Source organism: Mercurialis annua, linkage group LG2 (assembly GCF_937616625.2).
Source record: "Mercurialis annua linkage group LG2, ddMerAnnu1.2, whole genome shotgun sequence".
Taxonomy (NCBI): domain Eukaryota; kingdom Viridiplantae; phylum Streptophyta; class Magnoliopsida; order Malpighiales; family Euphorbiaceae; genus Mercurialis; species Mercurialis annua.
This window is the reverse complement of record NC_065571.1, coordinates 441,893-563,788: the sequence shown is the minus strand read 5'-3', so window position 1 is coordinate 563,788 and position 121,896 is coordinate 441,893. Positions and strand designations below refer to the sequence as shown.

Sequence of the window (121,896 nt, the reverse complement as noted above, 5' to 3'; positions counted from 1 at the left end):
TGGTGGCGCCTTCTACCTTCTTCTTCTTGGAATTTTCATATCTAACCCATAATCTCACATTTTTTTGCTTCACAAAAAACTGGCAATGACTTCATAAAAACGTGTAGCAAAAATGAATTAAAATATCACAGTATTATCATCTGATCAGGCCATAGGTCATGGGGAACAATTAATTTAATAAACAATTATCGTTATCTCTTTGTAAAAAAGCAGTCCCAATTTGTAAAAGGAAACTTAAAAGTTGCGTCAAATAAATATCTACTAATACTATAAGATTAATCTTTATCATTGCTAGTGGCAGCCAGTAAGATTATGATTAGATGCTCTTGCATTTTCCATAGTAAAGTCGCACAATTGGCGAATTAAATTAAGCAACTTCATAAAAATTAATAAAAAAAAGACAAAGGTATGATGATATTTTGAACTTCTTACGATATTAATTAATTGTACGGTGATTAATTAGTTATACATATGCAACTTTAATTTTCTTGCGTGGGATTGATATTTTTGTTAAATGATTAATGATAGTATAAGTCCGCACTAATTATTAAATACACGAAACTTTTGGTCATTATGGACCGTTTATCATCAAAGTGGTTGTAGCTTTCACTAGCTCCATCTTTCAAATGAAGATTCATATCGATTATTTAAGCTGCTATGGATGGTTATCACTAGCACCGATTTTGACTATTATAATAACTTTTTGATATGCTAAATGACATATATATAGCTACGAGAGACTATTAAATCTATTTTTTATAATGTACAAATTTAAAATATAAAATAATACGGAAATGGCTCCCTTCAAATTTAAATTTTCTCCATTTCACTCAAGTCCATTTAGAATTTTAACACCTAAACAAAATGACATTTAATTTCCTCCATTTTTATCATTTTATTTAGATGTCAAACATCTAAGTGAACTTGAGGAAAATGGAGAAAATTTTGAACTTGAGGTGATCCACTCCCAAATAATACATCATTTGTTCATTTTTTTTCTTTTTATAACGATTTCCTACATAAATCCCTTTTTATATTGTAAGTGTTTTTTACCATAATTTATTTTTATCTATTTTCAATTTTATATTTAAACATGATTTATAAGTAATGAATTACTATTTTTTTTTATAAAACAATAGCTAGTAAGAATACAATACAAATAGAGATAAAAAGAATACAAATTTATGTCAATTTTTATTTTATATAACACGATGAAATAACTTTTTAAATAGAACAAATTAATTATTAATTTTCAAGAATTTGATTATAATATTCTTACTAATGATCTATATGTCAAATGGTATACGCCCTGAGCAGCAAGCTGTTAGATCGTGGGTTCAATTTCTTCCACAAGCGCTTACATCTCCTTAACTATTAAAAAAATTTAATAAGTATTCTTATAAAATACACACCTCACTTATCATAATGTTTTATTACTATTTTTGTTGCCTTATTGATCATATATGCTATTTCAATTGATAAAAAAATTAATTCTTTTAAATAAAGTTGAGTTTAAGATATATAATAAAAAGCAGATACACATTTTAATATTTTAGTATTATTTTAGTATTATATAAAATAATTTAGTTTAGTTTTTTTAAAATTGAAATATACCACTATGTCACTAAATATGCCAACAGAAATTCATACTGTAATTTTAGTTTGTTAATTAAGCTCCGTTATAATCTCTAACCTGTTGAAAATTGAAAGGGGAATACTCAGTAAGTAGCAGTTGCACTACTAATAGTCTAAAATAAATAATTACACAAAAATAAAAATGAATATAGGTCAAGAAAACAATCCAACAGATCAATACTAATAACAATAATTTAACATCCGTTAATTTTGCATCAAATCAGATTATTCCATTATTAATCACTAATAAAAACCTGTAATTACAGCTATTATATTCCTTGATTTCCTCAAAATCCCACAAAACTGCCAAAGTACAACAAAATACAACTACAAGGGCATTCTCGTCTACACAAAGTATCACATCTCAACCTGACCGACTAACCCTATGGACCCACTCACCTTTATATAAACCACAACCCTCCTCTCACTTCTCTTCTGTGCCGTGCAGCTTAATAAAACCTCCAACTCCCACCCACCTCCACCGCCACTTTCCGGCCACCATGGAAGCACCACCGCCACGGGTTTCACCACCCCAGTTGCCTCCCCTTTCAAGAACCGGCTCAAACACCCTCCCCACCACACTCCTAAACAAATACGAGCTCGGTAAATTACTGGGGCGTGGCAGCTTCGCTAAAGTTTACGCAGCTCGCTGCTTAGCTGATAAAAATAAGATCGTAGCCATAAAAATCATCGACAAGGTACGTACGGTGGATACGGCGATGGAGCCGAGAATTATAGCCGAGATCTCAGCCATGCGGCTCTTACTGCACCACCCAAATATTTTAAACATCCATGAAGTTATGGCCACGAAAACCAAAATTTTCCTGGTTATGGAGCTTGCATTAGGCGGTGATCTTTTCACCAAGGTGGTTCAACGTGGTAAGCTTAGTGAAACCAAGGCTCGTAAATATTTTCAACAGCTCGTCTCAGCTTTACATTTCTGTCACCAAAACGGCGTGACTCATCGAGATGTGAAGCCCCATAATTTACTCCTCGATGCTAACGGTAATATTAAGGTTTCTGATTTTGGGCTCTCGGCTTTAGCCGAGGCGGCTCAGAATAATAACTCAGCTGTTCTTCAAACGGCTTGTGGGACCCCAGCTTTTGCGGCGCCGGAGGTTATGGCACGGCGGGGATACGACGGTGGTAAAGCGGAGGCTTGGTCTTGTGGGGTGATATTATTCTTCTTGTTGTCAGCTAAGTTACCGTTTGATGACACTAATATTGCAGCTATGTATAAAAAGATTCAAAGAAGAGAATATCAAATGCCGTCTCCGATATCTAAGTCGGCGAAGTCTATTATAACTCAGCTTCTTGATCCGAATCCGAATACCAGAATGAGTTTAGAGCAAGTAATGAAGCATTCTTGGTTCTTGAAGAATTATGAATTACCAACTCCGAATAGTATATTTGAGTTAGAGCAGACTAAATATTGTAAATTTGATACTTCTAATGTGACTGCGTTTGATATAATATCTTTGTCGTCGGGATTGGATTTGTCGGGGCTCTTTGATTCGAGGAATAGGAGGGAAAAGAGGTTTACTTCGATGGAGAAATTGGAGAGAATAGTGGAGACAGTGAGGGAGGTTGGTGGGAGATTGGGGTATAGAGTTGAAGAGGGGAAAAGTGGAGCAATTGGGCTGGGGAAAGGGAGGGTGGCGGTGGTGTTTGAGGTGTTGGAGATAGCAGAGAATCTGCTGGTGGTGGAGGTTAAAGTGGTCGAGACTGGTGGTGGTTGTGTGGAGTTTCAAGAGGTTCAGTGGGTGGAGTTGAAAGATGGGCTTCAAGGTGTTGTGCTGAATTGGCATAGTGATGCTCTTTGAAAGGGCTGGCTGCTGCTGGTGAGATTGGTGGTGGTGGTGGTGGTGGTGGGTGGGGGAGTTCGCCGGAGGAACATAAGGGGAAATCTTTGAAAACTGTATGTGGAGAATTGAAAATTCTTTGAATATTGTTTTCAGCCTAGAGTTTAATTTAGTGCTTAATTAGCCTGTATGAGGTTGAATGATATGATGATCTTTGTTGTTTTAAGTTTTGTATATGTAGCCTTAATTTTAGTTGGATTGAAATTGTGAATTTGGCTTGTGATCTTTGATTTGTTAATGACATAAAAATCACAGCTTGTGTATACGAAACTCCAGATAAACTATAAATCTGTATTGCTGGTGTCATTTTGATAATCCTATCTAAAGTTTTAATCTTTCTGTTGATTTTAAATATCTTAATATGTAGAAAACAGAAATCTCAATACCAAATGACTTCAGTTGACACAAAATCAGAAGTTGAACACTCCCAATTGAGGATTTGGAGTACAGATTTCTATTTCATCAAAATCGATTCATCAGGCAATTATAGTATAAAATATTACAAAATGTATTCAGAATTTACAGATTATTACATCTAGACCGTCAAACTATGGAAGATTCATCGGCATCATCGACATCAATTACAGCAGAGAGGGCCGCAAGCCATGATTGCAAGCCACTGTGAGGATCCTTCTTGGTAGTTGCTTCCAGCTTACTAGTGGCCTGCTTTGATATTCCACATTTCACTAAAACAATGCCAAGAGATCTATAGGTGAATTCATCAGGCTGCATACCAGCTCTTACCATTTCCTTGAAAGTTCCCACCGCTTCTTTGAATCGTCCGTCCAAAGCGTACAGCCCAAGCACACTATTGTAGCTCAACAAGTCAGTGATGAGTCCCAATCCCCTCATCTGTTTTGCAATCTTAATCGCTTCTTCGAATCTCCCAAGTCTTTTGTACATACATAACATCATTGCATAAGTAAACTCATTTGCATCGCCTTTCTTCTTCATGCTCTCGAAAATCTCTTCAGCTAGTTTGACCATAGATTGCTCACAGTATAGATCTATCATACAGTTTGAACTATATGCTTCAGAGCCCACACCCGATAATTGAACCAGTTTGTATGTCTCTTGTGCTTCTCTCAAGTAGCCAACTTTTGTATAAAGCTTGATCAAGGAGTTATATATGACTGTATTACCGGGCAAACCCGTCTTTTTCATTTCATCAATGTAGAAGATAGCTTCCTTAACACTTCCACTCTCGGCAAACGCATTTATCAATACACCGTAAACTATAACATCTGGCTTCACATCAAAGCTAATCATCTCCTTATAGAGCTCCTCGGCCATTTCGAGTTTACCTAATTTCACAAAGCTTGAGATCACAGTGCAGTACTGGACACAATCGCTAACCAGTCCCGCCTCTTGCATCTGCTCAAGATAGAATTTTGCTTTATCCGCCAAATCTGCACTAGCCAAAATTTGTATGAGCGAACTATAGCTGCATTTATCCGGAACCACACCATGACTCTCCATGCTATCAAATAAATCGCATGCTTTCTTGTAATTCTTTCGCAAACCATATGCTTTTATCATCACATTGAACTCAAGGACACTAAGTTTGTTATGCTCCAATCGACATGCGAAAACTTTAGTTGCTTCCGCAATATGGCCACGCTCGCCAAATGCGTCAATATTGGCAGAGTAACACTCAGAACTCATATTTCCTGCGAGATGAAACCTCTTGAACCACAACCATGACTTCTCAAGCATCCCAGCTTCTATGTACATTCTTGTCAAAGCTGATTGTGTATACTCATCGATATCTAAACCCCTTTCATCCATCTCCGAAACCAAACCTTCTGCATCACTGACCATATGCCTTATTGAGAATGCATACAGAAGGGTACGGTAACTCACCAGGTCGGGCTGTAACCGATCTTTCTTCATCCTTTTAAAGTAGTTTGCTGCCATGTTTATATCATTGTGCTTAGCATGAAGGAAAATAAGAATATTATATGTCCTTGTATCAGGCGGGCATCGAAGCTCTTCCATCTTCTTGATAAGTAAAGCAACTTTTTTGAACTCCCCTTGATTACCATAAATGTGAATCATTGTATTAAAAGTCACTGTTGTGGGCACTATCTTTTTTTTGAGCATCTCTGCAAAAACCTCAGACGCTTCTTTAATTTGTCCGGCTTTACCATACGTGTCTATCAATGTGTTGTATGTCTGCGAGCTTAACGTAAGACTACTTTGCGATTCATCCACTACTTTACCATCCGCTTTACTGGACATTTTGCACTTCAAAGACTCCCGCGATGACCAGTTCTTAAAAAACTGCTCAGCGTTTTGAAACTCCCCGACTTTCTTATACATTTGCACAATGCTCCCCATTGTTACCTCATCGGGTTCCATTCCTTGTTCATTCATCTCATGAAGCCAAGCAAGTGCCTTATCCTTAAACCCACCCTTGCTATAAACATCAATCAATGTACCATAAGTCGAATTGATAGGCGAAATACGTTTTAACTTCATTTCACTGCACAAACATTCAAGATGTTTCCACTGCTTCGCTTTTCCAAGAATCCGAATAATAATATTATAATGAATCACATTCAATTCGTAACAACCTTTTCGTTTAAACCACTCAAAAATCTCCAAAGCTCTCTCCCAACTACACTGTTCCTTCAAAATTATGCTCCTTGCTTTGTTACTAAGTGTATCCTCCCACGGTTTTAAAGCCTCATCCAGCTCCTTAATCGTTTCTAAAGCTTGCAAAATTGAAGGAATGGAACCACCGTAATTTGCCCATTTCGTCGAACACTTGGTGTGCACTCTATCAGCTGAACCATTCCCATTAACTCCATCCAATCCAACCCATAAACTCTTCTTTTTCGCAATTTTGTCAGTATCTCTTGTGTTTTTGCTCTGTTCTCTATCTGGGTTTTGCTCCAAACATGTACCCTGTTTACAAATATTATTGAACTTCTTAACGGTTCCATTAGATGTTTGAAGGGGTCGTTTAACTCTTAGTTTTTTGATGGACTCAGTGTTGTCTGATGGAGAAGCTGATATCCCTGTGTTTGTGGAGACTGAAACTCCGAGATTTGGCGATGTTCGGATTGAGTTGAAAGTTAGGAAAAAGTGGGCATCTAACTGAAGATTACTCACATACATGTTTTTGGACAAATAGGAGAAATAAGGTTTTTAAGATATTACAGAACCTTCATGGTCGTGGACGATGCTTTGGCAATGGTATATCCGACCCACCCAGTCGCTCTTTCAGAATTACGACAAAGAAACAGTCGACTGTGTCTAAAAGAAATGCAAGCTTGCGTTGTTCTTTAGTTTATTTTCAAATGTAAGCAAAAGGTATAAACAAACGACAAATTCTTAAGTGAACCAAGTCCACCACGTAGGATCACGAAACAGACCCTTATAACTTTTTTAAAAGTATATATAAACCTTTAAATTATTTTTGGATACAAATAGACTATTGTTTCAAAATTGAACAAAATAAAACCCTGTAAAATTTTAAAATCGGACAAATAAATACTTCCACTAAATATGATAGTTAACATAGTCACATATATTAAGAAAAAATATTCAAAAATAACTTTAATATTTTCAATATTTTTCAAGTTAATCCTTCAAGAATTTTACCAAAACTTTAAATGAAGGATTCAATTAATATTTTTCTTCTTTAATTAATTAAAAGAACCCGACCACCATCCCTACCCGAAATCGCCGCCAGAGATACCTCAGACGAAGTTCATCGTCTGAGACAAAGCTCATTGTTCGAGCTTCGTCTAAGGCGAATTTAAATTTTAATTAATTTAATTAAATTTGATTAGGTTTTCATTGATTAAATTATGCTTAATTAGGTTTTATTAATGGCCTAATTACTTAAAAAATCCTCACCCTATAATATTTTTTCGTTTATACCCTCACGTAGGAAAAAGTTCATTTGTACCATTTTTTTGATTTTTCGTGTTCATCTCTACCCTAAAATTTAAATTTTTGATAATTAAATTAATTAAAGGATGAAAACATTATTAAAAGATTAATAATATTAATGTTTAATTAGAATATAAGCTAAATATAAAGGATCATTTTGAATATTTTTCCAAATGAAAAGAGGTCAAATTAACTCTTTAGGATAGAGACGAAAATGAAAAATCAGAAAAAGGGTACAAATAAACTTTTTCCTAGGTCAGGGTGTAAACGAATAAATGTTATAAGATGGATTTTTTTAAGTAATTAGGCCTTTATTAATTGGGTTTGGATTGATTTAATTAGATTTAATTAATTGAGTTTCGATTGGTTTAATTAGGTTTAATTATATTTAATTAGGTTTTATTAATTGAATTTTGATTGGTTTAATTAGATTTAATTCAAAAGGGTGTTTGGTTCAATTTTTCGGTGGAGTTTTTAACTTTACTTTTCAAAAAGCTCCACTTAAGCGTTTGGTGAAAAAAAATTAAAAGCTACAGGTATCTTTTTGAGCCTCCAACAACCACTATTGGAAAATCTTCAATTTTAAAGTTTTTTGCCAACAATTCATTGTTGTTTCAATATTTTTGATTATTTTAGATAAAACTACCCGAACTAAAATATATTATTTTATTGCATATAAAATTATTAAAACTATTTTTAAATTATCCAGTTATTTTTAAATTTTTAAATTAGTTTATTTATATTATAGCAGTTATAATTAAATAATTTATTAAATTAATTATAAATTGATTAAATATTTTATATAAAATAATCTTAAATTAAATGTTGTTTCTAATAAAAATAATAATTTTAATACTAATTTTTGTTAAATATAATATAATTTATTTATAATTAACAAAATAGAAAAGAATATTATTACCCTTGAAGATCATTTGACATATCAACAGCAACAACTGATCAGATTTTACCAAACAATTAATGTCTATCAGCTAATAGTTAGCATTTTTCAGCTATCAGCTACTAACTATAAGAAATAACTGAACTAAAAGAGGCCTAAATTTTGGTTGATTTGATCAGATTTAATTGAGTTTTAGTTAGATTAGTTGAGTTTATATTGGTTTAATAAGATTTAATTTGTTCTTAATTGATTTAAATAAAAATTTAATTAATTAGAGCTAATTAGAAAGAATAAGGTGAAAAGTGTTAATTTTTTTTATAAATTGGTAAATATTTTAAATATTAAAATTATTTCTGAATCTTTTTTCTATAATTACGTCAGCAATTAACAACAGTTTATAACGTTGATGGACGAAAGAGTTTAATTGTTTAATTTTGAAACAATGAGAGTTGTATTGTACCCAAAAAAGGTTTAAAAGTTCATGTATACTTTTGGAGAAACTACGATTTTTTTTGTATCTTTTGCCTAATATTAATTTTTTTTTATTGAACTTTTTTTTTTCAAATTTATGCGCATAACTTAATACTCATTGTGTCCTATTAATACTCATTGGGTCCTATTTAAGAAGTCTCTTTGTTGTTTTTTAACAGATATTAAAAAACGTAGAATACTTATAAAAAAAGACGTAAAAACATATTTTTTTTATTTCTTTATTTTGCCCTTATTAATTGTACTTTGAAACTGTAGATATTATTAATTGTCTTGTAAATGTGCTTTAGTATTAAAATAAAATAAAAAGGTGAAAAATGAAAAATTAGGCTAAAAAGATACATGAGACTTCTTAAGGGGAACATAAAAGAAAATGACAAAAGGATTTTAAAAGTGGACTACTATTTACCGCCCCAAATTACTACCTACCGCCCAACTTTTTACCAAAATACCCCTAAGCCATTTTCAGTTTTTTTTTAAAAAAAAAATCAATTCTCTCAATTCAATTAAAAACCCAACGAATACCCGAACGAATTTATAATAAAAATGTCAAAATCGACTAAAAATAAAAGGCGGAACATCCGGTAAATAATCGGTTTTTATTTATTTAATTTTTTAAATTTTTTATTTTTTTTATTTTTTTTAATGGACCATCGCCCTCAGATGGCGATGGCCCATAGGGGTCATCGCCTCGATTTGGCGATGGCCCTATGATGGCAATGGCCCCATCTCAAGCAGATGGCCCCATAGGGCCATCGCCATCTCAGGCAGATGGCCCTTTGGGCCATCTGCTTAAGATGGCAATGGCCCTATGGGGCCATCGCCAAATAGAGGCGATGACCCCTATGGGCCATCGCCATTTGAGGGCGATGGCCCATTAAAAAATTTAAAAAACGAAAAAATTAAAAATCGATTAATTATTAGAGGTTACCGTCCTCTAATTTTAGGTGATTTTGATATTTTTATTATAAATTTGCTCGGTTATTTTTCGGATTTTTAGTTGAGTTGAGAGGATTGAGTTTTTTTTTTAGCTGAAAATGGCTTAGGGATATTTTGGTAAAAAGTTGGGCGGTAGGTAGTAATTTGGGGCGGCGAATAGTAATACCCTTTTAAAATGGGACGGAGGAATATTTATTTTAAAATTTAATATCTTTTATTATTCTTTTTAGAGTTTCTTTTCAAAACTATCTGATTTTTTTATATAAAAATACCGGTAAAAAAATTTAATTTTCTGAGATACTGGAGAACAATATTTACAACTAAACTAAGAAATACAAAAAATAAACCTAAAGTAAACCAAAATTACACTAGATTTACTTTTGTTTTAGTTCCTGTAAAAAAATTTTAGTTTTCTTTGGTTTGTATTTAGTAAATCAAAAGTTAAACACCAAAAATACATTTAAGATACATCTAATAAACATTGAAACACACTTATACAGAACAATCAATAAATAAAAAAATATACTAAAAAACCTACCAAAAACCACCAAGAAAACACTTAAAATACACTTAAAAAACACCCATCTATATAAAAAAGTTGATAAAATTAATAGTCCACAGTGAGCATACCACATGTTGAGTGTTGACTGTCTGTTGATTGTGGTTGACCGCCGTCGGTCAAAAAAAATTCCCGGCCAAATTCTAGCGACTGATCACCGGCCTCCGTCGGTGTCTTTCAAGTAATAAAAAGTGTTCCAGAAGTTGTTCGAGCATCTTGGTTTATGTGTTTTGATGGAGCACCTTACAAATCGTAACACTTTTTAGTCTATTTTTCCAAGGATAATCTCCTGAAGATCTTCGCTGTAACCTGAAGAATGTGCCGCAACTTATTATACAACAACAGAAACCTGAGTCAGAATCTGAGACAGAATTAGAATGGGTTACATCAAGTTCAAGATCCGGCAATGTTAAAATATGTAGCATAAATGACAGGCACAAAAGAAGGAAGCTACGAAGGCAGGATTAAAGGTTGCAAGATAACCAAGAATGATGTTTTAAATTTTAATATTAGATTTCATTGAAAAAAACTAGTTCATTTTGATTTATTATGAGGCAAGTTCGAGTTCCATTTCGGACTTTGACGCCTAATATTTAGGGGTTATTGGAGAAAATTGAGGATCAATTTTCATAGAGGACAGCAATACAAACAACCTTGAATGATCCAGTTCTCAAGTTTGTGTTCGAAAAATAAATAATTTGATTCTCCAGTCAAGAACTGCTTTCATTTGCTGTATTTCTTGAACCACACTCCAATATTAAGGAAGCTCTCAAAATCAGATCGTGGCCTGCAGAAAAATAAAACATGCATATCAGTCTTCATGAAATATTCATTTCTTTTGCAAACAAATTTGTTTAATTATTAATTTGACATGAACATTATCAATTCTATAAAGCTTTAGAATTGAGTTTATTAAATGAATTTCTAAGTAAATCAAACACAACCACATTCATTTAGAAATAAGTTCGTACATAATTTATAGAATTCATTTGAACCAAACGCACCGTTAGAGTATGATCATAATAACCCTATTAACTAGCTAGAAAGTATGCTAAGAAGGCAATTCGAATATTTACCTCGTAATTGCATGAACATCATCTGGAAAAATGAGGATTTTGACATCAACTCCTTTCTCTTTCAATGCCCGTGCATACTACAAATATTAAGCATCAAAGGAAAAGTAATTGTTGCTTCCATAAAACTCTGATAAACTGTCAACTGCGGATCACATTTACAGGAAAATATCTTACTTGCAAGCCATCAGACATCGGAACACGAAGATCTTTAGCTCCTATAAGAAAGATTGTTGGTGTTTTGACCTGCAGAATTATCAGCACAATAAAGGTTCAGCAGAATACATCTTTTGGAAGCGTCCACTAAACAAAAGATTGTACACGTGAATCAAATCAGATAAAAACAAAATACCACATTTGTTGTGGTTCCTGACTGAAGAATACAAAGGCATTTACTACAGTCATTGCAGCTCCGCATTCGGCGAGCACTCCAAATAATCCATGTTAATAGCCACCAAAGGAATTAATTTATCTATGCTAAGAAATACCAAAAGTCTGTATACTTAACCTCTTTGTTTTCCATTTCTTGGCAACCATAAATTAGGCATAATTGCCCATTTGAACAATTTGCAGTGAGTGAATAGTATGGACGCGCATCATTGTGAGTGTAACTATAATAGCCTAAATTGAGTTGAACATTAGCAAACAGATGACCATGCGCTGCAGATGCATTTTTCAGGTTGAAAATACAGCTGCTTCTGTTTGCTAATGCTTTTCTAGTAAACTTTATTTGGAACTATCTCAGTGAGTGATTTTGATAAAAAAAACCAAAATAAGACCCACGGCATTGCAATACATAACGATTCTAGAGTACCTTTGAGATGTGGGATATAGGGGACTTGCTGTAAAAGAGAGTTAGATCATTTATTGATGGGGCTTCTGTATATTTATTTTTCCCTTCAATTCCATAATTTTCCACAAAGCACCAATCAGGGATATCTGTTGTATTAACCATTGATGCAAAGTTACAAACAGGATTTTTTGCAGCTGCTGCAGCAAACTTATCAGGTGCCTGTAGAAATTTGAAAAAAGTATTTGTCCATCAGAAAATGTCCATGTACTACCATTAACTTAATTGCCCAGTATACTGCTGCACATAGAAGAAGCGGGATGTAAACTAGAAACTATTTGACCTGGCCAATTAAGTGTGTCGTGAGAAAGCCACCATGGGAACCACCAAGTACAGAAATGCTAGAAGGGAAAATAAGACCCATGTCAATAACATGATCTATAGCTGTAAGCACATCATTAACGTCCTGCGGATAAGTAAGCTAAAAAGTTAGTGTTCTTGTGCAAAATTAGTTAAACTGTGTTTTAAACATTTTATAAATTTGATTGAATAAATAAAATAGAAAACTAGAAACAACAGGAACAGAAAAAGTCAAAAGAATGCAGCTTCTTTGTCAAGAATCATAATACTACTAATGTGTTTAAGATTAAGAAAAATGACAAAAGAAAGCAAATGAAAAAATTAATGAGAGAAGATAAGGATAAGACCTGGGAACCAACTTTCCCCGGAAGAGATTGCAATGCTTCCTCGCCAAATCCTAATGAACCTCTGACATAAACGACAATGTTAGGGAACTTTTGAATGAGAACCAACGCTGGCCATGGGTTGATGATATGAGTACATATATAAACAGTGATTCTTAAGTGTGGAAAGGTGAAATGAAGCAACCCTGACAATGTAAAAGTGCAGCATTTGAATGGGGAGAGGCCATGCTATCTATTTAACTTTATATTTTGAGAAAGCAACACTGACAGATACTTCAACAGGCAAGACAGCATTTACTGGTGCTTATATTTAATTTAAAAGTCACTTTAGTTTTCAAGCTTTTTCGAACCTGTAATTTACAATCAACAAGGTATAACCTAGTGAAAAGAGAAACGCCAGGTTCTTCGAGAAACTTGACAGTGAAACATCATGCGGGCCTCCATGAAGCATTACTATCAGAGGACTAGATGCACCATTCTTAGAATTGGAAGATACCAATATAGCTTCAAAAGGTTTGCTGGCACCTGACACAGAGGAACTGTGATTGCATCTCATATAGAATGTATAGTTGAAATTTCACAATTTTTCCTATACAAATTGTTGACCAATTTTTTTTTCTAGAAACCACCCCTCGGGATATGCTATCATCATATTATATTGGAAGTGATTAATGAGATAAGATAAAAATAAAAATCCACTTCATTATGAAACATGCTTTCTTGCAAAGAACTCTGTTTTACTTGCCAATAGAAGAAAAACAGTGAATCAACAAGGTAAACACCAAACAAATCTTCCATCCTTCTTGAAGGTTTAATCTAAAAACTTGTGGTCACCAAAAAAACTCGGGCATACTACCGTTAACATCATAGTAACACATATTGTCACCTGAATTAGGCAATCATTAGGATGCAGTAGAAATGTACTACTTATCTGATGTCAATTGGTTTCAATGTGTTAAGATATTACGTACCTCAACCAACAGCTTGGGCTATATAAATGGATTGGTTATTTGACATGATATCATAGCCTATACGATAGAAAGGTCTAGACTTTGATCCTTGGCAATCCCATTTGGTTAACTAAAATATTTGAGCATAAGATGTGGTGGACTTGTGAGTTCGTTAATTCACGCTTCAAGTCCAATGGGCATTCGCATGCGGAGGTGTATTAAGATAATACTATGGTTAGTTACTTACCCAACAGCTTGTTCTATTGGGTAAATTGGTTATTTGACACTATGAAAAAGCAAAATTCATATTGTATAAATTACCTTTATTCAGGCTACAAGAAACATCCTTGACTGGAATCTTCAATATGTCGAATTGATGAGATGAGAGCAATGATCTAACCTGTATCGAGAAGAGGCTCTATCTTAGAAAAATAGGCTTTAAAAAGATCATATATGATTGAGCAATATGATAATAACATGCGAAAGCTAATAATCCACACCTTCTCAGAACATTTGAATATGGGACTTGATACATCTGACCAACTCCATAAGGACTTTTCAGTTGTTTCCTTAACAAGAAAACCATACCTGATTCCAGGAACATCAACCGGACTGCTAGATACTGGCATAAGAGAAAAATAAAATACTTTTGTTAAAATTGCTATCACTTCAACGGAAACTATTACTAATAAAAATTAGGATTGGGTTTACCGGCAATAATGTTGTCTCCATCCACGAAAAGAAGATTCCATGAAAATTTTGAGTGAAAAGGACTAATCCGGTTTACATCCCCACTGTAATTTGAGTATCATGTTGTAAACACATTATGAAACAAGATTAGTAAAGTTCGTAAACATGGGAAAAGAAAATGACACTAAAACTTTACCTCAACACATTCACGGAAAGTAAAACTTGACTGCTGCCCCATACAGAAGATAAAACCATTGTACAACCATCAGAAAGCCATGGATTACTAAGAAATCTTGAGCAATAAAGCCCAGGAAAATAACCATCTTCTGCGCACTGTACAACAGGAATCTGCAGGGATTATAGGAAAACTCTTAGTAAGTACCTTTCCTATCTACAAAGTACATACCTTTCCTATCTGCAAACAACTGCTTCATTGTATGAACAATTGAAAGTGGAACTGATGACAGTAATGCAACTTGTATCCTACGTAGGGAACTGATTCACTTCACAAAAATGTAGACTCGTACTTCTGAGCATTTGAGAGTTCTAGGTTTTATTTTGCAAATAAAGGAAGTGGATTCCATGAAAACAGAAAATCTTTCTTAGATTCATAAAAGCATTAATGAGTTTCATAATGGTGGCTCAGATGTCAGTGGTGGTGCCTTGCCACTCCACAGAGGGAGAAGGTACGCATCATTATCAATAAACAAACAATCATCTTTCTAGTTGTAGTAAATTAAAAAACTCTGAAGTATAGTCCCAAATTTCCCAACCAAATTATACAAAAGTAAATTACAAGGAAAACGTAATTTTCTAATACATATATGTATGTTGCTCATGATAGAAGTAACCACTAGTAGCAGTACAAGTTCTTAACTGAACACTAGACGGAAATAAAAATTCGAAAATTTCTACCATAATTAAGAAACCAAGATTATCCAATCATTTAATCTAAGCCCAAAGTAATTCAAAAAATTAAATCTAAAACAAATGAAAAAACTGACCACGTCAACAATCTTTGTATGAAAGTTCAACTCTCCATTAACCGGCCAATCAATTCTGTGAAGTGAATCTGTTGCTAAATGTGCCCCAGAATCTACGGAGCTTTTTGCAGACATAAACACAAGGAACCTTCCATCTGGACTGGTTGTGAAAAACACATGCACAGACATGATAAACATTCAATCACTTTCACTTAAAATAATATTTAATGAGGTGACTCAGTTTTACAATACACTGAATTTTTGCATGCAGAAACACAAGGAACCTTCCACACAGTATGGTATAAAATACCACACATGTACATAACAAACAAGCAATCAGCTACATGAATGCTGTTTTAGAAATAATACTATATGAAAACACAACTTAAACAGCTTCATATTTTACAAGTTATAGGGAGAACACCGATAACTAGCCAAGACAGAATTAACATAGTTTTTAGAAAAGCATGCCTATATTTTAAAACTTATATGAGAGGGATAAGACATAATTTGTTGATAAATAAACTCTTCTAAAGAACTTGTAAGTGTCTGCATGAAAGCACTCAATAAGATACATACAAGCAAGAACATAAGTCAAATTGGACCTAAAATTATTCTTGTGCACCTTGCCAATAAGAGGAACAGTGGGACATATTTATTTGTGAAAACAGCAATCTATAAAAATTCATTTGCTTATACTGGCTGACAGAGGTGGTTAAGAATCCATTTTTATACATTTCAAAGTGAAAGGAGGAAAATATCAGGACATTTTTAGGCTACAACCACAGGATTCTAGAATAAAATTACTGTAGCCACAAATATTTGTACAACTTCTCTAAAACTTGCAGAAGTTTTGTACAGGAAACTAAAAGGACACATGTTGTAGGATTTGTGAAGGCCTTAAAGGCCAACTAAGCATCTAACTGACTTACCTAAACATAGGAAAGAAGGCACTGCTCATGCTCTGAGTTAACTTGAAAACAGATGAATATTCTACAGGATTATCTCTGGAGGATTACAGAAAATCAAAAATTAAGCACATATTACAGTTAGAATACTCAACCAGTCAATCTCCAAGTGCAGCTATGTATAAGAAAAAAACACAAACACAATAGATAACATGAACTATAGAGCAAAAGTAACCCCACTTAAGTTCAAACACATTGGCCTCTGATCTATAAACAGGTGCCTCAACTGCATACAACGCACAAGCCCTATTGTAGCAATACTTAATGCCAAGCTTTCTTGGATTTGATGACCAGCCCACAACAACTAAATACTGATACGAGCCTTCATTTGATGGAGCCCACACAACTTGACCAGTGCTCAAGGACTTCGTAACTCCTTTAACAGGTTGTACCTCTCCACTGTTGGAACACGGTACAATTTTAAATTATGAATGACACATTAACAAAGCAACCATTTACATTATCATGACACTAATGATTATAATAACAAAGGTACAGAACCTTCTGGTGCTAATGACAAAGAGTGCAGACTGCCTTTTTCCTGCATAGGTCTCTCCCCATTCTTCTTCCCATTCCCCTTGCCCTTTCCAGTTATTACATTCCTTGTCCTCGGAAACACCATTTTTTTGGTACCCCATACTACTGAACACAGGCTTAGATGAAGATGGTTCCTCAGCAACATAAGCAATGAGAGTTTCATCAGAGTTCCAAGATATTCCTTCAAACCTATAAATTAATTAGCAAAACATTCAACAATTCTTAGGATCTATTCTCAAGTAAGCATGTGCAGTGTGGCAATGTCGACAAAGAAATACTAACAAGTCACAACTAGTACTTCTCTTAGCAGTTCAGATTTTCAGCACTTGGGCTCTTACAAAATACAAGTGAAGCACTTATAAAGCTAAAAGCCTAACACAAGCGAAGTACAGAGAGCAAATGCAAACATTGGCAATACAATACTGAATGGAGCACTAGCGAGAAATGGAAAAATTATATTCACATAACTACTCACCATCCATCAACATATACCGAACCATGAACAGATTGAGGGACGTGGAATTCCTTTTCCACCTGTCCCTGGAACCAAATTTCAAATCGAGTGGGAGATTCATTTTCAGGATTCCTTATTATAAGAAGCTTGGAGCCTGATGGGGATGGAACAATTGTAGACACGCCAGTCATCTCAATGGGAAACGCGGCCCATTGAAAATTTACTGAACTGCAATTTTCCTTAGAAATGGTAGCAGATAGAATATATTTTCTCCTTTTATTAGCCAAAAGATTTGGCTGGCTAATTGAGAATATTGCCTGAGAGGCCATTCCTGCATCAAATGTTTTGTGAATCCAATTCAATTCTATCCTATAAAATATCAAGTTTACAAATTCTATAGCAGCTGGAATTCAACTCTTTCAACTTCAAAATGCAAACATAGAAATCTGTTTTTGAAATAAATGAACATGAAAGTTAACTCTGGCATGCCTGCCTTTTACCTCTGTTAGACTTGAAAGTCCAAGCCTTGTCAATACTAGAGATACTAGTGAACTCTCGGAGCAACTTGGACTGAGTAGCATACTCCTCCTCACTACTTGCATCCATCTCTACCGCTAATTCCTTTGCAGGCAAAACAGCTTTTGCAGCATCCATTGCTGGACTGGCCAAAAATCTTTTGCTACTGCTGCTGCCCATCAAAAGGAAAAATAATACCAACAAATTAACATATTCATAACCATTTGATTACTTATATTATATAATAACAACACCAAACGCTATGAATTGAAGACATCCTCAGATAGTAATACTAGTAAGTAGTAACCAATTCTTTTAGAATAGTAATTCAATATTAAGCAATTTAATGAAAATCAAACACTAAAAGAAGAAATGAAAAGCATTTTAAGATTAACAACAAGCTAATGAAATGCTTACGCAGAGAAAGGATTACTTCGAGAAGTTAGTGAGAGACTTGAGAGCAGTATGAACTGTTCAGAGCGACCAACCTCTCTATATAACAGAGTTGACCCGCCATTTACAATAAATTTACTCCAACTATCGATAAATTTATTATATCTCGAAAATTAATTATACAAATAATATCAAACATGGCATCTCTAACACAACAAAAACAAATTAGACAAACGATAATTTTCATATTACACAAATAACAAACAATAATAATAATATTATATAGTAGCAAATTAAATATATCATTTTTAAATCTTCGAGGATGAACATCATTTTAGCGCACTGATAGTGATAACATGTTTGATTTCGATAATGTTTTGCTCAACATAAAAAAATGAGATGGTCATATTGACTCCGTAATACTTTTGTTCAATGTGATATTTATATTATTAACACTGATTTTTTTCTATTTATTTTAATATGGATGATTTCGCTAGATAGAAATTAATGATGTGTTTGACTATATCAGATTTTCAAGATAATAAAAAAATGATATAAAAAAAGTTAATCTATCACATTTATTGTATTCTTAATATATTTTAAATTTACTATGAGGCAAGCACAAGTTTAATTTGTTTATTATTACTAATCGAGTTTGGATTGAACTTCAGAAAAATTAGCAAACTACATAAATAGAAAAAATATTAGCATTTGTTAACTCCAAAATTTCAACTTGATTTACAAACTTAAACATGTCATGCATTTATTTTTTTTACTCCGCTTGTATCTTTTGTACTCCATATATACTTTAAATGTTTTAATTACAACTATCCTTTTTCGTTTTCTTCTTTTTTTTTCTTCAACTCACTCAAAGAAAAATAACTAACAATTCAATCAATCAATTTAAAATCTTCAACTCATAACAATTCAACAAACCGATTTCTTTAATTCTATCATTACTTTTTGAAAATTTATTAAGAATTTCAAATTTAATTTTCGATCCGCTTGAAATTTTAATTCGTAATTAAATCGCTTCGAATTTTTCTTGAATTCAGATCCAACGATCATACTTTCTCAAAAAAAATGATAAATTATTAGTTTATTTTTTCTAATTAAAAATCTATTAAAAATAGTTTCAAAAGGTTTCAAAAGATTTTTAAAATACATTTTATTATCGTTTTAAAAATAAGATTATATAATAGTTTCAAACAATTTGCAAAGATTTCAAACATTTTAAAAAAAAAAACATTTTCAAACAGTTTACAAAAATTTGAAACAATTTACAAAAGTTTCAAACAATTTACTAAGGTTTTAAATAGTTTCCAAAAACACAATATGCAACCTTTATTTAAAAACAGTTTCAAATAGTTTAAAAAAAATTCAAACCAATTACAAAGATTTCAAACAGTTTCAAATAACTTACAAAAATTTCAAAACAGTTTACAAATATTTCAAACAATTTAAAACAGTTTTTTAAAAACAGTACATCTCTTCAAAAAAGGTTTCAAACAATTTACAAAAGTTTTAAATCATTTTTAAAAACGAACTTCAATTGAGCTCCAATTTAAAAAGACTGGACTCATTATCATTTCACACCTTTTCCCTTCTCGTTCACAATAATGGGAGAACAACGCTCTTATTGACATTAATAAGGATCGTTTTCATAGTGGACAGTAATATGAACACAGCTCGATATTGTATTTGATTCCAAATCAAGATCGTCTTTCATTTGCTGTATTTCTTGAACCACACCCCAATATTAAGGAAGCTCTCGAAATCAGATTGCGGCCTATAGAAAAATATATGTCAGGCTTGCTGAAAAATGCACCAACTTGATCCTCAATTCTACTCTAAAAATCATGGGAAAAAGGCCATTCATGCCCTTAAGATTTGTCTCGAGGATCAAATAAGTTCTCAATGTCTGAAAAGGTTCAAGTATACCCTTAACATCCTAAAAAGTGAACAACCATATCACCAATTTGGACACATAAATGAGACGTCGGAGGCTTGATTGTTCACTTTTTAAGACGTTGGCATATTTAAACTTTTCCAGACGTTAAAGGCTTACTAGATCTTAGAGCCAAACCTTAAGGACATAAATTATCCTTTTCCCAAAAATCATTAATTTGCAAATAAATTTTAACTTGAATTTTCACATGGATCTTAATGATTTCTTTTATTAAAATGATACTTAACATTATTAAAAAAAAAACACAATAGACCCTCTAATAAATTTTTGTTTGGCCATTATTCATGCTGTCGTGGACAACACGTGACATTGATAGAGCATCCAATTTGTATTTTTTTATGTAACGTTGAATTCTATATAAAAATAAATCATTTATGTCCAAATTGAATAAAATGTTAAGTGTAAGCTATATCTCGTCGACATTAGAAAAAATAACGGCAACAAAATATATATTAAAGTAGGATCTATTTTGTCATTTTTAATAACGTTGTATAAAACATTAAGGTCACGACTTAAAAATCAAGCCCGACGTTAGGGTAAAGCTTATACACTTGGCTTAAATTTTTAAGTAAATCTAACACAACCACATTCATTTAGAAAAGGATTCCTACAAAATTTTATAGAATTAATTTGAACCAAAAGCGTCTGATAATAATAAGTAATAACCCTATTCACTAGCTATAAAGCATGCTAAAGTTGGCAATGCAAATATTTACCTCTCAATTGCATGAGTATCATCTGGAAAAATGAGGATTTTGACATCAACTCCTTTCTCTTTCAATGCCCGTGCATACTACAAAAATTCAATATCAAAAGAAAAGTAATTGTTGCTTTTATCAACTATTATCATATGATATATCATAAAACTGTCATAAATAATTGTCAATTGCGGATCACAAATAAAAGGAAAATATCTTACTTGCAAGCCATCAGACATTGGAACACGAAGATCTTTAGCTCCTATAAGAAAGATTGTTGGTGTTTTGACCTGCAGAAATTATCAACTTAATAAACGCTCAGCAGAATATATCTTTTGAAGTGTCCACTAAACATATGATTGTACACATTAATCATTATTTAGACTAAAACAAAGTTCTACATTTAGGGTTCTTGACTGAAGTATACAAAGGCATTTACTACGGCCACTGCAGCTCCGCATTTGGCGAGCGCTCAAAATAATCTATGTTATTAACACCCAAAGAAATTAAATTTTATATGCCAAGAAATATCAAAAGTATTTATTCTAAACTCTTTGTTTTCGATTCCTTAGCAACCATGAATAGGAACAGGGGCGGACTATCACCCGAGTGAACAGCACCAGGGAAAAATAAATTTCCCACTGGAACAATTTACCCGAGTGAACAGCACCAGGGGTGGAACTACCTTATAGGGTGAGGGGGGGTTATCAAGCATGTACCGTTGTGAATCAAATAATGAAAGCCTAAGTTGTGCACTAGTAAACAAATGACATGTTCTGCAGATGTATTTTCGTGGTAAAAAATGCAGCTACTGCTGTTGGTTAATGCTTTTCTAGCAAACTTTATTTCGAACTATATCACTGTATAATGCTAAGTTTTCTGTTGAGTGATTGTGATCAAAAGCTCCAAAATCAGACTCATGGCATTGTAATACATAACTATTCTGAAGTACCTTTGAGATGTGGGATATAGGGGACTTGCTGTGAAAGAGAGTTAGGTCATCTACTGATGGGGCTTCTGTATATTTATTTTTCCCTTCAATTCCATAAGTTTCGACATAGCACCAATCAGGGATATCTGTTGTATTAACCATTGATGCAAGGTTACAAACAGGATTTCTCGCAGCTGCTGCAGCAAACTTATCAGGTGCCTGTAGAAATTTGAAAGAAGTATTCGTACTTCAGAAGATGTCCATGTGCTACCATTAACCTAATCGTCCAGTGTACTAGAGACAATTGACTGCATGTAGAAGAAGCGGGATATTAAACTAGAAACTACTATACCTGGCCAATTAAGTGTGTCGTGAGGAAGCCACCATGGGAACCACCAAGCACAGAAATGCTAGAAGGGCTAATAAGACCCATGTCAATAACATGATCTATAGCTGTTAGCACATCATTGACATCCTGCGGATAAGTAAGCTAAAACATTAGTATCCTTGTGAAAGAATAGTTTAAACTCAGGAAATTTAAATATTTTTATGGATTTTTTTTGAAAAAATAAAAATAGAAAACTAGAAACAATAGGGACACAAAAAGAGCCGCAAAAGTGCAGCTTCTTGGTCATAAATCGTAATACTACTAACGTGTATAAGATGAAGAACAATGACAAAACAAAGGAAAAGAAAAACATTAATGAGAGAAGAAATGGATAAGACCTGGGAACCAATTTTCCCCAGAATAGATTGCAATGCCTCCTCGCCAAATCCTAATGAACCTCTGACATCAATAACAATGTTAGGATACTTTTGCATGAGAACCAACACTGGCCATGTGTTAATGATATGAATACATTTATAAAACTGTGATTCTTAAGGGTGGGAAGGTGAAATGAAGCAACCCTGAGAGTGTACTTTATACCGACTTCCCATCATGAAAAATACGCTGTCTATATCAAAAAAGTACCTGAGAATGTATTTTTTTAACCTCAATCACACAATGTATTTTTTTTAACCTCAATCACACACTGTCAATACCAAAAAGTATCACAAAACCATTTTACAAGATAATGGCATCTAAGCATGGATTCAATTCATTGAATAAATTTAAAATCCCAAGAAAGAAAAAGGGAACACTTGTCAAACAAAAGTTTAGTAAAAAATGTTTATTTTTCCTCCATCTACATTCTGACGTGAATAAAGAAAATAGTTTCGTGAACCAACTTGAGCTATCCCTCTAAATAAAAAAGTCCATGTGACTAGAAATGGCACACTAACCCTGCTTGAGATAACATTAGCAGGACATATGTCCTAGCCTTGTCAAAACTTATTTTAGTCATGTTTACTTCCAACAGTTAGATGCTTCAATAGACTCATCAAATGACAACATGTAAAAGCGCAGTATCTGAAGGGGGAGAGGACAAGTTATCTATTTGACTTTATATTTTGAGAAGGCAAAACAGATATATACTTTAACAGGCAAGACAGCCCTTTCCTGGTACTTAGATTCAACTTAGAAGTGGCTTTAGTTTTAAAGCTTTTACGAACCTGTAATTTACAATCAACAAGTTATAACCTATTGAAGACAGAAAGGCTAGGTTCTTCGAGAAGTTTGACAGTGTAACACTATGCGGGCCTCCATGAAGCATTACTATCAGCGGATCAGATGCATCATTCTTTTTAGAATTGGAAGATACCAATATAGCTTCAAAAGGTTTACTGGCACCTGAGAAGTAAAATATATATAGTCCCCCAAATCACTTTTATCAACACAAAAGAGAAACTATGGTTGTATCTCATGTAGAATGTATAATTGAAATTCACTAATTTTTTCATTAAAACCAGTTGACCAAACTTTATGCTAGAAACCATGCTTCAGGAATTTGCTATCAGCATATTAAATTGAAAGCGATTGATGAAAAAAGACCAAAATAAAAATCTACTTCAGTATCAAACAAGATTTCCTGCAAAAAAGCTCCCATGACAAACATTCAATTTTACTTGCCAACAGAAGTAAAACAGTGAATCAACAGAAAATTAAACACCAAGCAATATCTTTTATCTTTCTTGAAGGTTTAATCTAAGAACTTGTGGTCACCAAAAAACCTGGGCATACTACCATTAACATCATGGTGACACGTATTGTCGCCTGAATTAGGCAATAAATATTAGACTAGCATTAGAATGTAGGGGTGAGCATTAAACGGTCAAAACCGAATAACCGAACCGAACCGAATTAATCAAACCGAAATATAATTTGAAAATATGGTTCGGTTACGGTCCGAATTTTTAAAATTTTGACTATTCGGTTCGGTTTACGGTTTTACAAAAAAATAACCGTAATAACCGAACCGACCGTATTTTAAAAATTACATTGTTTTAAACTTTCATATACTCACATTTATATATTAAACTTGTTTAATTTTATAGTTTTATAATAAAAAAAGATAAATATAGATTTAATTTAAAGCACATGTACTCTCTAGGTTAAATTTTTCCATTTTTTTTATTTATTTTTTAAAAAACTGTTTTTTTTTCTTTCTAAAAACCATACAAAAAATATTACGGTTTTCGACCGAACTGAACCGTAATATTTCGGTTTGATTAATACGGTTTTGATATAATTTGGTTAATACGGTTCGGTGACCGAAATTTTTAAAAAACCGAACGGTTTTGAATTTTTGGGCGGTTCGATGACCGAACCGACCGTTGCTCACCCCTATTAGAATGCATCAAAAATGCAACATTTGTCTCATGTCAACTGGTTTTAATGCAAAAGCAAAATTCATATTGTATAAAATACCTTTTTTCAGGCTACCAGAAACACCCTTGACTGGGATCTTCAATATATCGAATTGACGAGATGAGAGCAATGACCTAACCTGTATCAAGAAAAAGCTATGTCTTAGAGAAATAGGGTTTATAAAGATCATAAATGACTAGGGGTGTGCAAAAACTGACCAAAACCAAACTGACAAAACCTACATGTTCGGTTTGGTTTGGAAAATTAATTTTCCCATAATTATGGTTCGGTTTGAATTCCTAAATAGGGTAATTTCGATTGGGTTCGGTTTAACCGAATGCCCATCCCTATGTATGACTAAGCAAATTAACAATAATATAGGAAAACTAAAGATCCATACCTTTTCAGAGCATCTGAATATGGGGCTTGATACATCTGACCAACTCCATATGGGCTTTTTAGTTGTTTCCTCCACAAGAAAGCCATACCTGATTTCAGGAACATCTACCGGACTGCTAGATACTGGAATAAGAGAAAAAAATGAAATACTTTGTTAAACAGAAACTATTACTAATAAATATTAGGATTGGATTTACCGGCAATAATGTTGTCCCCATCCAGAGAAAGAAGATTCCATGAAAATTTTGAGTCGGAAGGGCTAATCCGTTTTACATCCCCACTATAAGTTGATTATCATGTTGTGAACACGTTATGAAACAATATTGGTGAAGTTCGTAACTATGGGAAAAGAAAATGATACTAAAACTTTACCTCAACACGTTCACAGAAAGGATAACTTGACTGCTGCCCCATACAGAAGGTAAAATAATTGTACAACCATCAGAAAGCCATGGATTACTAAGAAATCTTGAACAATAAAGCCCAGGGAAATAGCCATCCTCTGGGCACTGTACAACAGGAATCTGCAGGGATTATAGGAAAACTCTTCGTAAGTACCTTACATATCTACAATGTACATTTCTTTCCTATCTGCAAACAACTGCTTAAACCGTTACACGTATGAACATATCTTTACTTTATAACCCGAAAAACGCAGCTTATATCCTACGTAGGGAACTGATGACAGTAAGAGAGAAGGGAAAGTTCTTCAAAAACGTAGACTCATACTTCCTATTATTTGAGAATTCTAGGTGATATTCCAAAATAAAGAAGGCGGTTTCTATAAAAGCAGAAAATCTTTCTCTAATCATTAACAAAAGTAGAAGCATTAATAAGTTTCATAATGGGGGCAAGCTAAGATGTCAGTGGTGGTGCCTTGCCACTCCTCAAAGGGAGAATGTATGCATAACTGTTGAAAAAATTCAAAAGTATACCACAATATTCTCCCAACCAAATATGTGCAGGTAAATTACAAGCAAAACATAATTTTCTGATATGTAAATATAGCTCATGATAGAAGTACCAGCAGTAGCATTACAAGTGCTTAATTAAATGCTTGAATGGAAATCGAAGTTGATAAATTTCTCCCATGCTTAAGAAACAGTATCCGATCATTTAATCTTAAGCCCAAAATAATTCAAGAATTTAAATTTTAAAACAGATGAAGGACTGACCACGTCAACAATCTTTGCTTGGGGGTTTAACTCTCCATTAACTGGCCAATCAATTTTGTGAAGTGAATCTGTTGCTGAATGTGCCCCAGAATCTACAGAACTTTTTGCAGACATAAACACAAGGAACTTTCCATCTGGACTGGAAATGAAAGAAACACATACACATATGATAAACGCACAATCAGTTTCATTTTAAATATATTTTATGAGGTGACTCAATTTTACAATACACCTGCATTTTCGCAGACAGAAACACAAGGAACCTTCCTCACAGTTTGGTATAAAATACCACACATGTACAGAACAAACAAGCAATCAGCTACAAGAATGCTGTTTTAAAAATAATACACGAAAACACAAGTTATACAGCTTCATACATTACAATTAGCTATAGGATGATAAATATGATGATTATGAAAGATATTGGGAAAACACCACTAGTTAGCCAAGACAGAATTAACAGAATTTTTAGAAAAGCATGCCTACATTTTAAGACTTTTAAGATAGAGATATGACATAATTTCTTGACAAATAAACTCTTCCAAAGAACCTGTAAGTGTGTGCATGAATGCACTCTATAAGATACATACAAGCAAAAACATAATTCAAATTGGACGTAAAATTATTCTTGTGCACCTCACAGATAAGCGCAATTGTGGGAAATATTAGTGAACACAGCAATCTATGAAAATTCATTTGCTTATACTGAAATTGGCAAAGGTGATGAAAATTCCATTCTAATATATCTCAAAGTGAGAGGAGTACATTGTCTAGATAATTTTAGGCTACGACCACAAGAGATCCTAGAACAAAACTGTTGCAGCTACAAACATTTGTCAAACTTCTCCAATACTAGCTAGAGTTTCTCAACAGGAAATTTAAAGGGCTAGTTTTATAGGATATCAAGAAGGCCTAAAAGGCTAACCAATCATCTAACTGACTTACCTGAACAGAGGAAAGAAGGCACTGCTCATGCTCTGAGTTAACTTGAGAACAGTTGAATCTTCTTGAGGACTATCTCTGGAAGTTTACAGAAAATCGAAAATCAAATACATATAAGTTACAACAGTTAGAATACTCAACCTCTGGAGCTACTTATAATAAAAAGACACAAAAACAATAAATAACATGAACATGAACTCCTTATAATGCAAAAATAAACCCACTTAAGTTCAAACACATTGGCCTCTGATTTATAAACTGGTGCCTCAACTGCATACAACGCACAAGGCCTATTGTAGCAGTACTTAATGCCAAGCTTTCTTAGATTCGCTGACCAACCCACAAAGACTAAATACTGATATGAGCCTTCATTTGATGGAGCCCACACAACTTGGCCAATGCTCAAGGACTTCGAAACTCCTTTAATAGGTTGTACCTCTCCACTGTTGGAACACAATGTGAGTAAAATTAAGGATAAGACATCCAAAGAAAAACTATCATTTACCTTATCATGGCACTAATGACAATAAGAACAAAGGTTCAGAACCTGCTGGTGCTAATGACAAAGAGTGCAGGCTGCCTTTTCCCTGCATAGGTCTCGCCCCATTCTTCCTCCCATTCCCCTTGCCCTTTCCAGCTACTACATTCCTTGTCCTTGGAAGCACCACTTTTTTGGTAACCCAGACTAGTGAACGTAGGCTTAGATGAAGATGGTTCCTCAGCAACATACGCAATGAGAGTTTCATCTGAGTTCCAAGATATTCCTTCAAACCTATAAATTAATTACCAAAGCATTCAACAATTCCAGGATCTACTCTCTAGGAACCATGTGTGGCATTATCAACAAAGAAATAGTAGCAAGTAATAACAACTATTTGTCTTAGCAGTTCAAATTTTCGGCACTAGGCTCTTACAAAGTACAATCAAATCACTCATACAGCTAAAACACAAGTGGTGCACAAAGAGGAAAGACACAGTATGGCAATAAAATACTGAATGGAGCACCAGCAAGAAACGAAAAAATTATTATACATGTAACTACTCACCATCCATCAACATACACCGAACCATGAACAGATTGAGGGACGTGGAATTCCTTTTCCACCTGTCCCTGGGACCAAATTTCAAAACGAGTGGGAGAATCATTTTCAGGATTCCGTATTAGAAGAAGCTTAGAACCGGATGGGGACGGAACCATTGTAGACACACCTGACATCTCAAAAGGAAATGCGGCCCATTGAAAATTTATTGAACTGCTATTTTCCTTAGAAATGGTAGCAGATAGAATGTACTTTCTCCTTTTATTAGCCAAAACATTTGGCTGGCTAATTGAGAATATTGCCTGAGAGCCCGTTCCTGCACCAAATGTTTTGCGAATCCAATTCAATTCTATTCCATAGAATACCATGTCTACAAATTCTATAAGTTTACTGGAAGTCAAGTCTTTCAATTTCAAAATACACATGAATAGATAATTTTTGAAATAAATAAAAATTGAAGCTAAAATTAACATGAAGTCAATACCAGTATTAGACTTATAACTATAAGTCCAAGCCTTGTCAATACTAGAGATACTAGTAAATTCTTGGAGCAGCTTGGACTGAGAAGCATACTCTTCCTTAGTGCTTGCATCTATCTCAAGCGGTAATTCCTTTTGAGGCAAAACAGCCATTGCTGGACTGGTAAAAACTCTTTTACTGCTGCTGCTACACATCAAAACAAAAGCAATGTTACTAAATTAAGATGGTAAATTATCATTCGTAACCATTTGATTATTAATACAATAACAACACACGAACACTACGAGTACAATCCACAGATAGTAACCAATTTATTCAATATTTAGCAATTAAATTCAATGAACGTGGCGTGTCGAATGAAAATCAAACACTAACAGAAGAAATTAATAACAAGCTAATGAAATGCTTACATGGAGAAAGGATTAGTGCGAGTGAGAGTGAGAGCAGTAGGAGCAGCTGAGAGAGAGTGAAGACGGGACGATGACGATAAAAAGGGAGGGAATAATATAGCGTACAAACACCAATGAGGTCCTGCTATGCGTAAATGGGCCATTTTGTTTTGGAGTCCGTTACCTAATCAGATTCCTCTTTTTTTTTTCCTATTGAGTAGATAAAATGGCAGGTGGAACTTTATCCTAAATGCCAAATATAAAAAAGGCTTAATTCCTTAAAAAAAAGACGAAATTACACTCTATATCTCAATTTTTCTTAATGTATACATTCGTGCCTCACGATATGAAAAAATGCAGAATTCTCTCATTTGTATTTTTTACTTTTCATCCATACCTCAAAATATTTATAGTCCTTTTTTACCCTTGCTACACCATTCAAACTCTATCAGTGTTGCAGCCCACTGTCTTATGCTCCGACGACCGCCCACATCTTCTACTTATACTCCGACGACCACCGATGACTGCCGCAATCCGCGATTCTCTTTTATTGTGATGGAAAAGGCTGGTGAGTCATTGATTTTATGGATTTGAATACTATGATTTAGGTTAGAAATTGAAAGTGGTTTGAATTACCATTTTTGTTCTTTTAATGGGTTGTTAATTGTAAGTTTGAAACTTAAAAATTTGATGAATATTATAATTTGATTTTTTTAACTATAAAAATGGTGTTGGTTAATTGCAGTAATATTTTTAGTAAAGAAATTGTTACTGCTAATTGCTTAGTAGGTGAAATTCTAATTATGTATTATGATAAGCAGCAAGAAACAAGATTAGGATTTCACTACGGCGGAGGAGCTATTGCTGGTTTCTTTGGCTTTTTAAAACTCCTTAACATATTTCATGTATGTCTTCACCTACCATTATTCCTTTAAGACATTGAAAGTGAGATTACAGAGAAAATAGTGAGTAGGATTACTGCTTTCGCTATGAATTTAATTAATTAATTATTGTGATTCATTTGAAAATGAAGTTGATTTGCAGAGATTCAATGAAGGGTGTTTTATAGAGCTTCTAGTTTGGATACTACTTATATTGATAACTCATCAGGTGGGTTTAGTAAAATTATGGGCTAAGCACAACATCTAGAAGGAGGAGGATGGAAGAACTTTGGTAGATTACAACATCTAGAAAGAGTCTGATCTACACCTTGTCTTGCGACTTCGTGGTGGATGTTAAGCTGTGATTTTAGTCATTTGGATTTTGTATGTGTTTTCATGGCATGATGGTTGTTTGTGTTGCTGGCCATCATTTGAAAAATTGAGCTCTTTCTAATCTACTACTATGTTTTCAGCTATGTTTTTATTTTCGGGATACTGAAATGGCCTTCATGGTTCTGTTAATGACATTTTTGATTCAGTTTTAATAAATGTTGTATTTATGCTCTATGATTATGTTTTTAATGCTTTGTGAATATTCCAACATATAGGCGAATTGAGAAAGTTCACAAATAGAAGGTTTTTCTCTAGTGTGAGTCGAAATATTTGCTTTATAAGTTTATCATGACCGAAAATGCCTTCAGTAAAGAGTTGAAATTTTTTCTATATTCACTTGAATAAAAAAAGTTGTGCACTTCTCTCTTTTTTTGATTACCATATTGAATTATTATGTGAATGCTCTCATCTTACTGATATTCTGTGCATACTTTAAGTTATCATCCTGATTATCCTAATTTATGTTTTAATATAAATTTTATATAAATTCAACATAAATTCAATGTCAATTCCAAATAGTTATTTATTCTAATCAAATTAATTATTAAAAAGTTAACATCCTTAAAATTAAACTTAATATATTAAACTGAAAATAAACTTTATGAGTCTTTCTACAATGGTCGGTGTAAATTTAATGTCAACTTTGTGTGAACTTGATATCAACACAAAATCAACCTTACGTAAACTAAATGTCAACTCAATTTCAACTCAAAATAAACTCTTAAATTTTTTATTATAAATTTAAAATTAACGTAGCCTAATCAAATTAATTTATTAAAAAATTAACATCGTCAAATTTAATTTATAAAGTGGGAAATTAATTAATATTAAACTGAAAAATAAAGTTTATAAGGCTTTTCGCAATTGTTTAATAAACTCAAGTCAACTCAAATTCAAGTTTATATGAACTTGATATCAACACAAAGTCAATTTTATGTAAACTCAACATCAGCTACAAATCAACTAAAAATCAACCAAATATCAAAAATATTTTTTTTTATTTTTCTTCCACGATACATTTCAAAACAATTTTTATCATTTTTTTCTTCTTAATGTTGACATTTCTACTGTTTTGACATATTTGTTTGAATCTGTTGAAATTCTTGTTTTTTTATTTTTTTTAAACATTAAAGATCAAACAAATGTCAACAAAAGATCAACCAAATGGCAACTGAAAATCAACCTTATGTAAACTCAACATCAACTACAAATCGACTAAAAATCAACCAAATGTCAACCACATATTAATTTTTTTTTTAATTTTTCTTCCACGATACATTTCAAAATAATTATTACCATTTTTTTCTTTTTGATGTTGACAAACGTCGATTTCTATTGTTTTGACGGATTTGTTTGAATCTGTTGAAATTCTTATTTTTTATTTTTTAAAATATTAAAGATCAAACAAATGTCAACAAAAAATCAACCAAATGGCAACTGAAAATCAACTAAATGTCAACCGTAAATCAACCGAATGTCAACCAAATTATTTATTATCTTTGACGAAATTTATTTATTTCAATATTAGTCATTGTAATTTTTTATCAATTTGTTTTTCTAAAACAAACATACATATACTAGTTTAAATCTCGGGTTATTGATTCTGGGAGTCACTGTACTTTCCCAAAGTTGCAAAATGGTCACCAAACAATTTTTTGTTCCAAAATGGTCACTGTACTTTGTGATTAGTAACTTCCGGCGATCACTAAATGAAATCCGGTGACTTTTGTCCTATGTGCCTTGCCGGAAGCTGACTCACATTTTTTTTTTGCCGAAAAATGTTTAAAAAATTAGGGAAGAAGATGATGATGTAGAAAAATAAGAGTGATATCGACAATGACATGGCAAAGAGGAAGGTGTGAGTAAGTTTCCGGCAAGCCACGTAGGACAAAAGTCACCGGATTTTATTTGGTGATCACCGGAAGTTACTAATCACAAATTACAGTGACCATTTTGGAAAAAAAAATTGTTCGGTGACCATTTTGCAACTTTGGGAAAGTACAATGACTCCCAGAATCAATAACCCTTAAATCTCACTATATCCAAGGAATATTTTGACATCATATGTTACATTCGATCGTTGCATTTAAATTTATATAAACTTTATGTCAGCTTAATATTAGATAATGTTAATTAAACTAGTTTAGCCTAATTGAAATTGAAAACACTCTTTTTTGACAATTACCAATTTTCATGTACTAACCAATCAATCTGCCCATGAAAGTTAAAATTTTATGCACATTTAGATCATAATTTCTAGCTTCTTTGTCGTTTTTTTTGTCCTTTCTTCATTAACAGTGACATGAAATCATGACAATTTTATAATTAGAAACTAATTTAGCTCTAAATGGAAGACTCTGACTTTAGCTAAATTTGCAAATACTACACAAAATCTAAGCAAGAACATTCTAACATAATTAGCACAATTAAATTGTACAGATATCAACCACTTAATTAATTCAAGAGAACAAAGAATTCAGTAGAAGAAAGAGTGATGGTAGAGTCAACTACTAAACCACCACAAACGAAAAATAGCTATTCCCACCAACAAACCGCTACCACAACCAGCACCATCGTACCTACTGCTCAATAAATTGGACGAGAAGATTTTAACTAGACAGTGATAGATTTCATACGTTTTTTAGCAGACCGCCGCCAGATCTCAACCGGATTGCCGTCGCGCAGCCACTAGATCTTCCTCAAATTGAATCGTCGTATCCTTAACGTCTTCCAGGGCAAGCTTCCTTCCACCGGAATCAATAACTACATACTAACTGATCTGAAACGGATTTCTTTCATTGTTGCCGGCAGTGGAGCTTGTAAAAGAGAGAAGATCATGAGAAAGACATCTCAATGTGCGCTAATATAACTTTATAAGGGACATAATCGTCTTATTGTGAATGTGCTTATAACAAAAAGAAGTAAGAGAGAGTTGTAAATGTGAATATTTAAGGAAGGACATAATCGTCCTATTTTGATGATTATTCTCCGTGTTATTGCATTTGAGGTATTTATGAAAATTTATTTTTTTAATTGAGAGATTTCTGCATTTTTTTAATAGCTGGTGTATTTATGAAAACAAATGGACTACTTGGGTGATTTGTGTGCTTAGCCCAAAAAAAAACCCACCTTGCATTTTTTTTTGTTTATACGCTGACCTTGTAAAAACACCATTTGTACCCAATTGTGAGTTTTTATGTTTCATCTCTACCCAAAAGCATTAAATTGTACTCTTTGCATTTGAAAAAGAGTTTAAAACAACCCTTCATTTTTAACTTATTTACTAATTAGATATTAATGTTATTAATAGTACAAAAATACCATCTTCTTCAAAAAAATTAAAAATAATAATAATTTTTTTTTTGATTTTTAAAAAAATATTTCCGAATTTTTTTAAAAAATTTTAAAAAATATTTCCGACAAAAAAATTAAAAATAATAATAATTTTTTAAAATTTTATAAAATTAAAAAAAATTAATTAATTATTTGGATGTATTTGATTATTTTTTAAGTTTATGGATTTATTTGTATTTTTAAAAATAGAAAAAAATATGTTTTAAACTCTTTTCCAAATGAAAAGAGTACAATTTAATGCTTTTGGGTAGAGATGAAACATAAAAACTCAAAATTGGGTACAAATGGTGTTTTTACAAGGTCAGGGTATAAACGAAAAAAAAAGTGTAAGGTGGGGTTTTTTTAAAAAATTAAGCCTATAAAAAATTGTGTTTAATTTCATCATTTTTCTTCAATATTTTATTTAAATTAATATAATATTATTTGAGAAAATAACAAGAAAACCAACAATTCTTTAGCTTTTTTCGTTAAACACAAATTAAACTATTTTGTTTACATTTGTACCATATTTATTACTATCTTACCAACTCTTCTTAATACTTTTCATCAGCACCATGTCCTACCAAACTTGCACGTGTCCAGTAAAATAACACATCCATCTTCTTCCCCGAGCTTCCATGTTGCCATAAAAAAACTTCTCTCTTCATCACCCATTCTCTACGCTACTCTCACGCCACCATCTTTTTTCCACTCCTACATCTGTCGTCGGGGCTCGCTGCAACCTAGGCGTCGCTGTCAACCTCTTGGGACAAAGAGCTACTAGATCACTAATTGAATCGGATTTGTATCACCTTGATTTGGTTGGAATAAATGAAGTCCAAACTATCTTGTTTATGGTTTGCTTTGAATGCGAAGCAAGGATATGCATTAATAAAAAACTGAGATCCATTTTTGAGGTGTAAATTCAAAATTAGAGTCAAACAACCAACCAGATGTCGCCGAAATGGGTTCATGTAGTTTTGGTGAAAAATGGGTTCATGTAGTTCCATTAGCTGTTCTTCCTAAAAGAGAAAGAAGAGTGATAGTTCAAGAGGGAGGGACTTTTTTGTTGTTTTAGTACAAAGATCAGATTTTTGCCCTTGAAAAATATGTGTGGTATGATGTGGTAAAAGATTTATGGTGGGATTTTTAGTTTGGTCATTAGGAACAGAGGTAGTTGATATAAAGCCCATTTTCAAAATATTAAAAAAATTGACTTCAAATTAATAAAATTAATTGGTAGTAAATATTTTTGATACATATTTGGATACATATTCGATACATATTTGATACATCTCTGATATATAATTTAGATCGTTTAGACATTTTTTTTTATTTTTTTATCGATTTTATTAAATCAACCGACTAATCAGATCCGTTTGTTATTATATTTTTAAAAAATGGATACATCTTCGATACATATTTTATTTAATTCTAATCGACTATATTTAATTATAACTCGAATATATTTTTAATACATCTCTGATACACAATTTATATATTATAGATACATATTTGATACATTAATTAAATTAACTGACTAATTCAATTGGTTCGTTTTTAAATTTAAAAAAGCTTATAATTAATATTATTATATTTATTGTTTTATATATATTTGATCAGTTTGTTTTCATTATTTGACTGAAAGTCCCAAGGTGGAAGAAATGAGAAAGACGAGTATAAGTGCAAAATATTCGATAAATATTTGATACATCTCCGATATATATTTAATGCATCTTGGATACATACGTGATACATTTTCGATACATAATTTATACGTGGTATTTATAAAAATATATTAAACATGATAGATATATTTTTTAAATGTACTTAATAGATACATCACTGATACATAATTTATACACGATAGATATATTTTTAAATATATTTAAATATATACATGATAGATACATTTTTACTAAATTTATACACGATATATATTTAAATAGATACATGATATATACAGTTTTATTACACTTATTTTTTACACTTATTTGATACATTTTGCGATGTATCAAATTTTTTATTACATGTATTATATATTTATTTTAATATATGTTTGATACATATTCGATACATAATTTATACATGAGAAATATATTATTCATGCATTAGACCCGTGTTCGGTATGTATGAACAATATATTCGATAATAATTAATAAAATTATTTTTAGTACATATGTGATAAATCTTTGATACATAATTTATACATGAAAAATATATTATTCATGCATCGGACCCGTGTCCGATATATATCAATATCATATTTGTTTGATACATCATTGATACACAATTATTTATTGTTAGTTAATTAAACTAATTTTTTACTTTTTGTAAATATTATTTTGAATAGTTTTGTGGATTATTTTTATATTTGTAAATGTACAGAAATAATAAAATACTATAAATAATCAGTATATATTTTTAAAAAATAAATAGATTACTATCAATTTTTTTTTGAAATGATGTCTCAGAGATGTATCAGAGATGTATCAGAGATGTATCGTATGATATTACAAAACTGTGTCTATAATTTGTTGATGCTTGCTTGCTATAGGTGCTGACACGCTGACGCGCTCTGACGTGCTGACGCGTTATGACGCGCGCTGACACAAAAATCACATGTGCTAGTTGTTGTGTTTCCTTTTTATTAAGATGGTATTATGCTTGCCATGTGTCACCTATTTAATGGAATGGTGTTTGTTGTAAACTTTTTTGCTTTTGTGGTAGGAATGATAAATAAGGGAGTTAGGTGACAATGTGTGAAATGTTGAGCTATTTTTGTGGTATTTTTGTGATCTTCTCATATTATTTTGCTTAATATAATTTTTAAAAAAGATATTTAAAGTAAAAAAATAATTACACATCATTATATCAAGTAACATTTTTAAATAATAAAAAAAACTAATCTAGCAAATGTACTTTTTAATAAAGATAGCATTATATTTCCATAGACTATAATTAAACAATATTAAATTTTTATCACTTTAGCAAACAAAAAAACATATAAATTAATTTCTTACTATTTAAACATAACTAATAAAAACAAATTAAAACTGTAAATTCACCTAATAGCTAAGTCCTTTCACTAGTGCATGAGGTTGGGGTTCGACCCCGACTCTCTCATATCGTGGTATGCAATTTGCATGTATAAAATATACTCCCTCCGTCCTAATTTAATTGACCAAATTTTCTATTTTGGGTGTTTCATTCTATTTGAAAACTTATATTTATAAAATATTTTTCACACTATTTTTCTTATTTTACCCTTATCAATTAATGCATTTTAAAAACATTTTTTAAAAAAATGGTGAAGCATTTAATGTAATATAAGGATATGAAAATAAAGTTACTAAAATTTCTTAAACAATGTGCAATGAAAATTTTCTCAATTAGAATGGGACAGAGGGAGTACGTAATAATACTAATTAATTCCTATTAACTCTATATCTAAAAAAAAAAACATCTCATCAAATTTAAAAGAGAATATCAGTAATTTACAAGAAAATTCAAAACGTTCCAGGTTGATTCTTAACCAATTAAGAACGGCCACGTTTGGCTTTAGAAAATGAATGATAATTAAAACGGTTATCTCCAAGAAAAAACGAAGATAAGGCAGAAAAAAGAATGGCAACTAGTTCTTCTTCTTCACTCACAGTTCTCTTATCAAATCCAATTCCCAAAATCAGCTCTCACAAATTCAAACTCAATAATCAGCTTTTGAACCAGAAAACCCTCATATTTAACAACTGTACTCAGAGATCAGTGAGAGTAAAAGCAGCTGGATTGTCTCAAATAGAGCCTGATCTCAATGAAGATCCTACTGATCGTTGGGCCACTCCGAGTATCGATCCTGTATGTTTTATTTCATCGGTTTATGCGTTTTTGATGTTAATTAACAGAGGTTTTAATCAGTGCCCCGTACTGTGTTGCTTAATATCAGGAAGATTTTAAATATGGAGAATATGATGGGCATCATACTTACTCTGAAGGCCAGGAAAAAAGTAAGTCATTTTCTTCTCTGCAGTTTTTTCTTTTAATTCAAAATTAAAGCAGTTTAACGAATTATAATACATGTTAGTATTAACATTTATTGAATCTGTGATTGTATAGGAACAGCTTGGGAATTAGTTGTAGCAGACTATGAAGCAGTAGAGCCTCCAACAGGTTTTCAAGGTAAATGCAACTACGTATCGCAAAGTTTTTGTTTTCAGTATAGTATTTATGTAGCACGCAAATATAAACTCCGAAAAAAAATTGAAAAGAAAATGGAAAAATGCTAGTACTAATTTTTATGAGAATGAATGATATATGTAGAAATTTAGATTTTTGAAAATTATTTTGAGAAATGGAAATGAAATGTGGAGAAGTATGATTCAAGAAGTGTAAATTAATTAGATTGCATATAATTAGGGGAAATTTTCAATGGCAATCTCTCAATTTATGTCGTTCAATTTCTATTTTGTATCTCTATTACTGTGTGTCTGAAATGGACTCCCGTGACGTCCATTTTCAACATATTCGAAGACATTGTAATCAAGTGGCTCATGCTTTAGCCAAATGGGGTGTGTTTTTCGGTAAAGATTGTACTAGTGACGGTGAAGTTCCTTTCCCGGTCATTGAACTTGTTAATTCGTTTGCTTAATTAATAAAGTTCAATCTTTCTTCTCAAAAAAAAAAAATAAACGGCGGCTAACTAAAGTCTTATTTGGACTGATAGGTTTATTATTTTTAGATACCATCTTTTGGGCCTCAATAAGAATATAATTGGTCACAATGTCATTAAATTTTGAAGGAAACAGAGCTAGAATGACTTTAGGGAAATATGAATATAAAATAGAAATTGCAAAGGAGTATAATTATGAATTAAAGTTTTGAGACTGTTGTAGGAGATAGACAAAAATATAGGAACTCTCAATGAAAACTACCTCTGATATAAGCTAATATTTCAGCCTTTAGGTTTAATTTTCAATAATTATTTTACAGGACTTATCTCGTGGCTCTTCCTTCCAGCAGTTGCAGCTGCAATGTACTTCGATGCACCGGTAATTATTTCATTTTATTTTTCAATTTGAGTTCAAATTTAAAACTTCAAGAGCTTGATTTATGATCATAAAGCAAAATGGAATTGGTAAAATTGGCATTTACGGTCAAGAGTTTGAAATTGGTGTGAATTTCAGGGGGAGTATTTGTTCATAGGAGCAGGATTATTCGTAATCATATTTTGCATTATAGAGATGGATAAGCCGGACAAGCCTCACAATTTTGAACCTCAGATTTATAATATGGAGAGAACAGCTCGTGACAAGCTAATAAACGAGTATAATTCAATGAATAAATGGGAGTTCAATGAGAAATATGGTGATCTTTGGGATTTCACTATTCCGAAGACTAGAGATGATATAATGAAGAGATAATTAGTCACCTTCATAGCCAATTATTATTATAGTTTTTGTAAATTCAAATTTGATATTCTAAAAGGAATGTGCATATAATTTTTATATTTACTTGTAATGTTATCAAAACGGAAAATGCTTTATAACCCACCTATTTAACCCACCTTCAATAACCCACCTTACGTGGCAGGATTTCATTCGTCCAATACCCACCCAAAAATGTATATCTCAAGAAACAAAATTTAATGCATCCACTCTTTAACTGACACGTCAGGCGGTACAAGAAGGTGGGTTAAAAGAGTTGGGTTATATAGCATTACTCTATCAAAACCAACTCAGTCATCGAATTGGTAAAGACAAAGGGTGATGGGTTAAAGGTTCAACCGCGGTCTAACTAGGGTTGAAAATAATATTACTATATTTATGTAATTATATGAAAAAAAATGTTTCATATAATAAAATAATTGAAAAATGCAATTGTAGATTACATAAATTATAAAAAATTATTAGAATACTAAATTAAAGAGAAAAAAAATTATCCGAAAAAATTAGTCTAAAACTTCTAACAATCTCTATAAAACAATATGTATTTCTATTTAATTGAATAATTTAATTAAAAAATAGAACATATATAGCTTATAAATTTTGTTATTCAGTAATTACGTTTGAAATGAATAAATATTTTAGTTTAGAGTGAAAAAATTAAATTAAATCAAATAATGAAAAAACCCGTAAAATCTATTAAATTTAAACCGGCTTTTCCGGGTCATACGGGTTTTGGCCGGGTCGAACCGGTTTTAACCGGTTTTTAAAAAAAGATTTTATGAGTATTTCGGTCCGGCCAAGATACTGGTTCTTGAGTTTCTCGGTTGAACCGGCCGGGCCGATTCTGACAACAATACTTGTGATCAGGGGCGGAACTAGGGAGGGTCGAAGACGGTCGGCCGACCCTCCTCACCGGAAAAAAAATTAAAAAAACAAACAGAATTTTTAGGTTTTTTTCAAAGGGGCGGTTATAACCGCCCCTAGAAACCGCCCCTACATGTGTTAGGGGCGGTTTTTTCTTTGTAGTGGCGGTTAAAACCGCCCCTAGAACTACAAATCAACAGATTTATACCATATTTACAGCCGTTTGATTTTTTAAATAGCCAAACGTAAAAATTTCGACCCTGCTAAATTGGAGTCCTGGTTCCGCCATTACTTGTGATACATGTTTATATTTATCTTTAAAATTAGAGTTTGTGTTAAAAGAAACTCCAGAAATTTAATTGGTTGAAGACTTTAATAGAACTTTAATTTTTGGCTTAATCACCAAAAAATGCCAAACCTATACGTTTTGTGTCAATTATAGCCAAACCTTTAAAAATCACCAGATTTAGCCAAATCTTATATGTTATGTTTCTTTTTTAGCCATTTTTGAATCGAACCGGTTTTTTTGACACCGTGTCGTCCATTTCACCGTCAACTAAGCAATTGGCTGGCATGCCAACTGAAATATTTAAATAAGGTTTGGCTATAACTGACACAAAATGCATAGGTTTGGTATTTTTTGGTGAATAAAACTAATTTTAAAATTAAATAATTAAATGATTAATTATATTATAATAAAATTTATATATATTTAAAAAATAATATTTTATTTAACGCTAATTAAAATTAATTTATTTTTTTTACTAAATTTAAATAATTTTAATATTTTTTTACATATTTGATGGATATATAATTAATTTAAATTCTATTAAAAATGTCATATTCATCTTAAAATTTTATTTTTTTTTAATTCCAGTCGTTGGTTCTTTGACACTGCCGCCGTTTGAGACCCAATTGTTCGTCTTCCGACGAACAATCTGAAAGTAATATACAGAACAAACATACGACAATGTTCATAATTCAACTATACACACATAAACATAAAAATAATCACTGAATAAACTGCTTATTTAAAGGACAAGTGTAATTATTTTCTCATTTTTTTTCTTTAAAAAGTGAAGCTCATTGTGCTGTAATTAATATATATCATGAAGTTTATATGTCATTTTACTCGGCATAGCTAAAAACTTACCTTAATTTACACATACCTATTTTATTTATTACCTAAATCCAGTCATAACAAGATCTCAACAACATTAAAAATAATAAATTAAGTTCAAAATAATCATGAACATTAATCCCTTTCACCAAATTTAATTTAACATTAATTCCTAAGTAATACATTAATTTATTTTTTTAATTACATATTCATTAAAATATATTATAATATAAATTTATTAGATTTAATTAGGTTTAATAAAAAATTAAAACTAATATTAATTAGTATTAAATAGGAAATATTAATTATTTTTAAATATATATAAATTTCATAAATGATATAATTAATTTACTAATTATTAAATTTAAAAATTAGCTTGAATTTAAAATTAGATTTATTCACCCAAAAAATACCAAACCTATTTTTTTTCCGTCAGTTATAGCCAAACCTTATTTAAATATTTCAGCTGACATGCCAGCCAATTGCTTAATTGGCGGTGACGTGGACGACACAGTGTCAGAAAAACCGGTTCGATTCAAAAATGGCTAAAAAAGAAACAGAACATATAAAATTTGGCTAAATCTGATGATTTTTAAAGATTTGGCTATAATTGACACAAAACGTATAGGTTTGGCATTTTTTGGTGGTTAAGCTTTAATTTTTCAATACTATTATTTTCTTACAAATGCGCTATAATTTATCTTCAAAGTTTCTCGACAAACTTTTGAATTTTTATTGCTGACCAATGAAGTATATACTCCTTTGCCTCCTAAATGAGAAATAATTTTACTGTTGACCAATGAGGTATATACTCCTTTTGAATTTGTTTATTATGTAACACGTGATATAAATTAATATGATATAAAGTAATTGATAGTAATATTTTTACTAGAACTAATGTAATATACATTGATTGGTTATCACATAAATTAATGTCACGTGTCATATTTTAAATAGATAATTCATATAAATAGAGTTCACCACTTCACCTAACAATATTTTCCCAAATTAATAAACTGTTTTAAATAAATATAAATATTTTAAAAATGAATTAATTTAAATAAAATAAATTAAGCTATAAGGCTCTAGTGATGCACCACATGTGGAGTTATAATTTAGGTCTAATTACTTAAAAAGCACCCACGTTAAAACTTTTTTTCATTTATACCCTCACATAGGAAAATAACCAATTATACCCTTTTTGGATTTTTAGATTTCATCTCTACTCCGAAATATTAAAATGATCTTTTTTTATTTAAAAAAAATTCAAAATAATCCTTCATTTTAACTCATATTCTAATTAAATACTAATATTATTAATTATATAAAAACATATTTTTCTTAAAAAAAATTAGTAAATAATTTTTAAATTAAATCTATATTAATCGTTAATTATTTTTTAAAATAAAAAACCATAAAAAATATTTTTCGGGAGACGCACTAGAGCAGCTCCTTCTCTAGATTTTGAGAAGGAGCAGCTCGCTCCTTCTCCAGATCTGGAGAAGGAGCGAGCTGGAGAAGGAGCGAGCAGCTCCTTCTCTAATGGAGAAGGAGGGAGGAGCTGCTGCTCCTTCTCCGATCTGAGAAGGAGCCCGCTCCTCCGATGTGGCGGAGTGGATCGGTTGGGAATTTTTTTAACTTATTTTAAAAAAGTAAAAATTAATTAATTATTAGGTGTATTTGAACATTTTTAAAATTTAAGAATTTGTTTGTATTTTTTCAAATAGAAAAAATATATAATATAATTTTTATATTTAGTGTTTTTAATATTTACATCCCTAAATTAATTAAATCGTCAATTTTACCATTGTCTGGCGTAGAGATGAAATCTAAAAATTTTAAAAAGGGTACAAACGGTTATTTTCTTATATGAGGGTATAAATGAAAAAAAAATTCAACGTGGGTGATTTTTAAATAATTAGGCTTATAATTTATTGAAATTGAACTGCTTTCTTATCGACTTATCATCATCCATTTCCAAACACTCAGTGCACAGCTGGACCCATTTATCCTAATGAGTAATGACTTTCTTCGTTTTACATTAATGGAAACTTCCCATATGTCAAGCCTGATAGTGCTCAAGAAGTTTAGGTCAAATTTGTCTACCGGACCTCTACACGAGGGGGCACATTTGATGATATAATAGGGTTTAAGGTTTAACAGTAAAAATTCACTAATTTTACTTTTAAGTCAAATTACATCACTAGAAACTTCTGTATTCATAAAATATTTTATTTGTGAAAAAAAAGTTAGTATATTTTTTAATTTTTAATAAAAAAGTTTATGTTTTATAAGCTATTAGTGGTGTTAATTATTTTGGGTGCATTTTGACTTTTGTATTTTTTATAATTTTTGGTATATTTATTTATCATACACTTTAGAGCTGAAAATGTCAATTTATGATAAATAGAATCTTCTTATACCAGCTAATTTTTTCCCCACGGCATGGCCTCCGATTCATTTTGAACATTTTGTGGAAAAATTATTCTTTCTCAGGATTGAAAATACTCGAGTAAATTTTCTTGAGGATACATGTGTATATTATGTTCTCAATTTTCCTGTATAAAGTCGATCATACAGATAATCAAATTTATGACTTATGAAGTTTATCTTGACCATATATTTCTAACCTAATACTTATTTTCAATTCCTTACTTTTTGATTTACATCTGTTGATCAACTTACGTAACAAAATCAAATTTTATATGATACACCAGAATATAAAAATAAAAACATGTGTTGATCCTCAAATTAGTTGCCTAGCCATGGAACGTTTAGCTGGTAATGCAAAATGTTTATATGCCAATTCTTTACAAAAAATTACCTCTGACTTTTTTGTATAAATTATTATAATGTATGAATTTTAAATTTTCTAAATCATTTTTTTTTAATTTTTTACAAATATATCAAACACATAGCAATAACCATTTTTTATTGTTAGAGTGTTAAAATGACAAAAAAAAAAGCCAATTTTTACTTTATCTTTGCAACCACATTAGCAGAAAATTACAATGATACATGGAATGATATATTTGTTAGCGTAACATGAAAATGACATATCATAGTTTGAAATTTATGTTTGAACTTGTTAGTAGTGATGTGACTAAAATATTAATTTAAAAAATAAAATTTAAACATTAAACATTAAACAAATTTAAAAAAGTTCAGATATCATTAAATATAAATTTTCCAATTCTTAATTGGCTTTAATTCCATTGAAATGGCATTCACAAGTTGATCGGGTCAACCCATTTGTACTAAAGAACAAATTATAAAAATGACACCTTAATTTGTCACTATTGACAAAAAGAGCTGCAATACATTAAACTGGTAAGAGAACACAAATTCATAATCAGAAACCCCAAGCTCAGCTGCCACAAAAAATGAAACTCATTTATGTCTTCTTCTTTCTTTACCTTAATCATATTCGCAACCATCTTCAAGCTCAGCCAAGCACTGAAGGAATCGCCTGCGCCATTAACCAAACCATAAATCCATGCCAAACCTACGCTTTTTACAGAGCCACGTCACCTAATTACCTTGAACTGGCCTCCGTCGGCGATCTTTTTTCCGTCAGCCGGTTGATGATATCAGAACCAAGCAACATCTCGTCTCCGGCCTCCCCATTAATCCCAAATCAATCTCTATTTATACCCATTTCATGTTCTTGCAAAACTGTGAACTCCACTACTAATATTTCTTACTCCTTTTCAAATATTTCATACACTATCAAAGCAGGCGACACCTATTACATCGTATCCACTAATAACTTCCAAAATCTAACCACTTTTCAAGCGGTTGAAGTTGTGAACCCGACCCTTGTTCCTACGTTGCTTGATATCGGGCAAGAAGTTTTTTTCCCTATATTTTGTAAGTGTCCGAATCAAACCCAGCTGCGAAATCAGGTGAATTTTATGGTCTCTTATGTTTTTCAACCTTCTGATAACTTGTCATTAGTTGCTTCAACATTTGGAGTTCAGACAGAGTCTATTGTTGATGTAAATGGTAACAATATTCAACCTTTTGATACTATTTTCATTCCGGTTAATAAACTTCCAAAATTGCCCCAGCCTGTAGTTTTTCCTGCTGTGTCTACTGTGAAAAAGGAGAGAAAAGGGTTGATAATAGGATTATCTGTTGGGCTTGGTATTTGTGCAATTCTGTTGATTTTGGTTGGTGGGGTTTGGGTTTTGAGAGAAGGTAAGTTGAGGAGGAGACAGAGGGAGAATTATGAGGAGGAACGGATTTATAAAGGAGAGAGAGGTTTGAAGGATATGGAAATAAGTTTGATGGCTGATGTTTCAGATTGTTTGGATAAGTATAAGGTGTTCAAGATTGATGAGTTGAGAGAAGCTACTGATGGGTTTAATGAGAGTTTCTTGATTCAAGGCTCTGTTTATAAAGGATCCATTCATGGAGAGGATTATGCCATCAAGAAGATGAAGTGGAATGCCTATGAAGAGCTTAAGATTTTACAAAAGGTAATCTTTCTGTCTTGTGTTGTACATTTTATCTTTTGATTCTTGTTATATGATTTAGCCGCCCGTAACTCAAAATATACTGATCTCAAGTAGCTATTGGGGTTCTAAGATCATATGTTCTGGAAGAAGATTCAAAATAATAGAAATTATTGGGATAAACACTGAAACGTCCAGTAGATAAGGACACAAGTGTATGACTTCATTTAAAAATTGAAGTTGTTTAACTTTTATAGCTCAAAGAATATGTTGGTTAGGTAATTAACTACTATATTGACTGGTCAATTTAGTAGTTAATTGAAATTTAAATTGTGGGATTATATTATTTCATTTTCATAAAATATATCATAGGTTAGTAATAATTGAACAGGAAATGATTTTATAAGTTGTGTCAGCCTGACCCTGTTTCTTTGGAATTTTCTATTTTGGATTGCTTTTGATTACCAATTCATAACATTACTCTATTACATTTCTTGTTCTCTTCATTCTTAGTACTATAAAATAAGAAAATGATGTCATTAAGAATGAAACTGTTGAATCATGTTCCGTGGTGCTTGAAAGTTGAGAGTATAACGATCCCTTTGCAAGCCAAAACAAAGATAGTATATTATGATTATGGGCGTTTGTGAAACATTTTGAACCTACCTTTGGCTGTTTGTGAGTAGAAGAAATGGCAAAATGGAATCATGCCATTACTTGATGCTGCAGATAAGTGAATGGACCATACTCCAATAAATGAGAAACTAATTACAACATATTGTTGATAAAAGAATGAATTCTCTGCCACTAAATCCCATATTATGTCCATAGATGAATTTTGTTTTCTTTTTGTTAAGATGATTAGACTGTGACATGTCTCTGGTTCTTTGGTTTGGAATCTTATTTAGTTTATCTATATACTCCATTACAGATTGTCACCAATGTCTTGAACATATTTTTCAAAAGGAAAAAAAAAACTCCAGATCAAACTTTTCCCTTATTTTCCTCTGTAGTTTCAGTCTTGATTTTCAAGTTTAAGTCTTTATAATTTTTCTTAGCAAATAGTTGGCTGTTTTTCCTCACAAGTTCATAATATGTTGTTTATTAAAGGTAAACCACGGCAATTTGGTGAAGCTAGAAGGCTTTTGCATAGACTCGGAGGACGCTAGTTGCTATCTAATCTATGAATACATAGAAAATGGTTCACTCTACACATGGTTACATGGCAACAAGGATGAAAAGCTAAACTGGAAGACAAGGTTACGGATTGCCATTGACATAGCCAACGGTCTGCAATACGTTCATGAGCATACTAGGCCAAGGGTTGTGCACAAAGATATTAAGAGTGGCAACATTCTTTTAGATTCAACAATGAGAGCGAAAATTGCCAACTTCGGACTAGCAAAATCAGGTTGCAATGCGATAACAATGCATATAGTTGGTACTCAGGGCTACATTGCACCGGAATATCTAACTGACGGAGTAGTCTCAACAAAGATGGATGTTTTCGCATTTGGTGTTGTTCTGCTCGAGCTCGTATCTGGCATGGAAGCTATTGACGAAGAGGGTAAAGTTTTGTGGGCAAAAGTTGGTGAAATTTGGGATGGAAATGAGGAAAGGAAGGAGAAGAGATTGAAGGCATGGCTGGATGGGAGCATTATGGACGAGTCGTGTTCGATGGAGAGTGTAAAAAATGTAATGAATATTGCTGTTGCCTGTGTGCATAAAGATCCTTCAAAAAGGCCTAGTATGGTTGATGTTGTGTATGCTTTGTGCAAGAGTGATGATTTGTTTTTTGACATTTCAGAAGATGGATTTGCTGATCATCAAATTATGGCAAGATAAGTTAAAGTTTTGTAGTTTTCAGAATATGTATATTTGAGTGTGTGATAATTGATGCAGTATATGTACAATAAAATATTGTGAAACATAAACTGAATAACTATTTTTTTTTCTTAGGGAGCATTTTATCATATATTGTTTTTCGTACAAGATGTCAAGAACACAAAAGCCTACCTTGCCAATAGAGTATGCATTATACAAGCCTGATTCCAACCTGGGCTCGGTTTGGGCAATAATGTTCATCATTCAAACCCGGTTCTTATATAATAGATTCCTTCGGGTTCAGGTTTGGCTTGTTGGACAAAATTAAAAATTAATTAATATATAAATTCAAATAAGTCGGGTTTCGAGTGTGGTTCTGTTTTGATGTGGGAAACACTAACTAATAGGTACATAACTGTCCTATTGATTTTTCTTTCTATTGAGTTTTTCAACTAAAAAACAAATGACCAGTGACAAGTGACAACAATCTTCACTGGACTTTACTATAAATTATGCTTTATGATAAAATGATACATTACACAGCAAGAAATTAAAATAAATGATACCTATATATAATATATTTTAAATAAATTTTTAAATCTATGGCTAATAATACCAACTTCAGAATTAATATATGACTTAAAGAGTTTCTCAAAAATCAGTCATCTAAAATTAAATTGAAATGCATAAAATTTAACAAAAAAAATATTCCAACAACTAAAGTATCGATGGGTGATGACTTGCTGAGTAATTATGTGCTGGGAAGTATTATTGTGGAATGGCCAAATGTCGTAAAAAGGCCAAATTTTTCATAAAAGTTTCACGAAAATCCCGACCTTTCAATTTTGTCAATTTTAGCCAAAAACATATTATTTGGTTTCAATTGTGGCCAACTCTCAATTTGCCTATGTGTCGCCTATATGGCATGCACATATATTGAAAGGTCAGGACTTTTATAAAACCAAATAATCAATTTTTGGCCAAAATCGACAAAATTGAAAGGTCAGGACTTTTGTGAATCAAATAATCAATTTTTGGCCAAAATCGACAAAATTGAAAGGTCAGGACTTTTGTGAAATATTTGGCCTTTTTATGACATTTGCCCTTGTGGAATCAATATGAATAATGTGATGACTTGAGGTTTTGGGTATTTTAGTGTTTTCCTAATGGACAAAAGGCTGTCAAATCTAAAGCCACATCAGCCAGACACGTGATTTTACCAAAAAAATAAACTCCAAAAATTGTACTAGTATATTTTTTAAATGTTTAACCACTTAAAAATACTCCATCTTTTAATTTTATTTTTGTTTATGGCCACATCTTTCAAAATTTTCAAATTTATTCCATTTTTAATTTTATTTTTAGTTGTAGCAAATTATTTAGATTAGAGCGGAAAAAATTTAAATAAACCTATTATATTATTTCATTTTTAAAATTTATCATGATAAAAATACAAATTGTAATAATATAAAAAACATATTTGAACTTTTTTTCATTTAAATTTGGGACAAATGGTTACAATTGAAAGTGAAAATTGCAAATAGATTAAAATTGAAGATTTTGAAAGATATTGCCATAAACGAAAAAAATAAAAAAGGAGTATTTGTAAGTGATTAAGCGTTTTTTAAATGTATAATTGTAAACGATTATTATATTTCTTATAGCAATTATTACATATCTTAACTATAATAATTATTAAGATGTTAAATTTTCAATAATTTTAACCCAAAGCATACAAGTGAGATGGTAAGTTGCTCTTATGCCTATAAGTTTGCAAGTTCGAATCATACTTATTTATGCAACCGTTTAAAACTTGGAGTTATAGTCTGCCTCCTGCAAGAGATCTATACTCCTCAAATGGATATTAATCTAAATGTGAAAAATTTAAAGTTACCGTCTCATAATTGACACCCACTTAAGAAACCTTTTGAATCTTGTACAAAAAAAAAGGAAATATACTAAGAGCAGAGCATGTGGATGATATAAATTTTAATAGTGTCGCCAGCGCTCGAAAATTCTCATTTTATAAAGTCTGCTAACTTTTTTTGGTGTCTTTAAAATTTCATTTTTGAACTTTTTGTTTGTTGTTTTTTTTTAAATAGACCAGTCGTCAATTTAATTTAATTTTCAAATATTCTATATCAGTTGATTTATGATGTTATTTTAATCTAATTTACCTTATCATATAAAAAAAGTTGGTAACTAAAACATAATCCTTGGATAGTTGAGTGATCTCAAGTGCTGTGTGGAAATTTTACTCCCTTGCTTGCACGCGCGCATGATCGACCCGCTTTTTGAGTATTACAGTTCAGCTTTTTACGAATAACTAACTCTGGTCCACCTTGAATATGAATCCCTCTGTGCTACGAGGTGTTAAAAAGGCCACTCGCCATTTTGCATTTGTTTTCCCTCTGTTTTCCTGATCCAAAATAAACAGAGCCATCCACTTATACACTCTTGATAAATTATCATCCTTCTCTTTTCATTTAGGAATTTCATCAAACACGTAGAGGCTGAGATTCAGATACGGAACACAGAGATTGAAATGACTGTTACTCAGTTGCAGAGTTATCACCATCCATGGATTTTACCTGCTCGAATCCCGAAACTAAGTCAAATTCGCTCTCCATTGTCGCCGTTCCCTGTTCGGTGGATCAAATCTTCAACATTACTTTCGTGTAGTTCCAGAGGCTGTGAGTTGAAACTACTCGAATTTATTTGTAATTTGATGACAACTCGTTTAACATATATTCTGTCATTTATGTTTTCCAGTGAACTTCCAAGGCAATTTTGAGAAGCAAAGGCATCGGTTGGCTTCTATTGCTTGCCTGGATATTTCAGACAATTCGTGCTCAAAGCTCTTAAGAATGAGGCAAATTAGTAGTTCTCAGGTGAGATTTAGTTTACTTGAATGTTCTTAGTTGGATTACTGTGTCAATTTGGCTTACTAATTTTATGTTTTAAACCATACTGAAACCTCTAAACTCGTATAGGACTACTAATTGTCTCTGTATTATGTAGTAGTAAATATGTTAATAAATAAATATGTCATTTTACATGCAGGATTATCAAAATAAAGTCGCGTTTGGATCTATTGCGTCCTGTTGTATATTGAGATTCGCACAGTTAAATTTGGCAAATGCGTTTATAAAGATGGTTCGAGATTCAGTTCCCTCTTTGGTTTTGACTTTTGGCACAAGCTCCCCTTTTGCATGTGTATCTAATTCTTTAAATAAACCAACGCCACTTGGTTTAGATGTATCCTTCCCTTCGTTTAAAGATCTTCAGTGGAGCTTCGCTCGATTGCTCTATTTGTTCAACATCCAACTTGAAAGAAATGTGGCTACGTAAGTGAAGTCGTGACTTTATACTTTCTGATTCATAAGCTACACCTTTCTATCACACTCTCTGCTAGTTCATACAAGATTATTGGGTTGAGTTCGTTTTTGTTTTTGTTTTTTTCATTTTCTTAGTAGGTATCAGAAGATAACATATCCTCATAATATTGTTATTAAACTAATATAATTGCAGTTAAGACTCGAGGAAAACAAATGCATTTTCTTCTCCTCAAAGTGTAGTCCAATTATTAAATAGGCCTTGCCATCACTTCTTATGCACATTAATGCACCACTATACACAAATTACTGTTTGTTTTACCATGTTCTTTTTCCTTGGAAGGCTGTCCTTGACGCAATGGGAATAAAATTATATTTGTATTTAACATGTATCATGAGATGTTAGAGATGATATACGTAGTAGACTAGTAGTTAAGCATCACTTTAGGCTTTGCATAAGTGCATTATGCCAGAGTACTTGTACGAAGCTTTACAGTAACTGTTTAGTGTATGCATTAACTACCGGTTATATTTTTCAACCTAGATACACTAGGAACAGGGAAACTTGTATTTTTTTTAGCACATAATGGGGTATCAGGTGCTGCTGCGATATAAATTTGTTTATTTGTTATGTGCTTAATGAATAATGCTCATCAATTGATTGATTGGTTATGTATGTACTGTAGGTTCTTTGTAGTGCTCCTTGTGGCTTGCTTCTCATTTGTTGTCATCGGCGGTTTCCTATTTTTTAAGTTCAGGTAACCTACCTATTGCATTTACTGAAACTAAGAAGTAGCATTAGCTTTTTTTTTTTGTCACATTTGCAGAATCACAAGATTTTTTTTAACATAATTGTATATGTTTTGGTACGTGTTTTTGTTCTTGCTTGCACCATGCTGTGATCTTTCTTTTTGTCTGAAAATCTCTTGCATAACAACATTTGCAGTATCACAACTTATTTTACTTGGGCATGTAGCTCTTAGATTTATCTGAACCGGGGTGGTAGAGGATAAATTGAGATATCTATACTTGTCAATATATATCTTTCAGCTAGCTTCTTCTTTCTGTATACTTCTGTAGGAGTTCATACTTCATACCATTTGCCAGGTAGCGATATCACAAGGCCTGTCTAGCAAGTTGGGACTTATCCTCTGAAAATTTCTTTCCACTGAACCACTATAATCACAAACTTTGTTAGCTGAAGTTGAAAATTGGTAGTTCCTTTGCATATCAGAACTTCTATGATAGAAAGATGAGAGATCTAGAGTTCGACCCTTGATAATTTTTATTTTAAATAATTAAATATATAAGATAAATTGGTGCTTGTTAACATGTCAAACCCAATAAACATTTGCATGCGGGAGTGTGTTAGAGAGACTGTCTTGATTTTTTGGGTGAATTGGTTATTTGATACTCCCTCCGTCCCGTAAAGATAGAAAAAGTACTCATTTTACAAGAATTAAGAAAGTAGTTATTTATAGGTAATTTATCATAATTTGTCTAAATTACCCTTTGTACTTTATTAGTTATGTACATTTCCCAAAGCCACTCTACTAATTATAGCACTTACAACTCATTTGTTTATCTTTTCAAAATATGCATTTAATGTTTTATGATAAATATGTAGGGGTATTTTAATAATTTTTGACTTAACTAACTCTACTTTTTCTATTTTTATGGGACAAAAAAAGGTGGTACTTTTTCTATTTTTATGGGACGGAGGGAGTATAACTTAAGGATGATGATGCTAATATTTTAAGGCTTAAAGAGACTGTCTTTAAGTGGTAACTTATTTTTTAGCATGTCTCAAATGTAACTGCTATGTTCTGGATTCATGTTTCCCTTGTTAGATGGCTTGTTTCTATGTATTTTCAAGAGCCTCCTTATTCTATTTCTTATGCGCCTTTAAATTTTCTTTAAGACTTGAGAGAAATGTTCAAAAAATTGAATGTACAAGTATCATACATTAAGATGTGAGATAATTTTTACTTGCCTTCACAATTGAGAGGATCTTTTAGCTTTATTTAGTACATGGGAAAGCATCATAAGATTAAGCATACATGCAGAGCCTACTGAATTATAAGTTGAAACTCTTCCATGTTATGATTATTCTTTGTATCGACTTTTGTTGCACATATTTTCTTGCTTGTTTTCTGATCTGGGTACATGCTAATTAAATTGCACAGGGGTAGTACACAATCACTGGAGGACTGTTTCTGGGAAGCGTGGGCATGTCTGTGTTCATCATCTACTCATTTGAAGGTTTGATGATGTTTCATTGACCTCACAATCTTGGCCACTGGAAATTCCCCTGCTGGTTTCACAATTGCCAATTTTTGTTTGTTATCTCTAAACAACTATAATACATGTGGAACTGCAGCAAAGAACACGTGTAGAACGTGTTATTGGCTTTGTTCTTGCCATTTGGGGCATATTGTTCTACTCTCGGCTATTGAGTACAATGACAGAGCAGTTCAGGGTAAACTACTGAAACATTTACCCTGAATAAAAACTACATCCTTAATCTCACTTATATATAAATGACCTTCTTTGGGCTAATACTTGGACAGAATAACATGCAAAGGCTCAGGGAAGGCGCGCAAATGCAAGTTCTTGAGACTGATCATATTATAATTTGTGGAATAAACAATAAACTGTCTTCCATATTAAAGCAGCTAGATAAGTATCATGAGTTTGCCGTCCGCTTAGGCACTGCTACAGCTAGGTAATTTATATCATGCTGCCAGTCTAGTTCTATATCATTTTATGTATTTTTTTTGATTCATTCAACTTATCTTATGTTTATTGTTGCAGGAAGCAGAGAATTCTTCTCATGTCTGATCTTCCAAGGAAGCAGATAGACAAGCTAGCTGACAATTGTGCCAGAGATCTTAACCATATAGATGTACTCACTAAGAGGTAATTGTAAGTAAGTTTTCCTGAAATTTCTGTAGAATCTAATACAACGTGCTCTTTCTTTTCCAAAGACTTTTATAAACTACATTCGCAGACAAAGCAGTAAATTAGAAATTGTTCCCCCTTTCTGCTATGGACTTGCCTGACTTTCTGTTTCACAACGGCAAAATAGTTTAATTCTTTCCTCAATGCACGAGGCCACAACTTCAGAAAGCATTATGCAAAAATTGAATTGGATGCTACTTATACTTGAGTGTAAGACAATGTCTGATTTTGGCCAATTCTATAAGCTGGATGACGATGACTTAAATAAAAGAAAAATGAAATGCTTCATTACCTTTTTAGCTGCTTGGTCAGTTTGGTTTTCCTTAATCCAGCTATTTTTTAATTTATTTTGAGAGATCCAAATTGTTTTGAGATTTTTTTAATTAAGAGATTGTGTTTTGTTTATTGCCTGTATCATTCCAGTAATCTCTTGTCACTAATATTGGGATATAAAGTTATGCAACTAGAAAATATGATTTCGGCAAGTTGTTTAAGGTGCCTTTTTCTCTTTTTTTTTTTGCTTCCATTTCTACAGTTGCAGCCTTAGCCTAACAAAATCCTTTGAAAGAGCTGCAGCCAATAAGGCACGCGCAATAATAGTGTTGCCCACAACCAATGGGGATAGGTAGGTGAAATAGAACTTGGATTTATATTATATTGCTGCTCTTTTTTTTGCAGTCTTGTACGTTTATGCAGGAAATTGCTTTAATGTCATTGTGGCAATTATCATGTGATAATTACAGGAGTCTCAGTGTGGCTTTATTCTGTTATGGGTACAACTGGACATACCATACATGCTTAAGGTTAACCTGTGAATAAAATAGTTTGCAATGTTTATCCTAGAACTAATTTGACAACTGGTAAATGAGGCACGATACCTGCTAGACTGACCATAAAAAGATGAGACTGTAACTAATACATTGACTTAATTTAAATGATCATGACTGATCCTAGATATATGGATCTAACTTTTCTCTCATTTATCAAATTTGTTGGCGTTATTTTGCAAGGTCATGTTGTTGAATCAACATTCTTTTCTTTTTATTTATAAGAAACCCGCGGCATATTTCTTGAACCCCCTGCTAAGATGCTTGAAAAGAATATAGTGATGATTAGCGACTTGTTAATTTAACTTTAGCGACTGCAACGAGGAGAAGTAGTTAGATTCTTATAAACTTTGAGAACCAAATTTTGTTGATAGTGTTGGACTACCTATCGATGTTTGATAGTTCATGTATTGATCCAGTGATCAATTATGTAATGCTTGATACATTTCTATGGTCATACCTTTAGCATAATGCTTTCCTTAAATAGTTTGTCATTGGCTGATCTGATGTCATTGTCTATCTTGGTGTTATCCTCTATGGTCTTGCTTTGTGCAGTAGTATCATTGATCTTCACCAATCACTAGTATACTACTTAAAACCTTGTCTCCAGGCTACTGCACCATTTTACTTCATTTTTGGGGAGTATGCTTGATAGATATGGGCCAAGAACAGAAAATTAAACTATTAGTAATTTTTAAGCATTTTAATGTATATTTCAGATATTCAATGGTAGGTATGAAGTTGATACCAATGCATTTCTATCTGTGTTAGCTCTTCAACCTATCACAGATATGGAATCTGTCCCCACCATTGTTGAGGTGCATAACATATCCATGAATCTTTTATGATATTATGCAATGCAGTTTATTATACATGCTGTGATGTTGGGTGTGCTATATTTTTGAAATACAGGTATCAAAGTCCAATACATGTGAACTCTTAAAGTCAATTTCTGGGCTGAAAGTAGAGCCAGTGGAGAATGTCGCATCCAAATTATTTGTTCAGTGCTCTCGGCAGAAAGGACTGATAAAAATCTACAGACATTTACTTAATTATAGAAGTAATGTACACAAATTTCTTTTGAATGTTGCGTTTATAGTATCACTTTCGTCCTGTTTGTTTGTGCAAGTATGAGTATTTGAGAGATAGAGAGAGAAGACTGGTAAAGAGTTTCTATACTGTTTTGTCTGGTGTATTTCAAAAGTAACAAACACAATCAGATAGAGACAAAGCAAGAGCTGGTTTTACATGTGGCTTTGCATGATAGAACAATAAATCACGCCAATAGACCAGTGTAGTGATCTGTCAATTCTATACAGTTAATTTCAAATCCTTTATTAACTAATCACATATTTGCTGATGAAACACTGATCGTTATCCCGTTTACTTATTGCAGAAAATGTATTTAACCTTTGCAGTTTTCCTAATCTGGCTGGAATTAAATTTAGGAAACTAAGACGTGGATTCCAGGAGGTAATGTGGTCACTGAGAATTTTTGTCAGAAGAAAACTTCTAGGTAATCTGATATGCATATTTTTAAAATGATTTCTTTTCAGGTGGTTGTTTGTGGTCTTTACCGGAATGGGAATATATTTTTCCACCCGAATGATGATGAAATCTTACAGCAAACAGACAAAGTAAGCAAATACTGCAGATTTTATGAATTTCCATCCCCATTCCTCTCAATTTTCAGATTTAAGAATATATCATTGATATGCAATCTACGGATAAGTAGCAAAGTTAATTGAGAAAAGTGTGAGATGCTGACCAGTTTGATCTCCAAGATAATTATGTCAATTGCTTTCTCTATGCAACTGTTAGGGTTCTCATAGAAAAATCTTCAACATCGTGTTGATCAAAAGAAATATTATATTCTCCCCTCTAAATATTTTTGCGATAGCGTTTTCTTGGTTCTGAATTTCCGTTTTTATATTTGTACTATTAATTGTGGATATCAACATCTTTAATATGAAAAAATGATTGTTTATAATTTTTATAATCTTATTTAACATATGCTGCTTCACTCGTGTTGGGTTGATTATTTTTCTCTTCCACATTTTTCTTTTTTTCCCTCCCTTTTTACTTCTTCTCTATCTTAGATGTTTTCTCTAATCTGCTCACTTCCCTCGTGTAGATTTTGTTCATTGGACCTGTTCATGGGAGAAGGACACCCGAAATTGCATATTCTAGTGTTTTCAAAGAAGGAGGAACTTCTTTAAAAGATCTCAGAATTGTAGAGGACACTGAAGAAATAAATCATGCAATACAATTGAAAAGATCACGGCTTGCAAATATTGTAAAACGTCTCAGTAAATCTGGGTCAAAGGTATATTTCAAGGGAGGTAAAGCTCAAATGACATGCATTAAGTTATGTACCAACTTGAAATGTTATTTTTCTTGTCAATGCAGGCATCAGATTCATCTCCAGGACCAAAAGAATGTATACTTTTGCTTGGATGGCGCCCAGATGTTATAGAAATGATTGAAGAGTATGATAATTACCTTGGACCTGGAAGCATATTGGTATGCTTTGTATTTTTTAGTCTTGTAATTTCACATTTCAACTCATACCTGCTTCTGAAATCTCTTGCACTGTTTGGTAACTTGAAAAAAGATTGTCCAATGAATAGATTTTGTGTAAAAGTCCTGGAACAAAGGATCACTTTACCCCCTGAACTTGGCACAAAGTATCAAAAACGTCCAAATTAGCAAAACGGGATCACTTTTACCCTGAACTTGTCAAATTTAGTACAAAAACCCCCCTCCCCACTCTCACCTTAGAGAGTGTACCTCACTCTCCGGTTTTAATAGTGGTTTTGGTTTTCTAAGGTGGTTTTTGCTTGAAAAAGGTTGAAATTGGTCCTAATTTTTTTTAAACATTTTAAATTAATACCTAACAATTTTAAAAAGGGACAATTTCATCCTTTTAATTTCAAATTTAAAAATTACAAATTAATCCTCCAACTTTTATATATACACCAAATTAATCCCTAAAATTTATATTTTTATTAAAAAAAATCAATTTTTTTTTAAAATTAAATCAGACCCATGGGTCAAAAATTGACCCATGGGTCTTGAAGAACAGACCAAGGTCTGTTCTTGAAGAACAGACCTGAATCTGTTCTTCAAGAACAGACGTCAGTCTGTTCTTCAAGAGAACAGACCGCCGTCGGTCTGTTCTCTTGAAGAACAGATCGCCGTCTGTTCTTCAAGAGAACAGACCGGCGGGTCTGTTCTCTCAAGAAGAACAGACGGCGCGCCGTCTGCTCTCTCAGGAACAGACGGCGCCGCCGTCTGTTTTTCTTGAGAGAACAGACCCGCCGGTCTGTTCTCTCAAGAACAGACCGTGATGGTCTGTTCTTGAGAGAACAGACTCAGATCTGTTCTCTCAAGAACAGATCTGGTCTGTTCTTGAGAGAACAGACCACGCCGGTCTGTTCTCTCAAGAACAGACTTCCGGCGAGGAGGAGGTCCTCCTCGCCGGAAAGTAAAAAATTTTTTTTTGAATTTTTTTGGATAAAAGTTCAAAAAAGTCCCTAGGTTAATTAGAGTTTAATTGTGATTAATTAGTATATAAGTGTGATTAATTAGAGTAAATTAAGTTTAATTAGAAATCCACTCTCCAATTAAGTGCCACGTCAGCATAAGGGGTGTTTTTGTACCGGTTTTGACAAGTTCAGGGTAAAAGTGATCCGGTTTTCTCAATTTGGACGTTTTTGATACTTTGTGCCAAGTTCAGGGGGTAAAGTGATCCTTTGTTCAAAAGTCCTGTTTGGAAATATCATGCTTGAATTGAGATTTAAGCATCTCTGTGTCCTCTCCTTCATGAATATTATGTGCAGCCTACAAATGTGCATAATTATGCAATTATGCAGTTTCCTGTTCTCCGGTGACTTCTATATCCTGGCTAAAAATCGAAAGCATACTTTTATCCTTGGACCCTGTCTTGATGCCCTAAATATTGTCATAGTCGTTGCTTTGAATCTTTTGGTTTGCTTGGTTTACAATATAATCATTTATATCTTATGTAAGACTCCAACTATGATTTTAGCATCTCTAACACTCCCACATATGAATGTCTTTATCTTGCCTTGTGCTCACTTATAAATTAATCAAATGAGGTAAAGCTCAAATGACATGCATTAAGTTATGTACCAACTTGAAATGTTATTAATCACTTATAGAGACTCTTAGACATGTCATAAAATCTATGGGCCTGAGAGTGCTGAGCCAATTCAGACATAGAGATTAACATTCATATTGTACAATTGACTTTGCGAAGTATCATTAACCTCTACCTATAAGTCACTTGACTTTCTTTTAATTATTTAATGTTAGATTTATATATATCTCTAGCACTCAGTTGCCACTTGTTTAATAGGATGGTCAATTCTTCCCTCGTTGACACTTCTTGGAACGTCTCTCTGAGATTTAAAATTAATATTTAATGGGCATAGTCTTCTGCTAGTCCAACTCCAGGTATTGAATTATAAGTTTAAGACAGTCTGATGGTTAAGCCATTTGACGCTCTAATACCTATATCAACTGACTGACCAGCCCAAAAGTTTAAGATGTTAAGTGAAGCTGCAACTATGATTTTATTATCTCTAACAATGTATTTGTTATTGCAGGATCAAGATAAACCTACTGCTTGCCATGTATCACATAATTTAATTTTCTAGATCAAACATTCAATTTATTGTTTAAAACTTATCATCTCTATGCATATGCAGGAAATTTTATCAGATGTACCCTTAAATGACAGAAAAGGGGCAAGAAACAGTAAAGGTCAAGTGCAACTCAAACATGTTCGGGTTTCCCATAGGGTATTTGTTTTAACCAAGTCAACCAGAGAATTCGAAATACACTATCCAACGCATTTTCTCTGTTTCTGTTGTTTCTTGGAAGACCTTCCCTTGTCTAATATTCTTGGTCTTAACATTGCTGCAGATTGGAAATCCCATGGATTATGATACTTTAGAGGAAACCATTATTAATATTCAAAATTCTTATCAGAAAGCAAAAGCTATTCCTTTATCAATTGCTGTTCTATCAGATAGAGAATGGCTTCAAGGTGATAAACTTTAACTCTATTTCAATTTTAAGGAAGCATTCTAGCATAGTACTAATTATCATCTCTTTCAGATCCGTCCAGGGCAGATAAGCAATCCGCCTTTTCCCTTCTCGTTGCTGAAAATATCTGCAACAAACTTGGAGTTAAGGTGATTATGTTTCTCCTAAAATGAATTTGATCTATGGATCCTTGTTTTAGTTTATGAAAGACTAGCTTTTTGGCTCTGCTGATTGAAAATTGTTTTTTCTGTTGACCTTTTTCTTCTAATTTTATAGTAGGCAAAAGGTACAAAAAAAACCTCGTAGTTTTCATAAAAGTACATATCAGCCCTTTTACTTTTTTTGGGTATAATTAAACCCTTTTTGTTTTCAAATAGAACAAATAACCCTTTTCGTATAACATCATTAGAAACACTCGTTAATGACTGACATGTCTCCCATAATCATATAGGAAAAAAGTTCAAAAATAATTTTAATGTTTAAAACATTTTTCAAAAATTTGAGGGGGTAAGTGTCCCAAAAGTAAACTAAAAGGGTTTATTTGTTCGATTTTGAAACAATGAGGATTTGATTGTTCAATTTTAAAAACAAGAGGACTTAATTATGCCCAAAATAAGTAAAAGGGCTGATATGTACTTTTGAGAAAAAGTCGAGGTTTTTTTGTACCTTTAATAGTATGAATCGAGAATCAAGATAGTAAAATTGAGTGTTTTTGCAGGTACAAAATTTAGTAGCAGAAATGGTCGACTCAAAATTAGGCAAACAAGTAGGACATCCTTTAATATACAAGATCAGTTCTTTGACTTTGCCATTTTGATTTTACATGCATCTATAATACAAATGATGAAATCTCTTCAGATTTCAAGAATCAACCCATCCCTGACTTATATAGCAGCAGAGGAATTAATGAGTCTTGTCACTGCTCAAGGTTTTGCTCTACCCACTACAGTACTATTTAAATTAGGGTTGATTGCAAAACAAATCATGAACTTTAGCCTGTTTTGCAATTACAATGCAAACCTAAATCTAGCAATATCAGACATGGACTATTGATTTTTAACAATTTGGAATACGAGCAATTTTCCGGTAAAAATTAATGATGTATATGCCGAAACAGTGTATATTCTACTGGCCACGTCACTATTTTTTATTATCAAAAAATTGCTTCCAAATTGCGAAAAAAATGATAGTTCGTGTTTGACACTGCCAACATTTATCTCAAAACATGCAGTTCATGATTTAATTTGCATTTACTCCTTTGAATTATTGCCGTTTTAATTGAAAGAGCAACTACATGTATTTTATGATAGTGGCAGAGAATAGTGAATTGAATGCGGTGTGGAAAGACATTCTTAATGCAGACGGTGATGAAATATATGTTAAGGTAAAATGTCCAGTTGCATATGAGGTGTCAGTAAATTGACAAAACCATATTACAACAATTTGCTTCCATGTGTGTGACAGGATATTAGCCTATACATGAAAGAGGGAGAGAATCCTTCATTCTTTGAGCTCTCTGAAAGGGCACATTTGCGGCGAGAGGCCGCAATAGGCTACATCAAAGATAATAAGAAGGTATAGGCGGCTAAGTAGGTTGTCAATCATTGGTTTTAGGGTTAAATCATGAACATAATGTTTGCGATGACAATACAAACTTTAAATCTGGGAAATATCAAATACGACTATTAATTTTCTTCAATTCAGAACACTGAATAAATTTCCGATAAAAAATGCTATGTGGACGGCGAAACATTATATATTCCGGTGTCCACAACATCATTTTCTTATTAGATAATTGCTCATTTTGACATTGGTAATATTTAAAATTTATATGGTAATTGCAAAATATAGTAAAATTCATAATTTATACATCAATTAACCATTGGTTTTATTCAACTAATTTGGTACGAACATCTCATTGAGCCTTATATTTGCAGGTCATCAATCCAACACCCAAGTCGGAACCTCTTTCCCTTGGAATGACAGACTACTTGATTGTTATATCGGAGCTCCAAGTAGAACAACCTATCATTTACAAAATGTAAACTTCAGTCCATCATCAGCTGCTGCTTCTTGTGTATTTTCATTTTAATTGTTGCTGGGGCTGTTTAATCTAAGTTCAAGCAGATATTCTATGATAAAACTTTCCTGAGTAACTATAACATATCATCAAAATTTAGTAGTATCAGGTCTGTAAAGTGAAATGTAGATCATCCACTATCCCCAGAGTTCTTACTAAAGGAGCTAAACTTAATTCGAGCTTTGATGACCGAGTTCGAATTTGGCTCAAGCCCAACTTGTATTTTAATATTTATGCTAGCTGGATCGGGTTCAATTTCGGCTCATATTTTGTTCATTTACGTGCTAAGTAAACTATCAACAGAACCACGGATTACAATTGATTCCTTTCGGTGCCCATTCTCTCTCCAAGAGGGCACATCGAGAAGATTAAAAGAACAAATTTATATTTTGTTAGTTCTTTTGGAAGTTCCTCGGGAATTTGTTTTGTAATGACGGTTTCAAACATTGCAACTTAAGTAGTTTTTTGTTGCTAGAGGTATAATTTTGGATTGCTCAATTTGCCAAGTACACAAATGTCATAATACTAATGTAATTTCAGAATGCTACTTGTGCAATTTCAGAATAATACTTGTGTAGTGTGTACTTTTATATTGCTCATTCTGTCTCTACAATACAAATTTCATATAAACTTTTTGCATTATGAATTACACAACTGGGCATACATCTTAGAGCAACCATACATGCTCATTTTGTCACAACATGATTTAACTTAAAGGAATTATACAGAAAATAACCATCCATGACATGCATTTTTTTTAATTTTGGCATAACCCATTTCGAAGCCCTGCACTTTACCATTTTTATTCGGAAAATCCCTATCACAAAAATGTTTTCTTCCCGTCCTTTTATTTGTTTAATTTTTGATTTTTATGTCCTTTTGCATTTTGTTCCAGTTACAAACTTTTTTTCTTTCCAGTTCCAACAAAATAGGGTACAAATCGAAATTGATCAAATAAAAGAACTTGAACGCGAACAAATTTGCAGGAGGAGCTTTCTTAACAAAACTGGTAAAATACAAAAGTCTCGGCACGAGTTTTACCTTTTATTTTCTTTCTGATGTCATGCACTTAATCATTTCTTTTCTCCTCTGCCTTTCCTAAAATACTTCATTTTCTGCTATAAATTGGCAACTTCCTCACCGTGATTGCCGATGTTCGAGTTGTACCTATTTTCATGACCACTTTTTTTAGGGTTTTAATTAGAGTTAATTAGGATTAATTAGGTTACCTGCTCTCTCTCTTTTTTGTTAGAGAGAGGGAAAATATCTAGTTCAGCCAAGTCCAGAGTACAAAATTGACTAGTTTGATATTTGGTAACAACTTCAGGGGTGAATTATTCCTTTTGTTCAATAGTTGAGTGACTCAAGAGTCACGTGGAGAATTTACTCCGTTGCTGCTCGTACGTGCGCATGATGAATCGCTTTCTGAGTGATTTAAGTGGCAATATGCTCCATCAACTTGTAAGCAATAGACAATTATATTAACATATAATTTAATTTTATATAAAAATTAATACACAAACTTAGTAATAATGTGTCTCATTTTGACAATTTATCCTTTCAATTTGTAAATTAATTGTCTTCTCGATTGACAATTTGACCCCTTAATTCATAAGTTAATTTGTTAAAATGTATTAATTGCATATAATTACTAAATTCGTATATTAATTTGCCAACAAAGTTAATTTATGTGCTAATTATCTATTATTATTTACAAGTTGAGGGGGTAAATTGCTCCTTTTTTAGTATTACAATTCAGCGTGGTCCCTTGCCTCAGCTCTGGCCTACTGCTATAACTAGTTGAGAAACACATTTGGAATTAATTTTCCCTCGTTTTTCTTGATACTAAAAATGATCCAAAATAAGCAGAACCATCCACTTCTTAATCTTATCCCACACTTAATAAATCACCGTTCTCTTTCTCCTTTATTTTTTTTGTTCATTAAGAAAATGTTAGTTACTGAGTTGCAGAGTTTTCATCATCCATGGACACTAAATCATATTCGAACTCCATCTTCCGGAAAGAGGTTGATTTCTTTTCTTCATGTTTGTTTCTGTTATTTCTGACATATTTAGTAATTCTACTACTACTGCAGGAGATCAATGCTGTATCCTGTTCGGTGGATCAAATCTTCAACGTTGCATGCTTGTAGTTTCGGAGTACTTTCTGATGGTGAGTTGAAAGCAGTCTATTTAATCGTAATTTAAGCATACATTTTGTGTAACGCGGACAAGACTATACTTATAAAATGAGAACAACTCGTTTAAGTTAGATTCTTTGTCATTTTTGTTTTCCAGTGAACTGCCAAGGCAATTCTGAGAAGCAAAGGGATAGGTTGAATTCTATTGCTTGCATGGATTATTCAGATAATTCATGTCCCGAGCTCTTAAGAATGAGGCAAATTAGTAGTTCTCAGGTGACCTAATGTATAGTTGTTCAGGACGTAATGGTTTAGTTTATTTGAATGCAATAGTTAGATTACTGTGTCAATTTTGCTGATTAAATTTATGTTTTAAAGCATACTCTTACCTCTTAACTTGTATATACTCTCTGCACTATGTAGTAGTAAATTTGTTAATACATGTCACTTTACATGCAGGATTATCAAAATAAAGTCACCATTGGATTTATCACATCTTATTGTATATTGAGATTTGCACAGTTAAATTTTGCAAATGCATTTGTAAAGATAATTCGAGATTCAGTTTCCTCTGTGGTTTTGACTTTTGGAACAAGCTCCCGTTTTGCCTGTGTATCTAATTCTTTGAATAAACCAACTCTACTTGGTTTAGATGTACACCTCCCTTCGTTTCAAGATCTTCAGTGGAGCCTAGCCCGAGTGCTTTATCTATTCAACATCCGACTTGAAAGAAATGTGGCTACGTAAGTGAACTCTTTCTGATTCATGAGCTACATTTATCTATCTCACTCTCTGCTAGTTCATACAAGATGTTAGTGTTGAGTTCTTTATTGCTGTTATTTTTTTTTCATTTTCTTAGCAGGTATCAGATGATAATACGTCATTGTAATATTGTTATTTAACTAATATAACTTGAGAACAAAATGAAATATGCATATTCTTCTCTTTAAAGTAGGAAAATAACAGCGTAGTCTAAGTATTAAACAGGGTCTTGATATCGCTTCTTATGCAGTTATGCCACATTAATTGGCTGTTCCGGTAGCAATGGGAGTAAAATTGTATTTGTAATTAACATGTATCATGAGATGGTCGAGATATTATAGGTGCTATTTAGGCTTTACATAAGTGCATTATGCTAGACTCAGCTAGAGTACTAGTACAAATCGTGACAGAAACTGTTTGTTGTATATGCATTAACTACCAGTTATATTTTCAACCTAGATACACTAGGAATAGGGAAACTTGCAGTTTTCATCACATAATGGGGTATTGGGTGCTGCTCCTGTATGAATTTGTTTATCTGTTATGTGATTAATGAATACTGCTTACTAATCGATTGATTGGTTATGTATGTGTTGTAGGCTCTTTTTAGTGCTCCTCGTGGCTTGCTTCTCATTTGTTGCTATTGGCGGTTTCCTATTTTTTAAGTTCAGGTAACCTAACGATTGCATTTTCTGAGAAAACTATGATGTAGCTTTAGCTTTATTTCTTATCAGGTGGGAAATCACAAGATCTGTTTTAAGATGTTTATATATGTTTTGGTATGTGTTTTTGTTCCTGCTTGCTCCATGCAGTGAACTTTCTTCTTTCGGAAAATCTCTTTTATAATAACATTTGCAGAGTCACAACTTTCTTTACTTGGGCATGCAGTTCTTAGATTTTATCTGAATTGCGGAGAGAGGAGAAAAATGTGAGATACGTTATATTTGTCAAAATATATCTTTCAGGAAGCTTCTTTGTTCTGTATACTTATGCTGAAGTTAATACCAATTTGCTAGGTAGGACAGCAGGCCTATCTAGAAAGTTGAGACTTATCCTCTGAAAACTTATTTACATTTACCATTTGAACCCGCTATAACCACAGTGGTTGTGAGTTTATATATTAGTAGACCTCTTCACCTGACATCAATTGATTTTAAGATGGAACCTAACAAAGATAAAGTGGGCATATGCTTGTTCACGCTTCAAGCCCAATAAATATTTGCATGTGGGAGTGTGTAAGAGATAATAATAAAATTATAGTTGGAGCCTCACCTAATATTTTGAATTTTTGGGTGAATTGATTATTTGATAGAACTTAAGCATGATGATGTTAGGATGTTAAGGCTTTGAGAGACTGTCTTTAAGTGGTAACTTATGTTTTAGCATGTCTCAAATGTAGCTGACATATACTGGAGTAAATTACTCATGTTTTGTGCTTCCTTTCTTAGATGGCTTGTTTCTATGTATTTTCAAGAGCCTTCTCTAAATGCTCTTTAAATTTGAGATAAATGTTCAAAGAATTGAATGTACAGGAATCATACATTAAGACGTGAGATATATATTTTACGTGCCTTTGCAATTGAGAGGATCTTTTAACTTTATTTAGGTTGTATATGGGAAAGCATCATTAGATAAAACATACATGTAAAGGCTACTGAATTATAAGTTTAAACTCTTCCATGTAAGTTCACAACTTGTAAATTCCCAGGCTGTTATGATTGTTCTTTATATAGACTTTTGTTGCACGTTTTTCTTGCTTGTTTCCTGATTAGAGTACATTCTAATTAAATTGCACAGGGGTAGTACACAATCACTGGAGGACTGTTTCTGGGAAGCTTGGGCGTGTCTGTGTTCTTCAGAAACTCATTTGGAGGTTTGATGATGTTTCACTGACCTCACAATCTTGGCCACTGGAAATTCCCTGCTGGTTTCACACTTGCCAATTTTTATTTGTCATCACTAAACTATAATACATGTGAAACTGCAGCAAAGAACACGTGTAGAACGTGTTATTGGCTTAGTTCTTGCCATTGGGGGCTTATTTTTCTATTCTCGGCTATTGAGTACAATGACAGAGCAGTTCAGGGTAAACTACTGAAACATTTACCCTGAACAAAAACTACTTCCTTAATCTCACTTACATGTAAATGACGTTCTTTGGGCTAATACTTGGACAGTATAACATGCAAAGGCTCAGGGAAGGTGCACAAATGCATGTTCTTGAGACTGATCATATCATAATTTGTGGAATAAACAATAAACTGCCTTCCATATTAAAGCAGCTAGATAAGTATCATGAGTATGCCACCCGCTTAGGTACTGCTACAGCTAGGTAATTTGTTTTCATGCTGTTAGTCTGGTTCTAAATCATTTTTGCATAATTTTTTTTGGTTCATTCAACTTATCTTACGTTTATTTTTGCAGTAAGCAGATAATTCTTCTCATGTCTGATCTTCCAAGGAAGCAGATAGACAAGCTAGCTGACAATTTTGCCAGAGATCTTTACTATATAGATGTACTCACTAAGAGGTAACTGTAAGTAACTTGTCTTTAAATTACTGCAGAATCTAATATTACGTGCTCTTTCTTTCCCCTTGACTTTTCAGGCACTAAATTCGCAGACAAAGTAGTAGATTAGAAATTGTTCCCTCTTTAAATGGTGGACTTGCCCGACTTTTTGTTTCACAATGGCAAAGGAGTTAAATTCTATATATATTTTTGTGCCATCCTCAATGCATGAGGCCAAAACTTCAGAAAGCGTAATGCAAAAATTTGAATTGGATGCTACTTGTACTTGAGTGAAAGACAATGTCTGATTTTTGCCGATTCTATAAGCTTAATGGCAATGAGTTAAACAAAAGAATGCTTCATTACTTTATTTAGTGCTTGGTCAGTTTGTTTTTCCTTAATCCAGTTATTTTTTATTTTTGAGAGATTCGATTTGTTTTAGGAATTTTTTTATCTAAAGATTGTGCTTTGTTTATTGCCTGTATCATTCCAGATCTCTTATCACTGCTATTGGCTTGTGAAGTTATGTAACTAGAAAATATGACTTTGGCAATTTATTAAAGGTACTGTTTTGTTTTGCTTCCATTTCTACAGTTGCAGCCTTAGCGCAACAAAATCATTTGAAAGTGCTGGAGCCAATAAGGCACGTGCAATAATAGTATTGCCTACGACCAAGGGGGATCGGTAGGTGAAATAGATCTTGGACTTATATTATATTGCTGTTGTTTTTACAGAGTCCTATGTACATTTATGCAGGAAATTGCTTTCATGTCTAATTACAGGAGTAGTGTTGCTTTATTCTGTTATGGGTACAACTGGACATGCCTTACATGCTTAGGTTAACCTATGAACAAAATAACTCGTAGATTTTTATCCTAGAATTAGTTTGACAACTGATATATAAGGTGCGAGACCCGCTACCTTGACCGGTAAAAGATGAGATATAGCTAATACATTGACCAAAATTACATGATCATTATTGGTCCTTGATATATGGATCGAACTTTTCTCTCATATACCAAGTTGGTTGGCGTTATTTCGGAAATAATGGATTCTTCTTTTAATTTACAAGACACCTGCAACATGTTTTTTGAACCCCCTAATTAGATGCTTGAAAAGAATATAATGACGTTTAGCGGCTCATAAAGTTTATTTTAGTGGCTGCAATGAGAAGTTGTTATTAGATTTTTACCAATTTTGTAAATCTGATTTTACTGTTGTTAGTTTTGGAATACCTATCAGTGTTTGATAGTTCATATAGTGATCCAGTGATCAACTATGTAATGCTTGGTACATTTCTATGGTCATACATACCTTTAGCATAATGCTTTCCTGAAATAGTTTGTCCTTGGCTGATCTGGTGTCATTGCCAATCGGTATTATCCTTTATCGGCTTGCTTTGTACTATAGTGTCATTGATTTTCACTAATCACTAATATACGGCTTAAAGCATTGTCTCTAGGCTACTGCATTATTTTACTTCATTTTATGGAGTATGCTTGACCGAAATGGGCCAAGAACAGAAAATTAAACTATTAGTAATGTTTAAGCATTTTACGCCTTTTAATATATATTTCAGATATTCAATATTGGCAGGTCTGAAGTTGATACCAATGCATTTCTATCTGTGTTAGCTCTTCAACCTATCACAGATATGGAATCTGTCCCCACCATTGTTGAGGTGCATAACATATCCATGAATCTTTTATGATATATGCATTGAGATTTATCATACATGCTGTGAAGTTGGTTGTGGTATGTGTTTTGATATACAGGTGTCAAAGTCCGATACATGTGAACTCTTGAAGTCAATTTCCGGGATGAAAGTAGAGCCAGTGGAGAATGTCGCATCAAAATTATTTGTTCAGTGCTCTCGGCAGAAGGGCCTGATTAAAATCTACAGACATTTACTTAATTATAGAAGTACTGTACACAAATTCCTTTTTGAATTATGCTTTTATAGTATCACCTTCCTCCTCTTTGTTTGTGTAATTACGCGTATTTGAGAGAGATAGTTTCTCAAAAAAAAAAAGAGAAAGAGGAGACCAGTAAAGAGTTTCTCTACTGTTCTGTCTGGTGTATTTCAAAATTAACAAATACAATCAGATAGAGACAAAGAGAGAGCTGGTTCTAAATCTACATGTGGCTTTGAGTGACAGAACAATAAATCATGCCAGTAGATCAGTACAGTTATACAGTCAATTTCAAATCCTGTATTACCTAATTGTATATTTGCTAATGAAACACTGATTGTTATCCTGTTTTCTTATTGCAGAAAATGTATTTAATCTTAGCAGTTTTCCTAATCTGGTCGGAGTTAAATTTAGGGAACTAAGACGTGGATTCCAGGAGGTAATGTTGTCTCTGAGAACTTTTATTAGGCAATCTGATATGCATATTTTTTTAAATAATTTTTCTTTGCAGGTGGTTGTTTGTGGTCTTTACCGGAATGGGAGGATATTTTTCCACCCGAATGATGATGAAATCTTGCAGCAAACAGATAAAGTATGCAAATACTGCCAATTTTATGAATTTCCATCCCCATTTCTTCTTTATTTTTCAGATTTAAGAACATAATATTGATATGCAATCTATGGATCTAGTTTTGGTTACTTGCATAAGCAGCAAAATTGATTGAGAAAAGTGTGAGATGCTGACCAGTCCCACCATCCAAACAGTTTGATCTCCAAGCATATGAGATAATTATAACAATTGCTTTCTCTATGCAACGGTTAGAGTTCTCACAGAAAAATCTTCAACATCGTGTTGGTCAAAATGAATATTAAATTCACCCCAATGATATCTAATTATTTTCGTGATATTGTTGTCAGCATCTCTTCTCCATTTTTCTTTTTTCCCTTCCCTTTTTTTCACATCTTCTCTATCTTACATGTTTTCTCTAATCTGTTCACCTCCCTCGTGTAGATTTTGTTCATTGGTCCTGTTCATGGGAGAAGGGCACCCGAAATTGCTTATTCTAGTGTCTTCAAAGAAGGAGGGACTTCTTTAAAAAATTCTAGAATTGTAGAGGACACTGAAGAAATAAACCGAGCAATACAATTGAAAAAATCACGACTTGCAAATATTGTAAAACGTCTTAGTAAATCAGTGTCAAAGGTATGTATCAACTTGTAATATTATTTTTTTCAGGGAGATAATATCTCAAATGACTAAGTTATGTACCAACTTGTAATATTATTTTTCTTGTCAATGCAGGCATCAGATTCATCTCCAGGACCAAAAGAATGTATACTTTTGCTTGGATGGCGCTCAGATGTTATAGAAATGATTGAAGAGTATGATAATTACCTTGGACCTGGAAGCATATTGGTATGCTTTATAATTTAGTCTTGATATTTCACATTTCAATTCATACCTGCTTCTAAAATCCCTTGCAGTGTTTGGCAAATTGAAAAAAGACTGTCTAATAGATAGATAGAGTTGTGTAAAAGTCCTGTTTGGAAATGTCATGCTTCAGCTTGAGTTGAGAATTAAGTGCCTCTATGTTCTCTTCTTTGTGAATATTATGTGCAGCTTTCAAATATGCATAATTATGCAGTTTCCTCTTCTCTATTGATCTCTATATCCTGGCAAAGAATCCATGACATATTTTTATCCTATCTCAATGCCTTAACTATTGGCATAGTCATTGCATTGAATCTTTTGTTGATTTGTTAGGTTTTGCAGTTATAATCATGTGTAGTCCCTCTATCCCAAAACAATAATCTACTTTGTCATTTTCACGCAGTTTAAGAAAACACAGTTAATATTCTATATTTTTACAAATTTATCCTCATTTTAAGATGTTAAGTGAAGCTCTACAACTATGATTTTATCATCTTCAACACTGTATTTGTTTTTGCGATTAGGATCGAGATAAACCTACTGCATGTCATGTATCACATATTTTAATTTTCTAGATCAAACATTCAATTTATTGTTCAAGATTTATCATTTTTATGCATATGCAGGAAATTTTATCCGATGTACCAATAAATGACAGAGAAGGGGCAAGCAACAGTAATGGTCAAGTGCAACTCAAACATGTTCGGGTTTCCCATAGGGTATTTTTTAAATAAGTCAACCAGAGATTTGATATACATTATCCCTCTATTTCCTCCATTTGTGTGGTTCTTGGAAGACATTCACTTGTATAACATTCTTGGTCTTAACACTGCTGCAGATTGGAAATCCTATGGATTATAATACCTTAAAGAAAACCATTAGTAATATTCAAAATTCTTATCATAAAGCAAAAGCTATTCCCTTATCAATTGCCGTTCTATCAGATAGAGAATGTCTTCAAGGTGATAAACTTTAACTCTGTTTCAATTTTAAGTAAGCGTAGTACTAAATATCCACTCCTTCAGATCCGTCCAGGGCAGATAAGCAATCCATTTTTTCCCTTCTCATTGCTGAAAATATTTGCAACAAACTCGGAGTTAAGGTAAATATATGTTTCTCCTAAAATGAACTTCATCTATGGATCCTTTCTTTTAGTTTTCCCGGATGAAGTGAGAATGAAGATAGTAAAATTGAGTGTTTTGCAGGTGCAAAATCTAGTTGCGGAAATGGTCGACTCAACATTTGGCAAACAAGTAAGACATCCTTTTAGTAGACAGGATCAGTTCTTTGACTTTGACATTTTGAGCATACACAATAAAAATTATGAAATCTCTTCAGATTACAAGAATCAAACCATCCCTGACTTATGTAGCAGCAGAGGAATTAATGAGCCTTGTTACTGCTCAAGGTTTGCTCCACTGTTCAAATTATTGCAAAACAAATAATGAACTTTAGTGTGTTTTGGAATTACAACACAAACTTTAAGAACACCGAGCAATTTTCCGATAAAAAAATGTTGACGTGGATGCCGGAACAATGTTTATCTTTGGTGTTCTCATTTATTGCTCACTGTCTGACATTGCCAAAATTTAAATTCGTGTTGTAATTGCAAAAATGATTTTATCTGCATTTAATCCGTTAAGTTATTGCCACTTTAATTTTAAAGCGTAAATACATGTTTTTTTAATAGTGGCAGAGAATATCGAATTGAATGCGGTGTGGAAAGACATTCTTAATGCAGAGGGTGATGAGATATATATTAAGGTAAAATGTGCAGTTGCATTTGAGGTGTCAGTAAATTGACGAGTTGCATTTGAGGTGTCAGTAAATTGACGAAACCATATTACAATAATTTTCTTCCATGTCTGTGCCAGGATATTAGCCTGTACATGAAAGAGGGGGAGAATCCTTCATTCTTTGAGCTCTCTGAAAGGGCACATTTGCGGCGAGAGGTTGCTATAGGCTACGTCAAAGATAATAAGAAGGTATATATGACTACAATTTTGTCAATCATCGGTTTTAGTGTTAAATCATGAACTTCAACGTGTTTTACAATCACAACACGAACTTTAAATCTTTAGCAATATCAAACACAAACTTTCAATTATCTGCAATTCAGAACATTATATATCTGGTATCCACATCAACATTTTCTTATCAGAAAATTGGTCGGTGTTCCGAATTGTCATAAAATTATCTTTCATGTTTGACATTGCTAAGATTTAATGTTTGTATTATAATTGAAAAATACGTTCATGACTTATTCTGTAATTAAGTCTTAGTTTCACTAAACTAATTTGGTCCGGACCGGACATCCCGATTCTCAATTAGCCCTATATTTGCAGGTTATTAATCCAACACCCAAGTCAGGGCCCCTTTCCCTTGGAATGACAGACTACTTGATTGTTATATCGGAGCTCCAAGTAGAATAACCTATCATTCACAAAATGTAAACTTTAGTCTAGTCTATCATCAACTGCTGCTCCCTGTGTATTTTGTTTATAATTTTTGGGGGGATGTCTGATATAAGTTCAGGCAGATATTGTATGATAAATTTTTCCTGAGTAACCGTAACATATCATTAAAATTTAGTAGCTTCATGTCTCTAAAGTGAAATGTAGATCATCAACTATAACCAGAGTTCTGGCCGAAGGAACTAAACTCGATTTGAGTTCTGATGGCCGAGTTTGAACTCGGTTCATATAGTATTTATCAAGTTCGAATTTGGCTCGAGTTCAACTCGTGTTTTAATCTTTATACCAGACTGATCAAGTTCTATTTCGGCTCATATTTTGTTTGTTTAAGTATTGAATAAGCCGAGTTATTTATAATAATTAGAAAATATTTATTTTGATTATGATGTATTTATTTGTAAAATTCTAAATGGAAGTTAAATGGTTTCCATCTCTTTGTATTATTCGAACCAATCACATTAATTAAATTATATATACAAAATTATCTTTGTAGTAATGTTTAGAAATTTAAAATAATTTTTATTTTTTTACAGGAATCAAGCTTATATCTACTCTCTAATTTATATACTCATTAATCTAATTTTTTAATAAGTAATACTAATAAAATCCTGTTATTCAGTTAATCGAATAATCAACTAAAACAAATTAATTATTTTAGTTTGGTTATATAATTCAATTTGTATATATCTAAATATGGTTGGATAATTTTTTTAAATTGTTTTGGTTTTGGTTATTTTGGTTCGGTTGAGCAGACCTAACTTGCGGATGTACACCCTAGGCGCCAAGACAAGGAAAACAACAGAAAGAAAATGGAAGCCGTCGCTGTCGACCGCTGTTAAAGAAAAAAAAAATATTCAGGGAGAAGAGAAGATATAGCTCCGCATAGGCGAGCAGCTCTTCACATAATTTTAAAGTTTTTTTTTTGGTTAAAAGTTTTAGTTAGTAAATTATGGCCCACGGTGGCTACGGCAAGCGCAGAGTCGCCGAACGGAAACCTCATGTCGGTCGGCGATCTAAAAGCTTAGGTGTAGACAAGAAGCCAAAGCCTAAATCCAAAGCTGTTTCTCTTAAGAATCAAATTCGTTCCATTGAGCGCATGCTCCGTAAGGTAATTACTCCAATCAATCCATTTTGCCCTAAACTTAGCAATTTTGTTATTTCTGTGCCGTAGGTTTAGTTCATATGCCTGTGGTTTACTAAGAATGTACTATTATTTTGTGTTAGGAACTTCCACTTGAAGTAAGAGATGCTCAAGTGAAAAAATTAGACGAACTTAAGAAGCAGCAGGAGATTCATACTCGTCTTGCTTTGGAACGCAAAATCTTCTTGCGCGATAGGAAGATTAAGTTTTTCGGTAATCTTGTGTGATTTAATTGTGTTTGCCTTCTGTTATTTTAGTCAATTGATGTGTTCTTGAAAGTTGCATTTTGGATTTTTTTTTAAAGAGAGAAGAAAGGTAGAAAGAGGAATAAGGCGGCTGGAGAAACTGCAGCGAGGTTCATCTGGTCAGGCACAAGATGCTGAGATTGCTGAACAGCTTTCTAAGTTGAAAGAAGATCTTGAATATGTTAGGGTGAGCTGCTATTACCTACCATTTTTATAACTTTTTGTATGCGTATTGGTTTTACTAGGAGTTTTGAGTAAGCTTAATTGATTGTTGTTTTTGACATACTTATTTGATAAAGCTTTTCCCATTCACCGGAGGTGAGGATTTGGACCCAAATTTATATAGTAGAAGTTGAGTAAATGTGCATAGGTTTGGATTATTTGTTGAAAATGAAATAAGTCTTTTAGAGGATGTACATAAGAATCGATTTCCTTTATTATATTCTTGCAATTGCAGTTTTTTCCCAAGACAGAGAAATATGTCTCTCTGTTCACTGGAGGTGAGGATTTGGACATACTTGACAAGAGAATTAAATTGCGGAAGCAGATTAAAGCTAATTTAATTGCTGCTGCAGCCAGTGGGAAGGATTTAGAAGGTAATTTCTTCTGGTATCTCTTACCCTATTGTTCTATTGACAAATTCTTTTGCTAGTGGCTTTGTGCTGGTAAAAAGTGTTAAATAGTGGATCCTCTAAGAACTGAGTTTTTGTAGGCATCATTTTTCGAGGGAGATTAATAATTAATCATCTTAAAGCAATTAAATTTAATACAATGGTGAAAACGTGTACATTCATCTGTAGTCAATTATCGACACTTAAATTGTAAGATAAAATTGGTTTTACCTTTGCTTGATGAACTACTTGGAATCAAGTTATGCATCTCAATCTTTTCATGTTGTCATATTGGCCAACACGTAAACTCTATGGATTACTTCATGTCTTATTGTCCTTTCAATGCATTGCGTTAGTCCAATTTAATTCTTGGCCTCCAGTGGGTGACGCTGCTTTGCAGCTCTAGGTCAAGTACCATGAAACGACTCTTTTAGTGCTCTTCTTATTTATTAACCCTTTAAAAAGCTGGTTGTTCACAGTTTGTGGACATTTCTTGCATTCGCCTTATTTTTTACAAGACATGGTTAATTTTGCGTTTCACAATAAAAGGTTTAAATAATTGTTAGATACTGCAGCCTACACAGGCTTTCATACATCTGCTACCTCATCTTCTATGCACATTCTTGTCATCATTTATTCTTACAGGATTTGCTTCTTCAGATCTTTAGAAACAACAACAAAAAGAAAAAAAATACTTTCTTCTTCAGACAACATTAATGTCTTTTTTGAACAACCCTTGACAGAGACTGGGAGTGAGGATGATGGGCTTTTGGATTTGAGTGAAGATGATTTTTTCCTAGCTGGAACTTCAAGCGATGAAGCAAATGCAGATGATGAATGGACTGATAAAAGCACAAGGTAGATTAAAGATTGTTAGCGGAGAATAGAAGTTTCAAGCATTCCTTATTGTTCTACTCTTTACTCTTGGTGCAGTATTCATATTTGCATTAATTGCTTTTAATACCAGTTCGAGGCTAACATCAGAAACTTAAAATAGCATGTGATGGTACATTAGCCAGTATCTATACTGTCTTCTCTATGTGCTAGCAAATGTGTTAAACCAACAAAGCTGCTTTATATTTTTTTTTTCCAGGGAACAGGCATCCAGTACTTCCGGAAAAGCAGCATCTGGTATGTCCAGTGACGAAAGAAACCAGGTCATTTATCCAACTTTACTCTTGCACCTCGCGCAAAAACCCTATGGCATTTGAATGTTGTCATGTTTTTCATAAATATTTTCTCACATCAACATGTCTCATGTAGAGGCAGATATCTGCTAGAGCCCTAATGCCTCCTCCTCGGCCTTCCAATAAGTCTCAATCAAATTCAGTGCATGCGCATTCAAGGTTTGGACCTTCATCAAGCAAAAAACCATGGACGCAAAGGCCTGAAAATTCGACATCCAGCAATACATCAAGTAGCAGAAGTGGACCTTCTTTTAAAGCAGCAGGGTCATCAAATTCAAGGACAGGTCATAGTAGTAATCTAAGTTCAAACTCTGATGCCCACAAACCCCGAAGGAAAAGGAGGCCAAAGAAGAAAAGGCAACAGGTACGTCCCTTCCTTTCCTTATAATTGAATTCTGCATTTCAAATTGCTTTTAGTAATAAATTAATAATTAGAAACTCCATAAATCAATATTGCATAACGCTTATTGCTGAATGACATTACACGTGGTAGAGGGTGAGCAAAACTTTGGTTAAACCAAAATACCAAATTAACCCATCTATTTTCGGCTAATTCGGTTAGCTTAGTCGGCTCGCTACGACTAATAAAAAGATTCGGTTACGTTGCGGTTAAGAATTATAAAAACTCAGTTAATCCAATTAAGTGATTAAATCAAATATCTTTTATTTTTTATTTTTTAATTATTTTTAATAATTATTATATATATTTATATCGATTTAACTCGGTTGATTCGTCCTTTTTATAAGATTTTAGTTATTTGGTTAATTCGGTTGGTTTGGTTAAAGAAATAAAATAATTCAGCTAATCCAGTCAGTTTTTAATCGAACCGACAGTTTGCTCACCCTAATGCGGTAGTTTGTTTGACTGCTGCAGCCTATGATATTTTACCTTTGCTGCATAATTATTTGTTTTTATCCCTTTTCGTTGGCAGGCATGAGGATGGGCGCCGCTGTTATGTAACTTGATTACTACAAATTGAAGTAAATTATGAAATGATTGTAGTGAAACCCTTTACAGCTGTGTTATAACTATCAAATAGTAATCATTTTTATATCTCTACAAGGAGTCTAAATTGATCATCTGTTATAATAGGTTCTAGATTTATATGAGGGATTCTTTCAAAGGGCATCTGTTATAAAGTTGATTATTTGGATTATGGATGTTGAGAGTTGGCTACTGTTGTTGTTCAAGCTTGGCTCTGCTACAAAGAAACGAAATGCCTAATGCTTGAAAGTACTATATTCAATTCAAAACTATATTTTGACTAAGATAAACTTTTGGTTAGATTTTTTTAGAAAAAAAAAGAGAGAATCGCAACTGTTGATGATGTGTTAATTTTGAATCTCGGCCTTAGTCTTCAAACTCTCTGATTGGGAGAATTCTTTACACAATTAACTTAAAATGAGTAAATGATCAATCCAGTTTTTGAACTTGTAAGTAACCTTCACTCATCTTGACTATTTTGATCAATTAAGTACAATATTATCTATTTTAGAACAATTAAGAACAAGTTTACAGACTAGGATTGAGTTTATTCAATTATTATTATCATCAAATGACCAAACATGTAAAATGTTGCCTTTAATTAATAAAAGAACAAAAGGTCAATGCGTCCCCTAAACTTATGACACGGGGTCATCTAACCCAATTTATAATTTTTTGAGCAACTAATCCCAAAACTCTTCATTTTTGGGTCAAATAACCCCATACTTGTATTTTTAGAACGCGTTAAATACAATTTGGAGGTGAGGGATGCAAAAAAGTAATTAGATACTTCCCTAATTGTTGCGATATAATTATTCTAAATCTATTTTTTAAAATAAAAAAAATAAATTATGGGGTTATTTGATCAAAAAATAAAGAGTTTTGGGGTTAGTTGCTTAAAAAGTACAAATTGGGTTAAATGATCCCGTGTCACAAGTTTAGGAGGCGTGTTGACCCTTTGTTCATTAATAAAAGTAGCATGAATTATTTGAATAGCTCAAGGACCAAATTGATTCTTTGTTCATTTTGAAAAAGTTCAATTAATAAAATATCATTTTTTACGAAATATGAGCAAACAATCAACGCGGCTCATGATCTTGTGACTCTTGATCAATTAATTCACTTTCAGTCATTTTAGTATTTTCAATTTTTTAAGGTAAAATAAGGATAGTACTCTTTGTATTTAGTCAATTAAAGAGAAAATTGGATGATCTCGGTCTCTATGAACTTCTTCATATTATTATATAATTTTTTCATTAATTGACTAAAAAATAAAGAGTATTATTCTTAATTGATCAAAATGGTCGAAAGTAAGTTATTTGACTCAAAGTCATAAATTCAGAGACCAAACTGACCCTTTACTCTTAAATATATTACATCATTGAAAAAAATCTAACAAAAGATAATAATAGAAGAGTATACAAAAATTATAAAAAATGAGATAAATAAATATACAGTAACTATATAAAAAAGATTAGGGATTTTTAGACAAATACCAAAAAAAGATAAAATATTTTCAAAAATACTATCTCAAAGTTTTTTTTTTTTTTTATCCTTGAGTAAATTTCTAAGTTTCACAAAGCCAAGATCTAAAAATGAAGATATAGATAGGTAAGGCCTTTGAACCAAAACCAAGCGAACTAAAGTTGCTTCAGTTCACAACATCTCCGGCCCGAAAATGTTTGTAGAATGTAGAAATGGGCTGTGGTAGTAGTTAAAGAAATTTTTTAGGACAAGATTAGCTGTCCTACTTAAGTTAAAACTAGTTGAACAGTTGCGTTTTAAATTTTTAATGGAAACTAAAAGAAGCAGATGAGTTAGAATAGAATTGGGAGTGTAAAATGGAAAACAGAGGTTTGAAACAATGGATTCAATTATTTATACTGTTTTTCTTATTAATCAAGTCTGCCGTTGCAGATGGCGTCACTCACCATGAAGCCAAACTTCTTCGCGACGAGGTTATCATAATTTCTTACTCTCGAAAATCGTTTCATTATTTAATCGTTTATTGCATTTACAGTTCTTGGATCTGCCATTACTCTGTTTTAGTTTGGTTTGTGGATTGGTAATAAATTGAAATGTAGGTTGGTGAAATGTTTTATCATGCTTTTAATGGATACATGGACAATGCTTTCCCCCTTGATGAATTAAGACCTTTATCGTGTCAAGGAGAAGATTCTCTTGGTGGCTATGCCCTGACTCTGGTTTGTACATCACTTTTCTTTTTTCTTTTAATGTTTTCAAATGTCATTGAACTTTTGCATAATAGGCCTATCTCCAATTCTGCCTTGCAGATAGACTCTTTGGATACATTGGCTCTTCTTGGTGACCGAGACCGCTTCACTTCCTCTGTTGATTGGATTGGTAAAAATCTTCGGTTTGATATAGTGAGTAATTTTGTTGTTTCTATTTTCATTCAAATTTTTGCTCTCTGAAAGTTGAGATAATTTGAAGTTTAAGCAATGACTAGAAAATTGGTTTCTGTGCTATTATATGTTGTTTACGAATCCAAATCTCCTATAGCAACACCCTCAAGATTCTTATAGTCTTCTAGTTATGATTTCTAAGATAAGATTGTCCTGTTATAATAAAAAATATTACCAGCAATCATCGATTACTTATTCCAAGTCTTATGCATGTTTTGTAGAATTGAAATCCTTGAAACAACAAGGGCCTCTAGTTGGCTCCCTTGGCTCTAGGTTATCATATTGAATCGTGTAGTGTGTAAACTATTGAGAATTTAGTGTCATTACAATTAGCGATGATTTTGTATTTCTTGATTCATTGATGTTGTTTAAGCTCTTTAATTGCTGCATCAGCAGCATGTTTCAATTAAAAATCATATGCGTAGTCCGAGATTCACTTTGCATTATTTACTTAATCTACACTTTCTAGTCTTAATCTATGCTTTCCTGTGGCTGTAACTCTATCATTCAAATGAATTTATCCATGCAATTAATTACTGATTTCAAATTACAAACATATTGTTTTAGTTGTTAAAGGCTGTTATTGTTCTCAACTTTGGAGTGTCTTCACTCATTTATGCAGAATAAAACAGTATCTATCTTTGAGACTACCATCCGAATTCTGGGAGGTTTACTCTCTGCTCATCTAATTGCAAGTGATTATTCTACGGTACCTTCAGTTTTGACCTTTTCCTTTTTATTTTATTATTGGTTGAACATGAATATGAATCTTGGTGGTATGTTTGACAATTTTGTTGGCATTTTCAATGACCTTATAGGCTTATTATACGACATCCATTGTATGTGCTATTCAAAAGAAAATTCAGGAGAATACAATTTTTTTTCTTTTAAAGATGATTATTGCATATACTCTTGAATGAGCTTAATCTTGGCTGCATTTTTATTATTATGCATCATACTATCATAGTATTTAGGTGCATGGTTTAAATTAGAGTCTATGTAAGCTCTATAAGTTGATAACTAAAACTGGATCTTGCAGACTGCACCTCACTATCAAGTAATTACTTTGATTTGATGAGTCTTCATCATTTGGTTTTAAAAAAGAATGTTTCACATCTTTTGGTGCAGGGTATGAAAAATTCATCCTATGACAACCAATTGCTTCACTTAGCTGATGATTTGGCTCAGAGAATGCTGCCCGCATTTGACACTCCCACCGGTATTATTTCTTTTTAAGTGTTGTAGTTTGCTGCATTCTTTGTGATATTTGTCGTTCAAACTGTTGGGAGGTGGGTAACCCTCTGTCATGGAACATAAGATTCTTGTTATATATCCCATTCTATTAAAAACAATTCATAGTAATTGGTCCAAAGTGTTCTGTTAAACCTTACAACCTCTATTATAGTCTGAATTGTGCTGTTAAATCAATTAGCAGAGAGCTCTTACTTGGGAGGCTTCCCGATGCTTACCTTTAGTGAAAGCATTTTGCAGCCTTGTTTTTTTTTTTTTTGAGAACATTTTGTAGGTCTGACTTTGCTTTCTGGAACATGCTTTATTACTGTCCCTTGCTTTTAATTTCTGAAATAGTACAAATTTGAATTTTTGCCTTTAACTTCTTGCTTCTACAATATAAACAATGACGCCTGCAGGAATTCCATTTGGGTCTGTCAATCTGTTACATGGAGTTGATGAACATGAAAGTAAGGTATATGCTCTTTCTTATTTTATAAGTGGCGCAAGTTTCGGTCAATGTTTTTTCTAAAGTGGATTTTAAAATTCTAAACTCTTCAACTTTAATCGTTTAGCATTGTCTAGCTTCTTATATGCCAATTTGGTCTATTTAGATAACATCAACTGCTGGTGGGGGGACATTAACCTTGGAATTTGGGGTGCTTAGCCGCCTGACAAACAATCCTAGTAAGTATCATTACCATTTTAGTAGGTTGTTAATTTTCATTCCAACTATCACCTATTCTAACTGATATTTTTTTTCCTGCCAATATGAGATGTCAAAATTCTTTTGGGGAGGTAAAACTCCGAGTCTTTCCACCCGGAAGGGACAAATCTATGTTGCATAATGTATATAATCTCCAATTCAATGTGATGTTACTTGCCTTAAATCCTTATACACAACCCCACCGTTAGAAGAGCTTAGTCAGACAAGTGGAAGAGGTTGTGTAAGAAATTTTGGCCAAGTTGAAAATTTGTTGCATGCATCATGATTATTGAGAAGTTGAATAATAAGGCCTCAAATTCCTTTCTTCTCAAATTTTGTACAATTCTTTGACTTGTGATTCTTTTGCCCAAACTCCATTTTGAGTTCTAACTCAGGTTTATTTATTATTTTACCTCATTTTGTGGAAATTCAGTTTATGAGCAAGTTACCAAGAATGCTGTGCGTGGACTATGGGCACGTCGTTCAAGGCTTAACTTAGTTGGTGCTCATATCAATGTATTTACAGGTGAATGGACACAAAAGGTAAACATAAATGTGAAAATTTTGTAAAGGCCTGAAGGGGCCTTTTGGATTTAAGTTTATCAAACCTAATAGCAAAATTCTATGCTTATTGTCTACATACACCTTTTCATTGTTAAAGAAAGTTACACTCAACTTGTTAATGTTCTCTAGTATGTAAGTATAAGAACATGGATTTAATGAGCTAATTTAGACTCAGGTTTCCCAAAGAAAATGAGAAGTAAAGAACTTTCCTGTCATGAAGATGTTTCTCGAGGAAGATGCAATTTTCCACTAAGATTACTTTTTTTATTGAATCACATTGATGTCGAGTGTTTCCTTCTTTTCCTTTTCTGTTCAAGCTGCGCGTAAACACTTCTGTAATATCATATTATCGAGACTATTTCATTTTCATTAAGCAACATCATTCAAAATGTTTTGATGCTTTGCAGGATGCTGGAATAGGAACAAGTATTGACTCTTTCTATGAGTACCTTCTAAAGGTACGGAATGATGTCATGTCAGGATATTTATTGGGTTTTATAATTTTAATAGCGATATTTTCTCCGCACAATCCTGTTGGACCTATTCTTCTGTTATGTCCTATTAAGGATTAGGATAAGGACTCTATGAATACTTTTATTTTTAGGAAAGCCAGCTTCATTAAGGATTAATTGAAATATTTAGCTAATAGAAAAACTTTAGTCACAATAAATAAAGGTGACTTTTAATATGAGGAGCGTTTGTTTGTTTGTTTGTTTGTTTGTTTCTGTGAGTTTATTAATTTTATTTTCAGGCATATTTGTTATTTGGAGATGAGGAGTACTTGTTCATTTTTCAAGAAGCTTATGCAGCTGCTATGCAATATCTATTCAATGACCCTTGGTAAAAAAAGACTTCGGCCATGATGCCCATCTAGATATATGCACCTTTTATTTTTACGAAGTTTTATTATTGGGTTTTTGTTTTCACTTTTCCTTCTCTGTTTTTTACCCTGCTGGATTCAAATTCTAAATGTCAAATTACTAATTTATGTCTTTGAAGGTATGTAGAAGTAAATATGGATTCTGCTGCTATTGTCTGGCCTCTGTTTAATAGTCTGCAGGCATTCTGGCCGGGCCTTCAGGTTTTTCTCTTTTTCTGCATTCTGGCTTGCAACCATTAAATAATAGTCGACTTTGATGTTTATTTGAGCTGGTAATAAGGCAAGCTAATACTGTTTATGTTTGTCAGGTTTTAGCTGGAGATGTTGATCCTGCCATTCGAACACATGCTGCCTTCTTTAGTGTCTGGCAAAGATATGGCTTTACTCCAGAAGGATTTAATCTTGCAACTCTAAGGGTTCAGGTATCCAATTCATTAGTGGTCCTAAAATTGTTGTGCATAGAGTTTATGATTTCTATACAGTTCTGTTAGATATTATCTCATCATTGCTACAAAATAGTGAAATTTGTCAGTTATATGCTAAATTTTGTCAAGAATTAGGTTACCCAGTCAATGTAAAGATTTTGAATTCAGATATACCCCACAAAATACAAAAGGATCAAGCAAGACCAATATTAAATGGTTAGTATTTTTGCAGGCTATTTTAAGGGCTTGGAATTAGACAATATCTGGCATGTGGCCAAACATCATCAAAACCTGCATTTAATGGTTTATGATATTTTACTATATCAAATATTTGTCGAAATATTAACATATAACATGTGTAACATATTTTCCTAATTTGTTTATAGCAAGGGCAAAAGAGTTATCCACTGCGTCCAGAGTTAATAGAGAGCACATATTGGCTATACAAAGCTACCAGAGATCCCAGGTCAGGATATGCTTTAACTTCAGGTGGCTCTACCTGAACAGGCATAAATCTATGTTCTTTATATAGTTTCTGTAACTTTTATGGCAAAACGCACAGCTGAATTTCCGTTCTTTGATAAATTCACGTATGCCAGACTTAACTGTTTATGAAAAAGAATAAAATAAATTAATTTCAGCAATACAAGCTCTGCTGATGAACTTGTGCTTTGCAATCAAATCAATCTTTGAAGTTATTATTCCTTGTAGATATCTTGATGCCGGCAGGGACATGGTTGCCAGTTTGCAATACGGGGCTCGATGCCCTTGTGGGTATTGTCACATAACAGATGTGGAATTTCACAAGAAAGAAGATCATATGGAGAGCTTTTTCCTCGCCGAAACAGTATGGATCATTTTAAACTAGCTTAGTCAGTATGTAATTTATCCTTGGCTCCCGTGTTCTTAAAGACAGCACTAAACTTTCTTAGGTCAAATACCTATGGCTACTCTTTGATTTGGCTTCAGGTCCAGATAATCTCGTAGAAAATGGGCCATACAAGTAAGAGCTCTTGTTCTCATAAGTTGCAATTGTGCTTCAAGGACTGATTTGCTTACTAGTTCTTATTTCCATTCATTTTCTGTCTATGTTTTTCAATTTATAGGTACATCTTCAGCACTGAAGGGCACTTACTGCCTATAACGCCTCAAATATCTCTCGTTAAAGAACATTGTTCGTATTTTGGTGCTTACTGTAAAAGCAGTGACATCAGACAAGAATCTTCTAAATCTGATCTCTCTATGAATCCCCATGAAATTAATGCTAGTACATTCTACGGAGGTCAAGTTCACCCCGGATATCCATTAGATTCATCTTTTTTTGAGTCAACTGCTACATCAGGAATGATAAAGGTGAGTTTCATACCACCTTCGGTTCGTTCTTTAATTTCTTTGTTTTTGTCTATGTTCCACCTCTGAAACTTTCTTTTTCTGTGGGAATTTGTTTTGTAGGGGATTTGCTCCGGATTAAGTCACGGGCAAAAATATGGTATATCATATCTGGAACCAATTGATACTTCTCCAGAGGACGAGTCCACTCACCAAAGTGAGAAAATGGCTTCTGATCAGAGCGCTGGAAGTTCTCTCTCTAATAATGATCAGAATGACAATAGGTAGTATTCAAGTACTAGCACGGCCTCCATGATTGAGCTGTTGTAGCTTAAAATATCCGGTGGGATGCACCCCAAAGAATCCCGAAGCTACATTCTGTATGTCCAGCAAGCAACGGATAAGAAAAGACAAACGCGTGGGTATGTCTAACAAAGTTGGACTGATCCCAGATCGTAACTGAACATTAAAAAATTAATTGATGTCTGGAAGGGGACTACTGACTTCTTTTTTCCAAATATTTTGAGCGACAATTGGAGCTCGAGTGTAGAAATATCCATAGGCAGGAGATTGGAGCAAGATTGTAAGCCTTACTGATCAATTCTGTGTCCGTATATAAAGGTGCAGGAAATTATACTTGATTGGTCGAGGCATTTGTAACTTAAAAATGTTTGTAAAGTACGGTTGTAGCAAATTTCAGATTTTGTTATTGTTAGTGAGATTATTAATTTTCCGACACAACATGAACTTGTTATTTATTCTGAACATAAACTTGAGTTATTTAGATCTGCTATTCTTTGCTCAGTCTATATCATTTGATCTTAATATATTCATGGCGCCAGTTTGCTTGATTCAAAATATTAGGCTTCAGTTAGAAATAAGGAAACGTTATTCTTCAATTTTTGCGCCACAAAATGAATCCCTCATTGAAAAATGTCTCTATCCGAAAACCTTAAAATTAATTTATCCATGCCCCTCTCTTAATTGTAGGCTCCATTACCCTCCTCAGAACTCAAATTCATTCAAAATTCGGTAATCTCTATGATGCCTTTGAATTTCACTCTTGATTAATCATATTAAAACTTTTTCATCCTTGATTTCGGGTATGTTCGTCTCTTTGGTCCCTGTGGATGGCGGAAGTGCTACAGAATTGACTTTCAAATGAAGTTCTGAGGTAACTTAGTTTATTAAATGTGATCCTACAAAGAACTAAAACACAAAACAATATATGCAGTTAAAACAGCTAAAGTAGTTGCTTTCATGTCTTAGAATAATGAACTTAATTTCAGCCAAATTACTAGCATTAGTGGCCAGTCAATGATGAGTAGATGATACAATAATATCTTCTTAATTCCATTTTGGTCTAATATTAGCTAAAATTATTGAATGCTCCAAGTTGCATAGCTAGCTTAATATCATGTGTTTAGGACACCTCCTAAACAAAATTTAAAATCAATGTAAAATTAGACAATATGCCATGGGTTAGGGCACCCTGATGTGTGACTGGGACCAAAACAATTCCTTAATTAATGCCTATGCCTATGCATGCATCTAATACATGTTTAAACATTATTCATGAATCTTTCTTGCGTGATTAAAATAGAAGCAAATATGCAATGGATCAATTTTCTTTTTTTTGGTTAGGTAAGGAAACAATATTTTATGGATTACTATACTTTCAATATTAGATCTGTTGGTCTTGACCCCTCTTGGATATGAACATGATACTTATATTCTGCCATATATAGTTATGTCTGCTAGATATGGATTATGATACGAGAAAAATTATGCACGCAATCGATGCGCCATGTCATTCGTGCAACAAACCAATGATGCGTTAAACATGTGGAAAAATTAAGTGATAATTAAAAGATTTCCTATCACAAATGTTTATTGGCTTGTTGTAAATATAACATGACACAACCAATGCATGTGATAAACACTCGATACAAATCTTTTAGTAATGGTGAATTCTCTTTTTGGGCTTTCTAATAATTCTTATTATTAATTTTGGAGAGAGTTATTCTGGCCGTTCATCAGCAAGTTGCATTGAATAGTTCAGCTTAATACTAATGGACAGGATTACTAAAATACCCATAAGAAGGAAAAGCCCCCTCGAGTAAGCTAATAATGAAGAGCATTAAATGCGTTTCGTGTCGCGAGTTGACATGCGAACCCGTTCAATCCTTTTATGACATGACTTAAATATGTCGTGTCATGTTGGTGTTACTCATATTTAACCAATTCAAGCGTGTCGATATGATTTGTAACCCATTTACAACAAAAGAATCGTTTTTGTATATAACCAATTCATTAAATTAAACGCATCATACAGGTTGATATGCATAATTTAATTTATTTTAGTATCGTTTTCATGTTGCCATGATTAATAAATAAGTACCAATGGGGTTGGTTCAAGTGGTAAGCGGCTTGATATCGCTTAAGCAAGGTCTCGGGTTCGAGTCCTTGTGAATGCAGAAAATTCCCACTGGCAGACTCACCACCATGCCAGGTGCGCGACGCTGGTCGGATCCGGATTAGTCAGGGTGAAACCTTAAAAACCAGATAGGCTTACCAAAAAAAAAAAAAAAAAGTCATGCTCGTGTTGACTATATTTAAGACGACAAAATAAATTAACATGATACGAATACGAGCTGCGAATCAGTTTTGACACTCTAGGATTTGTAAAGACGCCCTTAAACAAAGGGAGGCAGGTAGAAAAGTGAAATTTATTCTAGAAGATAACAATATTCTTATATTGTCTTAACTTGCAAGAAGACTCTAGAAGCAACAAGGTATTGCCTAGTGACCTTATTTATACATTTAGTGACTATATAGTTCAATGAATCTATACATTTTAGTTCGTATTGAATGCTGCAATTATAGATTGTTTAATGCTAGCAATGTGTATTAAATTATCTAAAAAGCATAAAAGCATTAGATAAGGTGGAAGTCATAGGAATTAGTAAAATGTAATTAGTGATAGTATTATTTAATTTAATCTCAGAAGCTAGGAATAATGTAAAGATGCATTTGCTTTATGGCATGTGGTTCCCAATTTCTCAGCCTTTTACCAAAAGAGCATCAGACAAAACAATGTTTAATAAACCCCAAAAATTTGCTCTTTGCTCGATAGATTTCATTTCCCTTAACAAGAGTATTAAAGTTAATTAACACAACAATTAGCTACCATATTTGGTTAAAGCATACGTAGCTGTAAACCTAAAATGCAAGTGCTTTAAAAAGACAAGATAACCTTTATAGATATAGAAGATTTGTCCTCCAAAGACAGAGCAATGCATTTGTGCAGTAGGGTGTCAAAAAGGGTCGGAAACACAATTCGGCTAACACGGAAAAATAACGAGTTACAGTTGAAGTTAAACACGTTCGAAACTTAAACTGGTCAATATGTTTATGATGCAGCTTAAAACATATCGTAACACGGGCTGATATGCAAATCCATGCGACCCTGACACGGTTTAAAAATTTGTTCAGTCGTGTCATCCCGTGTTAGTGTCATCCATATTCAACCAATTTAAATGAATGGATTATATGTGTCGTTATGTTGATATGATCCGTATTCAATTCATTAATAAATGAATTATGTTTGTATAATGGCTTAATTTCTTAAAAAACCTCCACCTTCCACTTTTTCTTCATTTATACCCTGATCTTGCAAAAACACCATTTATATCCAATTTTGGGTTTTTATGTTTCATCCCTACCCAAAAGCATTAAATTGTACTTTTTTCATTTGGAAAAAAGTTTAAAACATATTTTTTTTTATTTTTAAAAATACAAATAAATCCTTGAACTTAAAAAATAATCAAATACATTCAAATAATTAATTAATTTTTTAAATTTAATAAAAAAATTAAAAAATTAAAAAAAATTATTATTATTTTTAATTTTTTTTGTCGGAAATATTTTTTAAAAATATTTAAAAAAAATCGGAAATATTTTTTTAAAAAATTAAAAAAATTATTATTATTTTTAATTTTTTTTGAAGAAGATAGTATTTTTGTACTATTAATAACATTAATATATAATTAGTATATAAGTTAAAAATGAAGGATTGTTTTAAACTCTTTTTCAAATGAAAAGAGTACAATTTAATGTTTTTGGATAGAGATGAAACATGAAAACTCAAAATTGGGTACAAATGGTGTTTTTACAAGGTCATGGTATAAACGAAAAAAAATGCAAGGTGGGATTTTTTTAAGAAATTATGCCTTGTATAATTCATAATCGATTCACTAAATTAACGGATTATTGGGTTGATATATATAACTCGTTAATTTTTTTGTGTTGTGTTCGTGTTGACATGATTAATAAATGAATCGTGTAAATGTTGACCGTAATCGTGTCAATAAAATGAATTAACACGACACAAACACGATCTGTAAACTTATTTGAACACCTCAAGATTGATATATGGGAGAGAAATCTAATTTAGTAGTGAATGCTTGTAAATATTAAAGACCAGAAAGTGTTGCTTGTTGAGCATGGCAGGTTTCCTAGTGTACACAATTCCCAACATGGTTTTCTCGTCGCTCTGAAGAAAACAACTGAAACTGCTAAAAGATGTGAATCTTTTTTTCCTAAAAAGAAGTTCATTTCTTCTGAGGAAATAAAACAAAACAGCATGGAGTGTTGCTCAAGTCATCACCTTGCATATGAAAAAATGCAGAGTTATGTCTTCTTGGTGTCTGCTCTTTGCAAGTGGTAAATTTTTCTGAAAACATTTGGGATAAAGTAAAAGTTAGGGTAATTAAGGTTAAGTAACTTTTGGTGAATAAGATATTGATTCATTGCAGAAACTAGTTTTGTCAGTCACAGACTTGTCAGTTTATAACTTTTATGCTTAGATCTAACTGTTTGAAATAATTTTTCATCTTTTAATTATTCTCCTTTGATGCCCTATCTTGTCTGGGAATAGAATAAGTAGGGGAAATATTTCTTAAATAAAGTTATTACATTATTGTTAAATTTCATTTGTTAGTGCTAATTAAAGTTTTGCAATATGTTAATTCAAAATAAACAATCAAGAAGCCATCATTTTCCCATTTGATGTGCTCTTAATCTTTCTTATCTATTGCTTTGAATCAATTAATGTTGTAGTCAGTTGCAGACAAAGAATAATTGGGCAGATCTTGCTATATTTTTCTTCGACAACCATATCTTACTGAAAATATGACTTTTTCTTGTGGGTATCGTGAACCCATCACTCTCCAATTTTAAAAAATATATATTTTAATGGTTAATTTAAGCGCAGAGATTAATAATAAAAAAATTATTTATCCCTAAACTGTTAAACTGCTCACAATTGTTAGTTGCAGTCTTTCATAAACGTATTGAATTGATATATAAAACTTCTCTCCAAATATAATCTATCAAAATTGCCTTAACTGACAATAATAATTTAAACCAATATTCTAATATTATTCAAATTTTAATTTACTAATTATCAAAATAATATGAATCGAGATCCTCTCAAATTGACTGAATATGATTTGTCATGTTCAAGCAATTTACATCATTCATTACAAAATGAATGGTATAGATTAAAAGATTATAAAATAATTAAATTAATCTACACCATTTAATTATTTTATAATGAAGAGTGTAGCTTAATTGAACATGATAGTTAAGTCATATTCAATCAATTTGAAAAAATCTTCATCCAAATAAAATAATGTCAAATCAAGAAAATTTTGAAATTATTGAGAAAATCAAACAGAGAAGTGACATTTCAAAGGTTTAAACTATGAAATTTGGCAAAAAATGATCAGATGTCATAGGCGTAGTTTAAATATTTTTCTCTGAATCATTTTTCATTGAATTGTATTTCGAACACAGAGTAACTCTATTTTTCGTATATTTAGTATTACACAAGTCATGCTATCCGCATAGTTTAAATAGTATGTATGTGCGTTGAGTAACATTCTACTAAGATTTGAGATTAAATCTTCTACAATTGCCAAAAATCTCCCTTTCCAAAATATAAAAAAAAATAAAAAATCACAGGACATAAACCACAAACTTAACTCAAAAAAAAACATTGATAATAAATAACAATTGGAATATGTACTTGGTTATTGAAATCTGCAATTAATTTAACCACACCTTTAATATATTACTTGTATAATTTTGTATAGAGAATAATACCACAAATTCAAAACTTGGAAAATCCTATCTTTAATTTCCTTTTCTTTCTGTTTTTCGTTTACACAAATGAACTTGAAGGAAGATCTTCAAGTTATGCAGTTTTGGCTTGATGACATTACATACAAGGACGACCAACAAAATGACACCATACATAGATGTCCAAACCACCAAAAACCATTCTTAATTCTTTCTGTTTCCGGTCTAAACTTCCGGTGTCGAAGATTCGGATTGAATATTTTTCAGCTTGAAGAACACAAGCTGAGAAATTTGTTCTTCATCAAAGACAGAACTCTTTGCCTTTTTCTCCCTGCTCCTTTGAGTGATGCTGCTGTGTGGCTTGTGCATGGTTAGCAGGATTTTTCATACTCCACAGCCCAAACCTCTTGCTTCTGATCCTTTCATGATTCTCAACCTCTTACAGGATGACATAAACATACTGCAATAACACAAAATAAAATAACCTTAATTTAGTACCAAGAAAATAATTACTCACAAAGTAATATAACTTATGTTTTGCATAGCATTCGTTTTTATCTCTAGAAATGCTTATGAAACACCAAAATTTTATATTAATAATATATATCATTCTATTTTTTATGTGAACGTTTTCGTTTCCGTGCAACATATATAGTATATCAGTGTAAGAAAAATGGAGAAGAAACTTACTCCCAAGGAACATCTCCGACAAGCATCCAGTCACCATCTTTATCTTCATAAGTGGGTACATATTCAGATCCCTTATAGCCTTCTCTTTCGGAGTATTGGCCGACGCTGAACCTAAACATGTTCTCTAAAGCCTTTAGAAGCTCCGGATAGCCGTCGTAAACCTTGAGGTCAATCTTTCTAAGGTATGGAGCGCCATCCATGCTTACTTTCACATACATACCAGATGACTCAGCCTCCATCTTGTTCATCTGAAGGCTGTTTTTCCGGTAGGATCTGATCGGAGGCCATCCAACTATTTGAGCTCTGCATATCACAATAAGAACACATTAGAAAAGGTTTCGGATGTAAAAACCCTAATCAAGAGACATATATATATAGCTATATATGACTTACTTGGGAGCAGGGGCGGTTTCTGTGTAATCGTTATCAGATTTCGAGTTTGTTGCGGTCTCGTCTCTGGTCATCTCCGGCAATGGCCTCTTGTTACTTCTTGCACAAGAAACTGATTGTTCCTCGTTCATTTCTGTGCCTGGTAACCCTAATCTGAGCTCCGTTGCCTTGAGATTGAGATGATTATCATATGCAACACATCCTTCCATTTTTAGTTCAATCTTTGATCAATTTGATGAAGTTGTGTGTATTTTCTTTGCTGTAGAGATGAGAGAATGGATATTAGGTTTTGTGTTAGTCTGTTTGAGATGTGAATGAATGAGAACAAGTGTATTTTATAGATATGATAAAGAAAAAGAGTTTGAATGAGTGTGAAATGCATGAATTATGGATAAAGACAAGCTAAGTTGTCGGTAGCAGTAGCGAGGAGCAGCACCTTTGAGGCAAACTTGTCGAGGCATTTTGGGGACAATAATGGGACAAGCACAGCCGCCCATATGGAAGACTTTTAAGAGAGTGGGGACGGTCAAGATGAGTTTTTGGAGTGAAATCAGGATCGTTGATTGCTTCAGAAGGAAACATCACCATGTGGGAGATGGGGTCCATTTGGGTGTTGGGTATGGGCATAGCATGGCCATGTGGGTCCACCAATTTGGGTATCAGTTTTGGAAATTTGGTAAATGGAATGAATTGTGGGGTACATGACATGTGGGATAACATTAACATGTGTATATGGTCAGCTCTTGACTCATTATATTATGTTTATTTTCAAGGAAAACAATCAGCTTCCTCATTGGATAATTACCAAAACTGAAAAAAGTTTTGAGAATTGATTATGAATAAATAATTAAATTTATAATCTGTAGCTTAAGTTTTTTATATAGTAGATTTTCATAGTTATCCTTTAGAATTGTTGCGGGAGAATTCTATTAGGATTAGAATTCTGTATTATTGGTGTTTGTTTGAAATATTGCTATTAGATTTCCATATCCATCAAGCTCTCATAATTTCCTACTAGATAGGACAGACATGGATGGATATGAACCATCTACTAATTGTTGGCCACCTGGTAATAATAAATGTGATAATCAATCTTTAAATACTACATTAATGAATTATAATTTAATTATAATTAATGTAGTATTTAATAATTAGTTATCACATTTATTGTTGTCAAGTGTCACATGATGAGTAGATGGTTCATAATCCTACGTGGCGAACTTGGTTCACACAAGAATTTATCTGAATAAACACACTAGAAAACGGAATGTTTAGATATACATACGGCAAAACGGTGCTATTTTAAAAGTTTCTATATATTTTAAAAATGAAATTTCTTGTCTCAAACGTTAAGTAATTTTTACATGTTTTTGAAATAAAGAAACGTCAATTGGATCAAGCGTTTGTACTATATAATTTTTTTCCTAAATACATTCACTTAATTAACTATTGATTAAATACATTCACTTAATTAACTATTGATTCATGTTTTAGGCATTTCATGATTAAACCCTATTGTTAAAGTTAGCATAGTCGAATAGCATCCTGATTACGTTGTTCAGTATTTAGATGTAATCAAATTAATTATCGAATTAAAATTAAATTTAGTTTAGTTTGTTGTTTTAGTAATTTAATTTAATTTTTTTAAAAAAGTAGTTAGTTCAATTCAATTTAATTTTATGGTCTGAAATTTTTAAATTAGCGAATCAACTAAACTTTTACTATATTTTTATAATTTTTTATAGGACGACTTAATATCCATGTGCCTTCTAAATTTATAAGTAAGAGAAATCTATTTGTTTTATGTGATACAGATTGTTATAGTATTTATTATTTGAAAACTATCCTTACTAATTCATTGATAATTTAGTATTCAATCCAAATAGTAAAATATTTAAGTTCTTAAATTTAAAATTTTACGAATTTTTTTATTAATCCAAACAGTACTATTAATATTAATAGTACTTTCAATTCTATTTTTCTTTTTATTTGAATAAATATGTTGGTTGTACAACTAGAAGCGTTATATTTTTTTATTAGTTTTGCACATTATATTAAATTTGTATAAAGAATCATATATATTTCTTTCTCAAAGATAGGGAAAAAATTTATAAAAGAAATATTTCTTACTTATAAAGTTATAATTTTATATATACAATTTATAACTTATACAACATTATAAATCTGATTATTACGATGGAGCGCTATTACAAACAATCGTTCATATCTTTCATGTTTTAAATATAGCTTTTAATTTTTAAATATGTTGTTTTAATGTTTGAATATACCTTTAACAAGTCTTAAAACCAAGACCTCTTGAGATCTTGGACCTCAGACTTCCCTCGTATGAATCATTTATGTTGAACATGTCAACTTTTGGTTCTTCAATACCAAGAACTGAATGTGAATTTGGTAATAAACAAGCTAATACAACTCTTTGATTTCTACTAAGTAGGGGGGGATTAGATAAGAACTATCTAGTTAAAGTATTGATTAGGCATGATATAATTAAATCAAAATAAATGGTTAAGGAATAGGTATAATCATAATCTAGAAAATCTAAATAATTTTTTGATTTTATCAATTAATTTAGGCTTAATCACCAAAAAAACTCCTCACCTTTTAGCCCTTTTTCAGTTGCATCCTGACGTTGCAATTTTGTCAGTTGCACCCTAATTTGCACCTTTGAATTTCAATTTCACCCTTAAAATCAAATTGGACTCTTATTCACTCAGGAAAAATTCAGAAAAACCTTTATAAAGTACTTGTTTGAACTCTTTTCCACACAAAAAGTTAAAAATGGATGACTTATTTTAACTTTTTTCAAATGGAGAAGAGATCAATTTAGCACTTGAGGGTGGAATTGAAAACCAAAGGTGCAAATTAGGGTGCAACTGACAAAATTACAACGTCAGGGTGCATTTGAAAAGGGGCTAAAAGGTGGGGGGGTTTTTGGTGATTAAGCCATTAATTTAAAATATTTCAATTTAACTATAATCAAATTACCGAAAGGTGATAAATGTTATTCATTTATGTGATTAATTGTAGTATCATGTACTTTTTAGTTACATAGCCGCAATCAAATATTTTAATAATTGATATTTTTATGATCTAAAAGATCTAAATTAAAATAATTTTATAATTAAATTATAATCAAAAAATTTGATTAGAATTAAAAGATGTTAATTTAATTTTATTGAATGAGAGGGTGTATAGGTTTGCATTGCGACACAGCATGTGAAACATAAGAGGAGAGACCCACAAGCACACTATTGGTCTGGAATTGGCGCAGAGGATGCCCATTCCAACCCACAGATTTTGAACATGATGGCTCCATTTCCTGCAACCCACCCGTGTGCCTTGTCAACCTTTTTATTTTCTTCAATGCTTTCATTACATATCTTTACTTTTCAACTATTTATGTTTCTATTACACAAATAATACTATCCTTTTTTAGATTATTCACATTTTTTCGTGTCTCCAACTTGTTTGCTCATCCATATCCTTCAATTTCTTCTGTTCGACCATTCGCAATTTTTAAAGGCAAAATAACTTTATATACTCACAACTATAGATCTATATCATATTCACTGCATACACCATATTTTTAAACTTTCTAAGTTTACTTCAAATGTTATTTTATCGAACGTTGTCAAATATACCTACAACTCATCTAAAATAGTCAACCGGTTGGTACAAAATTTATCCTATCCGACGTATATAGCATAACACCGTGTCATTGGCGAGGTTTATAAATCATGTTATATATAATAAAATAACTATAAACGTGGTACACAAATTTATTTTATTTTCTCTTTAAACGATTTGTTTAATATATTTGTCTAATTTTCCTTCTATTTTCGTACTGGTTAATTTTCTCTCATGATAGAACGTTTATATAACCCAATGCCATGTTCAAAATATGAAATTACAATGCAGAGCTTGTAATATGTTGGGATCTAAAGGGAATTTAACTCATAACAAGTAATTGATTCTCATGATATCTAAACTGTCACTTTAAATTTTTTTATTACCAAATTTTAATGTGTTTTTATTTCAATTATTAAATTTTAATTTTATTTCATTGAAAAATTATAAACCAAAAATACATAAATGACAACTGTTTTTTTATTTATTTTGCCGGAACACTTGCCATGTATATATATAAAACATTATGCTGAAATATAATTATACATGCATGATAAATATCAACTAAAAATAAGTAAAAATTGATTGCTACATATACATTTTTAGCTAGAAAACTTCTTTTTAAAATGAAGTTAAAATTTAATAACTAAAATAAAATGGATTAAAATTCTGCTAATTAGCATGATAGAATGTTCTTTTACATTGCTAACTGTTGGCAACGGATTCAAAACTATTTGGCTTAATGGCAAAAAAAAACCCAAACCTTTACGACTTGTTGCAATTATATCCAAATCTTTTAATTTTTGCAATAATATCCAAATTGTATTATTTTGTTGCAATAATATCCAAATTGCACTTTTTATGTGATTTTTTTTGAGTTTTTTGCCATTTTTGGAGACTTTTACTATATTATTATACACCAAAAAATAATAATAGCCTAATATCTTAATTGAAAACAACAAATTTAGCCATCAATTTGACTATTATTGCTACAAATAATGCAATTTGGATATTATTGCAACAAAAAAATGCAATTTGGATATTATTACAAAAAATAAAAGATTTGGATATAATTGCAACAAGTTGCAAAGGTTTGGGTTTTTTCTACCATTAAGCCAAACTATTTCAAGTAAATAGAGTATTTTAGCAACAAAATTCGTAGGTGCTAATCCATTGCTTAAACAATTGAGTAATCTAAAATATGTCATTCCTATACAAATTAAAAACCTTATGACTACAGGAATGAAGAAATAAAACTTTGCTCTCTGGCAATGCTTGGCATTATTGGTAGTACTGAAAACAACATCAAGTAGATAAGCTTTTATTTGGGTTCTGCTCAATCAAATGAATTTCCAGCTTGCATATATACAAATTTTGATATGACTCAACCAAATTGTGTAGCTGCTTGTCATGGCAGCTTTGACCAACTACTTATGACACGGACAATTCAACATTGGTGCAGTCTCATTTCATGTTTGCTTCCTATTCAATCAAACCTGTGGTAGTGATAGCTCATCACATCCACTTCAATTCCTAATTTACATTTTTATTTTTTCATATTTTATAGTCAACATTTATTTTTGACCCGAGTTATAAGTTGTTTGGATTGTGAATTCTGGCAAAGAAAATGCCAAATACCTACTTTCTTTTACCTTTTAAATGACATTAACTCATAAAAACGACGCTAGGTACCACCGTTAATGCTACTTTTTTTTTAGATAAAATGAACTTATTTATGCACAATTTTGATATTTTATCAAATATATTACGATATTTAAATTTTGTCAGTTTGGTTCATCATCTTTTAAATATATTCACCACTCATTTGTACATATAGACAAACAACATTTTGTCACATTAGCTCAAAACGAATCATGGATATATTTGGTAAAGTTCGAAAAAATGCTGGACCAAACTGACAAATTTTAAAGATTGTGGTATATTTGGTAAAAACATTAAAATTGTGGGTAGATAAATTCATTTTCACGTTTAATTTTCAATATATATCCCACTAAAAATTAAACGTGAAAATAACAAATTGTCATATAATTTTTACACACCTTTTATTAATATTTTCCAACATATACAAAATAAAATTGAGATATCACGACGTAATCTACAATTTTGACTTGTCAAAGCCTTTTATTTTTGCGTATGACTATATTCGTTGAGACAAATTTATACTAATTCACGAACTAACACTAAAAAGGATAGGATCAATCACTACAAGAATTTTCCTATTTGGCAACAATAATTTTTGCAACTAATTTTTTTTTTTGCTGCTAAAAGACATTTTGTAGTAATAATTTTAAAAATTATTGTCATTAGTTAAGTTATATCAACATTTTACAACAAATTTTGTTACCAATTACTTAAGACCACGTTTTATTAGCAGCAATATGCCACAATTTTTTTTTGTTGCTATATGTTAATAGTAACAATTTTAGCACTATTAGCAGCAAAAAGAATTACTGCTAATTCTAGTATTTCTTGTAGTGAATGAAATGTACATAGAAAATATTCAATTTTGGTCCTTTGTTTTAGAGATTAGAGACAAAATAGTCAGAAGAACACAACTACAGCTAGCTAGTATATATGTTTTGATATTCAAAGAACATTTGCATAATATAATTATAAAGCATGCAAAAACATTGGTATCTTTATCTAGATACCTTAGGTTAAAAATGTTTCAAGTATCAAAATAGCACCAACAATAATAATACACAAATGTCCTGTTCTATATTCTTCACAGCTTTGATTTTATGTCTTCTGATAAGGATAATACAGACATGAAGACCCTTGGTACAGTAAGGTATATAGGCTGTAACCATATAAGTTTGGTTGGCTTTACTCGTACAATTATAAGTTTCTTTTAAATAAAATGTCGGTGTTTAAAAAGATCAATATTAATTTAGCAGAAAATAATCAAACATAAAAAAGATGAACTAATCTAGTTTTGATAAAGAATTGTAATAATTAATGAAGGAACAAAGTAAAAGAAAGCGATCGATGAATCAAGAAGTGATTGATATTCTCATTTTATAGAAATTTATAAAAAAAATGAATTCACCTATGATCAGTGGCGGAATTATAAACTTTTCATATCAAACTATAAATGACAGTGAATAATAAGAGTATATATATATCGTATTATCATTTACTCTAACCTAATTTACTATTTTTTTTAAAAAAATTGACGGTAGCTACAACTTATCCAAACCTAATTTTAGTTCCGGCAGGGTACTATATTTATCTATTTAAATAAAAAAAGTGAAAGGGGGAGAATATTAAATTGGTGTTGTATAGACAAAAATGAGAAAGCAACAGATGAAAGGAAGAATGCGAACCCATAAGAATCCCCACATCCTTAGGGCAGCTTTCTTTGAATTAAATCCGTGGGCATGCCCTAATTAATTTCCTCATCATCTCTTGCTAGCAAGGACCCCTCTCTACTTACATTCCCTAGCGACGTTTTCATTTCAAATATTTTGCATAAGAACGACATGAGTTAATTTAAATGATAAAAAAAAACAAAAAACTAAAGTTCAATAGACTTTGAATTTGAATTACTATAAAAATAAGAGTTGCATTCTTTAATCATCCTTTAAAAGAAATCATGCGTGTTTCAACAATTTGTTGTTGTTTACTTTTATTTATAAATTTATCTTTTAAAAACAAACTTGCAAGATGATTTTGATACATTGTATTGCATTGTATATGAGGTGTCAAATAGTCGATTCACCAAATATATCAAGCTATTGAGTGGAACTAATTTTACATTTATTTATTATCTTAATACATAAGATATACAAATATTTATTGAATTTGAAGCGTGAATAAATGAATACGCACGTTTATTTTATAAGTATTTTAATAAATTGAACAATAATCAATAATTAAATTTTAAATTTTGATATTTTTACCATAGTAAGTTTGATATCCTGATAGATAATTAATACGTTCATTATATTAATTATTGAGTGGAAGCTCAAGTTGAAATGAACTTCATAAAATTCTAATTTAAAATATTAATCATAGTTGATCAAAATAATTGAATGTAAATTTTTTAGTTTTAAGTTATAAGTTTAAGAGCGTAGATGACCATTTACCCATATGTATCCAAAACACTCGAAAAACGCGTAGATTAGGACAAAAACATTTCCAAAACATAAGCGAGCAACGTTGAAAGGAAGCATCTTATCATGTCATGAGCATGCACACGTGTGCAATCAAACAACAACAAGCTAGCTAGCTGCGTAGTTGTCCCACACACAAACTCATTAGTTTTGCTTACCAAAACTCGAAAACTTTCCAATTTTTTTGTGCAAAATCCATCTTAAGGTTCTATATTTTTACTGTTTTATTTATTTAATTTTTTAATTTTTATATAGCTTTTATATTTAATTTTTAAAAATTGGATAAATATGCCCCTAACATTTTAGATCATGAGCAAATTTACCTCTAAAGTCTAAAACAGAACAAATAAGCCTCTAACGTATTTAAAAAGGAGCAAATAAACCCCTAATCTATCTATACTATATATAAAAGCACGGATGGGGGGGGACATGTAAATTTACTGAATAATCCTTTTTAGTTTACTACTAAATAAAGGTTTTATAGTCATTTACTAATTAGTTATTTAATTAATCACTATTGTAATTAAAGTCCTAATTAAAATAGGTAGCTAAATTATCTCCAATTTAATTTTTGGTATGTAAAAATAACTAAATTGTCTCCAAATTAGTAGGAATACCTATCTTTTAGTTTGATTGAACTACAAAATTAAAATATTGTATTTGATCAATATATTATTATTTAAATTTCTATCTTATTATTTTTAAAAATAAAAATTAATAAAATTAAGTTAATTATTTAATTATGGTTATTATAAAACCAAAAGAAGAATAAATTCAGTATGGAAAATAATTTATAACCGAATATATTATATTTACTTTTACAAAAATTCTTAACTAATTTAATATTAATTATAAATAAAAAATTGATATAATTTTACTAAATTTACTAATATGTTCATTGACGAGTTACGTTACGAGCCACGTGCATAGCACGTAATGCGAAATTAGTGTTTTTAAAAAGAGGCAAATAATAAGCACTTCACCTAAACGGCGTATTAACGGTGTGTGCATGGTGTTTAAATTTTATTGGAATGACAAACGTGAAATCTACATGGTATTTCTAAATCCAAATTATCAAACACCCTAAATTTCTGTGAAAGTAAAATCAAAATCGTTTGAATTAGGGTATTTAATAGATTTGGATTTGAAACTTTTGGACTGTTAATTTTAAAATTATTTTATTCATTACAAAAAGGGTTAATGTCATAAAAATTCACCAACTTTACACGTTTTCTCATTTTAATCATGTAGTTTAAATTTTCTCATTTTCATACACGAACTACCACTTTTTCTCAAATTCATGCATGGTGCTGAGGTGTCATGGTTCTATTGGTGCAATTCAGTGAGGTGGAGGTCATTATACACTAATGAATGAGTGCCACCTCATCACTGTGCATGAATTTGATAAAAAGTGGTAGTTCGTGTATGAAAATGAGAAAATTTAAACTGCGTGATTAAAATGAGAAAACGTGTAAAGTTCATGATTTTATTTGACATTAACCCTTATAAAAAGAGATGAAAAGATGCAATTCGTAAATTTAAAAATGATATGTAGAATTCATGTTGCCATATAAACAAAATCTACATACCGTGCACATATTATTAATACGCCGTTTATGAGCAAGGTTTATTTACTACTATTTTAACAACGTTATGGGTTTATTTGCTCATTTTTAAAGACGTTAAGAGCTTATTTGCTCATTTTTAAAGATGTCAAGGGTTTATTTGCCACTTTTTACACTTAGGGGCATATTTTCTCCTAACCCAAATGTTATGCTTTTTAATCACCCAAATGTTATGCTTTTTAATCACGCATACTTAATATCTATTATATATTTAAAGCATAAGATACAAAAAAAAAAATCTTCGATTTTTTTTTGAAAGTGCATGTCAGCCCTTTTACTTTTTTTGGGCACAATTAAAACTCTTGTATTTTTAAAATTAAACAATTAAACTCTCGTTGTTTTTAAATCGAACAAATAAACCCTTTAAGTTTACTTTTAGGACACTTACCCTCTCAAATTTTCGGTAAATATTTTAAACATTAAAATTATTTTTGAATTTTTTTCCTATATAATTAAGAGATACATGTCAGCTCTTAACGAGTGTTTCTGATGGTGTTGGATGAAAGGGGTTATTTGTTCTCTTTGAAAACAAAGAGAGCTTAATTATTACTAAAAAAAATAAAAGGGCTGATTTGTACTTTTATGAAAATTATGAGGATTTTTTTGTACCTTTTCTCTATATTTAATTTTTAGTTTTTTTTATTTTGACTTCTTTCACGTTTTTTTTGTTTTAAAATTAACCAAAAATAAACATTTTAATAAAGTGGATAATTTAATTTTTAAATCATGTTTATGCTAATTTTCATTTTTTACATTTTCTTATTTTTATTTATTTATATTTTTGCTCATAATTAATATGTATTTATTATTTATCACATGTTTAATTTTAATTTTTTTGTCAAATACTTTTTTTTGTTAATTTAAATATCAACAAAAAAAACAACATAAAATCAACATAAAATCAACCTAAAATCAATCAAATATCAACCTAAAATCAATCAAGTATCGATAAAAAATTAATGTGTCATTTTTTATCTCAATTAATTTAATTTTTTAGTTTATTTCATATAAAATATTGTTGTCTTCGCCAATATTAAAATCAACCACATATCAACTAAAGATCAACAACAAATCAACACAAAATCAACATTATAACATATGATAGTTTAGCAATCAACCAAAGATTAATATATTATTTTTAATCTTAACTTAATTTAATTTTTTTTAGTTTATTTCATGTATAATATCAGTTTTTTTGCCAATATAAAAATTAAAATATCAATTGAAGATCAACACATAATAAACATAGTAACATTATAGTAATTTAATAGTCAATCATCATCAACAAATCATGTTACATAATTAAAAAAACGTAAAAATGCAACCAAACACAGTAAGAATGCAGAAATAATAGAATATAATTCTATAAATAACAAAATTATTTATGTATCATGAAAAATATTATTATATTCTTTAAAGATAATTTTTATACATGTTTAATGGTAAAAAGATTATTGTTACATAAACACAATAAACAAAATAATCAAATTTTAAATCTGAAAACAAAGAAAAATGATAAACTTCAGATCTGGAATCAAAACAAAACAACAATAACGGAAAGATGAATGGAAATAATAATGGTGACGATGATAATAATAACGAACGAATGTAATAGCTTTGACGTTAATACGGAGGCGCAACGGCTTCATAATTTCAAAGAGATGAAGAGAGAAAGTAATAAGAAGAGAGAAAATCAAATAAATTATGAAAATTTTAATTTTATATAATTATTTATATATCATATAAAAAAATCAAATATGCTCCCTGTACCGTAATTTTATAATATGAAAGTATAACAAATACTTTTGTAAATTAAATCAATTTTTTTTTGTTAAGCCCATCCGGTTTTCATTATTTCGCCCCGACTAATACGGATCTGACCCGCGACGCGCACCTAGCATGGTGAGTGAGTCTGTCAATGGGAATTTTTTGCATTCACAAGACTCGAACACGAAACCTTATTTAAGTGATATCAGCCGCTTACCATTTGGACCAACCCCCATTGGTAAATCAAATCAATTTTTTTTGATTGCATAAGAAAACAAGATGAGCAATAAATGTTAAGTGATAAGAACTAGAGTGGATGTAATGATCTAATCTTATGGTTAGGTGAAATGGGTCCAATGATGAAGCCCTTTAAACGATTTCACACCATATCCTTCAAGCCTGCCTCAAATCTTCCATTTCAGGGCCTTAATGCTCACCTCAGTTAGCTCACTATATATCAACTTTAGTTTAGTCTGCATTTATTCAAAAATGATACCGACTCTTAATTAGTATATAAAAATAATATAAGCAACTTAAATATAAAAATAATCAAATAAATTATTCAATTATTTCCAGAAAATAATACTTGTTTTATTAGTTGGCGTATTTTGAATACTTCATAGGATTCACTAAGTTGGTATTTATTAATTCAATTTAATACTTACTTTATTAAATTTAACATCTATTTTATCACATAATATTTGATAATACAAATTAAATTAAGTATATTTAGTTAAGTTTAAATCACTTAAAGTAGTAAGTAAAAATTACTAATTTAAAATTTCTACTAAAATATTCAAAAAAAATAATTTTATTTTATTAAAATCATCTTATAATATAAATTTATTATTAAAATATCAATAGTACTAGTAGTCTATAAATTATTTTTTGATTTTTGTACTCTTTACTAATATTATTGTCTATTTATCCTATATATAATATTTAAATAGACATATTTTTTAGTACCTATATTATCATAATTAGTAATTTTATTTGAGTTTATTATAACCTCTTTTATTAAAAAAATAATTAAACATATTTTAGTGGTCAAAAGTATATGTTTCACCATTAACATATACATAATAATAATAATAAATACTTTTTAGCGGTTTAGATTAGGAAAGAAAATATAGAATTTCGCAATTTTTTTAATTTATTACATACTTAGCACTTATAATTTAGAATTAATTTTCAAATTTTATTAAAAACCACCCAAATCTTTTTTTTCCATTAACTCTAATAAAAAAAATTAGCCAAAATTCATCTAGGGGAATATTAATGTTATACTATAGTATATAGAGAGCAATTACTCCTACATAGTAATTATTACACTTACACTGTCTAAATTAAAAAATGAAAAATATAAAATATTCTTTCTGTTTAAAATTGATAGGTGGTATTGGTTGGTCCACTTAGTTAATGTAACCAAGTAAAGGATTCATTTTATGATATCCTGTTAGGAAAAGCTTGATCTTCTTTATCACCCACTAGTGGGTTTGGATTTGGATATCCTCTTCAATATGTTTTATTCAATTAAAACTGATTTTAATTAATTCACAGTATCATAATTAATATTTCCCTAATCACTTCAGGATTATAAACGATCCCCCAGCAATGATTTTTAGCCACTCAAATGACTATTTTCATATAGAACTCGATTGATTAATTAAATTAGTAGTACTTGTTAGTTAGGGAAACAAAAGAAAAAGATACTACTAATCAAGAAGATTAATTACTAATGGCAGGCTGTTTAATTAGGCGTATTAATTATTTTTATAATTAGACATTCTAAGGAAAAAGTTCTATGGTCAGACTTAGTCCCCACCATGGTAATCTATGTCTCAGGTTCTGCCAACATTTGGAATAATATTATTGTGGGAGCAGATTCTCATATATTTCATTGGTAGGACAAAGTCTTAATTAATTAATACACTATAGCTTAGTGATTATTTATAGATTTAGTTCAATTTAATTGCATCCTATAGTTAATGTGACTTGTCGCTTTGAAAGAGTGTGGGATGGAAAACCTTTAATTATTGATGGATACCGAATCCTACTGTAAGTATAATGGAGCCGAGTTGCAGGAGATCCACTCTCGGGCGACATCGGACTCCCCCTGAAGACGGAAAGATATGAAGGAGATACCGAATCTCTAAGATTCGGTAACACACTAATAAAGACCGAATCCCACATGATCCGCCAAGAGCGCGTCAGGTCCGGGATTCGGGTAAACGACTAAATATGGAAATCTTGTCCTATTTGGACACAAACACTACATATGGAAGGATAAGCTCTACTTTAGGAAGATAAGACTATTTAGGAAGACGTTCCTAAATAGGACTCTTATCAGATTAAGGTAGATCTCGACAAATCAGGAGAATCCCTACGATACGGCCGAATCCCTACAAAGTAGGATTCACCTGCCTAATACAACTCTACTAGGTATATTCGACTACTATAAAAGGAGCACGAGGTATGCCTAGAATCACAATTACATTCATATACTCAAAACGCTGCTCAAAGCTCTAAACTGACTTTAGCATCGGAGAGTTAATCGGACAACCACCGTCCGGTTAGCTTCTACCCTGTTTTGCAGGTTCACTCACCGGTTCAGAAGGCAGACTCCATCAATTGGCGCCGTCTGTGGGAAGAGCTTAACTAAACTTCAAAAGAAGGAGCTTTTCTGAACTCAAAAACAAATCTCATTGAAGAAGATGACTTCTGAAAGAGTAAACCTGAAGGACAAGCAACCAATGGACCCAAAAAGCACTCCGGAGATAATCAACGTGACGGAAGACGGGCTTCTCAACTCCGGGGAAAAAAGCAACACCGGAGGGCTCTCTTTCTCAACACCCCAGTACCAAACTAATCCAATAAGAGGAAGCATCCCAATTGCTTTCAACCTAAGCACTGAAGAACAAGCACCAAATGCAGCGGCACAAGATCCACACAGCGAAATGCTGAAAAAGATACTAGAATCTGTACAGGCAAATCTTGACAGATTGGCTAATGAGGCCAAAAGAACAAACGACAGGCACGAAGAAACTATGAAAATGCTAAGGGAAAACTTCAGCCCTACAGCTCCCAGAAGAAGAGAAAGAACAGAAAATGCAAACCCAGGCCGACGAGAGACAAGGGCAGAAAACAACAAAAGCAAGGAACCTCGGACCAGAGGAAACGAAGAAAGGAACGAAGCAAGAAACCAGCGAGAAAATAAAACCAGCGACGAGGAAAGTCCTGACAGAGAAAAATCTAACGAGGAATCACCGGAGGCACCCAGAAATGAGCACAACCAGGAGGACGCCCGAAGCGGTCTGAATACGAAAAGAGACGAACGAAGGGAGAAGGAAAAAGAAGACGCCCCACCAAGGAGTAAGCGACAAGAAAGAGATGCAGGGAAAGAACAAAATAAGAAAAAACACCAAGAAGGAGAGGGCGAATCGTCAGAGACACCCCAAAAAAGCAAAGCCACATATGTGGTGGAAGAAGATTTAGAAGAGAAGATCGCCAAAGCGCTCAAAAAACTAAAATCTGAAGAATTGGACATAGAGGATCTCAGGTTGAAAGGATCACCCCTCTCGCCCGAGATCATGGAGGAAACCATCCCGTACAGCATGAAGCTGCCGACCTTGCCAATTTTCAATGGGGAAGGAGACCCCCGAGACCATACCTCTAGGTTCACAGCGACCATGGGGCTACTCAGCGTATCAGACGCCATCCTCTGCAGGGTTTTCCCTACCACGCTCACGGGCACAGCCCAGAGATGGTATAACAAATTAAAACCAGGCTCGATCAAAAGCTTCGCTTCGCTTTCAACAGAATTCCTCAACAGATATCTCACAAACATCCCAGCTAAAACCACTACCAGTATCCTAAGAGCCTGTATCCAAGAAGAAGGAGAAACCCTGCGAAGCTACATCGAACGATTCAACAAGCAAGCTATGAAGATAGACAACCTGAACGTCGACATGGCGACAGAAGCATTGCGAGACGGGACGCGATTCGGAAAGCTGGTGGACAAGCTGCTAGTCAATAAACCCACAACTTTCTCGAACTTAATGGGCATAGCTCAGAAATACTTCGAGTTAGACGAAGGGCGAAGGGCGATTCGCGGAAAGGAAGCAAAAGGAAAAGAATCAAAAGAGAGATCCAGAGAAAAAACCAAGTCCAAACCCGATGACAGGAGAGGAAGACCCGAAGAGAGCAGACGATTCGCCCCCCAGACAAGATATGAATCGAGATACGATCCCAGAGATGATGAGAATAACTTCACTCCATTAAACACCAGCCGAACTAATGTCCTCATGTGGATCAAAGAGAACATCAAAAACGTGGTATGGCCACCAAAAATGAAAGCAGAAGCAAGAGACACCAGAAAGTACTGCAAATTTCACGACGATTACGGACACGAAACGGATAGCTGCAGAGACTTAAAGGTCGAGATCGAAAGAATGATCGACACAGGCGAGCTGAGGAAATTTGTGGCCCGAAAAGAGAAGAGCAATGACAAGGGAGAAAAAAGAAACAGAGAAGACAAGCCGAAAGAAAAGGAAGACGAGCGCCCATCCAAAATTCTGGGAACCATACACATGATTAATGGTGGAGGGCATAGTAGCTCCACGATCAGGAGGAAGCAGAGGAAGGAAGTAATGAACATACGAGAAACTCACATGCCGCCAGTGATCTTCGATGTAGAAGACTATGAACACGTCAAAGCACCTCACAACGATGCTTTGGTAGTAACTACTATCATTGAAAATTGGAACATGGAGCGGATCCTTATCGACGAAGGAAGTGCAGTAAACCTCATGACAAACGCAGCATACAAAATGTTGGGAGGAACAGCGTCAAGGCTACGCCGAGTCCCAATTCCGCTATCAGGACTCGGTGGACCCTTCATCACCCCGCTGGGAGCAGTCACCTTGGAAGTAATAATCGGCCCAGAAAGAGGAATGAACAAGAAAATCATGTCACTATTTAACATAGTGGACATGGAATTGACATATAATGCCATCCTAGGAAGACCTTTCCTCCATGACTCGGCGGCGGTAACCAGCATCAGAGCACTGGCAATGAAGGTACCGACTGAAAAGGGAGTAGTGACGCTGAGAGGAGACCAAGGAATAGCCAAGAAGTGCTATGATGAGTCAGTGGTGGATCTCCAAGAAAACAAGACCGGAAAGAAGGAAGAATAGGAATGAAAAATGACCCATCATCGGTAACGACTCTCCGTCTTACCAGATGGCGTCAAATCTATCTTTAATGCTTTGTATGCCATCTTTTTATCAATAAAAATTCAATTTCGCTACCATCTGATTAGCCAGACGAACCAATAAAGAAATAAAAATCAAGAACAGCCACGAATGATTAAATCAAAGACGAAAGAAGAAAAAATAAATTAAAGATCAAAGCAAAATCGCCGAACCAGGCAAATCGCCACGAAAGGCTAAGAGCCAAGAAAATGAGTTTAAATTAACTCAAAGCAAAATAGCCGAACCAGGCAAATCGCCACGAAAGGCTAAAAATGAGTTTAGATTAACTCAGAAAAGGCAAATCGCCAAAAAAGAGTTTAGATTAACTCGAAACAAAAACAAAAATAAAAAGAGTTTAGATTAACTCTACAAAAAGCAACGCCAAAAACAGGGTTTAGAATAACCCTCGAGGCAAGACAAATACATAAAAATAAGGCAAAAGCACATTTCGAAGAAACACGAAGAAAATATATTCATAAATTGCGAATTACAAAAAGCAAAATTAGTACATCAGCAAATACAATCAAAAGAAAACTACTAGACGCGGTCTTTAGAAATCTTGACGAGGAGATCACGGGCGATGGCCTGGGGATCCAACCCGTTAACCCCAGAAAGATCAATATTGGGATTCTGCTCCAGAAGCTTCTTCCCAATCGCAAGGCGATACTCGCTTATCAGAGCAGAGTAAAAAGCCTTCGTATCTAGCAGACGAATGTGAAGACCTTCAACCTCCGATCTAAGACTATCCCTCTCCCCACCAACAAGGGAATTGATCCGAATGAGCTCCTCAATCTCTTGAGTCAAGTCATCGGTCTTTTTCTCAATCACTTTCACTTGGCGATCATTAATCGCATCCTGCGCCTTGAGCTGCGCCAGAAGGGAATCATGCTCTTCCAAAGAGGCCTTCAATTTCGCCCTTTCAGACTCGGAAGTCGCCAAAAGAGCAGACAGACGCTCGACCTCCTCCTCGGCACACTGTCGGCGGTCGTTCAATACCAGAACAGATTGAAGAGCCTACACACACCAGAAATAAACAAATAAGAAAACAACTGAATACAAAAAACATATTATACTCAAGAAAGAAAGCACTTACAGAGAAACCATGAAAACAAGCCAGATCGGAAAGCTCCTGACCCGGCCTACCACAGAACCACGTGACATCATCAGGAATCGCCAAAGTCCGGATATATTCCGCTAGCACTCTCGGATTCAGCAAACTGGCAGGATCCTGACCTTCGACCCATTGAACCAAGTCTGGAGCAGAAGAAGAGCTTCCAGGAAAACTCTCCCTCGTTGGAGAATCATCGCCAACTCGACGTCTTTTTCTAGACGGAGAATCCGGGTCTCGACCTAGAGAAATCCCTCCCGAATCAGCAACAACAGGCCCCTCTGAGGCCACACCCCCAACTCCCCCCGAAACGATAGATGATGCTAGAGGGGGAAGTAGTGACGGAATCGCCTCGTCACCGACTGGAACAGCCGAGTCATCACCATCATCATCATTTATAACAATAACCTCAGGCAACGCTACCTCGGCGGGAGCTAGGGGGATATCAACAGGAGCCCCATCCACGACAATGTCGCCAGGAATAACGTTGGCGATAGGAACGTCAGGACCACCCATCGGAACGTCCAAATCTACTTGAAATCCGGAAAGGAAATCGTCAGAAGAAGAAGACATCCTACAAAAGAAACATTAAAAAGAACTTAAGCAAATTAATATACCTTGAACAAAAGAGTAGCAAAGATCCGCCAAGCCTCGAGGAGGATCCTCCAAAGGAAACCATCGACTCCGAAGATGACTATTAACCAAGACATCTAAAATGGGACGCGACACAATACTACAGGAAGATATGTCAAAAGCAAGCTTTGACTCGGATAAACTTAAAGGAGAAGAATAGCTCCGAACTGGATGAGAAGAAAAACCATCCGAAAAATGAAGAAAAGCAAATTTATGATAGACAATAAAGAAACGCCTTCGCCAGCGACTAGTTAGGCAAGGAAGATAAATACGAGATCGCCCTTCCCTACCAAGGGCGAAAACGAAGCAGCCATCACACTTCCTAAAGTCTACAAAATGATATAACACTTTGAGAGAAGGGGCACAGCCCCGGAGCCTACATGCCTCCGAAAAGGCAAGCACTACTCTAATCGTACCAGGGTAAAGTTGCCCTAGAGCAACCTTTAAATCCCTACACACTTCTACTAAAAATGGATCCAAAGGAAACCTAAGACCAGCAGCAAATTGCTCTTCAAAAAGAACCGCCCTACAAGAAGATCCGGGAGAGTCAGACGCAGCCATATCGGCACCGGGTAATATTACCCTATAATCAAAAGGAAAACTATACTTAAAATAAATATCTAAGACTTCATCCCTACGAAGCTTCGATCGGGTAAAAGCCATAGCAGCGCAAGCATCTTCCACTCGACTAAGAGGCATCCTAGAACAGGGAATCACAAACATAAACACAAAATAAGGATCAAACAAAAAATATATTGAAGAACACGTTGAAGAACACATCAAAGAACAACAAGTACAGAAAAAATTTCCAGAATATAAAGCATGGAGAATATACAAAGAAGAAAGCCATATTAACATCCAAACGACGAAAGAAAACATACCTGAAAAATCTGGAGAAAACAAGTCACGAAGAATCAAATAATCAAACGAAGAACGAAAAGGAAATAGCTACAAGAAATGAGAGTAAATTCGAAAAGCAAAGTAAGAGGGAAAAGAAGAAATGCGAAGAGATTAAATACAAAACGCTTTTGAATCATTAACCGTTTAAATCATTAAATGCCGACACGTGGCAACACAGAATCTTACTAAAGAAGAAACGTCACCCACAAACATATGAAACGACTCGCCCGGAATACAAAGCGACTCGCCCGTATAAAGGAACTCAGCTCCAAAAGAGCTAAAATCCACTAAGGCATAAATGCCAAACTACTTCAGCTCACTTGCGGGGGGGGCTAATGATGGATACCGAATCCTACTGTAAGTATAATGGAGCCGAGTTGCAGGAGATCCACTCTCGGGCGACACCGGACTCCCCCTGAAGACGGAAAGATATGAAGGAGATACCGAATCTCTAAGATTCGGTAACACACTAATAAAGACCGAATCCCACATGATCCGCCAAGAGCGCGTCAGGTCCGGGATTCGGGTAAACGACTAAATATGGAAATCTTGTCCTATTTGGACACAAACACTACATATGGAAGGATAAGCTCTACTTTAGGAAGATAAAACTATTTAGGAAGACGTTCCTAAATAGGACTCTTATCAGATTAAGGTAGATCTCGACAAATCAGGAGAATCCCTACGATACGGCCGAATCCCTACAAAGTAGGATTCACCTGCCTAATACAACTCTACTAGGTATATTCGACTACTATAAAAGGAGCACGAGGTATGCCTAGAATCACAATTACATTCATATACTCAAAACGCTGCTCAAAGCTCTAAACTGACTTTAGCATCGGAGAGTTAATCGGACAACCACCGTCCGGTTAGCTTCTACCCTGTTTTGCAGGTTCACTCACCGGTTCAGAAGGCAGACTCCATCAATTATGGTCAATCTAATGCTGCATTTGTGTTAATCAATTTGTGTATGAACTTGTAATGTGGTAAAAATTGTAATCATAATTTAAAAAGCTACTGTGATTATTAGTGATTTCATCTTTATAGATTCAAATAAAACGTACAATCAAAACTGTATTCCCTTTCGCTTTTTTTATTTTTCATCTAGGTAAATATATTTATTTATAATTACGTGTTTTTTTAGAATTTTTTAAAATAATTTTAACTATTATCTTTCAAATTTCTCCTATAATAATAAATAATTTTAGAATTCTATTACTCTTTATACTTACAATTTAAGACAAAATAAACACTTTTTAATATATTTAATTTTGACTAGATGGACAAATAAAAATAGAAAAAGGTGTTGAAACATTTATAACTCGTGTGTCCCAAAAAAATATTTTAAGTTGTGAATAAAATAATTAATTAGCAATACTACTGATTAACTTTCTTCACTAGCTCCTAATTGAAAAATTACTCAAATTATGAATTATATTATTAAAATTTAATTGAAGCTACTATATATTAATTATTTTAATAATTTCTATTTTAAAAAAGAAATAGTGAGAAATTAGTGCATTTTTCCAATATATATTAAATAAAAAAATTGGCAGTTTGGTCCAATAATTAATAATGGATTCAAATAACAAGATAAAAAACTCTAATTAATAAAAATAAAATATATCTAAATTTTTAATCCATTTTTATGACAAATTAGTTCATAATCGTAGAAAAAAATCATAAAAACATTCATCCAAATATGGACTGGTTTGTCATAAAAATAACTCAATATATTGAATTGCTAAAAACGCGAGATTAGCGAACCAAATTGTCAAATCTTATTGGCCAGTTATGAATATATAAATCTATTTTTCCAATTGATTCTTCATGTATGTTTATCTATACTATATATAAAAGCACGGATGGGGGGGGGACAGGCAAATTTACTGAATAATCCTTTTCAGTTTACTACTAAATAAAGGTTTTATAGTCATTAACTAATTAGTTATTTAATTAATCACTATTGTAATTAAAATCCTAATTAGAATAGGTAGCTAAATTATCTCCAATTTAATTTTTAATATGTAAAAAACAACTAAATTGTCTCCAAATTAGTAGGAATACTTATCTTTTTGTTTGATTGAATTACAAAATTAAAATACTATATTTGATCAATATATTATTATTTAAATTTATATCTTATTATTTTAAAAATATTAATATGTTCATTGACGAGTTACGTTACGAGCCACGTGCATAGCACGTAATGCGAAACTAGTATGAGAAAAAGATGTGTGAAAAGGCCTAGAAGAAGAAAAAGATGAAGTTGATTTGGAAAGAGTATAAAAGGCATAGAATTGGGCAGGTGAAGATTCAATTCTAACTTTTAAGCAAAAATACAAAAATCAATATCTCATATGTTTATATATCTTAAGCATCTGGTTCCTAAAATTGACCGCAGGACCACCTTAATTACTAATACTAGCTATTAAGATTTCTCATGTCTATATATATATCATACATATATATATGTATTTTTTTTCTTTCAAATTAGTGGATATATACTCTTGTAATTGTCCCATAAAAATAAGAAAAAATTATCATTTTTTTGTGTCCCATAGAAATTTAAAAGTTACACATATTTAATGTTGAGAATAAAATCATTAGAATATTCTCATGAATTATACTTAATAATATAAAGATGTAAAAGTGGATGAAGAGAAGGGCTAATAGTGAGATTGTTTAGTGGAATTGGGTGTTGAACAAACATAGAGATTGTAATATGATTGAAATAAGGGGAGTTTATTTTGTGGATTGGAGTGGCTAAGATGATGGGATAATTATGAAAATATATACAAGTTTAAAAAAAGAAAAGAAAAAGAATGGATGTTGATGGAGCAGCTAGGGTTTGGATCAATAAAAGATGTGACCACCATCACCATGCCATTCATATTCTCCATTAGCTTTACAATTCATAAAATACTACTGCCACCATTTTTATCTTCCCTTTTTGCACCCTCTTTTTACTTCTTCTCTTTAGGGGTGCGCAATAATCTCTTTTTATTGTTATCAAAACCGGATTGATCATTTTATTTCTATTGATTTTTATTTTTATTTTGATAATTGGGGGAGGGGAAGCGCTTGTGGGAGAAATCGAACCCACGACCTAAGAGTTTGTTGCTCATCGCTTATATCATTCATATTTCTATTGATTCTGTTCAAGTTAATTCAGTTATTTGATCGTTTTGTTAGTTTCCGTTACAATTATTTTTTTAAAATTTTAATTAATTGAATTAGCCAATGTAATAATAATTTTACAGCTAATTTTTTCGCTGTTAAAAGACATTTTCCAATAATAATTATAAAAGTTGTTTCCATTAGTTAAGTTATAAAACAGCATTTTATAGTAAATTTTATTACCAATTATTTAAGACAACGGTTTATTAGCAGCAAAATGTTATTTTTTTTGTTGCTATATATTAATAGTAAAAAATTTATCACTATTAGCACACAAAAACATTTACTGCTAATTTTAATATTTCTTGTAGTATCAGTTTGATTTTATATTTTTAAAATTCCAATTAATTTAGTTAATTCATTTCAATTGATTTGGCATGTTCAGGCAATTGATAAAATAATTTAATTAATTTAATTTTGGTTAAACTAATTAATTTTTACTAAAACGATCTTTTTTCATACATACTTTTGCTAAAGTTAATTTTACTGGTTTTTGGGTGATTAAGTTTCACAACTTATCGTACTTCATTTGTATTTTATTTTGGTTATTATTAATTTATTTTATTTGATGTGGTATTCTTATGTACTACTATTATATTATGCCTTAAAATGAATACCTTGTTCCGTATTCAATATGATCTGATTAATATTTTATAAATATAGAAGTAAAACATAAATAAATTTGAGTCTCTTCAATGATTTTTATGGTTAAAAGTATAATTATTCCTATAATTCATCATGGCCTACTGAGCCTAAACTATAGAAAAAGGGTTTGTTATGACTTAATTACAACTACAAAAGAAAGTTATAAGTTAGAATGTATTTATGGATATATAAATGCAAAAACATGATTAGCTTGATTATGCATATATATTTATTGATATGATGAAATTGCCTTTTCCATTACATGAATTATTGATTCATGTGATTAGATGTATAATTGGAAGGTTCCTAGAAGAATCATTACCAAAAATTAACAATCCAAATTTTTTATTAATTTGGTTGGCATATGACTCAGTCGTGTTTCCAAAAATGTACCCTTATCAATTGATTTTTTTATTATTATTTTTCTTTTAAAATTTTACCATAAAATTGCTCATGATATGCTGAAAAATTACACATATATAATATACAATCAGAATATGGGAAATTGGGATGCATCAAGACAATCATACAAATTATATATTTTTACTTCTGATATTCTAATACAATATAATAAATAAACATAGGCTTAATACATTTGCGTATCCCTGCACTTTTCTCTTTTTACACATAAGGTCCCTGCACTAAAATATTCCATCATTGAATTCCTGCACTTTAATTTCCATCATCTCGAGGTCCTTCTATTAAGGCGAGTGTTGACACCGTTAACGCACTTTCAATTTTTTTAACTTTCGATACTTGCACTTTTAGTTTTTTAATGTTATGTCCCTGCACTTTTAGCTTTTTAATGTTACGTCCCTGCACTTTTGAATGTAGAGATTGTGTATAAATATACATTAATTTTTAGTTCAATAAAACTAAAACTAAGCATAAAATACTAAAATTTATATTTTTTTTAATGGGTATGAATTTAACATAATAAAATAATAATAATGTCAAAATTTCTATCTTTTAACTATTATTTTATTGAATATTTAAATTATTATTACTTAATGTTTAATTTATTTTTGTTCGTCTATAAATAAATAAAAATAATTTATTTATTTTTTCATTATGTTGAAAAATAAAAGTGAATTTAATTTTTATTTTAAAAATTAAACATTAACTTAGAGAAATAAAACTAATTTTAATACTTATTATTAAATAATTAAAATAATATTCTATCCCGATACATTTTTATTTTTTAAAATAAAATAACAACATTACATTTAGAGGTGTAAACGGGACGTTCATCTTGATATATGTCAACTTCAAAGTTGAGTATGCTATATAAACTTACAAGTTCGAGCTGTCTACTTCCATTTATAGAGGAGACATATCAAGCGGAAGTCTGAATGGATTTCTAAACTCTTAATAATTTTTTATGTCACCTTTAATTTTTTTTTAACTAATTTTGAATATTGTTGGCAAAATACTGCAAGCGTACAGTGTCAACTCGTAATACAGATTGTGAAGTCCGAATATCGTACCCACAAAGAAATCTACTAAAGACAACCAATTAGGAGACTCGATTCGGATAGTTAACAAGATAATTTGAATGATGTAATTAAACTAAATAGACTAAATAAACTAAAAACAATAATAATAACTAAAATAGACTAAAACTTGAATTTAATAAGCTGAAATTAAACTAAGAAGAAACTATATGAGAAGGAAATCAGGGATTATTAACTATACTTATGTTATTCAATAAATTGGTTATGGATTTAGTTGTTTTAAATGCAGTTCAGGCTATTCTAAACCACCTATATCGCTCTCTCAAGTCGCTACAGGCAAAAACGCACAAACAACAACTAATAGGCAAATCACTCACTCTCGTGCTATAATCAACCTAATTAATTAATCAAATGGAGGTTATTAAGCAAACTCTAAGAATCATCAATTCACTCTCGCGTAATTAATTCCTACGTTGTTAATTGCTATAGTCTATCTCAATTTAACTCTCTCGAGTCAAAACCAAAACACAAGACAATAGTCTAGTTGATCAGATGAAACTAAGCATTAAGAACACAATTAACATGTAATTTGAACAATAATCCATAAACTCAATTCAATTAAATAAGCATAATTCAATTAATAATCCCCAATTAAGGGTTTAGCTACTCATTATCGAAGATAATTCAACAATAAGATCAATGGAATTCATAATGGAAAAGATAACAATGATATAAATCTCTCTAAAATAATCGTACCTTAGTCGCAATAGATTCCCCAATAATAATGAAGAATAATCCAGAAAATTCAATAAGAAAACGATGAACGAAACTCAAAATAAGCTAATTTAATATTTAGGTCTAATACAATGATAAGTCAACCCTAATTATGATGCAAAAAGTGCTATTTATATGTCTTCCGCCTTAACTACTGACTTTAGGTCGAATTCCTATGAAAACCCAGAAACGTCCTTGAATCTGGTGAAGATCAGTGACATGTCGGGGTATTTTTGTCCAATTTTCATCAATTTCTGCCGTCGTATGCGCCCGCGTACCAGAACTACGCGCCCACATACATTGGTTTATGCGCCCGCGTAGTGGCTTTATTCGCCCGCACAAAATCATGTTTAGAAGCCAGTATGCGCCCGCACATAATATTTATGCGCCTGCATACACAAGATACGCGCCCGCACATAATACTTATGCGCCCGCATACCATGCTGATTTGCATCAGAAAATCGATCGTTGATTCTGCAACTCAGCTCCGATTCATTCCAACGTCGAGTAGCTTCTGAACTTCACCAATTTAGCTCGATATCTTCAATATACGCACATTTATCCTGAAAAGCTCATAATGCTAATAAGATGACAAAACAACTTAAAAACATACAAAAATATGCATATATCGAATCATAAACGCACCTAAATATAGGAGTATTTCTACTCCTATCAAATATTTCTTAAGTAAGGACCTTATTCACGAAACATACTCTAATATTTAAATCATATTTATTTTGATAAAATGATCGTTAATATAATTTTATTAAATTTTTGAATTATTATTACTTATCTTTAAATAAAAAATAAAATTAATTAATTTTTTTATCATGTTAAAAATAAAACTGAACTAGACTTTTTATGTTTTAAAAGTAAATATTAAGTCACATAAATAAAACTAATTTTAATATTTTTTATTAAAATATTAAAATAATATTCTATACCAATGTTTTTTTTATTTTTTAAAAATAATATAACAACATTGCACTTATAGGTGTAAACAGACGTCGATCCTCATATATTTCATATTTTAAATTTGAGTGTGTTATATAAATTTAAAAGACAAAACTGACTACTTTATTTTCTATAGGAGACATATAAGACGAAAATCTGAATGGAATTCTAATTTTTAATTAATTTTATTTAAATTGCCTTCAAAAAAATTTAAAATTAATTTTGATTATATTTCAAGTAAGGATCTCATTTACGATATATACTCTAATATCTAAATTATATTAATTTTTATAAAGTGATCGTTAAATATAATCTAATAAATAAAATAATTTTTTTTAGTTTATGAAAACAATTGTAGGGACTTCGTTTCTATAAAATCAAAGTGCAGAAACCTTATTTGTATAAATTAAAAATGCAGGGACCTAAAATTAAAAGTGTAGGGACCTTATTTGTATATATCAAACTACAAAAATGAATTGTAGTCTCATTAACGGCGCGTGTGCTACACGCGCTAACAGAAGGTTAACAGAGGGACCTCAGGATGGGAGAAGTTAAAGTGCGGGGATTTAATGATGGGGTATTTTAGTGCAGGGACCTTATGAGCAAAAAAAGAAAAGTGCAGGGACACGCAGATGTATTAAGCCATAAATATATAAAAAAATAAATTTTGCCGTAAGTTTTTATGGTCATGCCAACATGCCTAACTTTACGGAGAAGATGAGGAATTGAATTTGAAAAGGACACTATAAAATGATGAGAAAATAATTGTTATTTTTCTGTTGAAATTGATAGAGAGAATAAAATTAATCATTGCATCCCAAAAAAGAGAAAATAGTGATTAAAAACAACATACAATATCATTTGATCTGAAAGAATCTTTAACTATAATGATTTCATAAGTGTGGTACCATTTTTGTTTGAGTATTAATGTATTATTATGTTATAAACATATCAATATTATCACACAACTAATAATTTATTTCTAAACTTAAATGATTAGAGATCATTGCTTCATTTTAGTTTAATTTATATCCACTTTCCTAGCTATTGGTATATTCTCTTTCACGTTAATCTTGATAAAAGAAATTGCAAGTATTTGATTATTGAAACTTCTTCATCATGAACAATTAATGGTAATATCAAAAGATGAATACTAGCCAGATTATTAAATCATATAGTTAAAAAGAATCACACTGTGGTCAAAGTCTAATTAAAAAATAAATTTTTTTTTTATGAATTAGAAAATTCATTTTTAAATTAGCAATTAACTTTACAATTTTAAAGATAAGTTAGATAGAGAGTGATTTTTTTTGCTGTAAAATTTTGCTATTTAATCCCATATAAATATGTTGTAACATTTTATTGTACATCGATTATAAAGATTTTTATTTTGTAATTAGAGCATATATTTTTGGTAAGGAATTTAGGTAAAATTTCATATAAGCATGGACGATGAAGTTTTTGATTAAATAGCATTTTACTTGACTAAATTCCCTATTACCAGTCATAAACTATGACATGTGATTATGGTTGACCCAGTAAGTAAATGTATAAATGAATTTGGAGGCTAAACCCTTAGCAAAGATCAAACGTGACAGAACTCTCCACGTGTCGACATACCCATCGATGAGATACATATGCAGCAATACACACAACTCCTCCTCTCCCTCAGAAACACAGTTATATTATTGGGGTCTCTCTCTAGCTAACTTGCAAAACTGAGAACACAGCACAACAACACAAAAAACCAAGAAAATATAATTTCAAGGCAAAGGAAGCAACAATAATTCAAGAAACAAAAGCAAAACACATTCTGAAAAGGTGGCTTGTTGATCAAGAAAATGGCTGCTGAACGTGATTTGAACTTCAAGGAGACTGAGTTATGTCTCGGATTACCCGGAGGTGGAAAAACTACTGATCAGTCGTCGGCGCTGGTGGAGACACCAAAAGCTACCGGAAAAAGAGGGTTTGCAGAGACTGTTGATTTGAAGCTTAACCTTCAAGCTAAAGATGGTGTCATGGATCTGAATGATGTCATTAATATCAAAAATAAGGATCCTATAACCAAGCCACCAGCCAAGTAAGAACTATTAATCCATTCTTATAAATGATTTAAAGATTACTTATTTTCTTTTAATATTATCTTGAACTTAAATTATGTTTTTTCAGGGCTCAAGTGGTGGGTTGGCCACCGGTTAGATCTTACCGGAAGAACGTGATAATGGCGCAAAAGAGTAGCGGAGAGGAATGCGAGAAAGGAAGCGGTAACAGTGCAGCTTTCGTGAAGGTTTGCATGGATGGTGCACCTTATCTTCGTAAGGTTGACCTCAAGATGTACCAAAGCTATCAGCAACTTTCTGATGCCTTAGCCAAAATGTTCAGTTCCTTCACTATGGGTAAGTTTATATTTATGATATTATCATCAAAAAGTTCCACACTTTTCTTATCTAATGTCTTTATTTAGTAGATCTAAGCCCTTTTTTTTTTTACTTATTCCAGACCAACATATACACAAAATATATTACTATATTTTGCTTATTTATGTGTCATTTTCTTTTCATATTTTGAACTATACAAAATTTTATAAAACGGTTAGGATGTTTTATTTGCTAAATTTTGGAACATGAACTTTCATTTTCCAATCAATTGGAGGGTATCTAAATAATTATGGTCAATAATTATATATGTGGCCGATGGATGTTGAGTATTTAACTTTGCCACGTAGACTATTCATTAGCCATATATGTAACTATTTGTCGGGATTGTTTGGATAATCTAATATTATTACTACAAAAATGAAAGTTCAGTTACTAAAATATAGCAAAAGAACTGTCGGCACTCTTTTTGTAAAAGAGTATATTTCACGAATCGCTAAAAGAATTTAATACTGTGTATTCATATAGTTAAAAAAAAGCATTAATTTCAAATCTAATTGTCATTTAGCTTCTTCATGTTCTTGCTAGCTAAAACTGGAAGCAGCACTTATATTAGATCGATCAAACGAGTTGAAACCCTAAAAAAAGTTATTTATTTAACTGAATATATTGTATATTAATTGATGTAAATTTTCTTGTTTATTTAAAGTTCAAGGTAGGATTGCTTAATATTAGAATACTTAATTTATGGCTAAAATTATTTGTTATATTGATTTTGTTTAGGTAATTACGGAAGCCAAGGAATGATAGACTTCATGAATGAGAGCAAGTTGATGGATCTGCTGAACAGTTCTGAGTATGTGCCAACCTATGAAGATAAGGTCGGAGACTGGATGCTCGTGGGCGATGTTCCATGGGAGTAAGTTCTTCATTTTTTTTATTCATATTTCTATTACTAAAAGTTATTTAATTTTAAATCACAAAATGACAGTCCAAATTAGATGGCAGTATCATCATCATGATACAAAAAGATTTCTGTACATTTCAAAACTTAAAGAAAAATAGTTTACATCAATTAATTAATGTGAAAATTTGTGATTAATCATAATTAATTTGCATAAATTCTGCAGGATGTTTGTGGATTCATGCAAGCGCTTGCGCATAATGAAAGGGTCTGAAGCTATTGGACTTGGTATGAATATACTAATTAATCTTTTATGATAACTTTTGATAATTGAGTTTGTTAATTTCCACATTAAGAAAATGAATAAAACCATCTTCTAACCAACTCTTCTGCTCTTAAAATGTACTAGTAATTTATTTTTCTTTCAAATGACAAATAATAATGACATAATTTTTTGTGAATTTAATTTGCAGCACCAAGAGCTATGGAGAAATGCAAGAGCAGAATCTAAATAAATTATATTTTGGATCTATAAATATTAGCCTGTTTGCATGTACCCAAGATTGACTAGAAGACAAGAACAATGCACTTTTGCAAGCAAGCGAAAAAAAAAGTTTGTGATTTGTTTTGGATGTGTCTGTAATTTTATTT

At 32.2% G+C, this 121,896-nt stretch overlaps 13 protein-coding genes across 30 annotated transcripts in view; 9 read left to right on the top strand and 4 right to left on the bottom strand.

The window, feature by feature from the left end:
- Positions 1-1,914: 1,914 nt before the first annotated feature.
- Positions 1,915-3,812, top strand: LOC126667379 (CBL-interacting serine/threonine-protein kinase 4). Its single transcript, XM_050360335.2, has one exon. It carries the CDS (start codon positions 2,136-2,138, stop codon positions 3,456-3,458), a length of 1,323 nt encoding a protein of 440 aa, XP_050216292.1. The 5' UTR covers positions 1,915-2,135; the 3' UTR covers positions 3,459-3,812.
- Positions 3,813-3,910: 98 nt separating this feature from the next.
- LOC126667378 (pentatricopeptide repeat-containing protein At3g23020) lies at positions 3,911-6,803 on the bottom strand. Its single transcript, XM_050360334.2, has one exon. It carries the CDS (start codon positions 6,618-6,620, stop codon positions 4,041-4,043), a length of 2,580 nt encoding a protein of 859 aa, XP_050216291.1. The 5' UTR covers positions 6,621-6,803; the 3' UTR covers positions 3,911-4,040.
- A 3,971-nt stretch (positions 6,804-10,774) lies between these two features.
- On the bottom strand, positions 10,775-18,741 carry LOC126669624 (acylamino-acid-releasing enzyme-like). Of its 4 annotated transcripts, none has more exons than XM_050363136.2 (18): positions 18,368-18,741; positions 17,935-18,119; positions 17,456-17,765; positions 16,945-17,169; positions 16,624-16,842; positions 16,408-16,482; positions 15,497-15,635; positions 14,689-14,840; positions 14,514-14,596; positions 14,303-14,424; positions 14,124-14,202; positions 13,203-13,377; positions 12,856-12,916; positions 12,492-12,614; positions 12,173-12,370; positions 11,536-11,604; positions 11,362-11,438; positions 10,775-11,072 (listed from the first exon to the last, which is right to left on the bottom strand). In XM_050363136.2, exons 2-18 carry the CDS (start codon positions 18,086-18,088, stop codon positions 11,009-11,011), a joined length of 2,325 nt encoding a protein of 774 aa, XP_050219093.1. In that variant the 5' UTR covers positions 18,089-18,119; positions 18,368-18,741; the 3' UTR covers positions 10,775-11,008. The 4 variants fall into 4 exon arrangements, with proteins under 4 accessions (XP_050219093.1, XP_050219094.1, XP_050219095.1 ...); XM_050363137.2 differs by having other exon boundaries at positions 17,935-18,122; positions 18,384-18,741; XM_050363138.2 differs by having other exon boundaries at positions 18,384-18,741.
- A 1,165-nt stretch (positions 18,742-19,906) lies between these two features.
- Positions 19,907-29,377, bottom strand: LOC126669622 (acylamino-acid-releasing enzyme-like). Of its 2 annotated transcripts, none has more exons than XM_050363128.2 (18): positions 29,137-29,377; positions 28,731-28,912; positions 28,253-28,562; positions 27,754-27,978; positions 27,431-27,649; positions 27,210-27,284; positions 26,265-26,403; positions 25,462-25,613; positions 25,287-25,369; positions 25,091-25,212; positions 24,751-24,829; positions 23,496-23,673; positions 22,668-22,728; positions 22,294-22,416; positions 21,963-22,160; positions 21,232-21,300; positions 21,029-21,105; positions 19,907-20,132 (listed from the first exon to the last, which is right to left on the bottom strand). In XM_050363128.2, exons 1-18 carry the CDS (start codon positions 29,277-29,279, stop codon positions 20,069-20,071), a joined length of 2,499 nt encoding a protein of 832 aa, XP_050219085.1. In that variant the 5' UTR covers positions 29,280-29,377; the 3' UTR covers positions 19,907-20,068. The 2 variants fall into 2 exon arrangements, with proteins under 2 accessions (XP_050219085.1, XP_050219086.1); XM_050363129.2 differs by having other exon boundaries at positions 28,731-28,909.
- Positions 29,378-29,379: 2 nt separating this feature from the next.
- Positions 29,380-30,563, top strand: LOC126669625 (uncharacterized). 8 transcript variants are annotated; one of them, XR_007638522.1, is made up of 3 exons: positions 29,428-29,683; positions 29,937-30,020; positions 30,160-30,563. XR_007638522.1 is itself a non-coding variant. In XM_050363139.2 (2 exons), the coding sequence occupies exons 1-2, from the start codon at positions 29,470-29,472 to the stop codon at positions 30,262-30,264; spliced, it is 330 nt and encodes a 109-aa protein (XP_050219096.1). In that variant the 5' UTR covers positions 29,380-29,469; the 3' UTR covers positions 30,265-30,563. The 8 variants fall into 8 exon arrangements, 1 of the variants encoding a protein (XP_050219096.1); XR_007638524.2 differs by having other exon boundaries at positions 29,433-29,683; positions 29,937-30,084; positions 30,226-30,563; XR_007638520.2 differs by having other exon boundaries at positions 29,434-29,683; positions 30,149-30,563.
- Positions 30,564-37,308: 6,745 nt separating this feature from the next.
- Positions 37,309-39,229, top strand: LOC126666878 (photosynthetic NDH subunit of subcomplex B 5, chloroplastic). The gene is made up of 5 exons (XM_050359767.2): positions 37,309-37,577; positions 37,666-37,726; positions 37,836-37,898; positions 38,709-38,767; positions 38,903-39,229. The coding sequence occupies exons 1-5, from the start codon at positions 37,350-37,352 to the stop codon at positions 39,137-39,139; spliced, it is 648 nt and encodes a 215-aa protein (XP_050215724.1). The 5' UTR covers positions 37,309-37,349; the 3' UTR covers positions 39,140-39,229.
- Positions 39,230-44,377: 5,148 nt separating this feature from the next.
- Positions 44,378-47,579, top strand: LOC126669891 (serine/threonine receptor-like kinase NFP). Its single transcript, XM_050363529.2, has 2 exons — positions 44,378-45,628; positions 46,715-47,579. Exons 1-2 carry the CDS (start codon positions 44,531-44,533, stop codon positions 47,447-47,449), a joined length of 1,833 nt encoding a protein of 610 aa, XP_050219486.1. The 5' UTR covers positions 44,378-44,530; the 3' UTR covers positions 47,450-47,579.
- Positions 47,580-49,690: 2,111 nt separating this feature from the next.
- LOC126669581 (putative ion channel POLLUX-like 2) lies at positions 49,691-61,969 on the top strand. Of its 3 annotated transcripts, XM_050363089.2 has the most exons (23): positions 49,693-50,121; positions 50,201-50,319; positions 50,492-50,775; positions 51,450-51,521; positions 52,950-53,025; positions 53,144-53,242; positions 53,334-53,488; positions 53,578-53,682; positions 54,260-54,349; positions 55,285-55,369; positions 55,464-55,611; positions 55,948-56,024; positions 56,108-56,188; positions 56,686-56,877; positions 56,961-57,074; positions 59,285-59,377; positions 59,502-59,625; positions 59,697-59,773; positions 60,343-60,390; positions 60,483-60,552; positions 60,935-61,008; positions 61,089-61,199; positions 61,562-61,969. In XM_050363089.2, exons 1-23 carry the CDS (start codon positions 49,974-49,976, stop codon positions 61,667-61,669), a joined length of 2,550 nt encoding a protein of 849 aa, XP_050219046.1. In that variant the 5' UTR covers positions 49,693-49,973; the 3' UTR covers positions 61,670-61,969. The 3 variants fall into 3 exon arrangements, with proteins under 3 accessions (XP_050219047.1, XP_055960492.1, XP_050219046.1); XM_050363090.2 differs by lacking the exon at positions 60,343-60,390 and having other exon boundaries at positions 49,691-50,121; XM_056104517.1 differs by lacking the exon at positions 54,260-54,349 and having other exon boundaries at positions 49,692-50,121.
- Positions 61,970-63,544: 1,575 nt separating this feature from the next.
- On the top strand, positions 63,545-73,054 carry LOC126669580 (putative ion channel POLLUX-like 2). Of its 4 annotated transcripts, XM_050363087.2 has the most exons (24): positions 63,549-63,731; positions 63,801-63,877; positions 64,003-64,121; positions 64,305-64,588; positions 65,207-65,278; positions 66,405-66,480; positions 66,595-66,693; positions 66,785-66,939; positions 67,032-67,136; positions 67,710-67,799; positions 68,712-68,796; positions 68,891-69,038; positions 69,391-69,467; positions 69,540-69,620; positions 70,041-70,232; positions 70,332-70,445; positions 71,087-71,179; positions 71,299-71,422; positions 71,486-71,562; positions 71,666-71,713; positions 71,799-71,868; positions 72,151-72,224; positions 72,335-72,445; positions 72,806-73,054. In XM_050363087.2, exons 1-24 carry the CDS (start codon positions 63,556-63,558, stop codon positions 72,890-72,892), a joined length of 2,634 nt encoding a protein of 877 aa, XP_050219044.1. In that variant the 5' UTR covers positions 63,549-63,555; the 3' UTR covers positions 72,893-73,054. The 4 variants fall into 4 exon arrangements, 3 of the variants coding, with proteins under 3 accessions (XP_055960491.1, XP_050219045.1, XP_050219044.1); XM_050363088.2 differs by lacking the exons at positions 72,335-72,445; positions 72,806-73,054 and adding an exon at positions 72,279-72,308 and having other exon boundaries at positions 63,546-63,731; positions 72,151-72,248; XR_007638509.2 differs by lacking the exons at positions 71,799-71,868; positions 72,806-73,054 and having other exon boundaries at positions 63,546-63,731.
- Positions 73,055-73,676: 622 nt separating this feature from the next.
- On the top strand, positions 73,677-77,181 carry LOC126670262 (rRNA-processing protein EFG1). 2 transcript variants are annotated; one of them, XM_050363956.2, is made up of 8 exons: positions 73,677-74,042; positions 74,159-74,288; positions 74,380-74,507; positions 74,778-74,916; positions 75,675-75,789; positions 76,025-76,088; positions 76,201-76,482; positions 77,051-77,181. In XM_050363956.2, exons 1-8 carry the CDS (start codon positions 73,884-73,886, stop codon positions 77,054-77,056), a joined length of 1,023 nt encoding a protein of 340 aa, XP_050219913.1. In that variant the 5' UTR covers positions 73,677-73,883; the 3' UTR covers positions 77,057-77,181. The 2 variants fall into 2 exon arrangements, with proteins under 2 accessions (XP_050219913.1, XP_050219912.1); XM_050363955.2 differs by having other exon boundaries at positions 73,678-74,042; positions 76,195-76,482.
- Positions 77,182-78,826: 1,645 nt separating this feature from the next.
- On the top strand, positions 78,827-85,404 carry LOC126667921 (alpha-mannosidase I MNS4). The gene is made up of 17 exons (XM_050361062.2): positions 78,827-79,061; positions 79,188-79,307; positions 79,398-79,490; positions 80,152-80,238; positions 80,658-80,748; positions 81,179-81,234; positions 81,374-81,446; positions 81,899-82,008; positions 82,437-82,487; positions 82,781-82,869; positions 83,029-83,110; positions 83,218-83,331; positions 83,721-83,800; positions 84,046-84,181; positions 84,267-84,337; positions 84,441-84,687; positions 84,787-85,404. The coding sequence occupies exons 1-17, from the start codon at positions 78,945-78,947 to the stop codon at positions 84,949-84,951; spliced, it is 1,782 nt and encodes a 593-aa protein (XP_050217019.1). The 5' UTR covers positions 78,827-78,944; the 3' UTR covers positions 84,952-85,404.
- Positions 85,405-90,774: 5,370 nt separating this feature from the next.
- On the bottom strand, positions 90,775-92,315 carry LOC126667923 (auxin-responsive protein IAA4). The gene is made up of 3 exons (XM_050361064.2): positions 91,891-92,315; positions 91,498-91,800; positions 90,775-91,267 (listed from the first exon to the last, which is right to left on the bottom strand). The coding sequence occupies exons 1-3, from the start codon at positions 92,094-92,096 to the stop codon at positions 91,192-91,194; spliced, it is 585 nt and encodes a 194-aa protein (XP_050217021.1). The 5' UTR covers positions 92,097-92,315; the 3' UTR covers positions 90,775-91,191.
- Positions 92,316-119,637: 27,322 nt separating this feature from the next.
- The window catches only part of LOC126669232 (auxin-responsive protein IAA14-like), a 2,382-nt gene continuing 123 nt past the window's right edge, over positions 119,638-121,896 (top strand). Inside the window, exons 1-5 of the mRNA XM_050362644.2 lie at positions 119,638-120,046; positions 120,136-120,362; positions 121,125-121,260; positions 121,472-121,533; positions 121,719-121,896. The exon at positions 121,719-121,896 is cut by the window's right edge and continues 123 nt beyond it. Coding sequence (XP_050218601.1) covers positions 119,808-120,046; positions 120,136-120,362; positions 121,125-121,260; positions 121,472-121,533; positions 121,719-121,756 — 702 coding nt within the window. The 5' untranslated portion in view covers positions 119,638-119,807 and the 3' untranslated portion in view covers positions 121,757-121,896. The remainder of the gene's footprint in view (positions 120,047-120,135; positions 120,363-121,124; positions 121,261-121,471; positions 121,534-121,718) is intronic.

What these genes read in the sequence shown, in the direction of transcription:
- LOC126667379 (XM_050360335.2), top strand. Translation starts at nt 2,136, where the DNA reads ATGGAAGCACCACCGCCACGGGTTTCACCACCCCAGTTGCCTCCCCTT.
- LOC126667378 (XM_050360334.2), bottom strand. Translation starts at nt 6,620, where the DNA reads ATGTATGTGAGTAATCTTCAGTTAGATGCCCACTTTTTCCTAACTTTC.
- LOC126669624 (XM_050363136.2), bottom strand. Translation starts at nt 18,088, where the DNA reads ATGGATGCTGCAAAAGCTGTTTTGCCTGCAAAGGAATTAGCGGTAGAG. An exon ending in CTTTCCGTGAATGTGTTGAG is followed by an intron (nt 14,597 to 14,688) that starts GTAAAGTTTTAG and finishes CTCAAATTACAG; the next exon opens with TGGGGATGTAAACCGGATTA. An exon ending in CGGGGAAAGTTGGTTCCCAG is followed by an intron (nt 12,615 to 12,855) that starts GTCTTATCCTTA and finishes ACTTATCCGCAG; the next exon opens with GACGTTAATGATGTGCTTAC.
- LOC126669622 (XM_050363128.2), bottom strand. Translation starts at nt 29,279, where the DNA reads ATGGCCCATTTACGCATAGCAGGACCTCATTGGTGTTTGTACGCTATA. An exon ending in CGCACTAATCCTTTCTCCAT is followed by an intron (nt 28,913 to 29,136) that starts GTAAGCATTTCA and finishes TTTGATGTGTAG; the next exon opens with CAGCAGCAGTAAAAGAGTTT. An exon ending in TCGGTGTATGTTGATGGATG is followed by an intron (nt 27,979 to 28,252) that starts GTGAGTAGTTAC and finishes ATTAATTTATAG; the next exon opens with GTTTGAAGGAATATCTTGGA.
- LOC126669625 (XM_050363139.2), top strand. Translation starts at nt 29,470, where the DNA reads ATGCAGAATTCTCTCATTTGTATTTTTTACTTTTCATCCATACCTCAA. An exon ending in TATTGTGATGGAAAAGGCTG is followed by an intron (nt 29,684 to 30,148) that starts GTGAGTCATTGA and finishes TTGAAAATGAAG; the next exon opens with TTGATTTGCAGAGATTCAAT.
- LOC126666878 (XM_050359767.2), top strand. Translation starts at nt 37,350, where the DNA reads ATGGCAACTAGTTCTTCTTCTTCACTCACAGTTCTCTTATCAAATCCA. An exon ending in CCACTCCGAGTATCGATCCT is followed by an intron (nt 37,578 to 37,665) that starts GTATGTTTTATT and finishes GCTTAATATCAG; the next exon opens with GAAGATTTTAAATATGGAGA. An exon ending in GCCTCCAACAGGTTTTCAAG is followed by an intron (nt 37,899 to 38,708) that starts GTAAATGCAACT and finishes ATTATTTTACAG; the next exon opens with GACTTATCTCGTGGCTCTTC.
- LOC126669891 (XM_050363529.2), top strand. Translation starts at nt 44,531, where the DNA reads ATGAAACTCATTTATGTCTTCTTCTTTCTTTACCTTAATCATATTCGC. An exon ending in AGCTTAAGATTTTACAAAAG is followed by an intron (nt 45,629 to 46,714) that starts GTAATCTTTCTG and finishes TGTTTATTAAAG; the next exon opens with GTAAACCACGGCAATTTGGT.
- LOC126669581 (XM_050363089.2), top strand. Translation starts at nt 49,974, where the DNA reads ATGACTGTTACTCAGTTGCAGAGTTATCACCATCCATGGATTTTACCT. An exon ending in TCAGTAAATCTGGGTCAAAG is followed by an intron (nt 56,878 to 56,960) that starts GTATATTTCAAG and finishes TTGTCAATGCAG; the next exon opens with GCATCAGATTCATCTCCAGG. An exon ending in AGATAGAGAATGGCTTCAAG is followed by an intron (nt 59,626 to 59,696) that starts GTGATAAACTTT and finishes CATCTCTTTCAG; the next exon opens with ATCCGTCCAGGGCAGATAAG.
- LOC126669580 (XM_050363087.2), top strand. Translation starts at nt 63,556, where the DNA reads ATGATCCAAAATAAGCAGAACCATCCACTTCTTAATCTTATCCCACAC. An exon ending in CTTCAGAAACTCATTTGGAG is followed by an intron (nt 66,481 to 66,594) that starts GTTTGATGATGT and finishes GTGAAACTGCAG; the next exon opens with CAAAGAACACGTGTAGAACG. An exon ending in AGATAGAGAATGTCTTCAAG is followed by an intron (nt 71,423 to 71,485) that starts GTGATAAACTTT and finishes CCACTCCTTCAG; the next exon opens with ATCCGTCCAGGGCAGATAAG.
- LOC126670262 (XM_050363955.2), top strand. Translation starts at nt 73,884, where the DNA reads ATGGCCCACGGTGGCTACGGCAAGCGCAGAGTCGCCGAACGGAAACCT. An exon ending in AAGATCTTGAATATGTTAGG is followed by an intron (nt 74,508 to 74,777) that starts GTGAGCTGCTAT and finishes TTGCAATTGCAG; the next exon opens with TTTTTTCCCAAGACAGAGAA. An exon ending in CCAGTGACGAAAGAAACCAG is followed by an intron (nt 76,089 to 76,194) that starts GTCATTTATCCA and finishes TGTCTCATGTAG; the next exon opens with AGGCAGATATCTGCTAGAGC.
- LOC126667921 (XM_050361062.2), top strand. Translation starts at nt 78,945, where the DNA reads ATGGAAAACAGAGGTTTGAAACAATGGATTCAATTATTTATACTGTTT. An exon ending in AAAATCTTCGGTTTGATATA is followed by an intron (nt 79,491 to 80,151) that starts GTGAGTAATTTT and finishes TCATTTATGCAG; the next exon opens with AATAAAACAGTATCTATCTT. An exon ending in TTGATGAACATGAAAGTAAG is followed by an intron (nt 81,235 to 81,373) that starts GTATATGCTCTT and finishes TGGTCTATTTAG; the next exon opens with ATAACATCAACTGCTGGTGG.
- LOC126667923 (XM_050361064.2), bottom strand. Translation starts at nt 92,096, where the DNA reads ATGGAAGGATGTGTTGCATATGATAATCATCTCAATCTCAAGGCAACG. An exon ending in GAAACCGCCCCTGCTCCCAA is followed by an intron (nt 91,801 to 91,890) that starts GTAAGTCATATA and finishes TGTGATATGCAG; the next exon opens with AGCTCAAATAGTTGGATGGC. An exon ending in GTCGGAGATGTTCCTTGGGA is followed by an intron (nt 91,268 to 91,497) that starts GTAAGTTTCTTC and finishes GTGTTATTGCAG; the next exon opens with TATGTTTATGTCATCCTGTA.